Consider the following 127,589-nt stretch of genomic DNA (forward strand, 5'->3'; position numbering starts at 1 on the left):
AACAATTATCTTCTTAAAATTTATTATTTTGCATTGATACGTTATATTATTGTGTGGTTCACAAGATTGAATGGCCAAGTTAAGGAAATCTAGACTTTTTCGAACGACGGGTTTTTCACATGACTAGAACGAGTTACCTCTTTCATTCGCCATATGGTCGAATTTTACTCTAGAAAAAAGATGGAACAGGACAAAGTAAACCAACTAAGTCTATAGTTTATTATAACAAGGTTCAAGTTAGCTAATAATAGACGAACAAAACACTACATTTGTTTTGTAGGGTTTGTAAATATTTTAGTTAGTATCATAGCATATCTCTTTTACTCTAAAGAGAAATCCTTAAGGAAATAGAGTTACCTAGAGAAGGGTGTTCCTTATTAAACCTCCCATACTCAATCGATGAATTTAATTATATTTACTTGTCTACATTTTTATCGTGCAGTTCAGAGCTTTTTTACTATGTAATGTGGACATATTTACTTATATTGTAAATATATTTTTTTTGTATTTAAATATATAATGCAGAATTATATAAGCAATGCTGGACTTCTATTAAGCAATGCTGGACTTCTATTATGTAACGCAGACATATTTTCTTATATTTTTAAATGTAATAGAGACTTATATTGACAATGCATACATTTTGCAACATAATGTAGACATGTTTCCATGCAGTACGAAAATATTTCCATGGATACTTCTGTGAAGAGTAAAGAGAAAAAAGAGTACAATATCTATGACTTTTGAGAGAGACATTATATTTGATGTTACCCTTGAGGGAGCGAGAGTATAATAGGGAAAGGATGGTTGACATGACTATTGTCCTCTCGAGTGTAAAATATTATGTAATTTTTTTGTTATATAAATTGAGAAGAATGATAAGTAGGTATTAATGAACTAATATTAAGATAAATAATTATTTACTTACTATACTAGCATAATGATATTTATACTAAAAGTGAACGGAGACATAGGTTTTAATAATAGCAAGATTATAGTTTTAAAATTTAATACATTTATTTATATATATATATATATATATATATATAATACACATAATTTATATAAGAGATAAGTATAAACGCTAATTTTAAGTAAATACCCCTGTGTGTGTGTATATATATATATATATATATATATGGTTAATTAAGAGGAATCTCACATTTTACTTTTCCAAATTATTGTACTTGTAATGCATTTAATTAACCAATAAAACAAGCAGATATCTATAAAGAAATCAAGGCTCTCACTCCTTAATTTTTTTAGCCACTTGAAAGATTCTAGATTTGGGCACTTATGCAGGCCAAAATTGTAGCTCTCAAGGAACTATATGTGAGATGTTTGCTTGCATAATTAATGCCTTCTTTAGTGTCCTGTTATGCTAATTAATGATGATAATTTTAAACCACAAACGATGTTTCTCTAATTAATTAGCATTTGGTGGTGATCTTCATCAATGACCAAATTGTTATGATTGTAGTACAATTAATAAGCAAGTGATATAGTGTGAAATACCAGTACCTCTCCTCCGGTGTGGAAATTAAACGGCCGTTGTAATTATTTTTTATTGAGGATTTTATAAATCACACCATATATTTTATTTATTTTGTGATTCACATCTCATCTTTGAGGTTTTTATAACTCGACTCCTATTTTTTTATAATTCTCATTTAACATCCTCTATTAATTTAAACGGTACTAGCAAATAAATATTTCGTTATAATATATAAAATAATTTATAAATTCTTAAATTACTTATATATTTTTCAGAGGAGAGGAGGGGCAGAGAGAGGAAAAAAAATAGTAACCGTAAGAGTATTTTAGTAATTTAGTCAATAGTAGTTAGTCAAAATATTATCATGATGGTAAATAATAATTATAAAGAAAAATAAAGGGTCGGGTTATAAAATTGTCAGAGACAAAGTGTGAATAAAAAAATAGATAAAATATAATGTGTGATTTATATGACTGAGTTATAGTCATTCCATGATCATGTATTTATTCCGAGAACAGGTATGGTTTGATAGAGATTTGATCATCTATCTTATATAGCAGGAGGATAGAAGAGTAAATAAACATTTTAAAAGGGCATTTTTCGCTACTTTAAAGAGTAGAGAATGGCGAGAAAAATCTGAAGGATAATTTCATTTAGGCTATTGCTCATTTCTACGTAGATTTTTTTTTTTTCCTTTTGACAGCCTTAATTATGGAAACCTCTCAAATACTCTTTTTGTCATGGCTTGTTTGGTAATTTTAGACCTTATAAGGGTCATTTTCAATAGAGAAATTTGCATAGAATATCCTATTTTTTAATAAAATTATGATTTATACCCTACATTTTTTACTATCTATAATTTAGCAAATATGTACAGAAAATATTATGCTATTAGATACATTAGTTTAACTTAATTAAACATTTGAATTAAGTTAACTATACTAAAAAAATTATGAAAATACCCACAACCAAATCATACTAAGAGCGTTTTAATAATTTTAGAAATAAAATATATCAAGTGTTTCGACTACTGCCTAGCAGCGGACCCGCTAGGGCGGAGAATGGTTGGTTGCCTTACTATCGGGCAAGGGTACATCCCCTGCCTTGGCCTGCTGTTGCTGAGTACGTGTTGGTAGAGGGTTACTCGTGGCTTACCCTATCGTAGATTTGTTACGTTGGTTTGGTTGGCATCGTTGGGTTCGCTAGTCTCTATGCGTGTTAGATCTAGTTTAGATGGAACAGTTATAGGACGCTGACCTTTTCATGTGAAGCGCTCTGAATCCAAGTCTCTTGCAGCTGTTCTTGTTTGCTGTAAAGCTACTGAAGGCCAAATGGGAGGCTTGCTCTAGGGCAGATGTCCTACTCCCTCCATTATTCTTATTTGCACGAGTATTTGTTTGTTACAATGATACCCTGGGTTACTTAACTTGGTTATATTGTTTTCAGCCAAGTGCCGGACTTGTTGTAGGATTTCATCCTATCTCTCATTTATTTATGTATCATGTTGTAACTGTTACTTAAGCATAATGAAATTTCTGTCTACGGACTTTCTTAAAAAAAAAAGGACTCGATTTATAAATAGTAAAAATATAGGATATAATCATAATTTCATTAAAACAAAATAGGGTCTTATATAAATTTCCCTTTCAATAATACCCTCGTTAGGGATAAGAGATTTTCTAATCAAATTTAAATGGAACACTTAACAATTTCACGTTTTCTCACAATAGGGCCAGCTTAGAAATCAGGCATTACATTATCGTAAGTAAGCTTACGTTAAGATTGAAGAAAAAAAAAAGAGAGTCAACTGGACCACATTTAAATCGACCCAGATAAAAATTAAAGTGGCAGATTAATTTTAGACATACTTATCCTGCCTAGCAAATAAGATCCACAATAGCATCAACTTGAGTGATGTTATAACATCAACATACATTCAACGATAACATCTGCAACCTTGTGCTCCAGCGTCTTAATGTCACTTTAATCACTGTTATTGCAGCTGATTTTCCAAGCAAATTTCCATGGCATGATAATTAAACAGTTTGTATCAAATTAAATTCGCTGTAGTTGTTGAAGAAGCCTTTCAATGTGAGAAATAAAGTTGAGGAGAAAGAAAAATTAAGTTGCACGTCTCTAATCATCTACCTAAATTCATAGCTTTCACAAACCCTAGTGTTCTTAAGTGATCCACGTCGGCTAATGTTATTCTGTCTAGCTTATAAATGGGAACATTTGAAAACGCCGTGAAGCAATGAGAAAACGTGGCACAATCAATTCAAACTAAAGTTTTTTAGTTAGAGTTCTTTTTAAAATAAATAAATAAAAATTCATATACTCAGCTTGTAAAATCTCTTATTTATGTTTATACCCATCAAAATACTTGGTTTTAATTCATACCAGTGTTTCTGAACAAGATATATATACCAATAAGGACCTTTGAAGGAGTATATTTGTTTTAAAAAAAAAAATTCCCATAAATTCCATAGTATCTTTTCAACATTTGATATTAATATTAGGAATAAATATTCTACTGGCTAAGATTACTTTGATTTTATACTACTTCAGGACCTCTCCATTTCACCAACAATTGCCATTAAAGTCTAAGTACTCATCAAAACACTAACAACCTAATTGGCTTGCCTCGCCATGGTCGGTGGCTCGATAGCACGACGACTTAAAATAGTCACTCGATAATATAATAATTTGAAACAAATGATATAAAATTATTTGATTTTAAAATAAATAGTTCGGCGACGTAATTGATTTATAACTTAGATTGAACAACTTGATGTTTGTGATTAGAATGTCTAACTGTTATCTAAAGATAGGTCCAAGAGTCACAGTGTCTATGTATCTATAAGGGTTAGCTGGATCTTTGTCCCGCCTATATCTGACCTATGGATGTTACCTAAGCTTAAGACATGAATTATAAGAGCATGAATATAATAAATGTAGTGGTAGGCCGGTAGCTTATACATGACAATACGAATATTAATATATTAATGTAGCTATCTATCAATCTATATATTTATACTAATCTTCACGTAAAAGTGATAGCATTTGGTCGGTTCAACCATACCCACACGATCATATATGAATCACTGGAATTGCATGTCGTAATCTTAGCTTGTATCTATCCATTACCCATCTCCAGTTCTCTTAGAAAAGAAAACAAGGATGTTCAACTATAAGGAGATTAAGACATATCAAAATTTGTATATATATTTTATTTTATAACGAAATTATTATTTACTCTCTATATCTTTACTATTTATAAATCAAATCTACCGTGAAAATATTCTATTACTTCGAGATATTTTATTCCTAAAATGACTAATATGCTCTTAGTATATGTTGAGTTTAGTTGAGTTGAATTTAGTTGGGTTGGATTTATTTTGGGTTAGGTTGAGTTATAACTGATGGTATTTTTATAATTTTTTTAGTATAGTTAACTTAAATTTTTAGTTAAATTTAGCTAACAGATATAATAATAAAAAATATATATATATATATATTAAATTATATTGTTCTACTGATAAATAATAAAAATATAGACCGTAAACCATAATTTCGTTCAAAAATGGGTATCATATATAAATTTTCCCAAATACATTTTTATTCCCATGTAGTTTATGTAGCTTAGAAGTAGAACCTTGCATTATCTACTTAGAGGTTGATTGTGACTCCCCCAGTGATATCATATAGTGCCTCAATCCTGCGCCATGGTATATAGCTACCCTCATTAGTTACTGTATTATTTTGAGCTCAAAGTACCTCTCTTTTTAAATTAATCATGTATACCTTGAGTCAAATTGGGCAATTGAACTAGGTGGCAAACCATGGTCCATGGTAGAAATATGGGGTTTGGATGTAAGAGTTTTTTCTTCTTAAAATATATATATATATATATATTAACAAAAGTATTAATTTTCTAAGTAGTTGTTATAAAATAAAAAGAAAGGGTATTTAGTCTTTTTATTTTTACAAGTGATAATTAAAGGCAAAATTCAATAAAAGCGCTCTGAAATTTATTCAAAAGGTCAAGAAAATCATATTACTTCAAATATTAGACCAGTGAAATATGTTGATCTTATGGAATAATAATAATAATAATAATAATAATAATAATAATAATAATAATAATAATAATAAAGGAGATTTCTTGTTGTTGTTGTTGTTGTCTGCTATTACTGAATCCCTTTTTGCACCAGATTTGAAGATGTTTTTGGCATAAATGGCAGTCTTTTCATATATCCATCAAATTAATGCAAGCAAAACAGACTTTTCTGCTCTTAATTCTTTCTTCGATCTTTAATTGTTTCTTGTACTATTATTTCTCTCTCTTTACCTTTCATTTTTCCTCTCTCTCTCTCTCTCTCTCTGAAAAAATACCCTAACTACTGAAAAATGAAAAAAGAAGAAGAGAGAATTACACTTACATTCTTGCTTAGTTGGACCTAATGTTATGGTTATTTGTAAATGCGTAATGGATAGAGTATTGCAGGTATTGACTAAATTAATTGGCCATATAAAAATTCTGAAATTTAATTAATGGATGGACAAATATAGTATTAATGGAGTTCTCATTGAAAGTTAAACTATATATATATATATATATATATCCATTTCTTATTAATGCAATGATGATGTTAGAATGGGAACTGATGTGTCATTGATATAGCATGAGTAAGCTATAGCTTCTTTGACTGGGGGATGGATGAAGGTGATAAATTAAATGAGATGATCACAATTTAATTAAACATCCACATCTAGCATTTATTTGCTTGCTGTGTCACCGACTTATTTGCATTGCTACAATCTCTCTCACCAACATATCACAAGTTACAACACTAACGTCTAGTCCTGTTACTATAATTTTATCATGAATCAAGTACCAACAAATATATATATATATATAGAAGAAATTGCACGTTAAACTCCTGATCTAATTACACAGAACTCTTATGTATTTTTTTTTAACTTAAATATTTAAATCTCATATAATTTGGACTAAAATACAACAGTTAGTTTATCGCTAATGGAAGGGTGAATAATATTTTTCTTTTGACAAGAGAGGGATACTTTTGTCATATAAATATGATCTAGTGGGGGAGAGAAGTATATATAACTTTCTCTATTAATGCATCAAACTACCTGCCAAAATTGATCAGTAAATATTTACTAATGCATGATTTATATTATTTCCATTTCAAGAATATCTAGCCGTGTTAATTAATTCCAAGAGTGGTTATAATTAAAGACATTAATAGGAGTAAATGTCAAAGGGTAAGAGTCAAGAAGTTCAACATTACAGTTAGAGTTTGAATACCTTATAATGGAAGACTCGTGGGGTCATATATTTTAGTATGAAAAGTTGGACTTACGACCCTCAGTGTGGCTCGTGGCAGAAGCTATTGTGAGCCTAAATTTTGTTAGATGAGAAAAAAAGTATATATATATGATAGCTTCAATCATTTGTTACTCATAGTTTAGCTCATATATCTAACTTTTATAATGGAGATGATTAATCTTTATATTTAACCTATGATTATAGTCTGCAAATTCTCTATGAATCAAAACAAAACTTAGACTTCTCCTTCTTTATGTTGAATGAAATAATTAATCTTATCTCTCATGTCGTTAAAGAAAGCTCATATTAACTACATTAGTATCATCTAGTTTGAATTACAACAACAGACACTCGTTTAATTTTGTTTTCACTTCTTTAGAGACACTTTCTACGAGAGAAAATAGCTTAATTATCTTCATGTCATCCCAAAACCATGCATGCCAAGATATTGATATATCTTGATCCACATATAGCTCTCTTTATATATATATATATATATACATGGAATAATATTAGAAAAAGAAGAAGAAGATATTTATCTAGTAGTGGTGATCAAATCCTTATAGATTGCACCAAGTTGGCAATAACGTGCCTTGCAGCATCTTGCCATTGCCATGCAGTATCCCACTTTTGCTTCTGCAAGCTAATATAGTTGGAAACTCTGGTGAACGAATCAAACCCTTCCTTGTTGATCATCCTCTCCACCTGGGAGCAAGATTTGAGCAGCCCAACGTAGTGATCTATGTCATGGACGCAGGCAGGGTTCATCATCTTGAAGAAGTCGAGGGTGAGCTCCACCCCGACGTGAGCATAGCAAAGGCATCTCCATGGCGACGACTCGTTCAAGAACACCCCTGGGAGCTTCGTTATTGGATCGTTCACGTTCACCACTCTCAGCACCTTCACCCCTAGGTCCTCGCACCGCTCCTTGAACCCTAGGTTCCCCACCCTCGGCCCGCCGAAGGAGTAGACGGTGATCGGGACCTCCCGGCCGGCGGCGTCGCGGTTGAGGCCGAGCTCAGCGAGGTCGTAGCCGAGGAGGAGAGCTATGGAGCTCCCCATGCTATGCCCGGCCAATGTGATGCTCAGCTCTTCGTGCTTGTGCTTGTTGATTAGCCGCGCCGTCTCGGAGAGCACCTGCTCTCTGCAGCTTCCGTTGCTGAACTTGTTCGAGCTGTCGTCGGAGGTGTAGACGTTGAGGAAGCCGGACTCGACCTTCACGTCCGGGCGGGGGTCGTGCGGGTCGAGGCGGGCCGGCGTCAGCGAGCTCATCAGGTTCGCGAGCCATTCCGCGGGTGTCACCGTACCTCGGAACGAGACTAAGATGTCCCTCCTCCCGATCTTCTTCACGTTCTCGTCGTCGGACACCGCGACGTAGCCGATCCACCGGCTGCGGCATGCTGCCGTCCGCGTCGGGATGTTGATGTCCGGCGTCGCGTAGATGTACTTCGTGACGGCATACCCGGAATCCTCCATCCCGACCGCGCGGAGCATCCGCGGCTTCCCGTGCTTGCAGTTCAGGTACCTTTTCGAGCTCGGATCGAGGTCGAACGCCTTGTAGCACGCCGCCACGAACTCCCCGTACCGGACGATCTCCGACCGTAGGAGCGGGTTCAACGGCTCCATCAGATCTTGCCAATCGTCGGATCCCTGGATCTCCCTCCACACCGCAGCGAGCGGCGCCTCCGCCTTCCCCTCCGCCTTGACAGCGGCATAATTCGCGTGTTTGATTGTCACCACCGAGGTGGACCGTGTGACCACCACGCTCGAAACGACGACGCGCGATCTCGGCGATGTCGAATTGCGTGAAATAGGAGAGGGATTCGACATCAAGCTGATGTGCGATGCCATTGGTGATATGATATTGGAACTGCGAAGGTGAAGAGAAGGGATCGAGAAGGGTGATTTAAGGGCAATATATAGATATGTAGAAAGGGTTTAGGTGAGTTTGAAGTCAAGGGGAGTTGGGTATTATTCTCACACTAAGATTGAGGGGAGAAGAAGAAGAAGTAGTAGTAGTAGTAGAAGAAGAAGAAGTAGTAGTAGTAGAAGAAGAAGTAGAAGAGGAGGAGGAGGAAGGTGGTGGAATTGTTTGGCGCGAGATTTTGACTGAGGGCGTGGTGGGGAATTTATTTTAAGTGGTCGGTCGCAGGGGGGTTTCGCGATTTTCCTCTCAGGCTGGAATATTTGCTGATGAGCTCTGCGATGAGTTCATGGAGGTTGACTTAGAATTCGGCAGCGAAATCGACGTATTAAATTTCTTTTTCTTTTTTGGGGTTCTAATTGCATAATAAAAAAGGGACCTTTTTTATTTTTTGGTTTCCTTTGGTGCAATGGGAATTAGTGCTCAGCCGTGAGCGCCGTTTTCTGAACAGTGATTCTTCTTGTCGCTTTCGCGTAGCTCAGAGAGGTTGTTATTCTCGAGGCTTTAATTTTCTACGACCTTTTTCTATTTCACTCCCTCTTCTTTTTATTTTTATTTTTATTTTTAACCTACGGTGATGCGGAGAACAACACAGAGGACTTGTATTATTTACGATGCATTTGCATATAACGCCCTATCTTTAATACAATTTTCACTTCAAACCCTATATTTGTATAGTCTCCATCTTTATCTTTCAAAAGAAAAAAAAAAGAGTATAAATAAAGCTCTACGTGTTGGCTGTGTTCTAAATAAAACTCTTTTTTCATTAACAAAAATAAATGATATTTTTATATTTCATATAGTAAAATTATAAAATTACATTAAAACTACAAAAATTATAAAATTACAAAAATAATTTATAAAATTATATTTTATAAATTAATATTTCATAAATATTAATTTATAATATTTATAAATTAAGCTTTATATTTTATCAAATATGTGTAGAAAATGACCATTTCGGCCGATAGCATAAAAAGGAAAATTCTTCGACTACAAATATTTTTAATTTCTAAAATGCATTTATTTTCTTCTTTCTTCCTCATTTCTTTCTCTTAAGGCTCAGTAGCCATAGGTTTAGATTGAATATTTTTTATAATTTTTTTAGTATAGTTAATTTATACATAATATTTCTTACGCATAACAAAAAATAAAAATCCCAACTACCCACTTTTTGAGTAGATTTGATGGCAGTATGCATCCCTTTCTCATTTCCTGCCAATTCTCATCTTTCGGCCAAGAAAAATGACAAGAGGAACCTTTCCAATCCATTGATTGATTTTATTCAAATGTGCTTCTGACTTAGAAATTTTGTAAATATTCCTTTTGGAGTTACGTAGATGATACTATGATAGATATAGTTTGTCACTTAGGGTGCAAGACAAGTGTGGTTCATGTTTATACTTTAGGACATGCATTAGGTTTCTTTTAGGGTTATACTTTTAAGGTGGTAATTTTTGACCCAATTCTGATAATTTGAGATAAACTATAATTAGTTTTGGATAATTGATGTGTTAATTTTGCTTAACCTGATTATAAAAAGGAACAAAATCCAATTACTCTTTTGACCCAATTCGCTAATTTATTTTGTACTGGTTATTAAATAGATTGTATTCGTGTAATTTGGTTTGAGTTTAAGATTAATCTTTTATAATTTTAATAATTTATTTATGTTTGAAATACTATAAACTTGCCATCTAGCTTTCGTGTGAGGTTGCTCTCACATGAGATCCACATTGAGCGTGAAAGAACTAGGAACACATACATCATTATTAGAAAAATTAAGATACTAAAAAGTACGTTAAAACTCGTTGTAGGCTATAACAAATACATTAATAATATAGAAACGAGTAGAGTACTTGAATATAAAGTAAATTACAATAAACTTCGACTCCGTTCATCAACTTGCATGATTTCTACGTATAAGTTAAAAAGGAGAGATACGATTGAGAATAAATTATCTACAATATTTCTCGGAATAAATGTTCAACTTGAGAGTTGACCACCAAAAGTAAAACAGTTTTAAATCTTCAAAGTTATCGACGCAAGTAGCAAAATTCACACGTTAAATTCGGCCAACTTCGCTTATATTGCACGGCTGTTTGGCTGCTTTAGTTGACTTGTGAATTGTGATACATGCTCAGCTAAACTTACGTTCTTAGATTCAATCACTTCTCGTTACAAATAGAAGACCAGAAAAAATAATATATATTTCACGTGTATCTCTTAATATTTCTCAAGTAAAACGTATGATAGATAATAAAATGTGAGGCATATATACCGCAAAATTTATATACATTTCACGTGTAATTTATATATTCCAAATAGACGGAATTAAAAATAATAGCAAGCTTCAGACAATGACTCTTAGAAGAAAAAAAAACTAACTTTAATACAATATCTAAGTACCAGTCAACTTAAAAAGAATAATATAATTAACTAGTTTGGAAGATAAAATATAAATGAAGGGCATCATGCAGACTAAGATGAAACACGCATAATAGTTTATGACTAGTGAAAGAAACCTTCATGGTATGAAAGTATAATAAGAAATCTAAGGTTGACATTCATGAACTTTTTGTTTGTAATTTAATAGTTATATATATTAGCTAGCTAGCTAGCTTGCTCCTCTGACCATTGGTAGGAAATGAAATAAAAATCGAATAATCCTTTGACCAAACTAATTCACTTGGACACAAGCAAGCAATTCATATAAATTAACTTTTCTTTCATCTTTTTTTATATCTCAGGGAAGAATAGTTGTTTCCTAATTTTGGCACTATTCTTGTTCAAATGAGTTCTTATTTGCATGCAATTGGTATTGGTTGTTTTCTTTTATAATAAAAAGTCCATAGACAAGTGCATTCATAAAAATAATTGGATTATAAAGAGAATCCAGCGAGGTAATCAGTACATTCTTTACTTAGTGCATTCTCGAATGGTACGCTTAGTTTGAATTAATAAACATCTAGTGAAAGAAAGTAGATTAATACTGTGAAATATAAACATCCACCTATATCAATAGGGAGTAAGGTCTGTATCATATAATATATATTTTATTGTTAGTATGATATTTATAATTATATTGCATATATTAATTTTATTTGTTTAGTTATGCTAAATATATTATACCTAATAAATCTCATAGGTAAAATATAGTAATTGGCATAGAAAATAACTAACGTTTTTATACTAAATCAAACACTAAGATATGTATAAGCTTAAACAAGTATTTGATTTGTATATATAATAAATGCACTGAAAGCCTATAAAATAGTAGTTTTTTTGTATTTTATATCAAACAAAAAGTAAAGTTTTCAACTTGAATACTAAAGAAGACCTTATCAATAAAAAGTAGATTAATTAAAAAAAATCTTACAGTCCAAGTTCACCAACTACATTATGCTCGATTAGTTTCTATCAATGTAGCCAAAAAAGTCCTTAAAATTTTATTTGGCATTCACAATCTAGATTATATTATTTACACAATCATATTAAATAAGACCATTCTCAATTAGTTTAATATGATTACTAGCTCAAAGAACTGCATCACAACAACAACAAAATAGAAGTAATTCCACTTGGTCGCTAGGAAACATCACTGTTTTCTACGTACCCCTGGTTTTTTTAATCTTTATACACCGTATAAAGACTCCCTAAGCTATGAAATTTCTTAATTCAAGTGGGTTTATATAAGTAGAAAGAAATGTTTAGAGAGATACATAGAAAATAGTGATAGTCTAGAAGATTAACTCTAAAAAAATATGTATATTGGTATTTGATTACATATATATATTTAATTCTAACACTTACCTTTATTACTTTTTCTAAAAATTCCCTTGCTCTTTTTAAAAAAAATAATAATAATCCAATTGAAATTTTCCCATTACTATGTCAAAAATTAATTAAGCAATCATTTATTTACAATTATCGGATGCCATCAGTGAGAGAATAGTTTGCCTGCCATAGGAATAATTTAAACGTAAAAATATAAAAGCTAAAAAGAAAGAATTGAAACAAAAATTATATGATTGCAACAGTAAAACTATTACTTATGAGCTCATTATAGATATTGATGAAGATAACTTTAAAAAAAAAAAAATTAAACTATCACCTCGAGTAAGATCAAAAGGTATTAAATAGATAAGTTAAAACCAAAATAAATCTATAAGGTTGGTTTTATTTTTATTTTTGTTGCAAATTTCCGAACTTGTATGTTAGAATGCATTGTCTAGTTCTTTAGACCAGACTATAATCCATAGAGGTCAAAGGAATGGATAAAGTAAAGAATGAATTATATATTGTGGTCTTTGGTCTAATCTCTTGACAAATGTTTCATTTTTAAACTTGTACAAAATGATGCATATTGGTAGTCTTGCATAACTAAATGTAATCCTGTGGGAATAGAACCCAGTTCAGTGAAAGTTATCTAGAAGGACTCTTTAACATTGTGATTGAATTTTTACAGTCACAATTCAACATTCCTATTAGTTAGTATGAAAGTAAAATTAAAGAAGGTTGATGATGATGGCATGTTAGGGCTATCATATGGATGTAGTATGTCATGACCGGAAACTTTAGGACTTGGAACATTTGGACTTTATCCAATATTATATTAATTAGCAAACATATATGATCCTTAGGCAGGGTCAAAGTTTAAATATTGGACTTCAAGCTATTATACTCAAGCTTATTATGAAGTCCTACCATTGTAGCATAATGGTCGAGTTCTATCACCCTAGAATAGGGCAGGTTAATTGATCGATTTGGGCGACGGTCTTGAGATGTAAAATTAGACCAAGGGCGGTCGAGGCCGTCAAATATGCATGATCAATGCATGGAGTTATAAGTCAATTGTTGTGTTATAAATGTAATATTGATTTATGGTTGAAGTTTTTACGAGAACATTACATAAATAGATTTGGCTCATTGTGTCTTGTATAAATATAGCTTAGTTTGTTCTATTTTTTAATAGTGTTTAATCTAATGGTCCAACTTATATATTGATAATATATTACATATATGCATGCGTTTATATATAAATATTATTATTATTACTAATAATGATGATGATAATAATGCTAACCATTCTAGACACTTTAAATGTTATAGGCATATGCAGTCTTAAACTCTAACCACAAGTTTATACACCGGTAAAGAAAAGGGTGGTAACGTCACACTTCCATCACCTGAGATAAATATATTTGCATAATTTAAAGTTATGCATGTTGATCATATTTAAGCACACTTCTAAATAAAAATAGTAGTGTTTGATGTGCTATTTATAAATAAGAGAGAGTATTGACAAATAAGGAATAATTATGCACTAACCAAGCTAGAAATTTAAAATTAGATCATGAATTTATGTAGAAAACCCATTTTCTAAAAACTAGTCTTTTGATGTCCAGATAAGGAATGATAGAAAACATGAAAATAAAGTTATTTATAATAATAATAATAATTATTATTATTATTATTCGAGTTTAAAAGTTAAATATGAATGAGACAAATATCCAACCCTTCATTGATACAAAGATACTTAAGTTCTATAAAGCTTTGGCAAATATGCTAAGTCATCCGATCCAAGTTGTAAGACATTATGCTGCCGAATCATTGCTTTGAGCTAAATGCAACAGATCAAGCGCTCTAAACCATCGAGCCACTAATTTGTTATCGAAACTAACACATTGCTGAGTTGTTGGATTAAGCCGAATTGAATTATCAAACTGCGAACAACTAAATAATTTGCCTATAATAAATTTATTTTGAGTTAAAGTCGGAGTCGATCTTATGACCTATATAATGCCAAAGTTTTATATAGAGTGATCCATTATTTTGATATATCGGAATGTAAAATTGTCTTTCATAACTATTTTGGGTCAAAGTTACATAATCATTAGTCGGTGAACCATCAGGCGTTCAACTCCAAAGACCAACGCGCGTCACTGATGTCCTGCTCCTCGCCTTCCACGTGATTGACTAAAATAACCAGGGGAGAGAATTTTGGGGAATTTATGATTCACACCTTATATTATGCGTTTATTTTATTCTACACTTTCATCCCTTTCCCCTTTTTAATTTGACCCCTTGCTTTTTTCTCATGTGGCCACACAATGATAAATAGCGTTTTTTTTAATATTTATTACAGGGTGAGTACATTTTACCCCTTGTATTAGGCCAAATTTCAAAGTGAGCACCTAAATTTTTATTTAAAATTGTTAGTTTTTTTTCTATCAAAACTCACAATGGAGGTACTTTTCATGTTCAATTTGTTAATTCTTACCTATTTAAATTAATTTTTTTGCAATGTCCAAAATGTAAAAGTGGGAAGATTATGATAAAAGAAGCAAAAGATAAATACAATTTTCACAATTTTTTTTTTGTTCTAATTAGTTGATGTAAAACCAAAGTGCAAAAGTTATTTTAAAATTAAAGAATTTAAGTAATACAAAAAGTAATTTTGACCGGGATATAAATTATATTTTTCCCCTTTTTTATAAATACAAGAAAGTGAAATGGTAGGGTGTAAATAATAAATAAAGAATATAAGGTGTGAAGTGAAAAAAAAATAATCCCAATAAAGATGGGTCGATAAATTAATCATGGCCCATGGGCCCAAAGAGAATGAGCACAAACAAGGCCTTTTACTTTTAAGGCTTCGCCGCTAATATTTTCTTTTCCTTTATGAGGTTAATATCTCTAATTTTAGTCCCATGTATGGGTGTAGTCTAGCTGAGCTTGATCGAGCCAGGTTGTGCTCAAGCTTAGCTTGAAATTAATTTCGAAGATGACTTGATTAGATTTCAATTCTAGTCTAATTCGAGTTGGAGCATATTTTGAGTATATTTTAAATCAATCATAATTCAAGTTGGAATCAAATTTGAATTGAATCCTCAGTGGTTTACACAAATCTAGTATGATTAAGCTTTCCTTGTTTGTTTATTCTTTTAAACCTAAATTGAATTAGGATTCCTATACCTCGCTTGAAATTGTCACACCCAAATGGGTCAACTTGAAGGAGCAATCACTATGAGAAAATATAAATCCTAGAGGATAGCTTGGGGCTGCAAACAACTAATTCTTTGGAGACAAACCCTTGGAGAAAAGAAGAGGCTTGCGGTGAGACCAGCCAAAATTCTAACATTGTCGTTCGATTCTGCCAGTGATCAAGCTTGACTTGAAATTAATTTCGAGTAGAATCTAGTTCATCAAGCTTAATTCGTTTTTAGATACATATTGAGCATGATAAAGCGAATGAGTTACGCTTTAGTCAAATAAAAAGTAAAATTATAATTGGATTTATGTTTGTAATAATTTTAATAATATTTTTAGTTTAGATTAAGATGATTTAATATTTCTATTTTAATCTATAATAATATTTTTAATCAAAAATAGAAAGAAAGAAAATAGTAAATGGTTAAATATATTTTCCCCATCCTCTACTTATGCTCAAAATCATTTTACCTCTACATTTTAAAAGTCTCAAACTAGTCCTTGTACTTACAACTAAAATAACACCATCTAAATTAACAAGGCACACCCAAAAAATATCAAAAATTAAATAGCCAGCTAAATTGTATCTATTTTTAAATACCATTTTCCTCTTATATAAGCATTTCTTTCTCTTCAAAAAATTACCATATGTTTTATTCTCTTACTTTCTATATTGTGCTAATTATATAGTAAGTTTATTAAATCTAGAGTTTTATGAAATTAATAGTTATATCAAATTTAAGAACAAGATAAATATGAGTTAAAAAAATTAGATAAAAAACTCATCTATTTTGCCTAATAAACATGATAGGGGTATTTTAGTCATTTGTGCATGCTACGATAATTTTGGTCCGAGACTTTTTGATGTATGTGAGATAAAATAATTTTGAGAATAAAAAAGGAGGGTAAAATGTGCATTTAACCCTAAAAAAATCTTATTATTTTGACAACCCTAGTTGTATGTAACCATTTCGTTATCCTCTTTCTTCTACAATAAGAAGGAATAAGAGGAGCTTATTTGGAAAAACGCAAACATAGACTAATGTAAGCGAAACCGACCAGTTGCTAGTAGAGTTGGTAGGTACCTTCCCTATGATCAAGAAGGTCATGAATTTAACTCCAACCCCAAATAATATTGCGGAGAAATTGTTTGGCTCAATTCAGTTGATGGCTCAGTAGTGCGATTAGCTTGGAAAAATAGTTCAACAACGCAACAGCTTGGAGCATATAACTTGAAGTCTAAATATAAACATTTGGTTCAGAGTAATTGTTTGACGACGCATATAACTTGAAGCATAAACTAGACAACTAAAAGCTCAATGGGGCTAACCCATATCTAGCGTTCAGAATAATAAAAAAAAATGTAAGCAGACCCGACCCGGTCTGAGAGCGGTCCGGGTTCCGAACCCCCCCCCCTACGAGATGACCTCATGCAGTCACTTGGATACCCTAATTTTTGACCGTTGTCCTCTCCTCTCCTCTCATCGACTTCAGGTGGCTCTGCTCTTCGTTCTTTCCACCACAGAGACCACGAGCTCGAAAAGTCCACCTTTAATCCATGGCTTCTTCCGTCCTCATGGTTTCTTCTTCTTCTTCTTCCTCCAACTCCGCTATCTTCGGCGCAAAGGTTCTTAATCCGTTTACTTGACCATTTTGATCTCTATTTGGATGGATTTCATACGTATATATGTGTTACTTTCCTCTTCTTGCAGAAGGAATTCGGGAACAGCACTTGCTTCTCCCGCTCGATCAGCGCCCATCGATGTCGCAAGCAAGCTCTCAAGAAGATTCTCGCGGTCATGGCTCCGTCTCAATCACCCCGTTCTCCCGCGGCCACCGGCTCGGTAGGAATTTCTTCTTCGATCTTTTGTTTTCTGAGCTTTTATATTTCACTCCCCGTATTATTTTTTATGGATTTGATTTTGGCTAACCGCTTATAATTGGAAGGTCCTAAAAATGAATTATTATCTTCTTCTTCAATACCGATCAGACAGTGTTGGATCGCACTTAATAACGCAATAATTTTTTCCTGCTTATTTTCCTTCTTGGTCCTTTTGTTTTCCTTAATTTGTCGGGAATTTAGTTGGATTTCCATCGTCATTCAGGTGAAAAATGCGATGACGATGACGGAGAAGATTCTTGCGAGGGCATCGGAGCATTCGCATTTGGAACCCGGAGAGAACATCTGGGTGAATGTGGATGTTTTGATGACCCACGATGTTTGCGGTCCGGGGACCATGGGGATCTTCAAGAAAGAGTTTGGTGAAAATGCAAAGGTGATCAGTGGCATTGGCATCGTGTATTTGGGATAGGACTTCTTTTGTTTGCTTATTTCATGTTCTATCAACATATTCTGAAATCATCTATTGATGTATTTGATTGTATAATCTTTAGTGAGAATTAGTCATTGTAGATTTAGAAGTATTGTTCTTTGACCATTCATGCAAACCCAATATTTCGTGCTTTCATGTAGTTTCCCTTATCTTGTAAAAATAATGATTTGTTTGTAGGCAACTAGAAGTTAAACAACCAGGTCACTCAAAGGGATGCAACATGATTTTGTAAATTCTTTGCCATCATTTTTCATGATAAGTATAATATTTTTTTTATTTTGAATTGAAAGAAAATTCCTTTCACTTTTCCCCTAATTGGGAGCACACTGCTTGTGCATTAAGAATGTAGCTTGTCTGCATATTTAAGAAAGTAATTGATGTATAAATTCATTTGATATCACCACACTATTTTCTTGTGTCAAGATCAATTTTCATTGATTGCTAGTCATTTACTCGGAATTTTATGCACATGAATGCAACATCAAATATCAATATCATTTATTATATATGATTGGATTGTGCGATCAGTCAACATATAAGATAGAACCCTTTGGGGAATTAGCTACAGTTTATTACTTAGCACGTCCATAAGTGATGGAAGATGGAAAAATCATAAAGTTGGAGGTGCCATCAATAACAAATTGTGTGCCATTGTACATTACCAGGTTGAACAGATCGCTTCTTAAGGCATTCCATTACTTTGTTCGTCATAATCTTTTGAACATCAAGAAGTATTAGCTTGCATAATATTTAGTATCTAGTTAATACTTGGTAATATCCTGTGGTTGTATGCCCTTGAAGCATATTCCTTCTTGGTTATTTATGATTGTAAATTTGACTAAGTCGTGAGCTTAGAGTTATCTTTACCATCTCTTGATATTGTAGGTTTAGTTCTGACAGGTTTAAGAAAATTTTGGCTATTTGATCTAAAAAGCTTTTGTATACTTGTTTGATTTGTGATCGCAGGTTTGGGACCGTGAAAAGATTGTAATCATACCTGATCACTACATATTCACTTCAGATGAGCGTGCAAATAGGAATGTAGATATCTTAAGGGACTTTTGCATAGAGCAAAATATTAAGTACTTCTATGATATCAAGGATCTTGGTAATTTCAAGGTATAACTTTCTTTCTTATTCTCCTTCTAATTGATGTATCTATAAACAAGAAAAATGTTATTATTTCACAAGAATATATTATTTTTCCACTTTTTTTTGCTTCATTGTAATACTCACTTTTCTTATTCAAAGTTGTAGGCTAATCCAGATTATAAAGGTGTATGTCACATTGCTCTTGCTCAAGAAGGTCATTGCAGACCTGGCGAGGTGCATTTTACTAGTGAAGTCTCTTTTGCTTCAGTATAAAAGTTGTTTTATTATAGTCTATTCTAATTTCTTGTTTTTTGATTTTGAACTTTCTTGTAGGTTTTGCTTGGCACAGATTCTCATACGTGTAATGCTGGGGCTTTTGGTCAGTTTGCTACTGGAATTGGAAATACTGATGCAGGTTTTGTGATGGGCACTGGGAAAGTTCTACTCAAGGTCTAAACTCTAAAGGCTGTCTCATTTTCTTATGATATTTACTTTCAAAGTTTAGTTGCTGTTTAAGTTTAAAAACTGTATCATCCTTTTTCGCTAATTGATGATCTGTGTTACAATGAGCTCTCTAACACAATATTTGGTGGAGCTAATACAGATGTGTTCCTCCAGTACTCTGTTTGAAAGGTTTTTATGGTTATTTTGGTCTCCATTTTCCATATCTGATGGCTGATACTTAGTGATACATATATGTCGGGTGCATGATTGCACTTACTGTTCATGTTTTGATGACAGTCTTGTTGACCAAAAATAGGTTTGTCGATGGGCAATCAAATGCATTTGGATGCTTCATTTTAACAAGAGCTAATTTTTATTTAGACGCTTAAAGTCTTAAACATGACAAATTCTTATTAGGTATTATATGCATCAGCATTTAAGCACTTCTGACAGTGAAACTATCAAATTCATACACAGTTGCAACCTAACATTAGTTTCATAGTCGAAGTTAGTTCTTTCTGATAGAAGGAAGCTTTGACTCTGATTAGTTAGGCCTAACCAAGGTTCCAAAAATCGGTATCGGGATCGGGATCGGCCGTCCGAAAAAACGATACGTATCAGCTGTATCGGCCGCCTGTATCGGATCGGACTATTTTAATTAAATAAAATTCTAAATATTATTAAAAATATTAGAGAAATTTCTAAAAATTTAGAAAAAATTATAAAAAAATAAGAAATAATAATTACTCACATATAAAGCCTAAAAAGTAAAAATCTCTTTTTCTCCCTCTCTTCTTTTCTATCCCTCTAATTGTTAGTCTAAAGTATCTATTTTCTCCCACATTCTTTTTTTTTTATCTTTTTCTCTCTCTCTTTCTCAACTTTTTTTTAATCTTTCCTTCTCCCTCACTCTCTCTTCCTTTTTTCCTCTCTCTCATACCCTTTTTTTTAATCTTTCCTTCTTCCTCACTCTCTCTTTCATTTTCTCTCTCTCTCTCACTCTCTTGTTTTTTTTCCCTCTCTCTCTCCTTTTCTCTCCCTCACTCTCCCTTCCTCTCTCTCCCTCTCTCTCTCTAGCTCCGCCGACAAGCAGAAGAAGAAGAGTTGTCACCTTTCTTCGGCGGCCAGTGACCCAAATGACAAAGCAGAGAGTCGTCGGCCAGGACAAATGCTCGCTGCAGCCGCTGCGACGAGGCCGAAACCGAGTGGATCGGGATCGGCTATAGCCGATCCCGATCCGTTTCGGCCGATCCCACTCGGGATCGGCCGAAACTCGAATCCTTGGGCCTAACCTTGAGGTTTATATATTGCTTTGTTAAAAATCTATTTAAGTTCTCATATGACTCCCCAATTTTTTGAAATCAGAAATTATGCTATTTTTAAGACATGTTGTGATTGATTTTCTATTTCTCTCTGTGTAGATGTTATGATTTTCTCTTTCTCTTTCTGTGTAATGTTATAATTAGTATCATGTCTTCTATCTTTTTGCACTCTATAATGTGATGTTGTTGGAGATTGAGAGTATTTAGAAAGATAAGAATAAGAAGGGCACATAAGAGAGCAGGACATGCACCTGACGTTTGGTGATTATCTAATCTAGTTTTCCCTACTATTCAAATCTAAAGTTGAGTGTAGTTGGGTTCAATTAAGTCAAAACTATTTTCTAGAATAAAATGCAAAGCAAAAGTGCTGCTCTGTAAGGAGTTAAAATGCAGTTGCTTTTTACATATCTTCTGAAGAATATGTGGTGTTATGTACAAATATCCATTCAAGAAGAAAATACTTTTTTCTGTTAGTAAGATGTGTTATTGCTTAACTTTCTGCCGATAATAGTTGTAGACCTATGTTATAAAGGAATGTCGTCTTAAGACCTTTATGTCAACCATCTGCAGATGCCTGATTTTTACAATTGCAGGTACCTCCAACAATGAGGTTTGTTTTGGATGGTGAAATGCCTGATTATTTACTTGCCAAAGATTTGATTTTGCAAGTAAGGCTTGAAATTGGGTTACGTTAGGATTAATTGTTGTCCTTTACTGTATTATTTTTTAATGAGAGACTGTATCAAGGCATTGTTCCTCCAATTCTTTTGTGCAGATCATTGGTGAGATAACTGTTTCTGGTGCGACATATAAATCAATGGAATTTGTCGGCTCTACTGTTGAAAGTTTAACTGTAAGTGTTATGCTGTAAAATATCTAGTAAGATAAGATTCAGAAGAATAGTTTTATGACATATGGTTTATGTGCTAGATGGAAGAGAGGATGACATTGTGCAATATGGTTGTAGAAGCTGGCGGCAAGAATGGGGTTGTCCCTGCAGATGCTACTACATTTAAGTACCTTGAGGTAGGAAAGTTGTTTACCACTCATGTTAATGCTTCTTGGTACACGAATATTCTTTTTATATTCTGCAAAATTTTCTGCTTTTTCGGGGATCCTTAATAGGAGAAAATGATTAATTCTGCATAATTTTACAGGTCTAGTAGTTTCTGGTTTTTTGGTTGTTTCAGGTCATAATTTTTTCATACTTGTGCAGGATAAGACATCTGTGGAGTTTAAACCTGTTTACAGTGACAACAATGCCAGGTAACTTTAAATTGATTATCATCTATTGACATCTTATGAGTATAGTAATTCAAAAGTTTTTATAGATACAGATTGTTTCCAAGTTTATAATTATCTTCTATTCTCCTCAGCAGCAAAAACAAATAATTTGAATTCCAGCTAAGTTCTTATCAACTTCTCAACTTCAAGTTGACTTTTAGTTTCTTTTTTCTTTTTCAATGTAGAATTGATTAATGGCTCTGAACTTGAACTTGAGAGCAGATGCCGTAGAGAATCCAACAAAATGATTTTTATACCTAAATATTCAAGCTGACATAACAGTTTGGCGTTGAAGACCAATTTTGCTTTATTTTATTTCAACTACTACTTAGTGTAGCTCAATTCTTGTTGTTATATTGTTTACCTAAAATCCTCATACTATTTGTATAAGAACCACTGAGTAATAATTATTTACCAAGAAAGTGATTGCATGATTTGCATCAGAACTTTAGAATACTTAGCAGAATGGCAGAGTTGAAGCTATGCTTGACTCTTTCAAAGCTTGCACAAGGTGATTCTCTGATACAATGTTGTGACCGAATAATGGTGCTCTTTTTTAGTTAAAAGTAGGTGATAATATAGTTACTAGTGTCTAACATAGTGATGCGACATATTTTACTTCAGATGGCACATGTCCGACTTAAGTTTTTCCTTCTTCTTAGCCAGCAAATATATCATTTCACAATAATTCTTTTTAATTAGATTGCTCGGACAAGGCAAACACTTTATCCTGCCCTCATTCTTTGATCCTCTCCATCATGTAGTGTCAATGTATAATTGATGACCTTGTGGTCCATCCTATGATATTATGTAGATGAACCACTCCAACCAGATTTAGTACAATCAAATAACTGAAAGAGTATGCACCATAAAAGAACTGTTTTGTCCGTTCAGATTTCCTTCCACTTTGTGTAGTAAGGCTACTTTGTCGTGCTTATTCCAATCATTAAATGAAGATGGCAAGATGCATGAGCCTGTATGGAGAACCTCGTTACCAATTGCCTGCCCTTAACTATCCCAGAACACCTTTACATCTTTGAATTCAGGTAGTATATAATTTGTTGTTGTTAGCTTTACTGACATTACTAAAGGTTGATTAGTGGCTAGTAAACTGAGTCTTGCCTGTTTATTCTATTTAAAATCTTGGCTTTTCTATCGAATGGTACATTGTGTTACTGTCCACTTATTGTGTACGTTGCTTGCCAGATTTATTAGTGATTACAGATTTGACGTGACCAAGTTGGAACCGTTGGTTGCTAAGGTACATAAGTACGATATTTTTTTACTTGCATTACTTATTTTATGTTAAATAAAATTTTCAAATATCACAATTTTTAAGCATTCTTTTAACAATTATATATTTTGCATCTTCTTTATTGTTAAACTGGGTCATTGTCATATTTCCCAGCCACATTCACCTGATAATCGTGCTTTAGCAAGAGAATGCAAAGATGTCAAGATTGATAGGGTATACATCGGCTCTTGTACTGGAGGGAAGACTGAGGATTTTCTAGCTGCCGCCAAGGTTTTCCAAGCTTCGGTAGGAGCTCCTTACTCAAGTTACTAGCTATTCTCTCTAGTTTGCATATGACGTGGAAATTTGGCAACTATTCGCGATGTTGTTAATTAGTTACTAACAAGCCTAACATGATTGTTGATTGGATTTTTAGCATCATTCACTTTCAAGCTGAAGATGTTGAACATTTCGAAGTGGCAAAACATTTTGAGTCTTACTTTTAGCCTCGTTATAGTGTTGAAACTCTTTTGTAGCATGATAGAAATTAGACATAGAGAGACAAAGAAGCTCTTCCATGAATACATTCTATATGTTTTAATTACCAGAAGAACAAACCCTATATATGTCATGATAGAAATTAGACAGAGAGACAAAGAAGCTCTTCCATGAATACATTCTATACGTTTTATTTACCAAAAGAACAAACCCTATATATGTCCATTTTATGCAATTAGTGCAAGTCCACAGCTTAGGTGAAGATTTATGTTAGATTCACCAATATACTATGCACATTTACATAATGCCGCAAGTTGTATATTGTTCATGTGTAGTTTCTCATTGGTAAAGATCATGTTCAACTTAGATTGATTGAAGCACATAATGAGAGCTAATGATATTCAAAACTTTCAAGTGCCTGATACACAATGCAAATAATAAGTTACAATTTAAAAGCAAAAGTTGTGGTTCTGGGTACAAACGTTTGTAACTAAGGGCAAGCTTTCTTGTGCTTAGTCTGTGAAATTGGAGGATTGATGTGCTTAATGTAGTATATGTCGTGATAGATTGTGTGTGTATGCATGCGCAAGATTTCAAGTATCGAGATCAGATTCAGAATTGGCCACCCCAAAAGATGATACGTATCAGCCGATATAGTATCAGATTATTTTTAATTACTTAAAATTCTAAAAATTATTTAAAATTATATGAAAATTTCTAAAACTTTAGAAAAAATGATAAAAAAAGTAGCAAGTAAAGAATACTCATATATGAAGCCTAAAAACTTAAAAAATATATTCACATACTCAAAGTCATGATAAATTTTGAGCTAGATCCGGTGAATTCTTGTGTCGTCGTCATATTGTAAGTACTAATGTTTAGGAACTAGTACTTTAAAGATTGATTGCATCAAAGTAGTCATATCAAAATTGCTCTATTTTTCGTGTTTAAGAAATATAATAATCAACATATGTATCATGTGATGGCTCCAAATAATGAATACCCAATAAATCATACTTATAAGAAGGAACATCCTCATAGCGGTATTGATGATATCTACTTTAGTTTCTTTGTCCTCAATTTCTATATGCTAATTTTCTTAACTTCCTTTAGCAATTGTGGAAGAGACGATTCACCACCAGGTACTTCATCCTTTAGTATCTCATTGCTGAATGACTCATACTAGCCTTTACTCTCGTCACAGTCTCCCTATCCTATAACACCTCATCCAACTAAAGGATTATCCCTATCATTTAATAATTTATTCTCCACTTTTCTAATTCATAGAGTTAAAGGGTTCTCTTCATCAAAAACATGATTTAAACTGATCATTTTTTGCTTTTCTTTTAAATTTCTCTTCATTTTTTTTATATTATAATGATAGAACACTAACTTATCAATCTCTCTATTATCAATCTGTTTCGTATTTTAGTGTAGATTAACTAAAAAGTAGTGCATTTCTTACGAAGATAGTTTGACTTAAGATATTTTCTATTAGTATCAAATTTGGTGTCTATTCATATTCATAAATAAACTATTATTTAGCTGGAGTGTTATGAGATAGAGCTGCAACAACTTTAACTATATTGAATTGTCCGACTCTCAATTTATGTCTTTTCACTTGAAATATATCAATGCATACATATTATAAGATACTGATTAGGTTGAAACTTGAAACAAATACTAAGGAAATTATTTAATTGGATAATAACTCATCTCTTTGTTACAAAAGATTTGTTTATGAATGCCAAGCTCGCGGATGACACTCCTAACTCCCTTCAAGACTTTAACATCATTAGTGACATATCTAGAATATTGAAATATTGGAATAATGAAATACCACAAGATATTGTAATTTCAAACTTGTAGGCTCTAAGCATGGTTTTGAAAAGCGACCAAGGAATTGCCAAAGCACTATCCGCCCTGCAAAGGGGATAGGCAGCGGTTGGGCTGAGTAGTGGCAAATAGTGGTGAGCGGGTGCTCTTCCTATATCTCCCTCTTTCTTTCTTTTTTCTCACATTGGGAACTGCTCCTTTCCTTTTCTTTTCTCTTACCTTTCACTCACCCTCTCGCTGGCTACCACGTGTCACCTACTCACTCACCCTTTTCTCTTTATCACACACTCTCATAACTGCCATGCACCCATATTAATTTAGATGCATTTAATAAAATATGTGTATATGTAGTTTTTAGGTCAGAGAGAGGTTTTGCTCGTAAGATAGCCCTAGAGAGAGGCTTGGCTCGTAAGCTGACCCTTTATATATGTATTGTTTTGTTTGTAAATTACATTATTAAAATGTTTATATACATATAATATACTATATTAGTATATATTATATATCATGTATAATTATTTTTTATTGTTATATATTAAAATGCTAACCTGCCTTCGCTCTAGGCAGTGGGGTGACCGTTTGCCACCTGCGAATGCTTTTCAGTACACTGCTTGTAAGCATTCAAACTTTAAAATACTTGTGAATAAAAATAAATTAGTAAATTACAAGCATGTCTACTAAGCAGCATGTATATAACAATATAGTTGTCTGTTCATTTGGAGTCAATCAATTTCCACGACTTACTATAACATTTGTACACATTTTTTATTGACTCTCTTACATTGTCACGGTTAAGTCATAATATATTGACAAGAGGCTTAAATACTATAGTGACAATTGTAATATTATCCTAAGATATATTTCTAAAAAATTACGCTCTTCAAAGTTCACCTAATATTTTATTTTTAGATTTATTTTCTTAATTTCTATAGACCATTATTGTGATGTAAATGTCTATATAAAATTATCTTTATATTGCATGATGCTTTTTGATCTTCATGTATTGCTTTTTTAATTTCAAAATTTTTAACAATTTTCTCCAACATGAGATCAAGACAATGTGCAACATGACATCCAATACAAATGTTATCTTTTCAACGAATAATTGCCCAATAGTCTTATTATTTGCCTTGTTTCAATAAGCACTTGGATTATTGTTTTTTTCATATATTTCTTTTTGATACTTGTTTATAAGAATCTAGGAGTTCATGAATTTTAAAGGTAAAGGATATCTAGTTGGTTAGTTTTTCAATTTTCTCAAGTAGGAATATCTGCTTTTGGAAGCTGATAATATTGGTCCCAGTTTTTCAATTTTCTCAAGTAGGAATATCTGCTTTTGGAAGCTGATAATATTGGTCCCTGTTCATGTACTGTACAACGCTCATGCTGTGAAGCGGAGTTGGAAAACTGTTGAAATATTTTTGTGTTTTATAATAGCATTGTCTTTGACTTGTATATTTTTAGTCATAACCACCAAACCTGTTGAAAGGTTGGAATTTTTTTTTCTGAAGTTCTATAAATGTGGTTAATTTATATTGTTTATTCATACAACTAATGCTGACATTGAGTTAAAAAAATCTTGAGCAAATGACTAATTTAGCTTGTATTAACAGGGCAAAAAGGTGAAGGTTCCAACTTTTCTTGTTCCTGCAACACAGAAGGTAGTATATCTATTCAGAAATATTGAAATGAACTTTCTTAAATTAGGGTTCAGCAATTTTTGTTCTTGTAAAATTTTTGTAGGTGTGGATGGATATATACAGTCTGCCAGTTCCAGGATCTGGTGGCAAGACTTGTTCTCAGATATTTGAGGAGGCTGGTTGTGACGTGCCAGCTAGTCCTAGTTGTGGTGCTTGCTTGGGTGGTCCACGAGACACATATGCACGGATGAATGAACCTCAGGCAAGTGTATCATACGAATTATGAGATCGGATATTGTGCTAGGCATTTAGCTCCTTCTGTGCTATTACATCCTTGCGTTTGCCTGGCAAGGCCAAGCAAGTGTTGCATGAGCCCGTTTAACTGCTATAGCAAATATTAGATGCCTTGCTGGTTTTACTGATGAAAGATCTTTTATTTGGGTCCTTTTCTATGTGCACTCACTAGACTATTAGCAGTTCTAGTTCAATGCTTATAAGACCTACCTGGTGATCACTAGACTTGCATCCTAACAAGGAAAGAAGTTAAAACCTCTCGGGTGGATGATAACCACGTGATGGTGCTTTGTCAATCACCAAATATATCTTGGCTTTCTGATTTCACTGATGGTTGTTTTATTCAGACAAGTGTTGCACTTTATCATTTTAAGTTATCCAATTGATGTCTGCTTGTAGGTCTGCGTGTCTACCACCAATAGGAACTTCCCCGGCAGAATGGGTCACAAAGAAGGGCAGATCTATCTGGCTTCACCCTACACAGCTGCAGCTTCAGCATTGACAGGCTTTGTTACAGATCCACGGGAGTTTCTTCTGTAGAAGAGCTGATCTGATCTTATCAGCGTCGATCCACTATAACTTATACTGTATAATTAATACGGACTGCAGGTTCGCATTATCAGAATAAGTGGACTAATAAGTGGACTTCCAAGCATATCTTACAGTATTTACTAGCATCATGAGTGAAGAATGAGTTATATTTTGTGAGAGAGCAAATAACAAATATTAATCTGTTAATTGACTGGTTATTTTGTGGAGCGAATAACTTAAATGGTTGACGTATTCTCTTGTGTTCACTTATCAGATGGCAGAGAGGATGTTGACATGCAACTGGCATGGGGAATCCTTGCTCAATGTTTACGTTCACCAAGCTGTTGTGCAGCGGATAAACTGCAAGCCCCGATTGCAGGAGCTTCATGCGCTTGTGTGCGTCGCACCACTTGGTTGGCAGGAAAAAAGAGAAAAAAAAGAAAAAGAAATTTCTGCTGTCACGGAAGCAGATCATCTGCTGCTTAGCATCGTTGGTGAATTAAATCACTGAGCAGGATTCCCCAGGTCAGTTGTGCTATTGTAAGGGAATATGCTAACTACTGCTGCAATCTTGATGTTCTTGTATCAGGAACAACTTCCTCTTTAGTTATTTAAAGATTCACCCAAGGTGACTTTCGTCACCTATGCAGTGAACATGCCATACATGGAAAGGTAGCCATGGTAGCCACAGCAGACTTTAAAGAGGTCTTGGATATTCGTGATTTCTTTCGCGATGGTTGAATGTTTATCCTAAAGTATCTTCAATAGAGTTGGTTAGGAGGTACCTTCCCATGACTAAAGAGGTCATGGATTATGATTTTAATCCTAAATAATTTTATAAAAAAATTATTTGGTAGTTTAGTGGCTTGGCTTGATTTGACTGATGGCGGTTAGTTTGGAGGAGCAGCTCAGTAGTGCAATGGCTTAGAGTAGGTCTCGGCGGCGTTTGGTTCAGAGCAATTGTTTGGTGACGCATATGGTTTGAAATCTAGATTAGACAGCTAAAAGTTTGGTGATGCCTAAATAACTCTTTATTTAGAGAGGAATGATCTTTTGTCCGGTCCACATCTAATCTTTAGGTTCATGAGTGATAAAAAAATAAAATAAAAAATAGAAAACTACTTTATTGTGTTTATGACTTTAAGAAACTTTATTCATAAATTATGTTTGGTCATTTTTGTACGCATAAAAAGAAAAGAGAGAAAAGGAAAAATTTCTGCTTCGAAGTGGAAGCATCTCAAGCGACCACCTAATGATAGTGTCCTCGAGGCATAGGATTTCCAGAAGAAGATGCCATTCGCTCAGTAGTTGAGCATAATGTTGCTTTGTTCAATCAAAGACATTTAGATAGGACTCCACCCAACAATTTCCTTGCAAGCCAACTTCCTGCAGCTGGGATGTGAAAAGGTCCAATCTTAGTGGGTCATTCATGTTTTAGTAATATAAAGGCGAAGGATGATTAATTCATTTCACCAGCCCATAATTTTATTTGAGTCACTTTATTTTTTTTTATAATTATATTTAAATTAAAACTGTTATTTATTTTAATATTTGACAATTATACAATTCAAACTTGTCATTAAATTTTAACTCGTTTAAAATAATACATATCAAAATTTAAATAACAAAGATTATCATCTAAAATTTGGTCACTATTAGTTAGATACATTAGAAAACTGGTCTAATTCTCTATAGTTTTGTATCATAAATTCAACCCGTAGATTGGTTAAATATAATAGAAAAATATCAATTTTAATTTAAATATAATTATAATGGATAAATGATGGGGTGAAAATAAATTTAAGTCTAACAACCACGGGAGTAAAATATAATTTTTTTTCTATAATTTTATATAAAGGCTAAGGACTTAAATGAAAAAAATAAGACTTTATTTTCTAAAACCTATCAATACTATCCAAATCGATGGTATAATATTCTAAGTCCAACATCATACCTGATGAAAAACACGTCTTAAGTCAAATATGACCAAGAATTGTCCACTGCTTTGTTAGCAACTTTTGACTAAGTATTTAGTCCATCCACAACGTCGGTTCATTAATTAACCTCTCCCGGTCATTAGAAATGACGTCCCAGGTCCAGTTTCCATGCTCTAGATTTTCCTGGAACCCACCTTCCAGGAAGGAAGAAGTAAAAGAAGAAGAAAAAAGGAACCAACGCTACGTGTGACGTGTCTCATGTTGCTACCTACTTTACGTAAAGTGCTCGTCCATATCACTCGGTATTACGTGGATGAGTTTGGGGGGAAATTAGAATATATATACACTATACACAAACATGCTCTATTATTATTATTATTATTATTATTATTATTATTATTATTATTATAAAAATAAATCACCCAAAATAGAGAAATTAAAATGTGTAAAATATTTACATTTTCCATTCCTGTCATAATTCGAATAGCGAAATATACCTAACTACTCTATGTTTCGTGAGTTTTTAACTAAAGTAGTCATGTTTTAATATATTTTTATTAAAATAGGTCTAATTTATTATAGCTTTAATAAAAATGCTGAACTAATTAGCATTTAATTTCTAAACAAAAATACTAATTAGTTCAACGTTTTTATCTTGTCATAAAATACTAATTAGTTCAATATTATATATAAAAAAATTCTTCTAATTTAATCTTTCGACAGTTATTATCTAAAAATATCTAAAATTAAAAATGCTCAACTGTTAAAAACGCTGATTTGTTAGTGTTTTTATTTGAGCTATAGTAAATTAAATCATAGTTGGTAAATAAGTTTGAGGGTAGTTCGGTAAAAAAATTAAAAAATTGGGTGTATTTTCGTCAAAAACTCACGTTTCGTCACGGATTCCATTATTTGTCGCTTCTCAGGAGTAACCAACTCCCACAAATCTCTCTCTCTCTCTCTCTCTCTCTCTCTCTCTCTCTCTCTCTCCCCAATTCCTATAACTCTCCGTTTGCCTCCAAAACCCTAACACTATCATGACCTCATCTCCTTCTCCTCGTCCTCTCGATCTCGGCGACTTGAAGGCCATCTCCGTCCTCGGCCGCGGCGCGAAGGGCGTCGTCTTCCACGTCCGCTCCCCGGTGGCCGACGAGTCCCTCGCCCTCAAGGCCATCTCCCGCTCCTTCCTCGATCTCAAGGCCTCCTCCTCCTCCTCCGGCGCCGATGCTGCTGGAGGAGACGCTTACCGCCGGATCTGGTTCGAGCGCGACGTGCTCCTCGCCCTCCGCCACCCGCTATTCCCCTCACTCCGCGGCGTCGTCTCCACCGACAAGATCGTCGGGTTCGCCATTGATCGGTGCTCTGGCGGCGATCTGAACTCGCTCCGGATGCGGAAGAGCGAGAAGATGTTCTCCGACGACGTCATAAGGTTAGTGTAGTACTAGTAGAGTAGGAATCCGGTCGTTCTCTCTCTTGATAGAGATTTCTAATTGGATAATCCCCTTTAGATTCTACGCGGCGGAGATGGTGCTCGGCTTGGAATACCTCCACGGATTGGGGATCGTCTACCGAGATCTGAAGCCGCACAACGTCCTCATCCAGGACACCGGCCATTTGATGCTCGTCGACTTCGATCTCTCCACCAAGCTCCCGTCGAGACCCCCGTACTACCCACCCAAACCCTCGCCGCCGCCCGTCGTGAAGAAGAAGCGCCGCCGCATGGGACTCTGCTTCTCCTCCAACTCCGGCGTCTCTCCGGACACCTCCGACTCCACGGATCAGCCGTCCCCGCCGCCCGGATCCGCGCCGGAGAAGTCGAACTCGTTCGTGGGGACGGAGGAGTACGTGGCGCCGGAGATCATCATAGGGAACGGCCACGATTTCGCTGTGGACTGGTGGAGCCTCGGGATTCTGCTCTACGAGATGCTCTACGGCCGCTCGCCGTTCCGGGGCCAAAACCGGAAGGAAACTTTCTATCGGATCCTAAAGGCGGATCCGGATTTGGTCGGCAAGCGAACGCCGTTACGGGATCTGATAGCGCGGCTCCTGGAGAAGGATCCCGATAAGAGGATCCGGTGCGAGGAGGTAAAGCGGCACGAATTTTTCCGAGGGGTAGATTGGGAATACGTAGTAGATATCGCAAGGCCGCCGTTTATTCCATCAGGGGCAGAATGGGAAGAAGAGGGGGAGAATGGAGGCATTGATGTGGAGAAATTAGTGCAAGAAGTATTTGGAAATAGCCATAATAATAATAATAATAATGAGAATAATAATAATAATGATAATAGTAAGGTGGAGGAAGGAGTAATGGATCCTTCCATAATAGTCGAATTTAGTGATTTTTAGTGATTTATTAGAGATTCAGGAAAAAGGTGTAATTATAAATATAGACTCCAGGGTAGTTGGATTGCAGAGGTAGTGGATTTCTACGTCAATTACGCACCTAATTGTTGTTAAATATTCTAACTTTCTTAATAGTATGGAAGGGTTAAGAAGTATATGACACTTTCGCAATGTATTCATGATCGTTTTTGTGTACATAAGAAAAAGTTATTTGGGGTTAAATGTTCATCTTGTTATGTTATTTTTAGTATAATTGGTAACCTTACTAATAATTATGTTTACTAATTGGCAAAATACATACTTCAATACCCTATTCTTTAGAATAATGTTAATCATATATCGATACCGGTTTCAGTAGAAGGTCATTTATTTTATAAATGCTTTATACCTCTCTCTAATTAATATAAATCTCTTTTGTCCTGTGATATGTAAATAAAATTTATTCTTTATTTTGTTTAGAAAAATAGGGTTGAAATATAATATATTAATTTTTTTTTTCACTTCGTGAACTATCACCATTTTTTATAACGACTCCTTAAATTTTTTTTTAAGGAGTCATTATATTTGTACCAACGTTTAATAATAATTTAGGGAATGAAAAAAAAAATTTATCATCTCAAAATAATATTCAATATAACAACGTTTAAGATGTAATTAATATAAAATATTATTTGTACCATTTAGGTCCATCAATGATTAGAATTGTATTTATATTTGCTTAGTCCCCAAGGCATGCATGCAATAATACCCCAATAAACTAATCAAACCCCCAGTCGTGGAAACATTCCATTCCATACCTCTATCACGTACGTGGAATCTTCTTCCAAACCTCTAGCTTAAGTTATTATTAATCCCATCCCCTTCACGCATTAAGAAATAATACCTAGAATCTCTCTCCTGTTTGTAACTTAGATTTTTATTCAGTAATAGAGTTAATTATATATTATCTTCTGTTGTTATAACGTCTACCGACAAACTACCTCCTCAACTTTCATTTGAATCTTTTGCCTGACTCCTGTGATCCAACAACCACAACGTAAATGTCTAGTTGTCATATTTTTTGCCCCATGACTTTATGAGCAAAACAAACAAACAAGCAAACAAAAAAGCACTAAGAAGCTTTCAAAAAGAGAAGGCTGTATATTGTCAACTTCTTTTTGCCAGAATAGATCTCAAAAATGCCCAAAGATTGTGACGTAAAACCTCTTCACTCTTGTCAAACACGTTGAATGAGAAGGTCGTGCATACTTTCCGTTGCCCTAATATTACCGTAATCTTATGTGCATGGGCTAAAGAGAAGCCCGTGCACCTGAGTATTTATTCTCCAACTTTTTTTACGTGCTTTGTTTCAGTAGTATATTCACCACAGCTTATTTCATGATATGATATGATATGATATGCTTTTAGAGAAAGAAAGTTAAAAGATCCAGTTTGCACTGGTGGAAGAACTTTTTAACCACATAAAGTTGAGTTGCTTACTTGGATATCATGGCAGCAAAAGGAGTGATAGGCGAGTTGAAAATAATATTTAACTAGGGTCATTATCTGTTCATTGTTGTAAAATATGACACACTTAATTGTATTAGTAAAATATAAAATATAAAAAACTATTATTCTCTAATAGATTTAAATTTTTATGGCAGTTAGTCTTATTATCCTACGAAATGCTCTCTGTCATTTCTCTCTTTGTATAAAGAATTTTAATGGGATTTTTCCATTCTCCAGAAAAAAAAAAAATTTAAGTTGGTTAAGTCAACATAATTGGATTGCTTATATTAAGGTGAGAAAGATATATGCAGCTTTAATCTCATTAATAAATAATGAGTTGATCATTGATGTTATGGTGAGCCATAAGGTTTGCTTGACCTCTCACTCTGATATATAAAATATTAAGCTACAATATAAGAGGGTGGTATTTTGTGTAAAATTCCACGAATATTCTTTTAGAACTGACCCATAATGACATTTCTTTTATTTTCCTCACACTTGAAACATTAGTGTTTTTTTGTTCCTGTAATGTAAACTTAAGTCAATATTTGTCCAGGTATGGTAATTATGTCAATTGTATTACTCGTATGAGCTCATTATTTTGAATATATTTTCCACATGTTGACTTTTTATTTTATTTTTAAATGTGTTGAGGAGCCTCTAGAGCCAGCAAAAGCAAGATATCAGCTTCCTATGTATCGCATTTTTATCCACACACTTAAAACATCTATCATCTTCACAATTTATACCTCTGCCATAGGAGTGCATTCCACTCAAACATGCACATTTATAAGAACACAGCCAAGGATACCCAACCATATATTTCTGTTGTTATTGTTGAGCTGTGATTTGAAATAGTTGGTCTCAACAATGAAAGAGTGATAGCCAATGAGTCCGTTAGCCGGGCTCATATTATATGAGAGCATTAGATTCAAATTTTAGCAGGTATGTGAGTGGTTTCAAATCTGCTGTATACCCAAAGGATACCTACCACCTGCCATAAACAACCTAATCACCCAAATTTGCTTCTTTTATTTTATTTTTTCATTTCACCTTCCAAACTATTCTCTTCAAGCATTTCTGGATTAGTAAATCGAAGACAAAACAATCCAATCCATATGATAAGCCCAACACAAACAGAAAATCTAGCAGAACTCAAACAGCAACACACAAGCGAGTTAATTACACAAGTACAATTCATCTTTACCATGAACTGGGTTATACTTCTGCAGGTTCAAAAGGGATCTTACAGAAGTTAATACCATTGTAGCCCTAAATCAGATCGGATGCTGCTGACAAAATGAGAAGTTGAATCAATGGGTTACTAGTTCCAACGGGTTACTTAGTCAGACTACTGATTTATTTAGGATCACTTCAAATATTTAAATAATATATGTATAGTTTTAAATAATTCTAAAAAGTTTAAAAAAAAATCTATAAAAGCAATTCAATTGTATTTCCATTGTTTAGCTTTTTTTTTATTTTTATATATTGATATTAAGGTCTAAGTACATCAAATCATATGACTTCTACAAAATCACATCTTAAGTACACTTTTAATTTTTTAAAAATGTAACTATTTTAATTTTAGGGCTAAATTATCCTATAAAATAGTTGAATGTTTAAGGATAACTTAGTAAATTTGATAAAATTGAGCAATCCAATCAGTTTGCGGAATCCCCTTTAGATTGCATGGTTTGTTGATTGAACTGTTTACCAAGTTAATTGCATTTCTGATTCGATAATAAAATCGAACCAAGTTTGGTGGTCAGATCACTGGTCCGATTCTGATAACTATAATTAAACTCCGATGCATGATCATTAGAAAAACTGCCATTACACAGAAATGCATAAACTTCTCTAAAGAAGAACGTCGGGTGACCAAAATAAGACTCAGCTCATCTTTTACTCCTTTGAAGTTATAACGAGCAAACCCAATGCACCAATGAGCAAGTACTGCAACAAAAACAGATACGCAAAATAGAAGGAATTAGAAATAAATATACTGAGGTATCTCACATGATAAATCTATGAATTCATCTGCTAGTCAGTGAAGTAATGCTAACTAGAATCAATGCTAATTAATTCCAAATTTATCCTTAAAATTTTGAAATTATTCAGAACCTTAAGGATGATCATGTATTCATTTCCACTCACAATGAGATGTGCGTAAGTTATAAAACAAAATATATCGTAGTAAGTTAAACAGTAGCAATAAATTTTTTTTTAAAAGGCAATTAAATTCAGAAATTCAGTATGAACTAGTGGATTCCATTTTGTTTTCCGGTAATTGAAAGTATAGGGGTGTTATACATCAAACTCTTTCCATGGAGGAACTCTATATTCATAATTCTTAATTAGGACTACCATCAATCTCATCCTTAATATACTTTCCATACCTTGATAATTGGTTTCTCAGTCATGATAATGGTGACCCATCCAACGTATGGCAAAAACCTGTTCAGATTAACAATCTTTAGTAAGAAAAGAGTTATATGTGAAAAAGGAAGAACCTAAGATTATATTAGGACAGAGCAATTAAAGTAGAATAAATATCTTCAGAGTATGGATATACTCACCCTACAGCCCTGCCCATTATATGATGCTGCTGAAGCCAAAGTTGCCCATGAGCATAAAGAAGTCTATCATCACCAAAATTATTATCACCTGAAAATATGACAATGCAAGATTCAGTACAATGGATCCTTTAAGTTGTATGATTAACTATGCACATTGAAACGACAAGCCCCATCTCAGTTTTGTTAAACGCTTAAACCAATTTGAAATAATACCATAAAATTTTAATTTATTGCATTTATTTCATCTACAACACACTAAGCATTGTGTAAAATTCATCACCAATCCTAGGGTAAAAGCAAACTTGTTTGTAGAAAAAGTGAATTAGAAACTTTTAAGACCTTTTGTGAGAATATCAACCTCTCCAGTGTCCTGTCGCTCATGAACCTAGAAACACGAATACGTAAAAGCTCAAATTAGTCATATAGCATCTGGTCAGATCCAAACTTCAACTTAAGTCTTTAAAAGATGGTGCTCAAGTAGATTTACCTTACTCAAAAGATATAAGTAATTAAGTTATAACTGCACATTTAAATTTAAACCACATAGTGAAGAACTCAATCATGGAACCATTGAGATCTGTGTCAAGTAAAAGAAAAACAATGTGGCTGGATCATAGGCCAACTGACATTAAAATTCTCAAGATTACTTATGGTCCTAAATTGTCATAGTAGAAGTACTACCTATCTTTGTTACATCAAGCCAAGCAAGTATCTCAGGGGGTTGTGCAGCATTTATAAGATGAAATCATCAACCATGCGAACTACACCATAGCTCAACAAGTGAAATTGACAACCAAACACTGAATTTGAAATTAAATTAGGATATTAAGGTAAGAAAAGAAAAAATTTCACCTCCCAACATTACTGGAAGTACAAAAGAATTCTTTCTAACAAAAACAGTATACGCAATCGATATTAAACTTTAAGCTGAAATTAGATGCTCACAACCATTTCTATCCCAGAGTTAGCAGCTAAAACTATTTCTAAGTGGTCAGCTCTCTCTTAGGCAAAGATAAATGAGTTAAACCTACTGCTTCTTGCAAGTTGCAATACTGACCTTAAAGATAGAATAGAATAGGCATTCCCTCACCTTGAATTATGGATAAAAAATCAGCTACTCACTTGACATGATCTCAGCAATTTAGGTCAATGATCTCAAGGAATTAGGCCAGAGTCCCTACCTGGTTTAGAAAATTAAATTATTTCCAAATGTCTATCCTTTTCTTACTAATTTTTATCATCCCCAACACTACGTAGTGAATACTAAGAAGACCATAGAATTCTATATGGACTTGGTAAATAATTGTGTTTACCACCATCATTACCATTGCAACAAAGGTGTGCATGGAGTATTTTTACATGGCGTTCACGCTTAGGTTTAATATAATCATATTTAGGTTATTAAAGGGTCGACTCGCCTAACCCGATTATTAAATGAGTCGTGTCCATATTTATTATCTCAATCCATTTATGACCCGCTAACCAGTTTATAGCATGATAAACCGATTATGACCCTAATAACTTATTTATCACCCAAATATCCCATTTCTAACATGAATAAATCTATTTATAACTCGAATAAACTCGTCTATAGCCCGAATAATTTATATAAACATGACTAACTTGTCCATGCCGTGTGTAACATGTTAAATAAATGGGTTATGTTCCTCTTAGTATTCATGTTGGCTTGAACCGGAATAGAACCACCCAAATCTGACACGATTTGGTTGCCGTCCCTACTAACAACCCCCTTTGCAAAGAGATGAGCGTAGGTGGCATTAGAGAAAGAAATAAAAAGGGTAGAGCTAATATAGAAAAGAATAGCAATAAAAGCGGAGAGAGAGAGAGAGAGAAAGAATGAGAATGAGTCGTAAAACATGGTGCTCAAGACACTAGGATATCAATAGTTAATGTCCTGAATTAGATTCAAAGATATCCAACTTATGATGTGATCCATATATAATCAGTATAAAAGAAAATCAAATGTTTATGTTTACATCTGATATGCCTGATACAGGTGACACTTCGAACCATGCTTTTAAATTTCTCTTGCTTATTGTAACACTTGCTCGTGGTTTAAAGGCAACTTGGCATTAAAAAATGTAAGTCAAGAAGTAAACATAGCATTGTTGTACGTATCATCACTCTCTTTCTGCACAACATTATTATGGAGCTCCATGAAGATGCTATATCATTAGGTAGAACAACCAGCAAAGAATCCCCTAATCTACTAACACTGAGGTGCTATTTTGATTGTGAATAAGATAACCTTAGAAAGTGTTAGATGGTCAATTACTCTTATAAAGAAGCAGAAGATGGAAAAGAATCAGTGCAAACATCTTAATTTTGGTTACACATCCTAAAAAAAATTTATTCTTCCTACATGTGATTGAGGAAAAAGGTTACATGCTCCAAGAATATTACAACGGAGTGGAGTTCGATTACCTTAATTACGCGATGGACAATTGGGATTTCACGCCCCTATAAAAGATTAAAAAATGGAAATATCAGAAGAATCAACAATATATGCAAGAAATTGTGTCCTAGTTAATCTGTAACTCTATTAGTACACGAAATAACGATACTGAAGTCGCATATAGTAAATACGCTTACGTATGACTTACATCAACATTAAAAACGACTATTTCTCCGGCACGAATTGGATCCTTACTCATGTGCAAGAATAGAATATCACCCTGAGAATTAGTAGGTAAGTATTCACAAGAACAAAAACATTTAATACTAATACACTTTATGTGTTCAAATAATATATATTTTTTCTATATATCATATCTGAACCTTAATCTCATCATACTATCGATAAAACCTTCATTCTAATCATGCTTCAATTGTTTAACAATTTTAACTAGAAACCAAATAAAGATGAAAAGCTGAAAACAAGATTTGAAATATTTTTCTAACAAAGTAAATGAACAGATACAGGGTCCAACATACTGCAAGATGAATGCATTACCATTGTTCTATATTATTCAAAAATGACAAACCGTTTTAAAGTTCAAACCACTACAAGATCTGACTAGAAAAGAAGATAATTAGACAACACAAAGGTGAAAATAACAAAGTCTAGAATAAGCTATCAGAGAGGAACGACAAGCAAAGAAAAAGCATAGGTGTTGATGTTACAAAGGAGTGGTAAAAAAGTAAAGAGTCAGAGATAGCTGTTGAGAAAGTTGGTTGAAACCCAATCCCAAACTTACTTTATCAGTATTACTATGATCTGACAAATCAACTATCAAAACTAGGTAAGAGTTTCATATGCAATTCCAGTACAACACCCATGTTTCTAGTTAGTAAGCATCACATGTGATGCAAATTGCATCAAACATAATCATTCATTTCTAACATCTAGCTTAGATCTAAAAACTTTGGCATAGGATCATATAGCAGTGATCTAGAACCACTTATCAGGGGAAACTCACCCTCTTAAACCCAGCTTCCATACTTCTAGAGAGAACAACCACTCAACGTGAGGCACAACCACCACCGCCCAATCACCCATTAGCCATCTCCATGCCTGCCATCGCCGTCGATGTCTCTTAATTATATATATATATATATTTGATATTGGATAAGGAGATGAAAGGTTGGCTTGCGTATTTATACAGTGCAAAATTAGGCTAATGGTGGGCTTCAAAGGTGACAAAGATCAACACTTTGAGGAATTTGAGAGATACATGGTCTACTAGTTGTGTTGGCAAATTGGAGTATGGAGGTAGCCAAATTGGACATTCTCTCCTTCTTAATATTCATTTTGATATTAAATCTGATGCTTTAGAATAATTGTGAGGTATAAACAACTATGGAGAAATTGATGCTTAAAAAACTACTAACTAGTAAACTTATCCCATGGATTTTACTTTAGATAATAATTTTGATAAGTGGAGAATGATTAGATGTTGATATGCATGCCATTAAAGACTAATATGTGTTATGCATGTTGGTCTCTTCATTATAATTACCCAATAAGTAATTTTTTTTCTTTTTTCTTTTATTTTAAAGAGACTTTTTACAAACAAAAGATAATATATGTCTTCGTACTATGAGTCTTTATGTAATCCAAGAGCATCAATATCTTGATAGGAAAAAAAGAGAGAGAGAAGTATTTGAGATTATAGAATAGAACTTGAGTGCAAGGTGGCTTATATGGACCTTGGGGCTATTTAATAGCTTAAGTTTTTAGGTCGACTGGTTATCTAACAGAAATGACTCAGTATCAATTGAGCTTACGATAATATCATTAAGGAAAACTTATTAAAAACACTATAAGTTTTTCTATTACTAATTTATTATTCACATCTTACCATATAAATATTTATCATTTGAACCCTGCATTTTTCTTTTAATACCTCACGAATACTCTAACCTTAGTACTCTTAACAAACATTTATTGTATAGATAAGTTGAATTAACTATAGATGCAGAATAACATCAATAACCTTGAGTATGTTTTTTACGATTAAAGTAGATTTAGAAAGGATACTCCGTCTTTAAGGTCAAATATTGAGTATTTTCAATTGTCTGCACACTTTTCTTGAAAAAAAAGGGATTATAGATATTTTATTTTTTTTATTTTAAAAAGTAATAGAATGTTCTCTATCCTGTTAGCTGCTATTATGTTAAAGTTAATTTGAGGAGTTTTGAGGTATTAAAAGTAAAACGCAAAGGTCAAATACCTATATAGTATAATGTGAATTATAATAAAGGAAAATAATAATGTTTTCGGTAAATCTCTTTATTGTTTAAAGCTAAACTAGTTGCAAGTAGACCTTTAGCATGAAGCATGAAGCATGAAGCATGAAGGATCAATTAAAGGGAAAATGAGTAAATTGAATCATGATTGGCGGCCATTTGAATGAGATTCTTTCTCCAAACATGAAATGAAGGCTTCTGTAACACATGAATCACTTGTTGCTTGCCATGTCAGTAAGAACAAGTGAAAAATAGAGATTCGAGTTCTTTAGGAATCTAGAGTTAGGTTCAATTGCCTTGAGGGGATTTAATTTAATAGATCATGTCCATGACTTGTGGAGGTGCATCAACTCAATTCTCTTATATATTCTCGTAAGGATTCCAGTTTTTTAAGATGAACCTTTCCAAATGTTTTGGTGACATTCCAATGCCATCCAATTCATTATTCCTTAGGGTGGTCCGCTTTGATGTCTAACCTGAGTTGTCAGGAATATCAAGGTTCTTCTGATAGTTTAATGGAGTTGAAAGAATACTTACTCAAATCAGGTAGATTTGAATGAGTCAAATTCTGACTAACACGAACATAACGCATTTTACTGTTTATAAGAAAGTTTAAATATTGTCCATGAGTATATATAACATGACGAATTATACATGTTTAACGGGTTGATCTTTGCCAATCTATTTAGGCTAAAAGAATATACATAAATATGACCTATTTATCAATCGAATTAGGTCAACTAACATGTTCATGATCCGAACCATATTCTATAAAATTTTAGCCGATAAAAAAACTTTTGAATTCATATAGAGTTATTTTGGGTCAAAATTTTATTAGAACTGGGTATGGTCCGAACTCAATCATCCATATCTACTACTATATGGATCAAATGTGACTAGAGCTGATCAAGGACTCAATCTTGCCCAAATCAGTGAACAAATTTTGGGATCGAGTTTTATTAGAATATAAAATATAAAAATCACCATTCTCGAACTGTTTTAATTTTTATAGTAGTTGGTGAATTATTATGGTATCAGAACAAAGGTCCTAATTCAAATTTTCTTAGGCTCATCTGTTGTTTTAAAAAATATATAAACATCCGCCTATTTAAATTAAGAACTCATCTTAGGCCTTTTAAAAGTAGTTGGTAAATTATCTTTGGTTTGCGTAGGTCTGAGTGTGCTGTCTTGCAAAAGTGAAAGACCCCCCAATGTCAAGAGCTGACTGCTGAGCTCACTCTGGCCTCGCAGGGCAGGGTAGAGTGGGTGCGAGCTGTAATTGCCATAGTATGGCTAGAGCAATAAGAGGGTCGTGAACCTTAGTCTCATCATATTGTCAATAAAACAATCAATAAAACCTTTGTTCTAATCGTGCTTTAATTGTTTAACAATTTAAACTAGAAATCAATAAAGCTCATAAGTTAAAAACAATAATTTATGAACAAATACAAGGTCCATCCATACTGCAAGTTGAATATATTACCATTTGTTCTATATTATTCGAAAAGGAAAATTTGATTTAAAGTTTAAACCACTACAAGTACTGAATAGGAAAAGAAGATAGTTAGACAACACAAAGGTGAAATGAAAAGTCTATAATAAACTATCAGATAGGAAGAACAAGCAAAGAAAAAGTATAGCTGTTAATGTTACAAAGGCATGGTAAAAAAATAAGAGACAGAGATAGCTGTTGAAAGAGTTGCTTGAACCCAAACCCAAGACATAACTTATTACTTTATCAATATTACTATGATCCGACACATGCAATTCCAATACCACACCCATGTTTTTAATGAGTTGTCAAACATGTAAGCATCACATATACTGCAAATTGCACCAAAGGAGGTTGAACACTAATCATTCATTTCCAACGTCTAGCTCAAAGATTTAAAACCTTTGAGACAGAACCATATAATAGTGATCTAGAACCATTCAACAGGGGAAAACTCACCCTCTTAAACCCAGGTTCCATGCTTCCAGAGAGAACAACCACAACAGGTGATTCGCTCCCTGTAACGCACATCAAACCCTTCCATATGATCAACGCCGAAGTCACAATCATCCCTGCCACAAGTTTATTTATTTTCCCATTAATGGAATCAAGACACGATGAGCAAAAGTAGGGATCAACCAGAACGATCAAAAGCCCTAATCCAATACTCCATGATTCGAATTTAGAGAAGGAGGATGGTGTCAGAGAACGTACCGAGGCTGACGATTTGCGTGAGGACTTGCCTGATCTGAAGAGACCGGATGGATTCCACCATTTCCCCAACGTAACCCATTGACCTTCGATTCTTCTCCTCTCTACTGAGGCGGACCTAAAAGAATGAGAAATAGGCAAATTAACGACACGATTAGGCGACCAAGCTTCACACGATAAAAGAAAGAGCGAGGAAAACGGTAAGAATTAATCAAAAAAGGAAATGGAATCTCATATACCTTCTTAATCCTTGCCGGTTCTTCCCCCAACGATCAAACCCTAGGCTTGGACTGCAGGAGGGAGGAGGAGGGGGTCTTATTTTTTTTTCTCCGACCCGAGTTAAACAACATCGAGGTCGGGTCCGAGTTAGCTCGGTCCGAGTTATTTTCATGGGCTATAATTATATCCGGGAATAAAAAAACTTAAATTTTAGTAATAGTAAGATTATACTTTTAAAACTGAACTATATTCATTTTGTATAGTAGATACATATATTTTTATAATAAATTTTGCATAATTAACATAGAAGTCCACTTTTAATATATTAAAGCAAATACCCCTTATTTTTATCTGCTTTATTAAAATTAATGAACATTTTACATAATTACAAGCGGTCAACTGTTTTTGAAAGTCAAAAATATTGACTGAATAGGTATCAAATAATGGATATCATAGATAATATCAGAATTCTCCCTCCTCTCTATCCCTCCATAGTTAAAGATTACACTTTTAAATCTTAGTTAATAACTCGTTTTGAAATTCATAATTGGTCAAACACAGAGATGATTACTATCACAGAGGTCTTATAATAATTTGATATATTGCTCCGTTAACAACAACCGGATAGTTTTTCAGGTTATGTAGCATAAACTTAGAAGTTCTTCTTTAATTTGTATCCGCATACAAACTCCTCATATCCACTCTTCTAAGTGGAATGGCCTCTCTGAATACTCTGCACAAGCGACTTAGAAGACGAGATGGTGCCGACCACTCCAAGAACCACCCCGAACACCACGATGACTCCGTTGAGGAGTCGCCCGCTCTTCGACACCCGGGGCCAGCGGATCTTGAGGTAGAACGCCGGCGGGAAGACCACCGAGATGCCGACGCTGACGAGGGAGCCGGTGAGGCTGAGCACGTACTGGAAGTATGGAACGGAGAGAGCCAGGGCCAGGATGACTAGTAGCAGGATGGAGCCTATACTTCCTCTGATGAGCATCCTGGTCTTTGAGCCTAGGGAGGAAGGGAGGCTGTGCTCGAGCTGGATGGCGAAGGGGGCGAACTCGAGCGCGTACTTGGTCATCGGGGTGAGGACGGTGGCCCAGAGGGCGATCTTGGTGACGACGAGGTGGCGCGGCATGCTTAGGGTGAACTGGGAGCTCACGGCGGGGCCGAAGAGCTTGGCTCCGGTGAAGGCGAGGGCGGTGTAGAGGATGGTGACTATTGTGAAGCTTGTGACGGAGACCTGCAGGTGGAGAATAAACTACATGTCAAATTCTAGTAATAGTTTAAGCTGCAAGAATAGTTAGCGAGTTGACGTGATATGAAAGCAGAATAGCGATCTTGACTCTTGAATTTGAATCTTATCAGACTCATATATATTGTCGGAAAGTTTGCAACCTCCAATTAAACTTTTCATCTAACAGTTCAATATATCCAGATACGATTCTATGTTCCAAAGTTCTCCAAAAGTCAAAAAGTAAGTAGTACATACCTTGGTAAACTTGGAAGGGTCCTTCATGGCTGTGTATATGTTTGGAAACACAATATGGCCAGCATAACTGAAGATGAAAAGCCCAGAAATGCCTGGTATCTTGCGAAGCTGGAGCACAGGGATGGTCTGGTTAGCCCCCACGCCGCCAAACGCCGCCGTCCACAAGACGGTGGCGAAGAGGAGGAGGGACATGAGGATTCCACCAAAGGAGAGGAAGGAGATTGAAGAAAGATCTCTCAGCCAGAGGCTAGGGAGTGCAACTAGCACTGCTATCACTGTGAGCAGCTGTGCAGTGGAGATCATATGGAGCCATGGGAGTTTGGCATGGACACCAGTGAACACCAAAGGCAGGTTGTCACTGAGAGAGATGGTGTAAGAGACTAAGGCAAAGAAGATCTCCAAGTATATGAAGGTGGAGGCTATGATCCTTCCTTTGGCCCCAAATGCTTGCTCTCCTATGTCTTGGTAGGTCTTGGAGCTTGGATCCTCTTCAAGGCACTTGCCTATGATGTGTGATGTATATGCACACATGATCCCTAGCCCTACTAGTAAGAAGGCAGAGGCCCAACCTCCATTCTCCAAAGCATAGGGAGTTGAAAGTTGCCCGAGACCTAATGAGAGAGAAAGAGAAAGTGATGAATAAGAATAACATAACATAGACTAACAAACAAGAGAATCTGAGCTTGAATTATTTACAATTTTAAATTTCTATTCACTTAATTAGTTAGTGAGTAAACAAAACTAACCTTAGATTATTAGCCTCAAGGGAGGATATTTTGTTTTGTACTTTTGAATATGATGGAAAAGCAAAAGTTCTCTATATAGATTCTAATCTCTTTGGCACTTTTCTGGTGTATAAAATTAATAGGAAGTGATAAAAGTTGATAGATAAATAATAATAAGCTTAAAAATGCATGGCGCTAAATGTATATATATATTTGCTTCAATTGAATGCTAATTAAAGGTTAAGGAAAAATGTCTACCTATTAGCATTCCAATCATGTTGATCACTGAGTGAGCAAAGGAGCTGTTGGGCTTGGTATGGTGCTCATTCTCAAAATTCCTAACCCTACTCACTTCTCCACACTTGCATGCCTTGTTCTCCTCTACACAAGAGGCACATCCAGTAAACTTCACTGCAAGCTGAGCACCATGCACACTCTCACTGACAACTTGGTTCCGGTGGACCGGCCGTTCTAACCCGAGGCACGACCGCCACCACTGCCCGTTAGCCATCTCCGCGCCTGCCATCGCCGTCGAAGTCCCTTAATTATATATATATTCTTGATCTTGGTTAATTAAGGAGATGAAAGGCTGGTCTGTGTTATTTATAGTGTGCAAAGTTAGGGCAAATGGTGGGCTTCAAAGGTGACAAGGATCCCATCTAGAGGAATTTGGGAGATACGTGAGGTGGTCTACTAGTTTTGTGTTGGCAAATTGGAGTATGGAGGCAGTCAAATTGGAGCATGTGTGGCTGCTAGGGTTGGCTTAACGTATACATTCTCTCCTTCCTAATATTCTCTGTGATATCAAATGTGATGCTTTAGTACCACTGTGAGGTACCACTATGGAACAAATTGATGCTTAATTAGTTCGCAAACTTATCCCGTAGAATTTTCTTTAGATGAGAATTTTGATAAGTGGAAGATGATTGTATCATCTCTTCTCCTAAAGCTCAAGTCAAGTAGTGTTATCTCTAGATTCTATTCTATTTTGTCATTAAATACTAATGTGTGATTCATGCTGCAGGTTTATTCTTCATTATAATGTATAAGCTCAATAAGTAATAGTTCCTTCTTTAATTTCTTAAGAAACAAAAAACATTTGACAAACAAAAGACGTAATTAATTCTCTGCAATTCTTCCATTATATCAAGAAACTTGAGTCAATATCATTGGCTTATCTAGTTAGCCTTCTTAGTAGAATATACACAGAAATATATATACTCATAGAGAGATAAGTTCACTTCCCTGACCTTGTTTTGATGAGAGTCTCGTGGTGCACTTGGACTTCTCTTTTTTTTTTTAATACATAAAAAGAAAAACTCATACTGGTTATGTATGAGTCTAATTAAAATATCACTTTCTTTGCACTTAGCATAATATTCTAGCTAGCTAAGCTGGGTGGAATCTCAACACAGAAACTTGTGGTGTTTAAAAAGAGATCATAGAAGGATTCCATTTCCCTAACTTGTCCTTTGTAGTGGCCAATGGAATGAATCCCATTTCTCTCCATGTTGTTTGGATTCTCTTCAAATCAAATCAATCACCATCTTTTAACCCATAGAATCTAGCAGAACCAAATAATCTCTCTTGCCTACCCATTTTGTTCTTTCCCCACCTTTATTATACATAAGAAGATTATACAACAGTGGTTCATAAGAATCGCGAGGGCGATTTAGTAGTAAGTTTTTAGGTCAACTGGTTATCCGAGAAAAATAGTTCAAAGATTTTATACTTAATATCATATAATTTTGAAAAAAAAAAGTATTGAAAACAGCTTGTTTTTTTACTATCATTTATACTTTTCCATGTAAGCATATATCCTTTAACCCTAGTAAATAAGTTGAATTAATTATAGATGCATAATAATATTAATAACCCTAAGTAGGCTTTTTTCAAGGTTAAAATTAAAAAAAAATAGAGAGGGGAATATGTTTCTGAGACATTAAAAGTAAAACGCAGGAGTCAAATGATAAATACTTATACAGTAGAATATGAATCTCTTTTTATCATTTAAAGCTAAATTAGATGCAACTAGACCTTTCTTTAGTGTGAGGCATGAAGGATCAATTAAAGGGGAAAAAAAGAGTAAACTGAATCATGCATGCATGGTTGGCCGCCATCATGGAATGAGATTCTTTCATCAACCATAAATATGAAGGCCCCAGGTAACACATGAATCACTGGTTGCTTGCCATGGCTGCAAGAACAAGTGAAAGCTAGAGATTCGAGTTCTTTAGGAATCTAGGGTTAGGGTCAATTAGTGAATAGGAGAGATCATGCCCATATCTTGTGGAGAAGCATCAATTCAATTCACCTCATATATTCTCATAAGGATCCTAGTTTGTTAAAGATGAATCTTTCCAAATGTTTTTGAGGGGGGCAATAGAATCCAATTCATTATTCCTTAAGGTGGCTATCACTGTGAAGTCTAATCTTTGTTGTCACGAATCTTAAAGTTCTTTTTGATGGTTAGATAGAGTCGAAAGAATACCTCACTATGAAGTCTAATCTTTGTTGTCACGAATCATAAAGCTCTTTTTGATGGTTAGATAGACTCGAAAGAATACCTAATGTCTAATCGGGTCGGATTTTTGTGGGGATTGGATCGGGTGAAATTCTAACTAACATGAACATAACTCATTTTACAGTTATTTAATGGGTTAAAATATTATATATTAATAAATATAATATAAATTCGAATAAGGCATCTTTGGTTAGTGCATATAATACACAAGACTTTTTAATTAAGGATAACTTTATGTGCACATTTTATATGCAAATTTGATATGCGCTTAAATTTATGCGTATTTGAGTCTTTGATTTGGCACAAAGTAATGATATAGATATCAAGATGATATTGATTATTTTCTATTTTAATTACCATATTGCCCCTACAAAATATATTAGTTCTAATATTTAATATGGATCATTGCATTTAGACTCCTGAATTGTCACTATTTTTTATGTAACGTTCGTAAATATTTTTATGACATATCAACCTTGAATTATTGAAAATATCTCAAATATTATGTTTTTTTAATTTTGTGACTTAATCAATTAGAGATGATGCATCATGAATAACTTTGTTTGATCATGAATTTGCTAATTAGGAAATCTATCAATCCGTAAAATATATTATATGACGAAATGAAAATGTTTTCAAAATTATTACCATGAAAATTTACTCTACGTAATAATAAATATTTGATATTTTTGTACTTAAAACATAATAAAAATGTTATTGTGGTGAAAGAAATTTTATTTTTCTAGTTTTTTATTCATATTTTATAATCTTATTTATTATTTTATAGTAAGATATTATATCTATTATTTTATATGGACATACTCATTATATTGGATAATGTAGAGGCGTAAATTTGTAACTACAGTCTTATCATTTTGCATATAACTCTATTATACCCTTCTATCTGCAATAAGATTTTGTGCATAAACTATCACGTGACGTACCTTATGCAAAGTTTAATAAAAATGTGTCAAAGTAAATGTTTGCTTATAAAATTTGTATAAGAGAGACCTAGTTCACGAATAAGTATCATTTATGTACTACAAAACATTAAGCGGATTAAATGAGTTAGATGGTTTAAAGAATATGAATAATTATACTCATATCTTTCAAACTACCACAATTTTCTATATATCTCCCTTGAATTGTTGACACATTGACCCTCATTCATAAGTTGTTACGTGCAACTCATATGAGCAGTTATATAACATATTTATCCTATGTTTCGGAGAAAATAAGAAATTTTTTTTTCATCAAAACACTTTTTTTTTTAAAAAAAACTTTTTTCATCTACGATGTCCTTTCTTCAAGAGTTTAGGAGGTCTATGTGTCACGAAAAGTTCATAAGAGATATAGAAAGGAGTGATAGTTGAGATAATTATCATCCCAAAAGAATATACATTAGTATGAAGCATATGCTTATTAATCAGATTAGACTGAAATACATGTTTATAATTTTATCTTAATTATATAAAATTCAAACCTGTACAGAATCCTTGAATTAGTATAAAATTATCATGTTGGCGCTAAGAAGGCCCAATTCTAGCCCAAATTCGGTGAACAAAGTTTGAGTTTGAGTTTTGATAGAATATAAAATATAAAAATTATTATTCTCTAGTTTTAATTTTTTAGAGTAGTTGATGAGTTATCACGAAATCAGAGTACAAGTTCTAAATTCAAATCTTGTCGAACCATCTGCTATTTAGAATATCTACATATTTAAATTAAGCTACTTCTTGGGCCGTTTAGAATAGTAAGTGAATTATCAAGTTTGACTTACCATAATTATATCGTGCTAATAAGTATAACTTATATTGCGTATATATAAAAATCTCTCTTACACCATTTCTTCGTAAATGTAAATACCGACCTCCCGAACCGGTTCGGAAGTATTCCGCTTCGTGGTCTTTACCAAAAATAGGGAAAAAAATTATTGCACGATCCAGCTAGCATTCATAGGTAGCAAAATCCAAGCTTCTAATCACACCAGACAACTGGTGAGAGAGATAATGGACTAAGAAAATACTGCTTGTTACTCATAGGCCCCATACTTTCTTGTCTCATGCCCATATACAGTCCAAAATTTCATATCTACTTCTACTTGATTGAGCTTATTGTAATTGTTCAGTAACATCATAGTTTAGACCCAAGAGAGAGTTTTTCTTTTATTTTATTTTTTCTGATACAAGCTTCCTTAACTATTTGAGCACTATCCAATCGCATACGAAAAGAGTTGTTATACAGTTTCTAATTTGAACCCTAATCAAGTTGCTATGCAATTCACTAGTAAGATGTTTGAAATCTGGGAATTTTGTATTCAATTGGAAAGCGCGGTTAAATTTGAATATGATTTAACCCGGGGTTAATTACACTTGGACTTCCAAAATTATTAGCTATATATATATATATATTATAAAAAAATTAAACAGACAACTAGTAGAAAGATATTTTATGAAGTTTAAAATAGCTGAGAACCTGATAGGATTTCTTGTATAAAAAAAAGATTATAAGAGGGTATATATAAAATGAGCAATGTTTAGAGTCTAAGTACCCCCTGATGGAGAGTTATTTTTTTTTAAACCATTATAGATCTGCATACTAAATATTATATTCAGATAGTTGAGCTACAAACTTATTTATAAAATTATATGACTTCCAAACTATGTCAATGCCATGTATATTTGTCAAGGAGAATTATTATCCGGGATAGTAATTTTGTTGAATAAAGATGGCAAATTAAAGGTTTGATATAGAAAATTATTGAACAACTAAGTGATTTATAAAATAATAAGTTTTTTCAGTGTACTTAAAATCGCTCACTCAATGAATATTTAAAATTTCGACCAAACTAGTACTGTTTTAATTTTTTTTTATTAAAATAGATTACTTCTTAAATTTATTATTAAATAGGGTCTAATTCATTATAGAATCTTAAATTGAGGCTTTGATCAATTCAGTATTTTATGTATGTAAATTCTTTTAACTTATTCTTTTAGTAGTTAAGGTAAAAATATATTTAATAAGTGTTTTTATTAGTGCTACAGTGAATTAGACCCCGTTTGGTAATAAAATTGATTGATGATCTATTTAGGTAAAAAATATATTAAATGGGTCTAATTAAAAACTAAGAAAGAAACGCATTATTAATTAGTGCCAGTCTACCGACAAATGGTAAATATGCAAAAAGGACCTTACCTAATTTCTATTAACAAACAGCCAAACAATAACAGAAGGGTTTAATTTTCTCTTCCACAAACTGACCGGTCGAGTGGCCCCACAAAGCGAGCCAATGGATAACACCGTCACATCCAGACTAAAGAACAAAAAGAAAAAGGAAAAATTGGAAAGAAGCCTCGATCTCATGCACTATTTGCAAATTACACCCTCAATAAAACAAAATTAAGTAATAATTATATAATAGGGCAAAATTACAGCCTCAATAAATAAAATAAGCTTACATTTAGCCCTCTAAATTATTATTATTTAATTATAGATCTTCTTATCAATTTTTTTTCTTTTAGTTGTCTGTTTGATTTTTCCGTTAATAAGATACATGTAGTATAAATTTTAGACATTTTGAGAATTATTTTAGTCTTATTTTAATGGAGAGAGAGAGAGAGAGAGAGAGAATTTAATGAAAGTAAAAACCAAATATTCCTACGTTTTATGTCATCCACTGGAAACGCTTTTAAGTTCGATCTAAGAAGTACCAATGCCAAAGGGTCGTGTTTTTGTCGGTTTTCCTCCTTACGTTAAAAGATAATTAATGAGGAGCGTTTTGCAAAAAGCTGGGGAATAGAAAGGAGGTTATTATTATTAATAATAATCTTTTGAAATATAGGGTTCTAGATGCAAAATTTCCCTTTTATTTACTTCAGAAATAGATGAGATGTGAGAGAGAGAGAGAGAGAGAGAGAGAGAGGACCACTGTCACAATGGGCAGACTCCGCCAGAGTTCGAACTCCGCCGCCAATCTCGCTTAGGATGGCCTCCGACCGCCGCATCGCTGTGCTCTCCTCCCACCTCCGTACGACAACCGCCAGCTCATCCGAGTTGTCCGACGTGTCCATCTCCTACTGTGCCGCCGCGGGCGATGGGGTGGCGGCGGCAGGGGAGGAGGAGGAGGAGGGAGGGGGCAAGGAGAAGGGATGCGTCTTTTGTATGATTACTCGAGGTGAATCCCCGGCATTTAAGGTATCCTTTCCGTATTTTCCCTTCTTGATTTCTCGTGTCTGATCTCCTCCTCGATATGGTTATTCTTGCTTTTTTTGTTGATAGGATTCTTGGATATTTGAAAGTTTTGTCGGTTTCCGATTTTGATTATCCAACTAATTAAGGCTTATCGAATAAATAAACTGCACAATTAAGTAGAAGAAATAGAAGAGCTGCACAATATAGACCACTGTGGTGTAGAATGGCTAGTATCAAAGGTAGAAAATTTTGGTTTTCCATTTGAGATATTTCATGCGTGTAGTGAATGAGATTTGGAGAAGTAAAATTGGACGGCAGTATTGGCTTAGATATCTAGGGAAGGAGTAATACCAAGGTTTTCAACATTGTGGTCGAAATCAACCAAAATGTTGGGATCCCCTAACTCAGCGGGGTTTGGGCCAACAATTTTGCGGGAAAAAAAAAACCTAAAATCATAGTCACTGTGTCTGGCTAAACTTTTGCCTGCGAGTAATGAGTTCCATGCTATATACTGATGATATTATTTGATATTAGACTAAATTGTGGGGTAAGCTTTGTCACATTAGGAATATTAGATTATAGATTAATTTATGGAGTAGTGAGCATGATGTAAGAAATTATAATTCATAGTAGTATCATAGTGTTTTTGTGGAGTATTATCACACAAAAATAACAACTGTATAGGTGGTTAGCCATCCTATTGTAATAATCATTTGATAGAACGGTTTGGAAGAATCATGTTAGCAGTATACTATATTTGAACAATTGTTATGCCATACGAAATTATGAATGGTCTAAAAATAGGACCAGTTTGTGGGAATATGAGCTAAAGTCCTCGGTAGAACAGTCTTCCTTCAAAGTCCAGATTCTTGCATGTCTAGAATTCTAGCTGGTTTTATTTCTCTCTTAGAATTTAATTCTAATGATCTAGTACCTGGACATGCTTGCAAATTTATTACTCTTAAATCCAGCATCAACTATATAAGAAGAAAATGTAAGTTGATAGCAGTATTGCACTTGTTGCCAATTTTCACAGTACTGATTTCTTAGTCTTTTGACTCTTTTCTCTTCAGCTTTATGAAGATGACATATGCCTATGCATTTTGGATTCTAATCCGTTGACCTATGGGTAAGGTGTTTTATGAATGATCTGATGATTAGTTTTCTAAAATGCTAGATGGGTAATTCACTAATTCTCTGTAGGTCAATTCAATATCCTACTAGTTCTCTGGAACCATTAGATGATTATCGATGGTGTTTTCTCAGCATTTGTTTTCCTCTTATAGAAGCTTCTATTTTTGGAACAGAAATTGAAATAGTTAAAATCCTAATAAACTTATTGATCATATTACTTGCAATTTAAGATCTTAAATTTTGTAACCTTTTCATTTTTTTTTCTAGTGCCACATCAATTGATGAATCTTGTTTTCCTTGATTGATATTCCCTATAAATATAATACTACTAACTCGTTTATGTCTAGTTTCAACCTTTTTCCATTCTTTCCTTCATATATTTTCATCCTAACATTGGAATTACTTCATTTTAAAGTCATTAGATCTGAAATTTATGAGGTTATCACTCATAAAAATTTTAAAAAAATTTCTGCTAACGGATCTATTCAGATCTGGTTCGTAACATTCTATATTATTTTAATAAATGCCAAGCCCTAAGAGGGAGAGGAAGACCAAAAAATGAAATGGGAGGAAATAGCAGTGAAGGATATAATAGCATTCAATTTAGCAAAGAATCTGACACTAAATAGGTAGATGAAGCTAAACGGAGGAAAAAGATCCATATATCCGACCTCAAATAGTTGAGATTCATGGTTTGTTCTTGTTGTTGTCATTGTTATTTTAGTAGATGTCAACCTGAAAAATAGTGATACCCAACATAAAACTAGTTTAAATAGATATATATAAGTGTTTCAAGATATATTCTCAGTGTTTGTGGTTTTAAGGAAATTGTGTATAGATTTTTTTTCAATTGAAAAAGATAAGGATGAAAAGACCGAAATCACTGCAATGCCGAATTGGAAGCCCATGACTGTTTGCTTAAATTAAAGCTGAAACTGATACTATGAGGCTTGGATAGAATAAGCATTAAGAAGCTTGTTATCTTCTGGAGAAGATCTTTTACATATCATTGGGGGTGATCAAATTAATTAATTTTCTTTTCCTTTTAGGTTTTAGAAGATGATAGGAGACAAAGGGAATGAACTTTTCTTTGAGCTTTCTTTGAGTTCATGGAACTGAATTATTTTGGTACTATTGGTTTTCTGAGAAATAAAATGAAATCGAAATTCTGTTAAATCTCTTAGATTCTTCATGGAAGGTGTAGGCCCTGAAAATGATAATATACATTGCTTTCAAGTCACTCATAATACTTACCAGAATTGCTCTGTTCATTCTGATTCAATTCCAGACTGATTTGAGTATATGCCATAGTGTCTTCACATTTCTATTTTCTATGTAGGCACTCTCTTATCATTCCAAAATGTCATTATCCGGCTCTGGAAGCAACTCCTCCTCCTGTAAGTTCAATAAATCATTTGAATGGATTCCTGTCATAGTTATCATCCAATTATATAGAAATATCATAATACTATTGACATCTGACTATTGTAACTTCAGGTGAATGATTAAGGTAATATTTGGTGCCTTATTTTATTTAACCAGTTTAGATGAAAACATGTAATGTTTAGTTCCATTTTTTATTCTAAAAAATCGATGAGATGTGAAGTATAAAGGCGATCAAATATATGAAGAAATCTACTACTTATAGGCAGAAATTTGTGAGAGCTTCTTCCAGAAATTATTGCCTTAGAAACCCTCTTTAAATCTGCGTGATGCATAAGTTTATTTGCTTTGTAAATTCATGGTAAACAATCCTTACTAAGAAGAGGTTTTTCATGGTCTCTTACGTGAATGGTCTTGTTATCACTTTTCATTAGGACTTCCCTTGCATTCTCACTACCTATGTTAAGATTCAGAAAGATGATAGAAGATATCCAGATGACAAATTTTATTGAATTTAATTAATAATAAGGTATAAAGGATGTGCCTTGAGGTTTTGATAGTGTTGATGGTCAACAAAGAACTGTGTTGATTAAGTTGATGATAAATGAAAGAGTAGAAGGCTAGGATAGTGAATATGGAATATAAAAGGCAGTTTATAGTTTACACGATGAATTTAACAAGAAGAGAACGAAATCTTTAACAGAAATAGAAGAGGATGGTTAAATCTGACAAAGCAACAAAATCTGTACAGAATGTTGACTTGTGGTCAACTTTGAAACATGAAATTCTGAAGAAGTTACTCGTCTCCTTTTATACTAAGTGTTGCTTGATTTTGTTCATTGTATTAATGGAATGACTCCTAGACCATAGTTAAGACAATAAGACCCAGGAAATTATAGCTTCAGTAACACAAGATTTGAAATGGGAAACATGCTCTTTTTTTTTCTCCAAGGAGACAATTTTGTGTTCATTCTCTATGAAGAATTGAAAGCTTCATATCTGTGAAGGATATTAACTTTCCCTTTCATAATTGCCACTATGATTAGCAAAAATATTTATAGCTAATTATGGATATTTAGGTCCTTTCTTCAAAAGATTTATCAGCACTGGAAAACCAAAACTCTTTGAAATGAATAAAATCATATGATGTCTAGAGTTCAAAGGGGCAAGTGATCTTTATAAATCCGCTTGCTTATCAAAGGGGCAAGTGATCTTTACCGGTCCGCTTGCTTGTCACCACAACTGTTCTCTTACTCATGGAGTTAACAAGGGTTGTCGTGCCAAAGGCACAGGGAGTGTCAACATTGCCTCAACGTAGTGCATATTGTTGGCACGTGTTGTGCCGAAATCGGTATGCTATTATTTAGCATGTCAAATAAATAATCTTTAAGCCTTTTTAAGGCCTTAAAAAATAGCTTTTAACTTTTAAAGGCTAATATAAAATCCTTCAACACTAGATGTTGGTGTAACATATGCAATTGATTTTTCTCTCATCTCTTTTTTTTCCAATTTTTATCAGATCTTCTGAATTAGGGCAAATAACTTTGGAAAAATTAAAATTTCTCTTTGATTTCTAAAATTTGAAGCATAATCTATATAGATCAAGCACCACAATGCAAAGAGATATTATAATAGATGAAGAAAATCCCAAATTATATTCATTTAAAGTAATGTATGCTCAATTCCTAGTGGCACACGTCAGCATGGGGTGGTCATAAAGAAGTATTGAGATACTCCCACCATATTAGTGCCAATAGTTTACTGGCATAATACATATTGATCTTTATCGACTTTTTTGTCCCAGAGATAAGTGAGGCAAGTACATAAATAAAATATTTTATTCTTCTTCCTCGTGTAGATTTCTTGGACTTCTAGAGGGGTTATTCCTACGTTGCATGAGCCTAAATTACAATCATGAAAGTAGATTACTTTTCCAGCCAACTGGCCTTACAACCTTTAGGATAAGTGCTTCTATTGTTTCATTTTGCTTCGTCTGGAATTTGCATCAAATTCTTGGAGGATTGAGGGCGGTTTGACAAGCTATCATAAAAATTTATCCATTCAATTGGACCTTTTTCTTTTTTGCCTTGTTCTCTAACACATCTTTTAAATAATATGTCGCTCCCTTGGAATTGGCAATTACATTTAGCTATATTGATATCTACATTCTGATAGGTACTTAATAAAAAACAACTCATTTTGGCGTATTTTTCAACTGCATATAACATTTCATTGATCAATTCTTTATAGAATACGTTTTCTATTAGTTTGATAAATTGATTCACATATTGTTTCCCTCCAGCTGCTAGTTGTGCACTTGTGCTTTTGCATATAATGTTTCCTTATATAATTTTGAACTTTTTTCTTCAGCTCATTTATTTTTTTTTCGCATAGAATGTGATTTATATATTTATACTCATCCAGGTAATAGCAGCCATGTGTTCCAACGTACCATTTCTCAGCAGTGCAATTATGAAAGCTACTAATTGTGGTAGGTGGAATCTCATATATGATATATTTGATTGCAATGATGGTCGTGCCGATGGTGGCACGACACTTGGCATGGGGTGTACTGGTGGTGCATCTCGTGTCTAGCCATGCCGATCGGCACAACTGCGTGCTAAGCCATGCCGACGTGGAGGCTCATTTTTTAAAGTTTTTTCTATTTTTATCAATCAATTTTAATATTATTCTTTTGTCGACAAATAAAGTCATCATTATCAATATGATTGAAGCTTATCGACAGTATTTAATGCAATATTCTCGAATTATTCTTATGTGATAAATGAAGTATTTGATCCTCCTCGTCATTCTATGTTCAACTAGATATGCTTTATAATTATTGTATTATCATCAATTGATATTATATGTTAAATGTTATTATATTTTTAATTATAAGAAATTTTACAAAACACACTATATTTTAACTATTTTGTGATTCACTCATTGTTTTTGAGGATTTTGTATCTCGACCCCTCTTTTTTGCCTATAATTTTCATTCAACACTGTAAGTTAACTTGGATAATACCAGCAAAAGGATATTTCTTATAATATATTGAATAATTTATAAATACCTAAATTACTCTTGTCTTTTTCATCCTCTCCTTTTCTCCCATCCTCCTCATCATCCTCATCACCTCTTCATGCCCAACTCGGAGGTTTTGATCTCCAAATCGAAGTCGACCGAGATGCTTGGCTCGCTTCATCTTTTTCAGCGAAGCTCCATTTCGAGTAAGGATAGTTAGAAGAGGAGGAGGAGAATAGGAGGCCAAGGGAAGGTGGTGGTGACGACGACGATAGGAAGAGGTGGTTGAGGGAAGATAAAGGAACATGGTGGAGGGGTAGAGATGAGGGGATAGGGGTGATGGTGGTATTTTAGTAATTTAGTCAATGTCAATTAGTCAAAATATTGTTAAGGTGTTAAATAAAAATTATACGGAAAAAAGGGTCGAGTTACAATTTTTTAAAAATGAGGTGTAAATTACAAAATAGATAAAACATAGGGTGATTTGTAAAATTCCCTTAATTATATTATATAATGTTCAATCGTTAATATGAATTTTAATGAATATATTCAATCATATTATATGTTGAATAATATTTATATTTGACTATTATTATATTTTTAATAAAATAAGTCATTTACAAAAATAATCTAAAGATAAAATAATGTAACGTAAGTTTTAATACATATATTCAAATAAAAATCATAGTGCTAAAGACCCAAAAACATTGTTAAATATCTTAATTATTTTTGTTAAAACTATTTTGAAGGCGTGTCACTGGCATGTAGGGGCACGCTATTAGCGTGCAAGGTCGTGCTGGTCAGCATGACTATCATTGTCTGATTGTTTTATCTATGTGGCCAAAGATTGGTGTATCATCTCACCTACAATTACTGTTTTGGTATCTTTGAAGTTTGAATCTTGATACTAGAAGAAATAAGATAGTACGCAGTATGTACTGCTAATGCCCTTGTATCTCTAGAGAAGACAGAGTAAACAAAGAATGACTTCTGTCTCAATTGTTCGTTCATTAGTGTTCTTACCATTCTTTTGTTTCATAATGTCCCTTTTAAAAGGAAGATGTTAAGCTCTTTTAAAAGAACCACATAAGAGATGCCATAGTGGTAGTAAACATATTGTTGCGCTTCATTGTGTAGGTTATTTCCCCCCCTTGGAAAGGACTTGTGGCATGGTTAGCCAAGCCAAGCTTGTACCTCTAGTTTTCCAATACCAGACTGTAATAGCATTCTGGTATTCTGCTTCTTTGAATTGTTAGTGTTTGGACAAAAGGACTTAGGTACTTTTCTTCATGGAGTTCACGAACGCAATGTCTCAGGGAGCACAATCATGACCTCAATGTTTTCTATGGGACTTGTTTTGCTATGCCTAGAGGGAAGATTCTGCTAAACGAATGATTTTTCTGCTTTACCTTTTATTATGGGATGATGCTTTTTATTGCTTTTAACTTGAGGCTTTGTCCTACCTGATATCTCTACCTTAGCAAATGTTGCATGATCCTGACTTTGAAATAAAGCTTGATATTTAATTCTTAATTGGCTTGTGATATTCACATGAAAAGTCTCCTAGGTTTGTTCTTACTTATTTTCTGTGATTAACAATACAACTATATAGTTACGCTTGCCTTTAAATGTATGATTGCTTTATCAGTGATAAATTGAGCACCTGATGTGGACTAACTGTCCGCAAAGAAAATTTTAGAAATGGTATATTGCTTATGTTGATTCATGATGCTACCACCTTTTCACTTAATGCATAGGCATAGAAGTATCATAAATAGCATAATGCCTACTACTAGAGTTGTTTGCTTTGAAAATTGAAAATAGATCCACCTCCAAGTAATATCAGAATTCCTTTTGTTTTTACTAACTCACCAACTACTCTAAAAATTTAAGCGATTAGAAAACAATAAATTTTATATTTTATATTCTAATAATCTCTCTCACTTCTAAGAAGAGATACTTTGACGAACTCAAGAAATAGATTCGATTTAAAATTGGATAGAGATTTTATATTTTAAATAACAGATGAGTCTGACAGGATTTGAGCTTGATAGAATTCGAACTTAATATCTTTGTTCTGATACCATATTAACTCATTAAACTGGCAACTGTTTTATATACTCAAGCTATTAGAGAATAATAAATTTTTATATTTTATATTCTAATAGTTCTTATATCCTACAGTTGCTCGTCTTTTAACTGTTGCCATTTAATCTCTTGGTGCATAATATAGATTCATTCAATTTTCTGGCCAATAACGGATTGGCTGCAGGACAAGTGATATTTCATGTGAGTAGTGTACTAAACTTCAACTTCCACAACATCTTTTACTACTGAAATATATATCACTTTTACCTGATGCATTTCACATCAGAGTTACTACTGTTGTCGCAGACTCATTTCCACATTATTCCTCGCAAATCTGGTGACAAGCTATGGCCTTCTAAGGTAACAAATCTCAGAACTATACCCAACCTTATTCGGATTTATTTAAGATGTTTGAAAATTTTGCAGAGCTTCAGAAGACGACCGATAGAATGGAACCAAGAAACTATTGGTCTTGTTAATTGCGTCAAGGAAAACCTCTATCCTCCTTCCTGTGGTACCTCCACAAATGGTGGATCTGCGGTGCTAAAGGATCTATAAGATAGATAAATGGCTATCTCGTACTCATGTACAGAAGATATTAAGCAGGCACATTTGGGAGCGCATTATTGATTCATTTTTGAGCTTGTGTCACAAGAAACTCAAATGAAACCAGTATAAAGGTTATCAAAGTTCTTCATATATATATATATATATATATATCGAGATAAAATCATTACTGTAATGGAACCGGAATTTGGAAGCTAGTCAAATTTTGCTTTAATTTGTGGGTTCCTGAGTGTGAAGTTTTTGCTGACAAAAAAAGCCACTTTTAATATTCATTACATACAGTTAGCTTTATAATTTGATCCTTTTAATTTGGATGCACAGGAAGAACTGTTAAAAAAATCAGACTCAGAGCAACCATAAGAATTAATGTAAGGACGCGCGACATCATGATCATATTCCTTATATCAAACTATATACATAGTAGATAATAATAGTCTAGTCTAAAAATTTAAAAATCAAAAGAGACGATTAGTTTTCTTCGGGTAGGTATAGTGATGGATAACTTCTTCTTGATATAATTGTAGCATGTGCCCGATTTTTGATGCATGCATGCATGCAAGGAATTATGTGCAGCATATATGCTTCCATGCACACGTGTGCATGCTTCTCCTTCCTCATTCCTCTCCCCCTCCCCTCCCCTCTCCCATGCGGGTGTGACAGGAGGATCAACATAGACCCATGGATTCATGACCATCCATCACAGATAAGACTTGCTCTAATTAATTTTCTATTTAAAAATAAATAAAAATAAGGACTCGTTTGCATTTGTTTAAACCCTCCACTTCCCACTTCCCACTTCCCACTTCCCACTGCCCACTTCCTACTTCCTACTGCTCATCAACATGGGGAAGTCTTCCAGGTCAAAAGGGGATCGAAGGGGAGAGGATTCATTCTCTTTAGTTTAACTCCGTTGTGTACTCTTCCTTTTGGAAGTAATGGAATAAACTAGTTGTGTACTCCACCTAGGGTTTAGCAGGATTCGATTTGGAAAACTGGAGGGGTCGATGTGAGACAAAAAAAGACAGGCATGCATTAAACTAATCTCTCTCTCTCTCTAGGTTACTTTGCATGCAAACTATGTGGAATTAGAATGAGAGTATGGGGGTAGATGGGTCAATATTCAATTGCTATCCGCTTAAGCTTTTAGATCAACCGGATATCTAACATAATATTAAAAGTTCAATTTTATTGAAGATTCGACTCTCAAACTATTATCTTCACGCAGATCATCTTATTTTATTTTTCATGAATCATTGATCATCATTAACTATGTAAAACTTTTAAATGTTTCTTCCGTCAATTATCTATTTGAATTTTTCCTTCGAAACATGTCACATGATCAATCTAATGTGCATTGAGGGCAGTTTTACTCTTGAAATTGGAAAGCAGAGGTAGTAGGGCATGGCGTCGTCGACGTTTCTTCCCCCTCCTCCTTTCATTCTATCCCTTTTATCTCTTCTTCTCCTCTCTACAATCCTTCTCAATCATCATTCACTATCGTTACCTTTCATCGGTCGTCACTCTCCCCTCTCGCTGCCCATTCTATCTTCCCTTTAATATTCGACCTATCAAATTGTACTATATTACTAAACTTAATGAATCATCAGTCGACGAAATTTTTATCAAAAAAACAAGTTGAGAACTTAGGATAAAATAGTCATTTGACGTTTCTATTTTATACTATCAAGAGTATGACATATTAGACAATTGAGACAGTCGAAAGTGTTATAAAAAATAAATTACAAGATTAAATAAATAGTTCAACAATCTTAGCATAATTAATCATCGGAGTGTTTGAAAAAACAAAGGTAGATATAGATACGATTTTGCCGCTAATCTAAGGTCATGAAACATTACGCGAGCTAATTGCTCCCTAGTTAATTGGCTAAAACCCTAGTTCATGGAACCCGGAATAGGAATAGGAATGATTTTGGACAATTTTACCCCTGGGTCTTGAACCTTGGCGGCATGGGAATACACACCACTCGCGTATTCATACCGAGGAGGCACGGGCACTCCGCCGATTACTCCCAGGCTTTTGAATAATAGCGAGTCCTTTTAACCTTGAAGGCTGAGCTCCGAGGGCATTTTCGTAATCTCATCCTCACACAGGAGCAGCCTAACAAAATTGGATTAATAAGGATATTTATTCTTCTTAACTTTATTATTTATTCCCTTTATATATATATATATACATATATCTTGCCTTTTACTCTCCTTGGAGGCGACGTCGTTCCCAATACAGGCGATAGGCGATAGGCGATAGGCGGTTGGCCACTCATGGTAGGGACCGTTATTTATTTAAACCTGGCGCCGACCAACCGCCACGTATCGGTCGCCGCCCGCCTCGCCACCTCCACCACCAATGCTTGCGCCCCTCCCGTGGAACACCGTGCCCTTTCCTCCGCATGCAACAACTCTCTCTCTCTCTCTCTCTCTCTCTCTCTCTCTCTCTCTCTCTCTCTCTCTCTCTCTCTCTAACTCATGAGAAAGAAGTTAGACCTAATAAGGATATTTCTTTGGGTCTTTTTGCTTATAGACCTTTTATATATGAAGTTTATTTTTAAATTAAAATTTAATGAGTAACTAAAGAAAGATGTCTTTCCAAGATTTTGAAATATAATTGTTACCTATTTATCAAAACAGTTTGACAGTGTGGTATCTTCTGAGTAGAAGCATTTGCGTTTCAGTTGTTTAGTAGTTAGTAAGAGTGAGCTTTAAAATCTAAGTTCACATATTTTTTATAATCGATGAACATTTTATTATAACAGTGATACGACTAGGTTAGATTGGATCCACTCGTGATATTGGGTTAATAAGGATGAACCTATTTATCTAGTTTAATTTTTTACTTGAAGAAATAAAAGTTTTTTTTGCCGGGGAGCGTTCGAATCAATGACAGATAACAGAATTTACATGTTCAAACGTAATCTGGTGCGTTCGAACGCACCACAGCGAAAATTGTTGGTTTGTTAGGATTTTAATTTAGTTGTTTGGGTCACAAAAGTGAGCATTTATAAATATACGGAGGAAACCCTAATTAGAGTTTGTCTGATATTGGAACGACATCGTTGCCCTTATCTCTCTCTTTCTTGCTCTAGCCATCAACGCCCTCTCCCACCTCCTTCTTTCCACCGCCCAAGTTCTTGGTCGGCTTCATCTAACTCCTAATCCCCCACTTCTGCAGTAACTTCTCCCCCTTCACTCCGAAAAATCATCCTATCACCTATCTAGCAATTGAAGGGCTAACAAGTTATGGTTCATCCGACCTTCAGTTATTATTTTATCGATATCTTAAAATTTAGTTATCTAAACTCTGCGATCTTAGATTCATTGGAAAGCTCTTTTCAAGAGCAACAACAAAAATTCAGCAAGATCCAATGGCTAGATCCTCCGCAATCCCCTACGAAAGTTACATCCTCAAACTAGTATATAACCGCGGATCAAGCTGGTTCGTAACAAACAAAATACACATAATTTGTATATATAGTGCAAATTAGAGTAGAAATTTAGGTAGGGAGGGCTGTCAAAATAATCAAGTCGGTTCAAGCTTGGCTCAAGTTATATTTGCTGAGTCTCAATCAAGCTTGACTTGAAAATGATCCGATTCAAATTTGATCTACAGAATATGCTCAAATTAATTTCAAAATAATATAGTATTAAATTTTATATAATATATAACACATAAGTCTAATATAAACCTTTAGATAAAGATCTAATGCTCATAATATTGCTATATTAGTTTTTATATCTTCACATTCAATTAGGTTGTTATTTCAATCTTGATTCAAGTTTGATCATGCTCGATTTATACTTGAATTAATTTAAGTTTGAAATTACTTATTAATCTGCTTATTTAGACTCAAGCTTGAAATTAGTTTGAAATTGGCTCGAATTAAAATAATTTTAATTCAAGTTTGATTCTATAGTTAATTACACCCCTAAATATATTATATAGGTTGTGAATTGCGAATAGTGAAAGCGCCGGACTTGAATCAAAATTTTACACAATGTAGGGCTCTTTATACAAATTTCTACGCATGAACGTGGTCCGATGCACCCATGCATGCATGGATCATGGATGGGTGCACGCACCTACGCTTACAAAATTTACGTGCCGATGTATAAATTTTACTGCGTATTTACGATGACAACTATGGAAACAAAAAACGCATACATGTATGTACATTCATGTACGATCGATGTCATGTGATGTGGGCATACACGTGGGAACAGTTTTGCGTGTGTTGTTAAGTACTACTTCTACCATTATTAGTACTTCTGTCTCTCTCTCTCTCTCTCTAAAACTCTCTATCTCTCTTCTCGTCGTTGGTTTTATGATTATGATTAGATTACCGAGAGGCATTTATTTTTACAGTGGAGCAGGCTTTAATAACTATATTACACAAGAGAAAGAAGAGAGAGAGAGAGAGAGAGAGAGAGAGAGAGAGGCCATGCATGTGTTTACTATCTTTGATTCCTTTCTTGACGGTCAAACTTTCAACAAGCCGTGCATCCACACCGAGATGAGAAACTCTCTCTCTCTCTAACTCCCAGAATTAACTCAGTTTAATCTAGGACGTACAGTGATTAAAAGAGAGAGAGAGCGAGCGAGTGAGAGAGTGGAGTTTAATAATGGTGCAGAGAGAGAGAGAGAGAGAGAGAGTAGGGATTAGGAAGTGGAATTCCCACTGGTGAAGGGCCTTATTGATCTATTTAAGTTGAATCTTTTTGCATTTTGTTCCCTTAGGAAGAAAGTATTTACAGGCCATAATTAAGAGCCGGAAGACAAGGATTCATGTCCTCACGTAGGGGTGCTTGGTGGAGGAGAACCCACCTCTATCACCTATACATCCAATTCTCTGTGTTGTTTATTTATCATGCATTTCTATGTTGTTATCCCTTAATCGCCATTTAGTTAAAGAGATGAGATCATAGGGTTTTGATAATTTCCAAGAATCAAACTAACTGAACTAAGTTCAAAATAAAGAAAAAGGAATGATATATATATATATATATATTTATATCATCTATAACAATTAAAAAATTATACTAGTGTAGACCCCCCTCAAAAGGGCTAGGCCACTTCACTTTTCCAATGTTCACAAATATTTGGTCAAAAATGTTACAAAATGCCAACAAATATCAGTTTGAACTGTAGCAGCCTTTAGGATAAAAGAATCATTAGTTATATTAACATTCTTGCTACATCTAATCTAATTCATTTATAATCTAGCAATCTTGGTGTTAATTAGCCAAACCCTTGCATGCATTTTGAGGGAGTACTAGTGTTGTTTGTTTGTTTGCTTGCAGATAGTTATAAAGTCATCACAGTGTGTGTTTATTGTTTGAAATGTTACTTTCTTTCAGGTCCTTCTGACCTTTTCCTCTTCTCTTCCAAAACCCAAAGCACTGCCCCCGGCCCCTTCTGCAACTCCCTTATCACCATCCTCCTCTCCTTTCTCCCATCTCTCTTTCTATACCACTACACTTACTTTGGTTGCAACTCTTCTAATGGCTTCTATGAACAACTGGTTAGGCTTCTCTCTCTCCCCTCAAGACCACCCTCACCAATCCCACCCCTCACCTTCTCTAATCTCCGCCGCCGATGACGTATCTAACGACTGCTATGGCCTCTCCATGGACTCTTCTACTCCCCCTCCTCCTCCTCCTCCTCCTCTTCCCATTCCAACCCTAATTCGGCCAGATGGGTCTTTTGGCACCTTGGAAGCCCTCCACCGACCTATCTGCCAATCTCCTCAAGGTATAGTTATAAGATCCATATCCCTTAATAGTTATAGACGATCACTTTGCTTATGTTTATTGTTTATATAAATATACTGTCTGTAATCTCTCATCTATAGATTGGAGCATGAGAGGCAGTATGGAGTACAAAGGAAGCACTTCGGAGCTATCCATACTAGTGGGATCAAGTAGCAATCAAAGCAACACCATGGAAGAGGACCAACCAAAGCTCGAAGACTTCCTCGGCGGCGGGAGCGGCGGATACATGTATATGACGGCGAGCGAGGGGAGCGGAGGACTAATCAATATCAATGGTGGTAATCATGGACGTAACACTGACAATTGCAATACAAATAACAACAACAGCAATAGCACTATTGGTTTGTCTATGATCAAGAATTGGTTGCGGAACCAGCCGGTGCCGCCGTCCGGCGATGACAAGGGCGGCGAAGAGGAGGGAGGGAGCCCTAATTGCGGTGCAATTGCGGGGTGCGTAGGAGCGGCGAGGAGTAGCTCTCAGAGCTTGTCGCTTTCGATGAGCACGGGATCGCAGTCGAGCTCGCAGATGCCACTGGTGACGGTGGCGGGGGAGAGCTCGTCGTCGGAGAATAAGATCGACGCGCAAAGTGTTGCGGTGACGGAGGCGGCGCCGAGGAAGTCGATTGATACTTTTGGGCAAAGGACTTCGATTTATAGGGGCGTAACGAGGTTTGAATAAATTCTATATGTATATGATTTAATTGATCTCTCTTCTGTGAATATCTTTTTGCCATGCATTCATAAATCAGCATCCAACTATGACCAAAACAGCAACTTGGTTTCATTTGAATTCAAGATTGTTAATCGATGGGATTTTATCCTAATTATTCCTAACAGGCATAGATGGACAGGAAGGTATGAGGCACATCTATGGGATAATAGTTGCAGAAGAGAAGGTCAGACACGGAAGGGAAGGCAAGGTATAAGCTACAATTTATTGTATTTTCCCAACTATATATCTATCTCATTGTTACATTCTTACATGCTATTACCTATACTAATTGACTTCCTCTCTTGCATCTTTTGCCATGATTGGAAATGGGCCTCGTTCCAATTGCATGCAGTCTATTTGGGTGAGCAACTAAAACTTTGATATTGCCCTGAATTTTCTCATCTGAGTGAAAGGAATTTGCTGAGGGACTAAACTTGATTTCAAATAGGTGGATATGACAAGGAAGACAAGGCTGCTAGGGCTTATGATTTGGCTGCTCTTAAGTACTGGGGTACTACTACAACAACCAATTTTCCAGTAGGTTCTTAATTTTATTTCTCCTCTTCTTGATCATATCAGTGAGATTAGATTTTTTTTTGGTTTGTTTATCAATAGTCCAAAGGTGTTATTCTAATCTATATCAGATAAGTAACTATGAGAAAGAGTTGGAGGAGATGAAGCATATGACGAGGCAGGAATATGTTGCATCCCTTAGAAGGTATCTAGACTTTGATTTTATTAAGATTGTTAAAACAAAAAGTTAAGTATTATTAATATCTTTCGGTTGACAAAAGTTTTATGTATATATATATATATGGATGAGTGCAGAAAGAGCAGTGGATTTTCTCGTGGTGCTTCTATTTATCGTGGAGTTACAAGGTATCACTTACATTCCTAGCTTTTATTAATGCCTACTATAAGTAGTAACATTTTCTTTGATATCTATCCTTTTATTTTATGAACTGCATTGTATTCAACTATTTGATAGGCATCATCAGCATGGAAGATGGCAAGCAAGAATAGGAAGAGTGGCAGGAAATAAAGATCTCTACTTAGGAACATTTAGTAAGTATATATACTCCTCCTACCTCTTTAACTTCCATTGTCACAACCCTAAATATGCATACATACTGATACATAGGCACCCAAGAGGAGGCGGCGGAGGCCTATGACATTGCGGCGATAAAATTCCGAGGGCTCAACGCCGTCACCAACTTCGACATGAGCCGGTACGACGTCAACAGCATCCTCGAGAGCAGCACACTCCCTATCGGCGGCGCCGCCAAGCGCCTCAAAGACGTGTCTGAGCACACTGAGACAAGCGTCGACGGGCGCAGGACCGACGTGGAGGACGACATGAGCAATTACGGCCACCACCACCACCACCACAGCCACAGCCACCACCATGGTTGGCCTACCATCGCATTTCAACAACCGCAGCCTATCGGCATCCACTATCCCTACGGCCAACCTAGGGTTTGGTGCAAGCAGGAGCAAGACGGCGTCGTGACTACGGTGCAAAGCCTGCAGGACTTGCAACAACTACAGTTAGGTAACAACACCCATAACTTCTTCCAAACCTCGGGAATTCATCACAATCTAATGAGCTTGGATTCAACTTCCATGGAGCATAGCACCGGGTCTAATTCAGTTATGTACAATGGAGGTGGCTATCAAGGTGTTATGGGTGGCGGTGGCGGTGGTAATGGCTATCTGATGCCCATAAGCACAATGGTGGTGGATCAAAGCCATAATAATAACCAAGTGAGTAGTAGCTATGGAGATGAGAGCATGTATGCTTACTACCTCTCGCAGCAGTCGTCGACGTCGAGCGGGGTGATGAAGGAGAGCAATGGATATGATCAGCAGAGTGATGGGTGTAACAACTGGATGCCTACTACAGTGCAGGCCATGGCAAATAGAAGTAGCAATGTGGGTGTCTGCCATGGTACTCCTCTCTTCACAGTGTGGAATGATGCTTAGGCTTAGGGTGCGTAGTAGTAGGGAAGCTGATCATGGTCATAGAAGAAAGAGAAGAAGGGTATAATTACTTGCCTACTAATTTTGAAATTATTGTTGTTATTCTAGTAGTAATATATTTTTTTTATTTCTTCTTCTTCTTTAGGAGAAACAAAGTAGAGCTAGATGATGCTTTTCTTTTTCTTCTTTCTTTTTTATTTACTAAAACTCTTGTTCTAACTTAAAAAGGTTCTACTGAAGTGTTGGTTATGGCATGTGAGGTTCACTCACTTGCTGTGAATTTTGGGAAGCTTCAGATGGGAATCCCTTGGAGAGGGGGCTATGTAAATTCAAATGATGGTATAGATGGGCCTGATTATGACCTCCAATTAATAATAGTTAATTACTTGGATTCAAAGGTAATGCCACTTAAGTTATCTTTTAACTATTTCTATTTCCTTTTCACTGAGGAATGCCATCTCAAAGTTCATATCTATGGTCCATTTGATTTGCCCAGTGTTACATAATTAGTAGTCAATATAGCACGAGAATGCTCACAATTTTAAAGCACATTTATCATGGTAGTCAAGTGGGATCTTCTAGAGGTACAAATTGTTTATTGAACACTACTAGTCTAGGTTAGAGTAGCCTGCAAGTTGAATCATAAAGAGTGAATCCAGTCTCATCCATCAGATTAAATGTCACAAGGTTTGCTTCAACCTTCATCCTCTACTATATACTATATATTCAACTTATTCCTTTCCCATGTGGACACTCTTTATGCAAGTCAAAGACCTTGCTTCACTTAGAGAACACCTCTAATTTCTTTAACTCTTGTAGCAATGACCATCATGCATGTCTCATTTTCAGATGTAGTTTTAACAATGACTTCTTCATATCTTTGCCAAAACTCACAAAGGATGCCCATCTCTTCAAAGATATTAAATAGGTAGTCATCCAACAGAGGGAGCTTTTGACTGTCAGAAATGGAATGGCAGTATTAATTAGGGTTTACAAGTGAATATGCCAAAGAAGAGAGTCATCATGCATGGTCCCAGACCTATACTCACATAACACTGCCTTTTGGCTTTACACCTTGCATTTTTAATATTTAGAAATCTAGCCCTTTGTTTTATTAAATATGTGCAACAAAGACCCTGTGTTAGGTTAACTGTTAACACTAACACCATTTGTATATATGAGAATATTTTTCATCCACTGCAAACTATTTTTTTTTTATATAAAATATCTATTTCTTCTTCTTTCACCTTTCTTTTAGAGCACAATGAGTTTTAGAATCCAATAGTGTGTTTCTCCTTTTTTTTTGTTTAATTTGGGTAAGGCTTTTTTAGATAATATAATTTGGTAAGAGTATTTTGGGTTGGATAGAATATTTTGAGTTGGGTAGGTATCAAGTAAGGATATTTTAGTAATCGTCTTAGTATAATTAAACAAATTTAAAAGTTTAGTTAAATTTAATTAACAGAAGTAACAACGGTATATTTTCCGCGCATATTTAGCACAACACTGAAAAAGAAAAAGGTAATACAAATTTTCTTAAAATTAATTGAAAGAGAGAGTAGAACTAAGTAATCATGAGAGAGGCAGGTGGTCATGTATATATATATATATATATATGTATGTATGCAATGGTTTAGACTTATTGACATGTCACATAGATTCACTATGGTCAGAAGTAGTGAGTCAAGACATTCACATTAGATAAAAGATCTTAGCCCAGGGTATGAGATGATTCAAAATAGCATCCTTTGCCTGTCACAGGACAAGGGAAGGAGAAGGGAAAGAGCTAGCATTTGAGGTTAAAAAAAAGAAAGGACACCTGAGCTAAACTATATATATATATACATATCTTACACAGGAGAGTGTCATGCATGCATTTCTTTTGTCATCACAGATGGGTTTGTCCTTTATTGCCAAAATCTTGAGTACTTTTTAATTTTTTAATTTATTTATTGACGTGGTCGTTTGGTTTGCCAATGAAAATTACAGCCAGAGGATTAAAAAACGCTCGTATTGTATCAGTTTAATTGCTTAATTATGACGTTATTAAATTCCTTTTCCTCTCTTAAAAAATATAATAGCCATATAAATCCCATTTTGTCGGTGTACATAGCTTAAATTAGAGATAGTTTAGAAAAGGGTCTGAAAATAAAATTAAGTATTAACGCAGGGTGTGAAATGAAAACTTGCTGATAATTCAAACCCCGAGTAGGTTCGTCGAACCGCTTATCTGCCACGTGTACGGGAGAAAACGACGACAACTCCTCGGCCGCACTGAACTATGCCTGACACAACCGAGACAGAATGCGGGGCCCACCACCACGTCCTCCTCCTATCAGCAGGGCCCACATCTTAACCTTTTATTTTTATTTTAGTTAATCACAGAGATAATTACACCTATGCTCCCTAATCCAAACATATAATTTTCATTAGTGTTCAAATGTCACCTGATTAGTTTTAGATAAACTATTTTACTCTTATTTTAGAGAGAAAATAATTTAAGGGTGAGATGGTTATTTAGAGAGGTGAGAGATATTAGATGGTTATAGAAGTAATTAACTTTTAATTATTTATATATATAGGTTTTATATAGAGGAGGAGGACCGACTCCACCGCTTGGGCTCACCAATGGAGCTAACTGCATCACCACCACTCCTGACCACCAATTTGACGCGGACACGTGTCGTCATCCCTTTCACTTTACTTCTCTTTCTCTTCTATGGGTGACACGTGGCGTTCGGTTCGACTAACATGTCTGGATTAGTGGAGTTTTTTAACCAAACTAAATCCGTTTTATATTTCTTTTTGCGGAAATAGACTGACAACTTAAACTTACTTTAATATTTTTTTTGTCTTAACCACTGAAAAACTAAGTTAAAAAAATTTATATACATAAAACACTGAACTGATCAGTGTTTTAGAATCGCACAAAAAAATACTGATCGATTCAGTATCTTTATTAGGGCTACAATAAATTAAACTCCATTTGATAATAAGCTCGAAGGGTAAAAAGATTTGGAACAAAGCTAGTTAGTGACCAATAAAATGGATGCTAAAGAAACTTTTTTTTTTTTTTGTATTTAACACCGCTTCTTTTTGATTTATTACATTTTATGTCCTGTTCTTAGTTGTATGATTGGATCCAAAATGATACCCTTTTTTATGATCATCCTAACCTGACAGGCTTTTACTGACATGATAGACTCCTTTCAAAGAATAGCAATAAAGATCAGTAGATGACTATTGAAGTATTGATAGCTAGAAATTAGATTTTTGAGCTTATTGTTTAGACATTCAAAATATGAGGATGCCAAATGGAAAATTTTCAAATTCTGATAAGAATTTTCTTATAAGGATAAATTTGGCCTGTTAGACGACCTAAGAAGTAGGATATCAAATATATAAATATACCTACAAATATATGATAAAGGGGTTCATTGTGTACCAAATAGAGATGGCTAGTATCGGATAACGTTCTTTATTCCAACCCCAATTATAGCTTTCTTGCTGAGGAGGAGGAATCTTATCAGCCCGTAGTTCATTCTAAGATAAAGACATGCTATTTTTTCTCCACTGTTCAAGGCCCAGATAAGGGTACAAGGAATAAATCCATATTATAGTAGTTTCTGTGGACTTGTATTCCTATCCTGTGGATTGGATAAATCCAACTTCCCACGGCATTCAGAGCCGTGCAAGGACTGTTCAGGATAGCATATAGTAAAATATTGAAGAACTTCAACAGAAAAAGAGTGACATGAATGGTATCTTCCTAACAAATTATCTAACAATTATTGAGCAGTTTGATACAAACATTAGTAAGAGGGATGAAGGCTATGTTTTTCACTTTTCACGCATCCATGAAAATAATAATTTTTGCGCATCTTAAGGAAAAATTGCGGCATTTGTCGCAGCTAACAAGCTGCTGCATTCTCTTTATAATCTTGCAAGCATGTACATAGTTTGCAGGCTTAGTAAATAAAAATAGTTTGGATTTCCCTAACCTTTACAAGTCCTTGAAAAGAAGCTGGAATCTGGGTATCCTCTCAGGTGGAAGTGGACAATTCACAATTAGTTTCCCCTTCATTGCTCCTCTAAATATTGCCTGCAGACAGATCAGAGGAATTAGCTAAAGGACCTCCCAAACAATAATATTTCAGTAAAAGAAGAATGAGAATTTTGCAGAGAATCGCAGAATATTTCCCATATCTGCTATTGGTCATGCAAGCAGTTGAATTCACCTGATGAGAATGATACACAATTTACCAACCCTGCACTCTATGTAATGCACCTAACAGTAGAAAAAAGGGTACTGTAGTCTATGATGTTCCCACTGATGCAGGACTACAAAGGAAAATGGTACATAGACTGATTCAATGTTCAGAAGAGGTCTCCGATAAGCATTTTTTTTTTTAATAATTTGAAATCATGCCATTTGGGGTGCATGGGCAAACGTCAACAGTGAATTCTAGGTAAGGCATCTCAGATACTTCATAAAGTAATGAAAAAAATCTTACTGCATAAGAATGGGAAATTAAGGTAATACTGTAGCTGCTCCAACTAGAAAGAGATATATTTTATTATAGGATGTTTTTTTACAAATATTTATTTACTATAGATGTAACCGACGATAATGCAACTGTCTATCAAAGTTAAACTCCTAATATTATCAGTATACAGTCTATTGTGGCATCTCCTTGATGTAAAGGATATCAAAGGTATACAATGCTACCACATTGTTAGTTCCAATGATGGTCGTGCCGATTGGCCTGATGCGTGCCGGACTAGCATGAGTGAGTGCCAACCCATGCCGTACTGACACAGGTGCGCTGGCACATCCCATGTCGAGCCATGCCGACAGACACTGATGTGTGCTGCACCAGCACGAGTAAGTGCCAACCCGTGTCATACTAGCAAGGTCTGTGGCGACTGGCACAGGTCACGTGAGGTTCGAAACGAGTTTTATTGATCCAAAACGGATTCATTAGAGTGGTGAATCTAAAATATTATATCGACTCTTTTTTATCATGTGACAAGCCTTATATGTTATGTGGAGCTCTTTTTTTTTATAACTTTTTTCTAATTCAATTATATTATGGAGTATTTAATCTTATGGAGTGTTCAATAATATTAATTTTAATAAATCTATTCAATCATATTATCTATTGAATAATATTTATATTTGATTATTGCTATAGTTTTAATAAAATATGTCCATTAAAAAAATAATTCAAAGATAAAAGACTCTAATATATGCTTTAATACATATATTCAAATCAAAAACTAAATATTGACGTGCTAAAGACCCAAAAATGTGTTTAATTACACTAAATTTTTTATTAGAAAGGTGTCAAAGGTGCGATGCGTGTTAGTGGCATGCAGAGGCTTGCCATGGAAGCCAGGTATGAATCGAAGAGCTTTCCACAAGAAGATCCAATTTTGCTTAAAGTGGAAATTCTAGCTAGATGTTCAACAAAATTTTTTTTGATGTGGGCATCACTAATATATCACACATGCACATGTATCAGCAGCACAGACAACTAATGATCCCTCCTCAGGAATTTAGTCTTAAGTCATTTATTATTATTATTATGTATTTATTTATTTATGGTGTTTAGAGTTGTACTTATTTATTCTAGTTATTTAGGGTTCTATTTCCTTATTGTCATTGTAAAGCCTATATATAGACCAACCTTTACCTAGTTAGAGTTAATGCATGAATGAAGAATTTTGAGATTTGCCTCTTTCACTCATCCAAGATTATAGCAACTAGCAAGCATACCTTCAAAGTTTTACCAACTAACACACATCCTACTAGGAACTGAGCAACAAATTTGTAAAAACAACATGAAAGAAAAGTCTATTGTAATTACTCTCACCTCTACTACATCGATAAAGTCTTGCTTGCTGTGAAAAGAACCTATCCATTTTGTGTGATCCGCAGTCCTAGATAATCAACTATAGCAGTTAGCAGAAGTCCTAGCTACTAAAATATGAGAGAAGAACATAGATGCTCACAAAAGCAGATCATTGGAAAACAAAAATAAGTTCAAATATAGTAGACTACCTCTTAGATGAAGGAATTATGATGAAACATATTGCAAGCTTACCAAAACTTGGACGACAATAAATAAATTTGCATAAGTGAAATTGATGATCAGATGGATCATGAAGATGTATCCTTTAACAGGTCAGCTCGTACTGATTCGGCCAAATTTGGGATAATCTGGGATCAATTTGCAAAGACTTGAATTCCCTATTTGTTTCCATGCTAATTTAAATGCCAAATAAGTAGATTTAAATAAGTAAATTGGTGATTATTTTAGTCATAAATGATAAATTTATGCTTGTCTCCATGTTATTGAGAGAAGCTCTGAGGCCGACCAGTTTGATTGGAGGTTACTTATTTAGAAATATAACAAACCAGAGCTCAATGGATCTCACGATGCTTGTCATTAGATTGATCGATTGGCTATTTGTCGTCATAGCAAATATAGCAAAACTAAATCAAATTAAAAATAACTAACATATGAATAAAAACCCAAGATGCAATCTTTTACATATAATAACAAGGAAAAGGAAAACAAATGAAATCAGATGTTTACACAATTAAATACTTTGGAATATAAATTACTTACCCCGAATCCATCTTCATGTGATGCGCATTGAAGAAGAAAACAGTTGATGGTATCAATGTAATATCAAAATACTTCACATAAACTTGAATCTCCTCAGCATCTACGTCGACTAACGCAACCGTTGCAAACTTCGAAATGTCTTGAGAAGTTCTGAAGAGCTGCAACGGCAACGAACCAACAATTATGACAAGAGCAGAAGGAAGAAAAAAGAAAAAGAAAAAGAAAACAGAAGTAATCTTGCAGAAAATTCGAAGAGAATTTGTTGAATTGGAGCGTAAGGAAACAAGACTTGTGGATAAAATTTGGGGGAGAGAAGCATACGACGTCGTCGAGTTGGAGGCAGACGGCGTCGGAGGCGCGCCCGAATCTGAGGACCAAGACCTTGTCGAGGGTGTCGCGGATGATGACGTCCACCTCGCGCTTCCGCGTCAGCGTCGGCAGAAGCGCCGAACCCATCTTTCCTCTCTTCTTTTGCGCCGCGGTGGCCCAAGGGCCAAAGGAGGTTTTTATTTGAAGCAAGGGAAATTTATAATTAAAATTGTTAAAATTTAGAAGGGAGTTTTAGAAATCACAACGCATATTTTACCTCAAACATTTTATAACTCAACTCCTTATATTTCTCTATAATTTTCATTTAACACTATAGCGTTATTTTAAGTAACTAACGTTGATTAAATTACTAAAATATTACCGACAATCCCTTTTATTTTCTATATTTCTCTATCATCTTTCTCACCTATCTTCTCCACTATGTGTCATTATCATTGTCGTCGTTGCGGCCACCACCACCTTTCCTCATCTCCTCCTACTCCTCTTTCTTCTTTTTTGGGAAGAAAAAAAAATAATGAAGAAGATAGGAGTAATTTAAGTACTTATAAATTATAATAAAATATTTTTTTATTACCATCTAAATTAACTCATGATGTTAAAATCCTTAAAGACAGAGTGTAGATTACAAAATAGATAAAATAAAATATAGAATGTGATCCTAAAAAATCTTAATTTAGAAACATTTATATTTTATGGCATATATTTTATCCTTTTTTTTTATCGTTAACACCACTAAAGTTATTGTATTTATACATAAAATCACTTTAACTATGCATTTTTTTTCACTAATTCAATCTCTATGTTTATCACTTTAGAGTTTTCATCCAATTAAAAGTGCTCGTCAAAATTACGAAAATGCACTATATATTTGTTAAACAAATCGGGAGAACAGTGATTTTGGCATGTTGATAATTTATTATAACGAGGTATTTTAGTAACAATTTCACATTAATAGTCATATACCTATAGAGTGAATTGGTACAAAATATTATAGAAGAGTAAATTAATTTTTACATAAGTATTGGAGTAAAACGTGTTTAATTTAAAAAATATATAATACGTTAAATATAAATACTTTTAAAATTTTAGTTCGAATGTTTTTAAATAATAAAAGCAGAAGACATTTAAAAAAAAAAAGAATAGTCGTATATGAATAAAATAGCTCTATATAAATTTAAGACGGATAAGATCAATCTAACCGGGCAAAACCCGGATAAGGAAGTCGAATAACTGATGATATCCACGTCCTTATTATCCGGATAAATCGAAAGGCAAAAGCAATTTATACTTGCCGCCATCTCCTCCTCGCTCTTTGTCGTCCGTCGTCTGAAGAAGTCGGCGCAGAATATGAAATGAAGAATGCCACCGCCACCGCCACCTCTCCTCCTCCCACCTCTTCCCACCTTCCCAAACGCCTCTCTTCTCAAACCCCACTTACTCTTCCACACCCTTCGCCTCCTCTGCTCCTCCTCTTTACCAAGACCCAGTTGGAATTCCAACCACAACCTCATCGTAACCCACCCAGTCCTCTCCCTCATGGAGTCCTGCGACTCCATGGCAACGCTCAAGCAAATCCAAGCCCACATGACCCGCACAGGGCTCATCGCGCACCGTTTCCCCGCGAGCCGAGTCCTCGCATTCTCTGCCCTCTCTGACTCTGGCGACATCACCCATGCGCGTCTCCTCTTCTCCCGAATTCCAGAACCCAATTCGTATATTTGGAATACTATGATCAGGGGATGCACAAAATCCAATCTTCCCCATTTGGGTCTTTCTTTTCTTCGCCAAATGGTCCGAGAGCGAGCCGAGATAGATTGCCGGACCTTCGTCTTTGCGCTGAAGGCTTGTGAACGGCTTGCTGGAAGTTTGGCTGGGGAAGAGGTCCATTGCTTGATCTGGAAGCTGGGTTTTGATGAGGAGTTGCTTGTGTGTAACGGGCTAATGCATTTTTATGTGAAAAATGGGATCTTGGCTTGTGCGAAAAAGGTATTCGGTGGAATGTGTGAGCGTGATGTGGTTTCTTGGACTACAATGATTGATGGGTATGGACAGAATGGTCTCGCGGATGAAGCATTGAGGATGTTTTATCGAATGCTGTCGGCGAATGTTAGGCCCAATGAGGTGACTTTGATCACGGTGCTTTCGGCTATCTCACAAGTCGGCATCTTAAGTTTGGGCAAGTTTGTCCACAAGTATATTGAAATGGGTGATGTAGATGTTAGCATTAATTTGCTGAATGCATTGGTTGATATGTTTGGCAAGTGTGGGTGTGTTGACTATGCTAGGGAAGTTTTTGATAGTATGGAAGTCAAGGATGTTTATTCTTGGACGAGTATGCTAAATGTGTATGGTAAATCAGGTAATTTGGAACTTGCTGTGCAGATTTTTGATAGAATGCCAAAGAGAAATGTGGTATCTTGGAGTAGTATGATTTCAGCATATTCCCAAGCAAATCAGCCTAAAGAAGCATTGAACTTGTTCCATGAGATGATTATGGCAAATGTGGAACCTATAGATGCTACTTTGGTGAGTGTGCTTTCAGCATGTGCTCAGTCTGGATGCTTGGATCTTGGTAGATGGATATATAACCATTACATATATAAGAAAAAGATAAAAGTTAGTTTGAATCTAGCAAATGCTTTTATAGACATGTTTGCCAAATGTGGAGATGTTGATGCTGCTGCCAGGTTATTTAGTGAGGTGTTAGAGAGAGACATAGTGACTTGGAATTCGATGATCATGGCATATGCAATCCATGGCTATTTTAAAGAAGCACTCAACCTTTTTGAGGAACTGAAAAGAATTAGAATTGTGCCAAATGATATCACATTTCTTGGTGTCTTATCTGCCTGTAGTCATGGTGGATTAGTTTTTGAAGGGAGAAGGCATTTTGAAGACATGAAAACTGTTTTTGGCGTAGAACCCAAAGCAAAGCATTATGCATGCATGATAGACCTGCTTGGAAAAGTTGGACTTGTGGAAGATGCTTATGAGTTGGTAAGGGGCATGCCAAAAGAGCCAGATGAAGCAGGATGGGGTGCTCTTCTTAATGCATGCAGGATGCATGGTAATGTAGAGTTGGGTAAGCTTGCTGGTGATAAGCTTTTACATCTGAACCCTGGGGACAGTGGAATCTATGTGCTCCTGTCAAGCATGTATGCAACTAAATGTGAATGGGATGATGTCAAGAAGGTGAGGAGGATGATGCGAGACAGAGGAGTAAAGAAGACTCCTGGCTGTAGCTTGATAGAGGTGGATGACAAGTTCCATGAGTTCTTCGTTGCAGATATTGCACATGTCCAATCGGAAGAAATATATGCAACTTTAAGCAATATATACTTGCAGCTAAGATGGGAAGGCTATGTTCCCAAGATTTAAGTAGGCATGCATGAGGTTAGTGATGATTTATTTGTGAATCATTCTGAAGTTAACATGCATATGATTTTGTTGGGACATGATTTTTAAATGAAGTCCCAGCAAAGGTATATATTGTATCTTTTTAATGAACCTTAAAGTATATATCGGCATAACTCAATATGGAAGACCAGAAGATACAGTATTCTTCTTAGAAGACCTCTTATTTTTGGATAAGATTACCTTGCACGATTAGGGTCAGAGGATTCATCCTGGTAACACATGAATATTGATAGTTGGGTAAAAGTTGCAGTTCCTAGGAAAAATGTGAGTTCTTTTATTACTTTGTTATCCTTGTTGATTCAGTTTACCTAAGATCTCCCTTATTGTTATTTTATGCACAGGTCCAATATATAGCATCCTAAATAGGGTATATGGGGAGTGCCTTCAAACCGATGTCTTCAATGATGTAATGTACTTTGTAATTCTCAAGGTGAGTCAGAGAAATAAATCCACTAAACTTATCGTTTTGAATTGAAATATCTTGTTTCAAAATTTTAATTAGTTTTGCATCTTTTGTTACTATTGTTAGCACTTAGAGGTAACCTTTCTGATAAAAGTTCTCTCAGAATAATCTGCACTTGATCTATACCTTTGCATCTCAGTTTTGAGTATTAAATTCATGTCTGAAGTGAGCAATATTAATCTCTGACATGTTCATTTTGTCTAAGAATATGTTCAAATGTGCTATGCATTTTCTTGATATCAAAAGAATATCTGGAGGTCCAAATCCTTCTGTTAATTCAGTGATCCTTATTGGTTGTCTCTTGCTTTATAGACTATAATTTGGATGCAATATCACTTAAGAGTTAAGACTTTTTTTTAATCTTAATAGGACGTTGGTCTTCAGAGATTCACATTACAGATTTGAGCCCCAAGTATCCGAAGGAAGAAGCATTATCTAAACTTATTTGTGAACTCAAAATTTTGTAGCTGAATGTTGGGAAACAATTCATTCATTTAATTGGAGCATTCTAAACTCTTCTTTCTAATCAGCATTTGAATCTTGTTGATCCACAAGCTAGAGAAATTAATACTAAATTCTGAATTCCATTTGATGAGCTGCCTTAGAACATTTAGCCACAAAATGTCCAAGGTTGTTTTGTATCTATATGCCATAAAAATTTCTTTTTTTTACTTGTATGCTCCTTCTAAAGTTGATATTTACATGCATACCCCTTAAAATGCATGGTTTTTGCATGTATACTCTTCAAAACACTTATCTTTTGTGTGAGTACCTCTTAGAGTTAATAACTATTAAAATTTGAAGATTTTAATTATACAAAGATAAGAATATTATTATTCTACTTTTAAGTATTTCTCTTATTTAAGGATAATTTTATCTTTCTTTTTTTTCTATTAAAATATTCAGACTTAACTAGAAAAATGCCACAAGAGTATCTATACAAATAAAATATGTTTTAAGAGGTATACATGCAAGTATCAACTTTAGAGAGGATATACAAGTAAATAAAAGTTTTTTTTTATGGTATATACACATAAAAAACCTAAAGTCCAATCAATTGCCTTAGGTTTCAAATATTAGACTTAGCATTGACCATTGCTTCTCCAGTTAGTCTATGTTAGCAAGGCCCACTAGGACCCATCGGAATCACCAAACTTACTGGTGATCACATCTAACAGCAAACAACACCAGTGGTCTAGTTGCATCATCCAGTTGAAGTCACTGTCCCACCATCAATATCTACATCTAACCCTTCCATTGGTGCAATGGTACGCCCATTGCACCCTCTGTTCAACTTCTGCCCATATTTTTCATAGTCCAGATTCCACACTGACGAGGTTAACTTATGATGCAACTAACCTGCCCTTGCATGGGAAAGTGCTCCATCATCTCAGATGGGCATCAGCTTAGGGAGGTGTTCCAAACTTAGTAGTTTAGATGCAAGTATGCAACCCCACCTGGTATCCTTCTTTTCTCTTAGCACTGATTGACACATAATATTGGCTCAAATAATAACTCACTTGAGTTAGTCTTAACCCAAATGCTGTGGAAACAGGGGGAAAGGAATGAAATGGAATGTTTAATTAGTGTTGGTGGCATTCATGCCACTTAACTAACCCAAGCTACCAGCCAAACACGTACAATTTGGATTGCAGACAATCGAAGCTTTTATGGTGAAGGAACCTCCACTTCCTCTTTAAATGAAAGACATGACTCTTCATTATCACTTCCCTGTCTCTCTCTCTCTCATTCATTTGAACCTTATGACAGCCATTAAGTCCTTTAACATTGAGACTTTATATCTACACATGTCGATCTAGGTCTATCATAGTATTGACAAACTTATGTTTACTTTGCACCTGATCATGTTGTCAGAATCAGATGCCAACTAGTTGAGAAGGCTTAGAGTTTCCAAAGACTTGGCAGAATCCATCCTTCGAGGAGGTGCTTGTGGTGCTGGTGGTAGTAAGGAGTGCACATATTTGCAGTTGGGGCATAAGGGAGAGGACTTGCACAGCATGACGAGGAGATGGCAGTTAACGCACACCACAGCTATCATGCTGCCACTTGAACTCAAATGCTTCTTTGGATCCTCTAGAGCTGTCATGCTTGTATTGCCTTCTGAATTTGGGAGAGTTGAGATGTTGAGCTCTAAGTTTAGGTCTAGCTCTTTGGGCCTGATCCAGCTCTTCTTCAAGGTTTTCCTGTTCAAGTAGTACATCTTCCCGGACTGCCACAAATTAGGACAATGTTAGAAGAGTTAACAGTTTGATGAAACCTAGTATGACAATATCACAGTAATATCTTTGAATAAATTAGTACCAAAAAATGTTCATAATATTTCTGAATATTAGTCTGCGACCACTTGAGTAAACCAAAATTAGCAACCATGCACGTGCACGCACATAGAGAGGGAAGAAAGAGAGGGAGTTGTTGATAAAGTTATGAGACTACGTTCTGAATTCTATGTAATTTTTTAGTAATCTATTAATACTAGTGGTGTATGTTAAACTTGACAGACATAGCAACATATATGCTTATTACTGGTGTATGTGTGTGTATATGCATGTGAATATGTGTTCATATGTCTGCATGAGAGAGATTAAGAGATAAGAGATGTTCACTTGTAGGTCTAGGCATTGCTCCCAATCCATAGGCAAGGGATCATTAAGCTGAAGCTCCACACTAGTTTGAGATATTGGCTGATCATCCCATGTGTGCTTCCTCTTCTTTCTAGAGTTGCCGTCTGACTCAGACGATGAGCTATTCGTGCTCTTTGCAAAGATGGATAGAGAGGGGCCAAGAGATAGCTCCGGTTGATCGATCATCCTCAAACTCTTCAGCGTTTCAAATTCCTCCTTGCCTTCTCCAAAACCGAACTCTCTTTTTGGTTGTCGGAATTCACTGATCATTGTAAGAAGAAGAATGGTACAAGGAAAAGAAGTGAAGAAAGATGGAGAAAGTGAGCTCTTAGCTTGAGTGTAGAACGAGTAGCTTCTTCTCCCTTTTGATTGAAGGGGTCATGCAGAAGAGGGCGTGGATACTTAAGAGGGTTCTTAAATGGCCTTCATCCAACCCCATTAAGAGGAGGGCAGGCCGAGCATTAAAGTTGACAAGTAGAGTGACCTTAAATGACTCAAATCGCTCCTCCACACCATTTAAGAAACCTCCCTACATGGCCGGACTATTCACGTAATAATGCATCCACGAACTACCAAATCTCTCTTTTGCTAATCCCATGCAAGGACACTTACCTTATTATGGCTCAATATTTCATTACCCTCATGTGCTCTGGGTTGAGTTTAGCTTAGGTAATTGATGATCTGCTCTTAGATTGCAACAATTGAATGTATTAACTTCAATAGCATGCTTTTTCCCCCCCTTCAGATGAGTGTAATTCATGCATGAGGTTCTTGAGATGTGATGTCCCTACTCTTGCAAAATATGATCATCTTCATTATTGAATCAATTTTCAGCAAGTGATCAGAGAATTTCTTGCAACAGTACTTGTTAAAAGTTTAAAACATCAGGCTGGTATTACCTGAAAGTTGTTCATTTACTTGCGTCTGTTCCCTATTTAATTTACTTGCAGACCAGATGTTGTTCTTTCTCACCAGCCATGGACTTGTGACTTAATAATATGAATTCATGATCTTAGACAAAAGCAATGCTACAGTTTGGACCAACATGAACAGTTTCCACTTGCCACTTAAAATGGCTACCACGCAAAAATGTATTACTTTTATCTGTTTATAACTGTGTTGGTTATGATACTGGACAACTTAGAGAATATAGAAGATCATTTTCTGATGTGTAATTGCCATCTGACGTTGGAGTTGGAATGTAGGAAACTTGGAGCTTTCATAGGATGGTGGCTGCTGTCTTCATTTGAATCTACGATATAGGTAATGGAATATTGTTGAGCTTCTTATGTCTTTAAGTCTCTCGCGCACCATGTGATCATCATTCTTGCATACCTAAAACATTAACTACCATGAAATCATGAACTGTTCCTTGCGGGTGGGCATTCATGGCCATCCCCTAACTCTAATTCCCATTAAAGCAGCAGAGAAGAATTATGTATCTGCGCGAGAGAAGAGGTCTTAAATACTAATAACAACAGCAGTCTCACCACCCCACCCCCGTGGAGTAAATTGGCCAAAGCATTAGGAGAGAATAAATAGGGTGTGTTGGGCCTTCTTACTTACCAGTGCCAACTACAATAATAAATGGAGGCGCGCCTCTTTGGTTGTTGGGGCATGAACCCAATTTAATGTCTGATGTTATATCTTCCATTACATATAAATATAGGGTTCTTTTCATATCACCACCCCCCCCATATATTGGTCTTACTGCAAAAATATCCTCTCTTCAACATATTTGCAAATTGGCCCCTTCTTTTCAAGATCTATTTGAGAAGAAATATTCTCACTAGACTACCACCATAGCCTAATGGTCGGGTTCTATTATCCCATGACAGAAGTTATGGTGTTCAATTCCTCTTGTGGGTTTTGGAGTTGATATTTGATAGATTTTTCACTAGATTAGTATATGCATATGATTCGGGCTTGTAATGACTATTTTCTTAGAGTCCTTGAAGTTATAAAATAAGAAGCGGTATTCTTTTTTTTTGTGTGCAAATATAGCTTGAAAAGAAGAGTTGATTTGCATATATGTCAAAAGGAGGTCTTTACTCTTCAACAAGAAGACAAGATGTAGGTTTTTATCTGGCAAAACCTTAATATATATAATTTCAGCCAACTCTGTTGATTTTTCCACCTTTAGGTTGTGACATTAACTTGATATATTAACTTGATCTAATAGTGATTGAAGCACAGTACAGTCAAGTTGGTTATACATAGACTTCCTGGTTATTTGATAACATGCTGCTTTCTTTCTAACTGCACGGCATTTATTCATAAAAGTGACGTGTATTCTTCGGCCGGTTTATATTAAATATGTCATTAATGGGAAAATATCCATCCATCCATCTACGATCATGCAGCATGATGGACACGAGTTCTGTTTTCAACTTAATTCTTAGGACCACTGCTCAGATTACAGAGTGAAGCTACATCCCAATGGTTGTTAGTAGTTCAGGTTCTTATTGCTTACTTTATGTTGGATAGATAGTTCTTAGTTTATACGGTTTTTAACAGTTCCATGTCAGTTTATCATCCAACAGATTTAACTTTTAGTCAAGCTGGTATCAAGCATCAACATGGTATTGATTTTAGATTCTCAGGAGATTTTGAGTTCAAACTTCATTTAACCACTGCTAATAAATCTCTATTTATACTACATAACTAGGTGAGATGCACAGGGCTGTGCTGTTATGTACATATGTTATTTGACACTGACCTTCAAAATATTTCCTAGAAAGAAAGATCAAAACCCCATCCTAAAATTCGAGTTTAGCAATAATAAAATTCTACGGCAAATTATGGCCAAAACTTGTCACTTGAATTTAATATCCAGTACTTTGTATGAGTTGAAGGTCACACGTAGTCTGTAAAGAGGCATGGGGTTTGGCATTCTTTTTAGTTATGGCAAGTTGGAGGTTTATCACTTTCAGCTTTGCTTATATAGATAGATGTTCGTTTCCCATGAAAAGATTGCAGCCAATCATGTTACTACTGCAATTTTCTTGAAAAAAGTAAAATAATTTAAAGTTTTGCTAAACAAGCTATTTTCTTTTACTTTACTATAATGTAAGTGGTTTTTTTACTTTCCCTGAGCATGTTATATGATCTTTTTTATGTTGTCTTCATATTCGCTGTTTGTTTCGTCCGTTCTTCGGCATCAAAGGAGATACAAAAGCTCTATGACTTTCTTAATGCTGCTTTGCCATTATCATTCATTTTTAGGACATAACTATTTCAGTTTTAGATAATAGAATGAGTTGCCATAAGCTATAGTGCTAGTTAATGGCTAAAGTGATCTGTCTTCTTAGTTGCAAACAAATAGCCACAAATCATACAATTTTAAGTGTGTAATTATATGCGAGATATAGGTACATTCATTTATCGTTTCTGATTCCTGTTGATGTTTACAGAAGTAAAATTTTCTTCCAAGGAATTGGGTGACAATTTCGTTTAGTCATTGGGTCATGGGTAGAAGGACAGGAAACTTTCCCTTCACTAACAATAAATTCCTTCTATTTAATCTGCTATGCTTTTATTTTTGTCACTTCTATTTGTTTCTATCCTCTTAAAGTGTAACCCTAACGGAGGGCGTAAGTTGGTGACACAGGTTGGATATACCCCTTGCATCTAAAGAGATAATCAGCTCAAGACATGGAAATAACATCTTCAATAATAAAGGTAAGGCTGCATACATCTTCTGTTTACACACCTAATGTAGGCAAGAGTCTTATATACTCGACAAATAATGTGTATATGTGTGTATATGCAGGACAAAGGCACCTTAATGTGCAAGTAGATAAGGAGATGTGTACATGAGAGGAAGTATGGACATCTCAGGTGTCTTTCATGCTTTCAAGGTATTAAGACTTGAAAAAGAGAGGCCACACAACATGATGTCATTCTAAGATCAAACTATTACTACATGAAGGTCAGAAGACATCAAAGACAAGCTTGTTATCCTCCACAAGAGAGAGACACAGGGCCTTGTTTTGCCAGTTCTGGAAATGGACTGATGTCATGTATCCAGTCCCAATGTATACCACCTTAGGAGGTGCTATTTATTAGGCAGCTATGGACCACTTGGTTGCCATGATCTAAAGGATGTACAAGATTTGAAGAGGGTGGTTCAAGCTTGTGGACATATTAAGAGCATGCTATCAATGTATGTATCTGCATTGTCAGTCAAATGTCTGATAGATCAAATTGTGAATGCTTTAATCGATTTATTGAGTTTTTACTGCTCAAATGTGGATGCGTTAATCGATTTTATGTCATTTTTGTTTGAAATAAACTCACATCTTGCTCCTTTTTTTTTTTTTTTGAGTATTTAAGTTGATTGATTACTTAGAATTCATGTTGGTAAGTAGGATCATCTGGTCTTTTATTCACCCAAAATTCAGTTAATGAACCGAGGAAAAAAATCTAAATGAAATTAAAAAAACTAATCTGTTTTTTGGTGTAAATGAACCGAGGGAAAGAAATTAAAAATGGATATGAACTCGGCACTATTCAATTTGTAGCTAATCTGTTTTCACCCATATCATGCTCTATTGAACAAAAAGAAAGCAGAAAGATATCAGTAATTTGCAATATTTTTGTTAAAAAAAAAAGCTCTTTCGATTAGTTAGTCTTATTTTGTAATCTTAATTTTATGAAAAATAAACTTAATTAGGTATAAAAAAAAAAGATAAAAATAGATTTACTTATTAAACTAGTTTAGAGATATTCTGAATCAATTCAGAAGACTCCGAACTCAAAGCAAACAAGGCCGGCTCTTAAAATTAAGTATGTTATTTTTTTATAATATATGCAAACAACTTTCTATAATCAATTTATATAGGAGATGCCGACAAAGATTCTAATCTTACTATTTTGAAAACTTAAAAGATAGTAATAGGCACTGGCAACCATTATTAATGTTTATCCCAAACAGACAACTTAATGTCATTACACTGCAGGGCCATTTGATGGATCCTATCAAATCCATTGGCCATAATATAATGCATCAACTCCCTCAATTTTATTTTTATTTTTATTTTTAGGGAGACTCCTCACTTTCAACATTAATACCCGTTAAATGTGTGTTAAGTTTAGATGAACCTTTTCTTTACTAAGATTACGAAGTAAGAGCTATATAATTTGCTGGAGAGAGAGACGAGAATACACATCTACGTAAAATCTTTATTTTTATTTTGCATGTATACCCCTCTAAAATTTCTTCTTTATATTTATACTCTTTTAAATTTCATATTTGTGTGTACCCTTTAAAAAACACATGATTCTTAGATGGATAAACTTTAGATTATTTTTTTATTCTATTTTAATCCCAGTAATTTAGCAGGCAAGAAACACACTTTCAACTGAAAGACAAAAAAAAGGTATTTATGTCTATTTAGTGTTAACTTAATGGAATTTTTATGGTTAAGTATATTTGAGCGGTATTCATGTAAAAATTAAGGATTTTAAGGGGTATTTATGCACACAAAAAAAAAAAAACCCAAATATTGAGAAATATTCAGGGCAAAATTTAACTTGGGAGTATACACATAAATTAGATTTAAGAAAGGCATATATGCAAAAGGAAACCCACCTAGCCGGCAAAGGTACAACACTTTGGTAGCTTCATGCATTGGGTTACTTCTGCAGCATTGATAACTGCCAGATAATCCAAATAGTTAATAAAGTGATTAAGTCAGAGAAAGTTACCGGTATGGAAACCGGTCACAGTCACCCAAGTACCCTGATGCAGGAAAGAAAATTCACTCATTCTAGTATGTAGACGATCCGGTGCTAAGCATGAAGATATGTAAGGAATCTAAGAATGGCATACATGGGAAAACTAAGTAGAGTCCTTAGGTACCGTCTAACTCCAATCTAAAATAAATATTGTGAAAAAAATTATTTAGTAGTTTGGCTTAACAGCTCGATTCGGTTGATAATTCAGCGGTGTGGTTATCTAGAGGACTATCGATAACGTGATGCAGGTATCAGCGATGTTTAATTTGAAGCAATTATTCAACAATGCACATGATCTGAAGTCTAAACTATGCAACTTACTATATTGGCTAAAACTTGGTGGGACTTACGTGCCTCTGTATTTAGGGGTGATTGGTCATTTATTCGGCCCATATCTAGCCTTTGGGCTCATGAATAATAAAGAAACACGGCATACATGCAAAAAGATCTAATAATTATATATATATATATATTACATTCAAAAAGGGGGAAAAATAAAAATAAAGATTAAGCTATGAAGAACAAAACGATTGCTTGAAACATATTGAAAATTGCAATAGAGAAGAGCTTCCTATTAACCAAAAATGAAGTATAAACAAGTTGAAATTCTCAATAGCAGCTCTTAAGCATACACCAAAGCAAGGGTTTTCTTTTAAACAAAACTGCAACCAAAAACTTAAACTATCAAAATTGCCATTAACACAGATGATTGTTAAAGTTAATAAATGTATATAAATGCCTAAAATACCGTCTTTCTTAAAGTTTAGAGTGTAAATTATTTCTCATTGATTCTTTTTTCTAGGAAAAAATAAACAATATCATTTCATATAATATAATAGGGTTAATTCCACTCAAACCAATGTTTCATACATTTCCTAAACTTTTTCATGTATACCCTTTTGAACTTTAAAAAAAATTATACAGACCTCTAAACTTTTTAAAAAAATAGTTATGAGTATATTTGGTAAAAATAAAATTTCAAAAAATGTTTGTAGAAATGATAATAGTTTAGAAAATCTAAGTGAAATTATCCCAAATATAATATCAACACTAAATATAAAGGCAAAATAACTTTTTATAATTTAAGTTCAAATTGAATAATGAATAGTTAGATTTAACTAACAAAATGATACTTTTTAAAGAGTTCAATAATTTTAATGGCAATCATAATATTTTAATACTTTGCAATGACAACTTTCCAAATATAATATTACCCTAAAGCTGGAAATAAATAGCAGCAATAAGCCGGTAGCCCAACTATTTGAGGTAGGCCTTAGGATCTCTCTCTCTCTCTCTCTCTCTCTCTCTCTCTCTCTCTCTCTCTCTCTCTCTCTCTCTCTCATGTAAGATATTCTTCTTTGTTAAATTAACAAGCAGAGCCCAATAATAATAATCCTCACGTGAGGTGATGCATCGTCAGAAGCAATAGATGAAGGTTTCCCAAGAAAATAAGCTGCCTCAAAGTGAGTACTGATCATTAAATGAAACAACCCCTTCCTCCTTTACTGCTTCATGGACCTCATCAAAACACTTCAGCTACCCAAAAAAATAAATTAAAAAATGAGGCCGGGCATTGAAATCCAACCTACTGCAGTTCTACTTGGTTTGATGACCTTCTGCTGCATTAAATTCTCATATTCATAAATTCACCACTCAGCAAGACATCAAAAAATTTCACCTAAAGGACATCCTCAATTTAAATGCAGCATTTATGCACACTCCTACGTGTAAAACATGGACTACCCACTTCATTTCTACATAGCAACACATTTGAGATAAGGGCTCTAAGCAAGATGTAGTAATTTACCAATTTAGCTGGTTGTTCCCAAAAGCTTACCATGCTGGTGTCACTAAAAGACTTCCACATGCTTGTAGTTGAGATTTACTACCTTCACTTCTCTGCCAGAAATCTAGAGATGGTTTAGATTTCTACCCAGCTGCAGTTCAAATCTTCAATAATTACTCATGTCAGAAATGGAACGAATAAGGTTGTTAAATTGCAATATATTGAGAAGCCGTACGGTGGTAATAAAGATCAAAAACAGAATACTAAATGTGCAGTAAATTGGAGAAAGGAGTCATCTGCCAATTTTGCAGCACAAGTACATTAGTAAAATTACTAACTAGTTGGCCGTTGGCCAAAAGTTAAATACTTCAGAAATAAATGGAGTGAACCTAGCCGATAACCCTCTAATTCAGAGGTTTACAGCACATAGCTTACTCTATAGGGAGAGAATCTGGCCAATAGACGTTTTTTGTACTGCTTTACGTTGCATAAACTTCTTTTTGTCTACCAGCCTACCAGGAGTTCCAAGAAGGATTACATAGATCTACTGAAACTAGGACAACCAAACAAATTAGTATTTAGTTTTACAGAAAAAACTTACAAATCCCTCAGTCGGATAGCCTTTGATAGATTGTCAAAGGTTTTCAAAACAGCTCCATATAGTTTGTTGTTAGGGCAAGCACCCATTCAGTTAGCTAGCTTTGAGAACATAGAAAATCTCAGATCTTAGTGTTAAATTGAAAACTGTGGAAGTTGAAGAACGAGAACAAATTTGAGCAAATATTGTTGCAAACTTATGGACCAGCCTTGAAACTATTAGAATCCAAAATTGAATGGAATGAGGAAGAAATAATAAGATGGAAATGGGCCAAAGCATAAAAGAATTAAAATTATGACAAACTCTGAACATAAGTGATAAATATAAAATAATCATCTACTCCAGTCTTTATGGTTTTATCAGGTATCATAAACTTAGTTAAGGATGAATTATTGACTGTTTAATGTGTTGAGTCACTGCTTGATTTGGTAAAAGGGGTGGCATAAACTTCTTGAGAAACTTCCTAACTGGTACATGCATACTCTGCCAACTATATTCGACAAAATGACAATTGACAGATTTGCTACATAGTACAATTCGAAAGCATCATTAAAGCACATAAGAGAAGTTAATTAATTCTGTAAAGAAAGCACATAAAAACACACATATACACATTAACAAATACACAGTTTTAAAGAAATTTACACTTACTACTATAGTTGCGGAAATTTGATATACCTGATTCTAATACAACTTAAAAATTCAGATTAACTGGATGATAACTCTTAAAAAGAGAAACAAAAATAACTTTAAGCATGGGATTCAACTATATCATGACGAACTATCCATGAAAAGTAGTTAAGGAGAAACTTTTTCTGTACGTAATGTTAGTTTCCGTGACAGACAGATTTATAGCAATTGTATTAGCAAATCAATAATACTAAACCAAGGCTACAAACTTGAATAGCCTGTATATACTAAACATCCTACTTCAGGAATATGACCGTGATTGCACATGTCAGCTATTAAAGTAGCACAATCTTGATTCCATGTGACGACTTTGACATTGCAAAACCAAAATATCCTCATCAATATTGAACCAAGGGTGGGTAGTAACTACAGTTTTACTTCGTATTAATCCAGAAAAGAAAAGGAACCTTCAAACTCAAAAGATACTGATAAATTAGATTCTTAGATACATGACCAATAGGTTTTAAGTTTAGACCAAGTGGAACATTTACTTTAGCTAGTGTGAAGCATTACAGGGTTGGTGAAGCATTTTCTGAAATAAATATATATGCACTCTTTTCTTAGATAATGATGCTGGATATGCATGGCACTAACAGAAGCATCGTGACAAAATGAACTACAACGCTTCAAACAATAACAAAATAGTTTCTTTTCCAAAGAATATTATTTACATATCTATATGTATTTCGTTGTCCATACAAGAATAGTACAGATATCAAAATTACAAGAAGAATACCATGTTCAAATTTTCTTGACTATCTCCCAAAGGAGATCTCATGAGGCCTCTATGATGGGAACAATCAGCACGAACACCTCAGTAGTCAGTATATGAATATGATCACAATAGAGTACTTTTAATCCCAGACCCCCAACTGAACTAGGCATAGCAGCAGCATACCCAAGTCAACAAGTACTGAAGATAGTCATGTTGTTCACATATATTTCGAGGGCATTGCAGTCTGCTCTGAACCACTCAACGCAGATATTTTGATAAAGAACAAGGAAATGCAACTCCAACAGTTCCAATAATCTGAAGTTCTAGCCCCATATTTATACATCCTAGAGAGACTGGAGAGATGCTCAAGCGTGTACAATTAACCAAACAATAACCTGTAGGTTTCCTATGCTTGGTTTCAATCTGTCTTCTATAGACCCAAATGTTATCGTAGTATGCTTCATAATGAGCAACGACAGGTAGGAAATTTCTAGAACAAATTGTCTTGAAGACCTGATCTGAATACTCGAGAAGCATGAGGAATTCAAAGGTTTACTAGTCACAATATGGCACAATTATGCAATCAGAAACAGTAAAACTGAATTTCTTTCATGGTAGCTAAGAGGATAAGACAATATATAACTAGGAATTTCTATCATTAAGCAGCAATTATGAGAGCTCAAAAATGGTCACAGCTGAACCCCAGTAAGAAATTTCTCCAAATGAAGGCGGAAGAGGAAAGGTTACTGAAGGCCAAGAGTATCTTCATCAACTAGCAAGTTTGAAAGCATCAATGAAAAGGCCGTAAGTGAAGCCCATCTTGAAATTATTCAAGAGTGCAAGAGGAAAGGTTACCTTAGGCCGACTATAATAGAATCTAGTTGTGTACTCTGTAAGGAGAACACACACTACAGCAGCAATGACATCATTCACACCCAAAGCACCAAATGATAGAGATATGGTTTGTGCAACATAAAAGCCACCTAGTAGTGAAATGCCTCCGAAAAGAGCTCGCCTAGGTCGACTTTTGAAGTAACTCCTCGAAACCTCAGGGATCACACGAATAAGGTCAACCAATCTTCGAGGCCCTTCAGTCCCTTGTGCAGCACGGACACTGACATATCTTTGTCGAGTACGAATATTGGATCTCTGTTGGACTTTTGCATATGTAACTAGACCAGTGTTGCCAAACCCCACAGGAAGAAAATTTATAGCACATGCCATTAGAGATACTGCAAATCAATAAGATGAAAAAGAATGTCAAACACCCAAGACATGCATAAGCAAAGAAAATTGGGCAAAATGAAACTACAGAAATTGAATACAAGAAATAAATTGTTCATAGCAATTGACATAGACATAGACAAAAAGCTCAACTAAAATCCAATATCCTTTCTTTCTAACCTTTTCTTTTCAACAAAATATAAGTAATCTGAAGAATCTATAAGCGATATGCACACAGTCATGCAGAATATTATTTACGTAAATAGAAAAAAGCCACTAGAAAGTCATTTACTTGGACTGCCGTGTCGCCTGGTTCCTCCAAAATCCAATGGATTCAAGGTAACAGACGACTAAGTATGAATGCGTACCAAACTCTACGAAATTTGTTTTGTAGCATTCATTGTCATCTATTCTGTTTGTTCCTAATCAAATCGCAACTTTTTTTTTCTAGTACTAATTACCAATGTTTTGAAAGACAGCCGAGAGTTACAGACGTCACCCCACAGCATAGCAGGTGCGATCTAGCATGTTTAATATATAAAAATAAAAAATAATCATATACGATATATAATATTTACTAGTATAATACAGATAAATTTTTTACACCAAAATACCAAATAACATGATCACAATTCACAACTATAACAACTAGTAATTACTCATTAGTTATTTACCCTGAGGGTGCATCTGTGGCTGTGAGAGTGAGAGTGAAATAGAGAGAGAGAGAGAGAGAGGATGTCGGAGGCGGTGGCCACCGGTGGGGTGCCGCCAGTGGGTGTGTGAAGAGAGAGCGGAGGTCGGAGGCGGTGGCCACCGGTGGGTGTGTGAAGAGAGAGAGAGAGAGAGAGAGAGAGAGAGAGGAGGTAGTACCTGCTGCTACACTGTGCCGCCGGTCGATAGAGGAGGCGTGGAGAGAGGAATGAGGCTGGTTAGGGCTCAAATCGAGGGAAGAGGAAAGGAGCGGAGAATTGGGATTTTTCTTAAAAAACGGCTGAGTTCAAAACCCGTTAACCGTTCAATTACTCCAGATTCTTGCTTAAAATAGATTGGAAAATACTAATATAACCAGCAATTGATGCCCTAATCTCTTGCCAAAACTAGAGAATCTAAAATATTTATATGGGTTAGACGAAGTTTCTTTTCCGACCGCAAAATTGGCGATTGACGGTTAAAATGAAAAAAGAAAAGAAAAAGAAAAGCCATAGCAATTGAGAGAGAGAGAGAATATATATATATATCAACCAAAATCCAATAACAGTTCTTTTTAACCATTTATTTTGAACAAAACATTAGTAATCTCAAGAATCTATAAGCAATATGCACAGTCATACAGAATATAAGTTACGATAAGTACAAAAATATCATTAGAAATTTTCCCCACATTATATTTGGGCTTAGCCTATTTCTCTCAACAACAAAATAAATAAATTCCGTAACATGGAGTCCTAATGTCGTCAAACAAATTTGTTTTAGTATTATCATAATTTTATTCCTAATTTGGCTTGAATTCAGGGGCATATATTTAACATGAGCCGCGCTAGAAATCGAGCTCAAGATTCTGGCTCATACTTGGCACAAATTCAATTTGAGCTGGCTCGACCTCGATTCAATTCGAGTGGCAAGCTAAGCGAGCTCGAGTGAACTCATTTATCCAACCAGTTTATGATTTTGAGCTGGTCTACAGTCAGTGACCATGAGCGTTTCACATATAACTTGCCATATATTTATTACAGATGAGAGTTGAATAGCTTACAACTGATGATATTCTGGAATAAATAGGAGATCGCTTGGCCATGGAATATGAAACCTTGAACCATTTGGCATTTGATGGCTGGCTAAAATAGCAGTAGAATTAAAATGATCCTTGAGCATGCTGTTGCAGCAGTATAAGGTGGATCAACAATTTCTCATAATTGATGGCCAGAAATCCTTCCTACTAGTTATTTGTCAGAAGCTCTTGAAGCTGCTTCCATCGTTGGCCGTCATCGTTGAGGGAGCAATAAGGGCTCTCCTTTCTACACAAATAGAAATCCGACGTCAATTTTTTCCTTGAGCTCTTCTGTTGGTTTCCTTACTAGAAAGTGATCTATTAGCCCAATCACTAGGAGCAAGAGGGTGTTTACCATCTTCATAGTTTAAGTTCGCAGATGTGCCAGGTATTTGAGTCAAATGATCATCCCTCCATTTTCTCTCAACGTCACCAGCTTCAGCAACCTGAGCTCTTGTGTCATCTTCTTTTGAGTCACTGCATTTGAAGATGGCAAAGAAAGTGATTGATATAATCTAAAAGATTGAAATTGGGATTTTGGAGAGACTAATGAATAATACCCTGAATAAGTTAAAAGTCCAACTGCGACAGCTGCAAATGCAACAAAATACATCCAGTCGACCTGTAACAGAATTATGGAAAAGAAGAGGCTTCATTGCATAAGCTTCTAGTGTCAAATTTCAATTACTTGGTCAGAAGTGGAAATGATAAATGATGATGGGAAACCTTTTCATGATATGCAAAGATGCGGAGGAGAACAGCCCACATGTCTGAGGTAAGCAGTGAAAGATTTAGCATGGTAGATCCACTAATCTGCACCAGATAACAAAGGGAAAGAAATGATCCACAAACTTGATGGTGCATAATTCTAAAACAATCTATGCATTTTTTTTACATTCTTTTACATTATTGATTGGCATAAAGCATCTTGAACCCCATTGAATAAGAACAAGTCAATACAAGCTACACACGATAAATATAAGAAAACATAGACTGAGGCAAAAGAGCAACAATGTGGTACCAGTGTTTTATAGCTATTATTAGCTCCTAACAATGTATCAAAGAATTATACCAAACTAATAAAATTGACCTAGTGGGTGATTAGCAACTCCTGTACATCAAGATCTAATAGCTCTTCATGATGAAGATTTTTGGACTATAAGAGCTCTGGAGCAGAAAATAAATGTTTTATAAATTCAAACAACCACTTTCTCAGGGGTATATACACAGTACCTCATATATGGCAAGTACATATTAATATATACATACTATAGTAGAAAAAAGATAAATCAATCTAGATGATATTGGTATTGCATGAAAAACTAGCTGATATATGGGCTACTGAAACAAAGTAATGAACCATACCTGAAGTAGAACTGGGACTGTAGAATAAAACACAAACATTGTTAATGCAAATCCAAGAAATGGAAGCACCTGAGAAACAAAAGATGTGACAATCTTAAAGTTCAGACATCATTTTCAAATATTCATTAAACTGGGTGAAAACCAGAGAAAATGAGCAGAAGCATTCTGTGACTCAACAGAATTCCGGTGTGGTTTGCATAGGACATTTAGTTCAACATTGTAGCTATAGTGTTGTACAAGAGAGAAAATTCAGGTTTACTATACTTCCAGAATAAAAGGAGATTCTGATGTCTTTATATTTCTAACAGATTGAAAATATTTCGATTTAAAAAGAATTTCAAATTTGTGCAAATATGTATTTTAATATTTTATTTATATGAAATAAAATAGAAGATATTTTATTTCCTAATAAAATATAAGAATTCATTTATTTAATTTTATTTGTAGAAAATGAAATTTAAAAAGATTATTTTGAGATAAAAAATTTTATAAGATCAAATATTAGATTACTATTTATTCATGTTTCCTATACATGACTTAAAAAGAAGAATTGAGATATATATTTTAGAAAATTTCGGCTTATGAATAATTCATACATAAATTATTTGAAGAAGAATAAGAATCTTGATAACATCTAAAGTTCAAAATGAATTAGTATAAATAACTATAAATAAAAATGAGACTCAAACCTAAATTTTTAAGAAGATAAGTTCAGGAGAAAGATTTACGGAATATAATATTACAACATGTTATCAAGTAATTCTGGCGGAATTAGAGAAAAGAGTTTCGAATTCTGGTCTACAGGACTTCAATTTTACTTAATAGCTAGTGGAAATATTACTAACCTACAGGACTTCAATGTTATCTACAGGACTTCAATTTTACTAACCTAATCGTGACTAGTAGTACAATGTGGCCCACAAGTTAAAATACCTAGAAAAAGACAATATGACATATTTATAAGTTTTGACGCATTTTCATAATAGTACACTTTTAAAGGACATCAGTTCTATTGTTAGATTGATCTATTCAAAATGAGATGATTTATAATTCAATGCAACATATATTGGATTTTTAAATTTTGTAAGAGATAAGAGAATTATTTATTTTCTAAGACAGCTTATGTAAATCGGTATGATTTGTGTTTTGCTACTATATATATTACATGCTGATTTTTATCATTAGACATATTCATAATAGGGCGGTTTATCTATTGGGCGTCTAACATATAAGGATTTATCATTTCAGAAAATCAAGAAGTGAATTAAAGAGACCTCTTAAAGCTAAGTATTTTTTCGGCTATATCAACCTTCACTTAGGATTTGAACATCTTTTGAGCTTTTGTGTTTCTTCGAGTTTTATCTTAGAGATTTGCAGTCATCACATCCCTAAATAAAGGTGTCTCAAAATAGTATCTGAGCTAGGTTTTAGATCTATCTAGTAAATTTATTGTGGAGGTTTGGTACTCAAAGTCCTTTAAATTAAATAATCAATATTTTGACCATAAGTATTTTATTAATAAAAATATTTAAGTTAGATAGTTAGATCAATCTTAATATATGATTATTGGAGTAGCTAGCGAAAGCGTGGAAGACAGCTTATTTCTAATGATTAAGATCAAAACAGCTTATGTGATTTACCATTATGAGGATATGGATTTATAGATTGAATTTTGTTTGGTTGCTTGAATTTAGATCTATCTTAGAAATATAAATTGGAGGACTATTGAATTTTGTATTTGATTAAGAGATCTGGGTATTTCTAGAGAAAGGCCAGACTTGATTATGGACATAATTGAACTTATGTTTTGATTATTATAAATTCAGACAAATTATTATAATGTCAGAATGACAGAAACATATTTTAGCTAAAATATGATTAGCTTAGCATATGCATAACTTATGCTTGCAGAAGAATATTGGGGTTACTTACTCTTGAGGAGATAACATGAGGACCATAGATGATTTTTTATTTTGACACCAATTACAAAACATAGAAATAAATAGTATGAACATATCATTCTTAGGTCCAAAACTATCTGTTTTTGTTAAATCATATAAGTGACCAAATTATGATTTAAATGTTGAGCATTCTATAAGAAATATCTGGAGAAAGTAAATCTGAAAAGTGAAAACTATATGTTTGATGATAATATCTTTCAAGATTTATAAGCAATTGTGAATTATGATCATAACAGTCCCAATTTCAGTGAATTCATATGGAAGATCCATATGTGAAAAAAAAACTATGGAATCTTAATATTATATTGAGAAGTGAATTTACTTAAGTGTGCGATATATATGAAGTTTTTCAATTTGTGGAAGAAGTGCAATCTAGATATTTTAGTAACTTGTCCAAAAATTTTAAGGAATGTCCTAAATAAGCAGACTGAAGCACAATTCTTATAGAAATTAATTTATAATAATTATTAATTTTAAGTATCATTTAAGATGTTGCGAAGTTTCAAGAATGCAACTAAGGAGGGTAGAATATGACAACCTGAAATTTATAAAATAAGTAAGAAATTAGAGATATTATTTAGATAATGATAGATTTAGTTTTATTACCTTTTATGATTCGAATTAAATCAAATCAAGATCTAAATTAATTAGACTCCCTAATTAAATAAGAAAGGAGATTAAATATTACCTTATTAAGACTTATCTTTTTATTTTATCTATAAAAAGAGGGGAAATGTTAGAATAAAATAAACCCTTGAGATCTCAAATTGAGGCATGACATCTTGCGTTCCCTATACCTAGCATTGATGATAGTCTCATGCACCAAAATGCTCGTATGGGCACCTCATTATCTATATTTTCACATAATTATATAGAAATCACATGTGCCCTATCATAGGCTTTCTATTCGTATATATCTGATACAATAGAATGCACTTATAAAGTTTCTCATACTTAATTTTGGTGCTCATTATCTCCACCAGATCAACCAATAAAAGAATAGGTCATCATCAATTCTCACCTATACTTTTATGTCCACTCAGAAAAGCTACACCTCTACTGAGGAAAAATCTAGAGTCACTAAGGAAAGAAATACCACTGATTCAGGTAACACAATGAGCTCTTGTATTTCTATAATCTAAACAGTTTCAAGGTATGATAACAAGGAACATGTAAAGACTCCAACAGGGTACCTATTGTATCAAGTCATCATCCTTAATCTTAGTGCATTCTGAATTTCTAATGTTACAGCGCAATCTTTTAAGCATTGGGACTTGCTTCCACCTCTGATACTAGAGAGATGATCCAGATTGCAGAGCACCATTCTAGCAATGTATGCTTTAGCTCATCAACTAGTACGAATTGCCACAATTGCAACTCGTACTATGCCGCTGGCACGCACATCCATAGTACGAGTGGTACCGCATGGCATCCCTCCTAATAGTTCCGTCGCTCGGTGTCGAGCTACCCATTGCCAATCACTATCGCCGATCGCCGTCTCCCGAGCGCGTCGGGTGCCCTAGCCCGAGGGAGAAGGTGAGATTGAGAGAGAGAGAGAGATCGTGTATATATATATATATATATATATATATATATATCGATCTCGATCTCACCTTCTCTCTCGGGCTGGGGCACCCGACGCGCTCGACGGCGATCGGCAACGGCAGGTGACCGGCGGTTGGCGACGACGAAGGTGAGTATCTCTTTTTTTTTCTTCTCCTCTTACGACACGGGCGGCAAGTGCCGCGGCACGTGCCGTGCTGTGCCGTGTCGTGCCGGCCGGTGGTCGGCACGGTCCGTGCCTGTGGCACGGCCATCATTAACTCGTACGTTAGATGTATTTGTACTAGAACACTCAACTAAATAACCAATTATGTAACCTCTCTTCAGAGAGGGTTCTCACCAACAAATGATATCGAACTTCCGGTATGCAAAAATGAACTTCCAGAGTGATTATCTTCATATAAGTGTGCTCCGACTCTGACACAATCAATTAGTAATTTCATTTCATATAGACATTCAATTTTGGAAATACAAATCAAAAGGCAAGTTTGACACACTTCCAGTAAAGTCTGAAGGCAAGTTAGCACGAGTTCCAAAATAGTAGTCCTAACTCCAAATATAAGAATCCTGCATTTCAATTGAAATCTTGCATTTCCTACCTTCTAACTGTTAATAACTAAAGAAAAATCATGCTAAGAAGTTGGACATCATACTAATATTTCTTCGTAACTTTGGTCAGCCATAATCCATTATTTCAACTGAAGAAAACATTACAAGAAACTATCTGTGTCACTGCATGAGCTCAACAAGGTTTTATTCAAACTGTTCCATGATAAATTCCTGACAAAAACTCATGCTTACTGCCAGTTGCACTGCTGATTCATTTACTGCTTTTATCTAGGAAAAGAAGAAAATAACGCACTAGTGAAACAAGTCAGGTAATCTACCAGGGATTAATTCTTGTCTGATATTTGTGTTGTGTATTTTTGCAGGGTAGGACTGAAAGAAGAAAGAGCTAGGGCACTTACAGCACCAGGTGTCCAGTGGATAGACTTCAGCTCATTCCGCTCAAATATGCTTCTGAAAAAAGAGTTAACGAAACAACATTGTTAGTTTGTTGAATTATTCTTCTTCCTTTTGATTCGACCACTTGACTGACCTAAGAGGAAAAGAAATAAAACAATCAGCAGAACATTCACTTCCTAGCTTCATTTTGAATTATCAAATCGTGAAATAAAAAGTACATGGAAAAGACTAAGAAAGGAAAACAAGAAACAAAAGAATAGTAATAATTTGTAGGTGGGAAAAAGAAGAGGAACACATAATATATTAAATAGTAAATACTAACTCAATATTCTGTTAGTAAAAGGTCTAGACTGAGAAAGTAGAAAAAAATAAGGTCCAATGCCATCAGAAATGGGTGAATACTTGCATAGCCACAGCCATCTCATTAGCGATGGGTGCTTTAAATTTGTATGCATGTCACAGTTATGGTAAAATATAGATTGAAAGGCAAAGGATAGATACATTTGACAAGCACTGACAACAGCTCCAAATAAGCCCAGCATTGCCATCAGTTCAACTCTATCTCCATTCTTCACTAGAAACTCCTGAGGAGAGGTAAATTCATATGAATATAAGTCCCATGCAAACTATAATATAACATTAGTGTGATCATAGAAATGCCCTCACTGCCTTCCTGGGTGAAAACAAACCACAAAATGAGTAACATGTGGCACCACATTGAAAGAAAGAAAAATTTTCTTTCTTATGTTCTTACTTGATTATTAATTTAGTATGAAGAGACAAAAGATACAACAAAAGAGAACGCAACAAAGTGGACCAAGAAATAGAGACGCATAAAACTTATAAATCGACAAAATTGAAACAAAGATCATTAACTAATCAACCTTTCAATATGATCAATCAAATTACGTATAAACATAGGGTTGTACTGGCCCCTATTTTGTCACAGCTACTCTTTCAGATGCATTAAGGAAGAAAAGAAATATGTGATATCTATCACCATCAAATAAAATATAAGAAACTTCTTCTAATAATAACTAATCCTAAAATTGTCCTATGTTCCTTGCACACACTATATATATGGATTTACCAGGTACAATTTCAAACATCACCGAATATGTCAACAAGTCACTAATCCTAACTATTTCAGGTCTGCTTACTTCTTAATAAAAAGAACTAAAGAAGTAAAGAAAATCAGAAAAGTGCTGTTGGAATATTACATTAAAAGCTGAAACAATTGCCAGTTGTAAATTAAGCAATGGTATCTGGGGCTTTCTATAGAATGGCCAGGAGAAGGTTACGCAATTCACGCAAACAAAAATCTATTTATTATGTACCGCTAAGCATCTATGCCTTTCCCCGGCAATAATGTGTCATATGCAAAAGGTTTTGAATATATCAAATAGAATCTAAAGATGAAACAAAAATCAGAAAAGAGCTGTTGGAATATTACATTAAAAGCTGAAACAATTTGATGTGGGCATCATCTTCAATTTGACCAAAATAAAATTGCTTGAGGCCAATTTTGGTCTATTGATCTAATTAGGCTCAATTTATTTTCACATTTAATTTGTTGAGTTGATTTTTAATTCAAATAATCAATTGAATTAGTCAATTGATAGGTATGGTAAACCTATATGTGGAGAATGTCTATATTAAGTTATTACCTAAATAGGATTAGTCAATTTAGGTCAGCTTTAATCAATTAAGATCCTATTAGGAAATGAATTCCTATTAGAATCTCAATTGATAGTTATGGTAAGCTTATATATGGGGGATGTCCATATTGATTTATTACCTAAATTGGGTTAGTCAAATTAGGTGAGATGATAAATTAGAGTCCTATTAGGAAATAAGTTCATATTAGAATCAGCTAGAATTAAAGTTATTAATCTATTTAAGGGTTATTGCATGAGAAACAAGGCATGATTGGAATAAGATTTATTTGAAATCTCTCATTTTCTCTCCTGCGGTCTTCTTCTTCTTCTTCTTCTCTCTCTCTCCCTTTCTCTCCCTCTCTCCCTTTCTCCTACTCTATTGTAAGATTCTCCTCTAATCTTTTCTACTTCCTCTCTAAACCTCTCTCCTTCTTCAATCTCTACTTTTTTCGTTGGTTATTGCTGCTGTCCAGAAGATTCCAGTAGTGAAAAAGAATCTTTGGATGCCCGGACGTGAAGAGGAGGACTTTGTTTCAAAGTAAAAGCACTACTATTATATTTATTGGTAAACATAAACTCTAAAATCTTTCCTTACACCATATTTTAGGTTTTTCTACTATCAACGTACCTGTTTGAGAGTTGAGGAAGCTATTGTCTTATCTGAGTGGTTTTTCTCTCCTTCCATCTAGTAGTGATCCTTTTAATCAATTAATTTCTTATCAGTTAATGCTTACTATATTTTACTTTAGTTACTTGTTTGGGTTGATTGTTCTCCAAAACATTGCATTCATCCTAGATTTGCATCACAATTGCCAGTTGTTCTATAGAATGGCCAGGAGAAGGTTATGCAATTCACGCAAACAAAAATCTATTTATTATGTACCGCTAAGCATCTATGCCTCTCCGTGGCAGTAATGTGTCATATGCAAAAGGTTTTGAATATATCAAATAGAATCTAAAGATCAAATTCTTACTAGAAATTCAAGAATAAAAAAAAATAGCTTGAGGTATATATGAGAAAAAGGAAACAACATAAAAGCTTACCTCACTGACATTGCTAATGGCATAAAGGGTAGAACCAGCAATTACAAGCATATCTCCTTTCACTGGGCTGCTTCCTCCTGCATGGCATCATATCAGGTGAAATTAATGGAAATACTTGCACTGATAATATACTGTCAATATGTTATGCATTAATCCTTTAGGAGAATCACTGAACATTACCAGCTCTATCACCAGCATGTACATCAGAAAATATGACTAATACAAGTCCAGATACACAAATAGCTACAGCAGCAAACTTTCTGAATCTGTATTTTGTCTTCAAGAACATCCAAGTAAGAAAAATAACAGATGGAATAGACCAACAATCCAGAAGCATGACACTTGTCAAAGATGTGTACTGATAAGCCTTGACCACTACATAAAGGTAGGAGAAGGAAGAAGAGTTAGCATTCCCACATAAAAGAATTAGGCAAACAACACCTTACATCACTAATAGCTGAGAAATAGAGATGAGACACTACAGGTTTTTAAGTTAAACAAGGCAAGGATGTTTTCCCATTGACCAATCAGAGAATTGCCTTGCAAGACATGTGTATGGGACCTTATGAGTGTGAATGGATTTGAACCAGGTACTTTTTTACCTCGAAAAGAAAAGAATAGCAAGCTCAACAAGCACCATTTTCAAGAAAATATAGAGTAGAAGAAACATTTTAACAAGTCTGATTATTTATCAGATTGTTAAGGTGACCCAATAATCTCAACAGCTAGCACAGTTGGGAGAAAAGACATTGCTGGTATTTGATTTAGATGCCAGGATACAGAATTCTTTAGCTTCAAACTACCAAATCATACATAAAGGCACAAGTCCTGACCATCCAAATAAAGATTCGTTTTACACAGTTTAATAATAAATTAATAAATGAGCACATGTGCTTAGCTACATAAATAAAACTTTACACATATCCTTAATACCAATTTGACTTTTTGTCAACAAAGCCCACTCTTAAAAGATTTTCTTGAATATGCCACCAAAACTGGCACTCACCAAGAAAGTTTGCCTCCACATCAACAAAGCCAAGCAGTAGATAGTAAAACCATTTTATCTGCTCCAAACAAAATACAAAGTTAGGTAAATACAGCATAAGTATAACTAGCTATTCATGGAAAGAAAAAGATGACACATAATTTCCAGAAAAAAATATACCACACTAAGCAGGCAAGTACATTGAGCAAATCAGAAAACCTTTTAGGGGCTTAAAATTTGACAGGAAACTAGATTTATTATTTTTCGGGAAATTATAGTGATTATTTATCTTGTATAAACAAACTGCAATGTCCAGGCATCAGTATTAATGGTCCAAATAACAACATAACTGCATCCAACGGGTTTACTTTTGAATGTGAAAAAAAAAAGATCTCCTGCAAAGTAAGAGAGATGCAAATAAGTCAAGCATAAGTCTACACCTTTATTGCTACATCTTTATGATCTAACCCCGCTATGCTTTGATCCAATAACATAACACGTTGTTTGATCCTTATTACTTATTAGTACACAAATCTTCTGTATTAATTTGATTCGCACACATTTAACCTCTTCTTTGCACGCATATTGAATCTGGTAGCAGAGAATAAAGCGACTTGTTTGCATTACTAGCAAAGCAAGATCAAAATTTAACAAATAAACTTATAGATAAAAGTCATAAGAAGCAGTTAAATAGGATTATAGGAACAGATGGATAAACCTGGAGAGGCTTCTTCCGATGTATCATGAATCCACCGTAGACAATCGCCAACAACACATAATTCAAGAACGACTGCGACGTCGGAGCATCGATCCCTGGAAACCACGCAACCAATCAAAAATTAATCAAAAATAATACAAAGCAAAAACCAACAAACTACCAAGATGGTATAACCAGGAAACCAAAGATTGCAACTTTACATCCTATTCAATGAAAATGAAAAAGAACTTCAATAAAAGAATTCTTTAGAAATAAAGAGTGCGATCGGAACCTCGTCGAGAGAGCTCCGAGGAAGAGAAGCCGGTGGAAGTGATTAGCAACGAGACGAACTGCCCCAACCCGAGCCCGAATAGAGTATTCTTCGACCAGAACCCCTCAGAGCTCGCCATTAAACGACTTGAAGCTTCGGATGAATTAAGAAATCACGAGCAAAGCAGTGCAAGGCCAAGGGAGTAACGAGCAGCAGTGAGGTGTGATGTTGAGATTGGAGGTCATGGACGGATGGGATTAAGAAAATAGGTACGATTCGATTTGAGCCGTCGTACGAAAGGAATCGATTGGATTCGGAATTCGGAAAGGAGTCGAGGAATGGAAAAGTTAAGCCGTTAAGGTGGGGTTGGACTTTGGAATGCAATTGGGGCAGGGCAATCTCACGTTCTAGGTTTCCTTTTTGACTTCAATTCGGTTATCAGTTTTGACATTTCTTTGCAAGTATGAGTAGAATTTTCCAATAAATACCCTCATATTTTTACTCCTCTATTAGTAGATGCACAGATTTGAGGAACTTAAAAATTATATAAAAAATAGATTTGATGAACTTAAAAATTATATAAAAAATAGGTTTGAGAAACTTAGGCGACGTTGAGCGGATGGATTAGGTTGGATTGAGTCGGGCCTTATTGATCGCCTTGCCAATTTGATCAGTTGTGTGGGGCTTGGTTCAGACTTTTATAATTTACTAGTTAGTTATTATTATCTATATATTTAATAATTAAATTTACTATCCATATTCGAAGGAAAAAAAATGATTTTATCGCTATATTAATTTGTATCTTGTTCATTTTCAACCCTATTATAAATATTTTTTAGATTTTAATTACACTCGGCTTTCGGATTATTTTCTAGCGTATATCTTTTAAATATTTTTTTACCATATAGACCCTGATATATGAAAATTCTTAGTTCAGAAAATCTATATAATTACTATTTTTTAGTTGAGAGGCTCATATAAAAATTGTTTTTTAGTTCAGATATTTTATATGGATAATTGTGAAGTTCATGAGTTCTATGTTAAAAGTTATGATCGTTTAAGGGGCTAAGTAAAATTATTCCTAATATTTATAAAACAATTTGATAATGCTACATCAACACTATTCTATTTTGGGCTATTTGTAGGAAAAAAAAACTCTTTAGATTTTAATAATAACAAGATTGAGCCCTTAAAATTTAAATATATTTATTCTTATATTAAATGCATACATTTTTATAATAAACATATATAATTTATCCCCTTACATCTAATTGAGCTTATTTTCCAACTTAATTCCGGAAATACCCTTTTCCAATATCAACTAAACCGGTTAAACCTCCAACTCTCCCTTCTCTCTAGGGTTTATGGGAACCCACGCCTAAACCTCCAACTATGGCGCTCCCATCTCCTCTCTTCCTCTCCAAATCCTTCCCTGAAACCCTCCCTATTCGATGGTCAAGGCCTCACCTTGGCGACCCAAGCCGTAGGATCCCTCGTCTCTCCGCCGCCGCAACATGAGCCGCCGTGCGGCGGCGATCCTCTTCAACCAATCGTCGGCTGTATCCTTCGCCGGAGCCATATGCCGCTTCCCGCCATCGCAATCGGCGATTGCCCGCGTGAATCCGTTCAAAAGGCCGCGCCTTTATCTCTGCAGCAGCAGCAGCAGCAGCAGCTGTTCCTCTCGAGACGACGACCTGAGCGGTTTGGTCGATCGAGAGTTTTCTATTCCGTGCAACGGAGATTTGAACGGTCGTGTGGAACGCCCAAAGCACTCCGTGTCGCCAAAAGACTTCTCTTTTTTGCATGAAGATAAGAAGCCTGTGGATTCGGATGAGTTCTCCGGAGAGGCTATTTTGATCTCCAAGGCAATTAAAGCTAATGGGCCTGACATAAATGATCAAACCGAGAAGTTGTTGAGGCAATTTAGAGGAAAGCTAAGCGAGTCCCTGATGATCGAGGTTCTTACTCTCCTGAAAGTTCCTGAATTGTGCGTTAAATTCTTCATCTGGGCTGGCCGCCAAATTGGCTACAGTCATACTGGAAGGACTTATGATTCCCTGATAGAAAGTTTAGGTTTTGATGAGAAGAGCAGGGTCTCTCAGCAGTTCTTGAGGGAGATTGGAGAGAATGACCGGGAAGTTCTTGGTAGATTGCTTAATGTCCTTGTCCGGAAGTGTTGCCGCAGTGGTCTTTGGAATGAGGCTCTCGAGGAACTCGGAAGGCTCAAGGATCATGGTTATAGACCATCACAGGTGACATATAATGCCCTGATTCAGGTTCTTTTGAGTGCTGAGCGATTGGATTCGGCTTTTTTAGTTCATAAGGAGATGTCAGACTTGGGCTTTTGTATGGATAGGTTCACTATGGGCTGCTTTGCACACTCCTTATGCAAAGCCAGGAGGTGGGTGGAAGCTCTTAATATTATTGAAAAGGAAGACTTCACACTTGACACTGTATTGTGTACCCAGATGATACATGGGTTGTTGGAAGCTTCGCTTTTTGAGGAAGCCATGTCTTTCCTTCATCGGATGCGATCCAACTCTTGCATCCCAAATGTTGTGACTTATAGAACATTACTTTCGGGTTTTTTGAGGAAGAAGCAGCTTGGTTGGTGCAAGAGAATCATTAATATGATGATCACTGAGGGTTGCAATCCGAACCCTTCTTTGTTTAATTCTCTTCTTCATGCTTATTGTAGCACTGGAGACTATGATTATGCTTACAAGCTCTTGAAGAAGATGGCTGCTTGTGGTTGTCGTCCAGGTTATGTTGCATACAATATCTTTATTGGAAGTATATGTGGGAGTGATCACTTGCCGGGTAATGACTTGTTGGAGGTGGCAGAGAATGTTTACGGGGAAATGCTAGATGCTGGATTCGTTCTTAACAAGGTAAATGTAGGTAATTTTGCTCGATGCTTGTGTGGTGCCCAGAAATTTGAGAAGGCATTTCAGATCATAAAAGAGATGATGAGGAAAGGATTTATACCTGATACTAGCACATACTCTAAGGTCATCGGTTTTCTTTGCCAGTCTTACAAGGTGGAAAAAGCTCTCCTTTTATTTGAGGAAATGAAGAGGACTGGCATCATTCCTGATGTTTATACATACACTATCTTGATTGACTGTTTTTGTAAGGTTGGGCTCACTGAACAAGCTCGGAGTTGGTTTGAAGAAATGGAAAGAAATGGATGCACCCCAACAGTGGTGACATATACTGCACTTATACATTCCTACCTGAAAGCTAAGCAACTCTCTCAGGCAAATGATCTCTTTGAGAGAATGATCAATATTGGCTGTCTTCCAAATGTCGTTACATATTCTGCTTTGATTGATGGCCTTTGCAAAATTGGGGAGACTCAAAAAGCTTGCCAAATTTATGCCAAAATGATCGGAACATGTGAGACTGCAGAAGTTGATATGTACTTTAAAGGTGATGATTGTGCCATTACACAGCCAAATGTTTTTACTTATGGTGCATTGGTAGATGGTTTGTGCAAAGCTCATAAAGTTGCTGAGGCATGTGATTTATTGGATGCAATGTTAGCTACTGGTTGTGAGCCAAATCATGTTGTCTATGATGCTCTTATTGATGGCTTCTGCAAGGCTGGAAAGCTTGATGATGCACAAGAGATATTCATAAGAATGTCTAAGAGTGGATATACACCTAATGTTTTCACATACAGTTCCTTGATAGATAAATTATTTAAAGACAAAAGACTTGATCTTGCCTTGAAGGTTCTCTCTAAAATGTTAGAGAACTCTTGTGCTCCCAATGTTGTTACTTATACTGAGATGATCGATGGTCTCTGTAAAGTAGGTAAAACCGAAGAGGCTTTGAAGCTTCTAACAATGATGGAAAAGAAAGGATGCAATCCCAATGTAGTAACCTATACTGCCTTAATAGATGGGTTTGGAAAAGCAGGTAAAGCTGACATGTGTCTTACACTCTTTAGGCAAATGAGCACGAAGGGTTGTTCCCCAAATTTCATCACCTATAGAGTATTGATAAGCCACTGTTGTGCTGCTGGTCTTTTGGATGAGGCCCACAACTTGCTAGAGGAGATGAAGCAGATGTACTGGCCAAGAAATATAGCAGGATATCGTGATGTGATTCAAGGGTTCAGCAAGAAATTTATCACCTACCTTGGCCTGTTGGAAGAATTAGCAACATACAGTCCAGTTCCAATTGCCCCTGCTTATAGTATGCTTATTGATAGTTTTTCTAAAGCTGGCAGGCTGGAGATAGCCTTGAAGTTGCACAAAGAGATGATGGAGACTTCATCATGTCCATCTAATGCTAGCCATAACATGTATTCTTCATTAATTCAGGGTCTTTGCTTTACATCAAAGATCGAGAAAGCTTTTGAATTGTACAGTGATATGACAAAGGGAAACCATGTTCCAGAATTGATCATCCTCGTCCATCTCATCAAAGGGCTCTTCCAAGTGAATAAGTGGGATGAAGCACTCCAACTTCTTTATAGCATATATCACAAGGTCAGTTATATAGCCCACCTCCTCCTCTCTAATATCACAGATAAAACACATTCAAGTTCTTTTGGTTAAATTTGCCGGATGGTTGACAGAGTATAGATGATAGAAAATGTCTTTCAACAATTATTCTCACATGCTTTAGATCCTTTAGTTTGTATTCTTTGAAAAATGAAATCATCCTTTCATCTTTGTTCCTCTTGATAATCCTCAGTGAAGAATGTCATTTGTTGGGCTATTTGCAGGAAAAAAAATCTTAAGAATAATAGTAAGATCGGGCTCTTGAAACTGAATGTGTTTATTTTTTATACTAAGTGCACACTTTTTTATAATGAAATGTGTAAAATTTACATGAGAAATGCCCACAAAGTCCACACAAGGACTTAGTTTTATTTTTATTTTTTTTGTGCAAATGCCCTCCTAATTGTTTGATTTATTCATTGCATCACTAGCTATGATCTCCAACATAGAAAGCATTCCTAGGTTAATGGTACTTATAGTAGAATTTTGTTTGTGGTTTACTGGCTGCAAGAGATTCAAGCTATGATACTCCTCTGTTCTCTATGTTGAACAACATTTGATACTCTTTTGGCTGGTCCCTTTGATAGTTATCAAATATATTGTCTCCTTTGTGGTCTACCATTGGTGTGACAGAAGTAACATAAACCCTAAATTTAGATAGATATATAGCGAATGACACATTTTCACAGCTCTTGAGGAAATGGTTTCATGTTAAGGTATTATTATCGAGCAAACTATTTGTTAGTTTTTTTCTTGTTTAAGCTGATCGTTTGGAGGTACTCCTGATTAGTGTCGGCAGTTGGCTGTCAACTTTATCATCCTGATATGTTCTAAGGAATCTCCATTTTAGGCTCCATATTGGCATAAAACCAAAGAAGTGCTCAAGTATCTCAAGTCATTCCAGTAATCCTGGATCACACAGAAGAGCCGAATCAACTAATATTTATAACTTCCAAAATTAAGTATGATACTTGGAGAATGTTGAGGCAAAACAGCATGCGTTTAACCTCATTTAACTCATGATTTCATAGTCTTCATATTTTAGTAACCCAGGAGTTATAAAAATTTGCATTAGCGAACTTCTTAGAACCTCACTCTTGCTCCAAAATTTGGTCTGGACTCCTCGACTTGCTGTTCCAAGGGTCTCTGTGATATTATTAGGTATGATATTATCATGTGAATTTGTATAGTCTTTATCTAATTAAGTTGACTTAAACATGCCACTCGAACAAAGCATATGTGTCTGTGTTTGTGATGCAGAATCTATCTCTGACTTGTTGCGCATTTAATCTCTAACTCCTGTCATTTGGATTAGGGCATCATCTGGCATAGCAGCAGACCATTTGATGGAGGCTAGAGACTTATCTTTTTTCATCTCCTCATAATTATGATGGTTGCCTGTGATTCTGTGAGCCATTATTTGAAAAGCACCTTGTTCTGAAGCATAAATTGACAAGGTTGATTGAGTAAAATGATCTGAGAGATTTGGATCTTCGGTGCATCTACCGCTGCATTCCCTTTGAATGGTACTAGTTTTCTGCTTCTCATAATTATGTCAGCATCATTTAAAAGGAAGACTCATTAACTGTCTACATTATCTGCAGCTGCCTTTTCTGCTGCTCAGCTACAAAATCCTGTTTGGTTTACCGGACAATAGAGATTTCTTCTTTGCTTAAAATGATAAATACCCTGACATTCCTAAGCAAATCAAGCCTGCTCCTCTGGATCTAGTCTAATTTTTGGTGGGAAGGATTTGGTTACATAGGCCATGCCAGGGCTAAGATTAAGAAATCACGAAGCAAATACTTTTCGAGGCAGGCCCTGATTTAGGTAAAACCTCCTGGCACAACCTGTCCTATATACATGTTCAAGAATTTTATGCAGAAACATGATGATTACGTGGAATTTATGTCTAATCTCAGAATTGTTTGGTCTTCGCAGGTCGGCACACTTATTTCAAGTTATTTGCAGGAGGCTTTCACAGTTTTTTCTTGTTATCTCCAGGAAGAACTCCATTGAATATTCTTGATTTTGAGCTGTTAGTTACCACCAATTCGGTAAACTAACTGAAAGAAAACTCTTTTATCTGTCAAAACTATTGAGATACATTGTCTTCTATAAGCCCCCATTTTTCTCTATTCTCCTGATTGGCGAACATCCTCCTTACTCTTCTTTTCTTCCTTTCTCCTCCGGTCTTCATTGAGTGACTGGACTGTGGCTGGCTAGATATTGAGCGAGAGCATACCGATCAAGATTGCTTCAATTCATCAACCATAGGTCCATAGCTGATTTTTTTTGGTAGATCTTCTTCTTCCTGTCTTCTTCCTTCAGCTTTCTCTTTGTTCTTCTTTCTCGGTTCTTTTTTCCTCGTCAACTCTCCACTTATACTATAATAGACTATGGATTGTTATAGGAAAAAATATTGGGAAAGTTCCCTATTATTTGACAATCATGTTGTAACCAAAATGTTCTCTCAGAAGAATGAAATGGAATCAAAGTTCTTTGTTTACTTTTGTTGGTTGTTGTATTTTTGTTAAATTTGTGAGAAAGTGGCATACGATCCTTCCACCGCCGCATCTCTGGAAAGATCATCGAGTGTAGTGTCATGAACCTTAAGAGATCGACCTTGGCATTCAGCCTCCTGAATTAGTATGGGGAATTTCCAGTACTCCAGGTTGTGGGCGGTGCTGATATGAAATTCTTTCCCTACATGAAACTTGCACTTCTCTCTAAAACAAAAGCAGGAAAGGAGAAAAGGTGATGTAATTTGGACGGATGTATGATTCTGCCCTCTTAAGATAATAATAACAAATCAACAATAGTGATAGATGTCAATAATATTAGTAACAAATATGTACCAGATGGATAGCAAATATGAGGAAGAGAATGCAAAATGTTGATATTCAGGAAAATAGCGAAAAGTAATCCTAAAATGTAATATATCAAACTTCAAAGTCATTCTATTACTGCTATACAGTGGATTCCATTAGATGAGGATAAATCAATACAAGCATCTCGAAACAACATGAACAATACAAGTAATTCTTAATAGCAATATCCGAGTTTCTGTTCTTTGATTTCAACTATTCGGATCTATTGTAGCTTTTTGGAAACACATCAAAGAAACCAAAAAGGGGCAGCCAAAAGCCACTTATTCAAATTGCAGAGGTGTGATCCGTTTTAGTTACTTCTTATCATCATCACCCCCAAACTGCGTGGAATTACCATTCCAGAAAACATTTCGGTCGCGCGAGGGACTTTGATCCTCATCATGTCTAAGAGTGTGGATATTGCTGCCAAATGGTCTAGATGTTCTTTTCTTTGTGTTTTTAACACTGTCATCTGCTGGTTGGTTCCCGTGATCAGAGCGAAATGGTTGCTGAGATGCTTCTGCCCCTGTGAAACGATGCTGAAGGCTAGGATCTGGACCTATAGGACAACCGTGTAACTCAACAATGAAATTGCTCAAAAACTTGCATAGAAGCTAAAACTTTAGGAGCCTCAACATCAGGAGTAAGAAATCAAAGCAATTAACTTGAGCAGTTGAGGATCAAATAATAAGCACTTACAGTAAGGATGGGAATGAGAAATAATAAAGAAAACTTACTATACTGCCACGGGCGATCATTTTCTGATGGTTCTGAATTTGACGTGGTGGCATTTCCACCAAAAAAAGATAACGGGTTCATGTATGACAACATCTTTTTTACATAATCAAAGTAACTCCAACTGCTGTCACTGGAATGATTCCCACTCACAGTATTGTTACTATCAGATGATGATGAGTGGCTCCCTGAGGCTCTAGTAGATTGACGATGTGGAACAACAATTAATGCTTCCCGGTTTGCAAAGCCCAGTTCAGATAATGTACTATTCATATCTGCATATGAGAACGATCCAATTTAAAGCTTAATGAGTATGTTGAAACTCAAAACACAGAAAAAGTGTGAAAAGAAGCCCAATGAGTCATGGTTCAAATCACTAGAAAAGCCATTATCAGGAATGAAAAACCGCAACAGGCTTCCGGACTAAAATATTCAAAAGGCAGCACCATTCAACATGGCAGATAATTTAGCAAAGTGACAATACCTGGAAATAAATTATACCACTGAAATTTTACATGATCAAGTAATTATATTAAGTTGATACTAACATTATTATCATTTTAGATAGTCATTCTTAATGAGCTGATACTGCAAAAGAAACTCAAGTAAAAGCTACACGCCAGCAACTTTAGGATGCCAAAGAAAAACTTCTTTAAGAAAATGGACAGAAACATATATCTCAGTGCCTCATGAAATAGTGAAACAATACTTGCTTCGAAATGAAATGGACAATACATAAATAGAATGTCAAAATGAAATGAAAAGTTGTCTTCACAATGAACTAATAAAATCATAAAAAGCTAGATCCAGAGTAGCATCCCTAGCGAATGCAGAGTACTAATGAAGGATCAAGGCTTATCGAGGTGAAAGGTCCAAATACCTTGATCAACAAACACCTTTCGTGGATAAGGAACAGCCAAATCATAAGTCCCACTATTTCCATTTTCATCTGCAAAAATTTTCACAGATCTTAATTTATCTGATTTCAGAAGTTTCATCTGGAGACTGGTCCCATTTGGCATTCGGATATTAAGATGAACCTCATTTAGCTTTGCAATACTTGAATGGGTAGTTGATCCATCAATTGATTTAGCATGAGGTTTTTTCTCTGTTTCAATAGGAGTCACCGAGGAAATTTCACTACTTGAAGTAATACAAGCAGCCGACCCAGGAGAAGCTGTGATGCTACTGTCGACCCATTTAGACTTTTCTTGTGGTTTATCTGCTTCACTGCAAAGCGCTGAGTCGTTAACATCCCTGGATATTTCATGCAAGACTTTTTTACCTCTGTTACTTGTTGAATGTGACTGTTCATCTGCACTATTCTCAACATCTTTGACATCACCTAACTGTGAGCATGCTTGTTCCATGGATTTTAGATCTTTCTGCCATATAACAAGCATGTCAAGCATGAAGAGGAAAGCACAGAAATGAAATCACGTAAATGGGAAGATGCAGAAAGCTTACATCATCACTTGATTCAAGTTTCTGCTTCACTAAGTTTTCAGAATCAGTTAGTTGTTCAACTTTTGTATCTTCAGCAGTTCTATCAGATGAAGATGATGGAGCAATGGAGCTAGATGAACCTCCTTGACTAGATGGAGTGATATTAGAGGGATAACCGACAGGTTGAGGTTCTTTTGAATCAACTGCTACTGTTAACAGAGCAGCTATTTCCTGCAATGGTTCAATCATTTCAAATGTGCAGAGCATACTAGTAGTATGACAAAAAGTCATCCAGATGATACCAGAAAAAGAAAAACAAATATGGCCGAGCCTAGAATAGTACAGCACCTGTAGATGGAGAGCAGCCCAAGCTTTCTCAATACTTTCTTTAAGAATTTCAGCACTGATGTACCCTTCTACAAAAATCAAATGTGTGGCAAGTGACTATAATGAGAAGTAGCAAAAAGAAAGGTTTTGCTGTGAAAGAATTAATTTGATGTATTCATACCATGATGCCATAGCATAACACCATTTATTCCGATAACAGAGATACTTGGGATGAAATTCTGTGGGTCTGACCAAGGTCATGTAAAGGCAACACCGGAAATTGGTATAATCTTTGAGACCAAATCCTAAATCACAGAAGTTAACTAATAAACATGTAAGAAATAAGCAAGTCAAGCAACCTAAGCATTCTCTGAGGTTATATCAGACCACAAGTGTTTGATAACATTGCGATATGCAACTGTACCAAATCAAATGGTTATCCAGATCTATCTTCCCCATGCACAAATTGAGCATCACAAACCATGGACACTCAGTAAAACATGATAAATAATATGATGCATAGTGCCATTCCATTCTACTAAAAATGGTGCAGACAAGAAAACATGACTGGAGAAAATTTGTGCCGAGAAGTTGCTTAAAGAATCTTTCATTTATTTATAGATCAAGCTGCGGAAGAGTTTGGAAAACATAACAATGCATAATTGCACGACCTTATATTCTTTCTAATATGTTTGTTGAACTTTCCAGTTCTCCTTGCTATCATGTCCCTTGACTGATGAACTCCAGATGTGGTACCATTGTTCCCAATGAACAATCATTACTATAGAGAAATTGCATATTCTATCCGAATGCAGCCAGGGCAGAGAAGGGCCTCCGAGACTCTGATTCTTCAGCATGCTTTTGTGCAGATTGTTCTTTTACCAGTACAGTCATAACTGTGAGGTTCTTTTTACATTAAGAATGGGTGAAAAAACAAAATCCTGATTCTCAAATTGAGATTCTTTTTTCCCTGTTCACAATATGCACTCTAATTCGGTCTATTACGTTTAAATAACTTAACTCTATAAAGACCAAAGAATATTATCCAACATTTCAAGTTGAAATTTATTATGCTGCAATGTGGGTAAGTATGTCTTGACTGAATAATTTGCATAACTGACTAAAGCAACAGGCTACAAGATCATTGAATCTAAGCATGCAATAATACTAATCACACATGTTGATTTTTTTAACCGTTAGACATCTGTTTAGCTAATTCTCAGGCGAGCCAGTACAGAACCTATGGTCACTGGTCAAAAGCTTCAACAAGTCAAGCCTTGACTCATGCATAGTGCAACACCTTTTAATAATTCTGCACTGTTCATTCTCTTGTTATTATGAATTTATAATCATAGTGAATAAAAGTCAGCTAATAAAGGATACAGATGGCTGAAAATTGGGATGCATCAACATTTCCCTGCATGAGATGAAGGAAGATGCAGCATTTTGATATCACTTCTGCCACCTACATTTGAAACCATCAACCTTGTAGCAACCATAGGATAATGGATATAATATGGGCAAAGATCAGCCAAGTCCCTCAGGCATTAAGAGTGAACTTACACTTTGATCCACCCACATTGACTGTTCCAGAAGAACTGAATTTTCGTCTTCACCTGAAAATGGAGCAACAAGGCATACCAGTTATAATAGGAGATAGGAGATTGGAGCACATAATATAAATTGTCATCGTGTGTAAATCAAACTCATTTAGTTCAGAATTGTTTCAAAACAAAAGGAGTTTGTTAGGACTGTTTAGTACTTTAGTGAAATAGTTTAATAGGAGATTGGAGCACATATTCTCTCTTTTCTTCTTCTGCTTTATAATAGTAGGGCAGCACAGAAATACAAAGATTACTGTTCCACATAAATAAATCAATAAGAATGTTTCAGTGTCAGCCAATGGCAAGCTTCAATGTCAGCCAATTGACAGTTGTCTGTTAATGAAAACAAAACCCTGTACCATATATCAAGTTTTCAAGGCTGTAGTTGAATTTTCTTTTTATCTGGAAACATAATTTAGTTTCTGCTCCTTTAAACATCAGCCCAAAGTACTATTTTACTGTCAAGAACTACTTGAATAATTACCAGCATCAAAGCTAAAATAGAAGAAAACAGTTAGTTACAAAAAGAAAAAAAAAGTTACATTTGATGTTTACTATAACCATCTTCCAAGCAAAAGTTATGGCTGTATCAAGTCACAGCCCAATTGCAAGATATGGCCTACAGAATGTGTTAATCTGTTCACCACGCAAACAGCCAATACACTAAAAAGCCTCTGTTCTCTACAGCTTGGCAACCACACAGAAAACTTAAAATACTTGCAAAATGTAAAATCATAATCAGTGAATTCACCTGACATATAGACTACAAAGAGCTTTTTTTGCTTTCGTGCTTCATTAATTGCATCAGGAATGGAACCTTTATACGTCAAAGCATGAGTGGATCTCTCCATCTGAATTGATCAGACAAACAATGGGAAAAAAGAACTGATTCAGGTGAATACGAGAAGTAACATTTTCCGACTACAGTTAAATCTCACTTTGAGCAAACTACAATGCCAAAGAGGTTTTCTCACACGAGTATACACATAATAGATAATAGGAAATAATTCTTTCATATAAATATACAAAACAAGAAAGCTCCACCAAACAAATTGACAGGTGCATCACAAGAAAAAAGAAAAGAGAACAAGATGGTGATAAATGAACAAGTATTTGAATAAAATACATATTCCCAATATTCCAAGTATCGGGATCGGGATCGGAATCAGCCTTTTCAAATAATTTTTAAAATACATAAAAATTCTTAAAAGTTTTAGAAAAACTAATAATAAGATATAAATATAAATTATTTATATATGAAGTCTACAAAATAAAAATAAACACTATTTTGTTAATCTCAATTTCTCTCTCCCTTCCTACCACTCACACACACTTTCTCTCTCTCTCCCCCTCTCACACATATAAAAAACTTTTTCTAATTCTCACTCCCACTAACTCTCTCTCCCATCTCCTCCTTATATCTATTCGCACTCTCACTCTCATTCTAGAAAAAAAAAACAATCTCCCTCTCACTCTCCGACTCCCCCCTCTCCCCCATGCACTCTCACTCTTCCTCTCCTACTCCATCTCTCCTAAGCAATGCTTCTCTGACGTATATCCAACCTCCATCAACATTTGAAAGAAGGTGACCGTCAAGAACAAGTACCCCATCAATCCCTAATTTGTTCGACCAGCAACCTCGACGTAGATCCAACCTCCATCAATGTACGGGGAACTTCTCCGACGTAGATTCGGCTCCATCAACCTTCAACATAGATCTGACTTCGTCGACCTTAGATATATAATTTTTTGCTTTACTCTATCTCCGACTTCTTCGACATAGATCCGACTTCGTCGACCTTAGATCCGACTTTGTCAACCTTCGACATAGATTCAACTTCTCTTAGTCTCTCTCTCTCTCTCTCTCTCTCTCTTCTTTCTCTTTCTCCCTTTCTTTCTTACTATCCTCCCTCTTTTTCTCCCTTTCTCTCTCCCGATTTCGACCAAAACTTGCTCGATCTAAATCAGGTAACGATCGATACCCCATTGAAATTAGTTAATAGACGAGTTTAAGGGTGGGATAAGATTGGCCGAGACTAGAAACCATGCATATGCTAAAAGAAAACTCAATAGGAATGGATCAATAATCAACTTGAGTAGGAGGAATACAACTTATATATAAACAATTCAATAGAGCTCTCATAGAAATGAATTTTGCACAAGGAATTTCATAAGTGCAAATATTTACATGTACTTCTTAGCCCGTAGCACATGTAGTAAATTAGTACTCTACGAAGCATGGACACTTTAAACACCATACCTCGTCTAACACTCATCGGACATTTGTTAGACACGTGTCAGACATTTCTACAATGCATCTAATATTTAATAAATTATAAAATAAATTCGGACACTCCTTGGACACTTTTGAACACTCTTGAGATACTTTTTGGATATAAAATTTATCATATGCTATAAAGTTTACAATAGAAATCATCTATTACTGAAATTTCCTTTGTATGCTATAGAAATATAATGCAAAAATCACAAGTTGGTGCATCCAAGAAAATTAATACTAATGCATATTATTGTAAAATCACAGATTTGCCTATGGCATCAACTATAGATAAGTAATGGTAGTTAGTTATTTATTCTCATAATATTTGGATTGTATTGCCACGTATAAGCATTATCATTTTTGACTTTATGGTATTGTGTACATTTTATTTTTCTTTTATAAATAATTTATGTATGCATGTGTATCTATATTGTAAGTTAAAAAATATATTTCTTTAAATGTATCAATACTATATATAATGTTTTATTTATTTATTCTGTGTCCTAAACGTATCGTGACCTAATTTTTCAAGATATTATCGTATCCATGCATCCATTATCGTGTCATATCCATATCCTGTGTCCCATGTCCGTACTTCTTAGCTAGTACTCGTATTTCAATATAGGGAGCAATATAGGGAGTGAACTATTATACATGCTAGTATGTATCATAATTTTCCTTTTTTTTTCTTTTCCTTTTCTTTTTTCTCTGGGAGAAAGTTGTATCTCTTATAGTTTTCATTCCTGAAAAACTTAAGTGAAACTACATTATTTAATACATATTTTAACTGATGCGTAGAGGAAGCCATCCTCTTTAATCCTGCACGAAATAGGCATGCCTCGATAGTTTTGATATCATGGAGTAGTAAAGACACTGCCATGTACCACTCCAAGGTAGTCAGGCCAAGCAAACTGGACTAGGGATATCCTTGTTAATGACTCCATCATACCCATAATTTTTTCATTTTTTTTTTTATTGCAGTAGAATAGATTACGTAACAACAGGAATTTTCAACTAGCATTTCTTTTATTTCGCCTAGTGCAAAATCCAATATCGAGAAGGTTTCAAAGAAGAATAATTAAACTTCTATTATTCCGTCGACAACCTGACCTGATCTGAGTGGCTGATTAAAGCAAATTAGGCAAGTGAGACCTTCTGCTTTGCCATGATACTTACAAGTTCGAATTAGTGGGTAAGATAATCCATGTTCTTGATTCATTTTATCATCATCTAACCTATAAGTAAAATTGTAACAAATGAAAAGAGTAACAAAACACGAGATCCAAAAGAAGCAAATTTTCATGCAGGGCGGCGTCATATAAAGCAGGAAAAAGACGAATCTGTCAGTAAAGAGAAGAGCAAACCCAGAAGCTTCTCCACGCATCAAACGAATCAACACGCACGCAATTATCAAGCTGTGATAAGAATTATACGGCCCCTATCCAATTCCTTTACAACAAACACATCTCTTTGACTTCAAATTTACAAGGAGAACGCCAGAGATCTCAAGATACGAGAACAAGATCCTAAACCTCGATATAATCTTTAACTCAACGAACAAATTTCGCGATAAGAGGAGAGAAATCGCACCTTCGAAAGCAATCAATTAGGGTTTACTTCGAGAAAGGGAGAGGCCTCGAAACCTCGAATCCTTCACCAGAGCGCGGTCCTCCAAGCGCCGACGACAGCACTGTTTGCACGTGCAATGCACGTGTATGATACGCCTATCCAATTATCATGTTTTGTCTAGTAGAGATGATCATTGGACCCAAGTCCGAACCAGTCCAATTTTAACCGAGCCAAGCCCAGCCCGACCCGAGCCCGAGATGATAGTAAGCAACATGGGCCAAGTCTTTGCCCATCCGGTCTGGCCCAACCTGCTACACCCATCCATGGCCCGGCCCATTATGTATGTTCATTCCCATGGTTGTTAATCACACGTCACATATTTAATAAACTAGATATCAATATATAAACATGTTCCTATGAAAGATAACTAAAATATCTTCATAGATACCCATTGTACTTGGCCCGATAGAATATAATACAATTTTAAAATTGGCATGTTATGTTAGGCTCATTATGTTCGACCTAAGCTCGATATACAATAGGCTAGTGAGCGATACCGGGCTATAGTCTTCTAGTCCTGCTCGAGTCCGGCCCGGCCCAAGTAATTGTTGGGTTGAGCGAGCCGTGACCAAACATTTAAGCCTGGTCGGCCTAAAAAGTCTTGGCCCAAACTTGACCTAGCCCTCCCAATGATCATCTCTACCGCCAAGCTGTCAGATCAGATTTAGATCACGATGCCAAAAATGATCTAGATTTTCATTTATTACTAAATTAACCCTAAGGAAATTCCTTTTATTTTCTATTTTGGTGATTACTAGATTTTTTTTTTTTGAGCGAAAGAGTGCAGAGCTCAGCTATAAGGCATGTCAACTAGTTGTGCTGGCGACATGTCAAAGAATAACAAGTTATACAATTCTAGGGGAGGGGGTCACAAATCCCTACAAAATAGTCACGGGAGGAACCCCTATCATGCTTAGCCGCTCAATCGGCTATGCAATTTTCTTCCCTAAACATGTGGGAGATCTCTATAGCCTCACAGGACTAAAGCAGAGAAAGACATTCATCTACCAAGTTCTTAAGCTGCCAAGAATTGGTTGTCTCTTTGCAGAGGATTTTGACCAGCTGAAGGCAGTCGATCTAGGATGAGCTTGCAATGAGTTGTAATTGCTTTGAGACCTAGCCTGATAACCCAAATTCAGAGAGCAATGCAGAATCGCTAGGAGTAGGTTCTAGGTTGACGAAAGCATTTCTCCATGGCTCACTTATAAAATGGCTCTAGTGCCTCCCTAGTGGTCATGAGGCACAAAAAGCCCGTCAATGTTGAGCTTGAGCCAGCCACAGAGGAGGATTCTACGTTGCATGGGGCTGATGATCTCTACATAGACGGAGGCTTTGCTAGGATGGCATAGCTATGGGCATAGTGGACTACCCTATGAAGGGCTTGACGTAGATGATTTGGTTCACCTCTGAATGCAACTTGTTTATGTTGTTTCCAAATGAGCTACAGAGCAAAGGGTTGAACCTGGTCCGCAGCCCAGATAGTCATGACCTAATTATGACCTAAGTTGTCTACAAGGCTTAAGGTTGTCAAAATAAACGAGCAGCTCGAGCTCGGCTCAGGCTCGGCTCTGCTGAAGCTCAAGTTCGGCTCGGCTTGGTTAGAGATGAGTCGAGCTTGAGTCGTTGAAACTAGCTCAAAATTAATATTGAGCCAAGCCTGAGCTGGAGCCAGCTCGCTTAGGCTCGGCTCGATAGGCTCGGTATATATACTGAAACCCTAAACCCAAATCCTAATCCCTTTTAATCTGTCTCCTTCTCCTCGTCGAGCCGTCGACCTGCGCCTCCAAGTCCTCCTTCTTCAAGGCGTCACCTTGTCCATGACGAGGTGCATTGCGTTGGCATCCTTATACGCGACCCTAAGGCGGACGAGGTTCGGGTGATGTCGGGGTCATGCCACTCCTCGTGGACCGCCTCCTCTCCGGCGGCGGCCTTACTTAACCTCTCGATCTCCTCCTACAAAGCTCTTATGGCGACCCTGATCCTCTTTGACATGCTTACTGCCGCCCTTTGCCTCCCATCGCCCTCGGTCGCTGCCCAGCTTGTCGCAGCGACACTCTACAGCCTCCTCTCTGTCGACTCCTACCACCCCAACGACATGATGGTGACCTCGTGGCGAATGTTATCGACGTCAACAGCTGTTCGAAGCTTTCACTTGGGGATAGATTTGCACGCTAGGGTTTTGAAACCTCGGAGATCTGTTTGTCGGTGCAGAGGCGGGTGACACCGAACTCACCGCCATCGAGCTTGGAGTCGAGGAGGTATTTGTCGGAGAGGCGGACATGGCGGTGGACGACGTCCTTGAGAACGATGAGAGGAGACAAAGAAACCGACGAGAAGGAGGAAGGGATTGGCTAATTCAACTTAAATAATTTTTGGCTTGGTTCGAGCTAATCCAGCTTGATCTAGCTCGATCCAGCTTGGCTTAAATAAGACTTGATAATAGGCTCAATTCAAGCTTCAGCTTGGCTCGGGCTCGATTTGGCTCATCTTGAGCTCAGCCCGAATTAAGTTGAGCTGAGCCTGAGCCTAAAATTGAGGCTCGAAATTAATTTTGAGTCGAGTCTGAACTGGAGCCAGCTCGCTCAGGCTCAGCTCATTTACACCCCTAGCAAGGCTTAAAGCACCCGTCGAGCCTACTAGAAAGGCAACCTACACTTTTGAGGCATACTTGCAAGTGAAGAAGAGCTTGGCCAGGTTTTAGGGTGCCAACTGCAGAGGCAGCATGGATCATCAAGCTTGATATGCGGCTGGGCAAGAAAGGGTTGGAATTCTATTCAACAGCAGCTTCCAACAGAAAATGTGCACCCAAGGTGCAACCGACAGTGACCACAATCACTTCTACCCATTCCACCTTACTAGGAGGGAAGGGTTTAAAAAGGTGTAAATCGCTCTAGCAATCAGCATTCCTGGCATTCCTTGAGCATGCCAGGAATGTTCTACGTCACATCATACATGAGATCCGCAACAAGGAGGTATTCATAGAGAAGGAAGGCATGAATCACTCTTGCTTGCCGGTTCCACAACACTGTGGAGGCCCATGATTCAGAAGCAGTTTTGATTGTCATCCAATTTCCCACGAGCTTGTGACACCCCATCCTCAGATCAATGACCGTTTGGTAGAAAACCCTCCATATTCACGAGACATCTCCCTTTGCCGCTGGAGACCAAGGCCCAAGGGTGGAGCCTGGTGGCCGCACTTGGCCTACATGATCCACCCCGCCTAGCAGTGGACATAACGTCACATTTGAATAGGTGGAGAGGATTAATAGATATTAGGAATTTAATCATGATGTTCTCAAGTAAACAAAAAGTTTTTAACATGGTTGATTTGATATATTTAGTTTTCCAAAACTTCGGTTAATATTTAAGTCAAAAATAGCGTACACTCCTGTGAAGTGAACTCCGAAACTTTACTAACTCATTTCGTCAAACAGTTCGTACTGCTCTTCTTGTGCACGTTTAGCTTCTTTCTACATCCTATGAGTGTAGCTTCCACCCATCATCACTTTAAGTCAACAATTCTAACCCTCCTCAATGAGCGCATAAGCATCAACTCCTTCAACCAAATCCATGCTTTGCTTCTCACCTCCGGCATCACGCAAGACTACTTTGTGCTGATCAATTTCGTCAAATACTTAGCCACGCTCTTCCACCCCTCCTTTGCGTACAAATCTCTCCACCAAATCCACCACCTCTATCCAAATGCCTTCCCCTTCAATTCTTTGATCTCTGAATACGCCCAAAGCAAGAAACCAAGATGGGCTTTCGCTGTCTACAAGCATATGTTTTGCGATAGCATTCGTCCCGATAAGTACACTTATCCAATAGTTCTCAAATCTTGCGTCAAATTCTTAGGCTTTAATGAAGGTAGACAGCTTCATGGTGTCTCCATTAAGATAGGTTTTGCTTGCCGCCTCTATGTTCAGAATGCTCTTGTTCATCTGTATGGAATTTGCGGCAGGTACTCAGATGCAGGTAGCATGTTTGATGAAATGGGTGCAAGAGATGTTGTGTCATGGACTGGGTTGATATCGGCTTATGTTAAAGGTGGAATGTTCAGCAAGGCATTGGAATTGTTTGGTTTGATGGATGTGGAACCAAACATGGCGACTTTGGTTAATGTTCTTGTCGCATGTGGGAGATTAGGGAATTTGGTTATGGGTAAGGGAATTCATTGCATGATTTTTAAGCGTGAAGCTGAGGTGGCCGTGATTGTCTGCAATTCACTTTTGGATATGTATGCAAAGTGTGAATGTCTGGATGATGCAAAGAAGGTTTTTGAAGAGCTTCACGAGAAGGATGTTGTTTCGTGGACTAGTATGATTAGTGGGTTGGTGCAATGCAAGAAACCAAATGATGCTATAGAGGTATTTTATGCAATGCAAGCTACAGGGATGGAGCCTGACAAGGTAACTCTATCTAGTGTTCTGTCAGCTTGTGCGAGCTTGGGAGCATTAGATTCAGGGAGATGGGTCCATGAGTACATTGACCGTAAAGGCATTGAGTGGGATGTGCATATAGGGACTTCAATGGTTGACATGTATGGAAAATGTGGGTGCTTGGATGCTGCTATGCTTATCTTCCGTAAGATGCCTCACAAGAATGTTTCTTCATGGAATGCACTACTTGGTGGACTAGCAATACATGGTTATGGTAAAGAAGCCCTTGTGTACTTTGGTCAGATGGTTCATGTTGGTATTACGCCTAATGAGGTTACATTTATTGCTATCCTTAGTGCATGTTGTCACTCTGGCCTAGTCGAAGAAGGTCGTTATCTTTTTGACTACATGACCAAGTTCTATAATCTCACACCATGGATAGAGCATTATGGTTGCATGGTTGATCTTCTTGGCAGAGCTGGGCTATTAGTGGAAGCCTATGAACTCATCAGAGTCATGCCAATGGCAGCTGACATGCTTATATGGGGTGCTATGCTGAGTGCATGCAAGGCTCATGGGAATGTGGATCTCTCCCAGCAGATCATAGGTCATCTTCTTGAGCTGAAGCCAATTGATAGTGGAGTTTATGTGCTCCTCTCCAACATATATGCTACAAATGATAGGTGGGGAGATGTCACAGCACTGAGGAAGTTGATGAGGAAGAAGGGTGTAAAGAAGGAACCAGGTTCCAGTGTCATAGAGGTGAATGGCAAGACTCATGAGTTTTTAGTTGGAGACTGTGATCATCCCCAAAAGGAAGAGATTTTTCTGGTGCTAGGCGTACTAGCAAAGCAAGTTCCTCTTGATGGGCTCTAATGAGATCCAATACACTATCCCTTGGGGAGTTACAATCAGTCTGCTGTATACACTCCTAATATGGTTCACATAATCAATTCTTGACACACTTTATCATCGGTAGAACAAAACTAGGCTGAGGTAATATTTTGACTTTTAAGTTTTCAAGGGCAGCTGTTATTATAACAAAATTCTACTTCTTCCATAAAAGATAGCAACACAAGCAGCAAAGAAGTTGAGAAACTGGAAATGTCCCATCACAACTGAGATCTTGGTGAAAAGTTTGAAACATAATGGAATACTGCCGCAGCTGCTTAGCTATTTGATGATTTCATCTTTTTGTGGACCATTACACTTGCTATACTTGGCTATATCTTAGGAAATATTTCATCTGATGATCTTCCAAATAATTACCTTGTAGAAATCTGACAATTGGAAATTTTTGCTTCACAATGTATTTGACAATCATACTTCATGACTTCATTGACAGTTCTGTGACAAGTTTTTCCTAGAGAGAGCAAGATTAGGCTATAGATACTTCTGATTGCATTTTGCATCTTGCGTACTTCTGATTGCATCTGTCTGGTTCATGTTTACTTTTTCTCAGTTGTCCAACTTCAAGGTTCCAATTGTGCTGTTTTTCTTAATGTCATTAGAAGTTCTGAATTTGCGTAAGTACAAGTTACATTACATAATATTATCAGAACGTCTTCATATTTGTTCTCATATGGTTTCTTACTTTCTTATTACACTTTCCTCATTTCGTTGATGTGAGAGTTGACTACAGTTATATTTATATGTATCATACATTACTAGCCTGTTTGATCTGGATTAATTTTCATTGCTTTCACATTCTCAAACATATGATCAGAATCTAGTTGAAATAGTTAACATGATGCCAACCCATGCTCAAGGCAATCTTGATCTTTATTTCTGAAAGCAATCCCTCACATCACAAGTTTAATTGGCATATGTGAAGGAAGGAACCAACAACATTTTATCTTTCACTTAGTTGAGAAGCAAAGGTGCACTTGCAAACTCACTTCAGATAAACAGAAGAAACTTGTACATGCAG

At 35.4% G+C, this 127,589-nt stretch overlaps 16 protein-coding genes across 26 annotated transcripts in view; 7 read left to right on the plus strand and 9 right to left on the minus strand.

The window, feature by feature from the left end:
* Nucleotides 1-7,400: 7,400 nt before the first annotated feature.
* On the minus strand, nt 7,401-8,699 carry LOC140802188 (galactolipase DONGLE, chloroplastic-like). Its single transcript, XM_073157631.1, has one exon. It carries the CDS (start codon nt 8,697-8,699, stop codon nt 7,401-7,403), a length of 1,299 nt encoding a protein of 432 aa, XP_073013732.1.
* An 8,496-nt stretch (nt 8,700-17,195) lies between these two features.
* On the plus strand, nt 17,196-28,525 carry LOC140801766 (3-isopropylmalate dehydratase large subunit, chloroplastic). The gene is made up of 15 exons (XM_073157043.1): nt 17,196-17,392; nt 17,478-17,609; nt 17,871-18,041; nt 19,065-19,217; nt 19,356-19,424; nt 19,524-19,640; nt 21,550-21,624; nt 21,732-21,809; nt 21,887-21,982; nt 22,173-22,222; nt 23,447-23,501; nt 23,649-23,780; nt 27,422-27,469; nt 27,552-27,710; nt 28,142-28,525. The coding sequence occupies exons 1-15, from the start codon at nt 17,324-17,326 to the stop codon at nt 28,280-28,282; spliced, it is 1,545 nt and encodes a 514-aa protein (XP_073013144.1). The 5' UTR covers nt 17,196-17,323; the 3' UTR covers nt 28,283-28,525.
* Nucleotides 28,526-31,117: 2,592 nt separating this feature from the next.
* On the plus strand, nt 31,118-32,775 carry LOC140802286 (serine/threonine-protein kinase OXI1-like). The gene is made up of 2 exons (XM_073157755.1): nt 31,118-31,639; nt 31,719-32,775. The coding sequence occupies exons 1-2, from the start codon at nt 31,248-31,250 to the stop codon at nt 32,554-32,556; spliced, it is 1,230 nt and encodes a 409-aa protein (XP_073013856.1). The 5' UTR covers nt 31,118-31,247; the 3' UTR covers nt 32,557-32,775.
* Nucleotides 32,776-35,709: 2,934 nt separating this feature from the next.
* On the minus strand, nt 35,710-43,906 carry LOC140801854 (uncharacterized). Its single transcript, XM_073157198.1, has 9 exons — nt 43,773-43,906; nt 43,537-43,651; nt 43,282-43,394; nt 39,245-39,316; nt 39,066-39,101; nt 36,960-37,005; nt 36,621-36,708; nt 36,441-36,498; nt 35,710-35,997 (listed from the first exon to the last, which is right to left on the minus strand). Exons 2-9 carry the CDS (start codon nt 43,613-43,615, stop codon nt 35,947-35,949), a joined length of 543 nt encoding a protein of 180 aa, XP_073013299.1. The 5' UTR covers nt 43,616-43,651; nt 43,773-43,906; the 3' UTR covers nt 35,710-35,946.
* A 413-nt stretch (nt 43,907-44,319) lies between these two features.
* LOC140802057 (amino acid transporter AVT1H) lies at nt 44,320-46,543 on the minus strand. Its single transcript, XM_073157469.1, has 3 exons — nt 46,231-46,543; nt 45,248-45,858; nt 44,320-44,998 (listed from the first exon to the last, which is right to left on the minus strand). The coding sequence occupies exons 1-3, from the start codon at nt 46,496-46,498 to the stop codon at nt 44,459-44,461; spliced, it is 1,419 nt and encodes a 472-aa protein (XP_073013570.1). The 5' UTR covers nt 46,499-46,543; the 3' UTR covers nt 44,320-44,458.
* Nucleotides 46,544-52,395: 5,852 nt separating this feature from the next.
* Nucleotides 52,396-61,098, plus strand: LOC140802065 (adenylylsulfatase HINT3). 4 transcript variants are annotated; one of them, XM_073157484.1, is made up of 7 exons: nt 52,396-52,690; nt 53,761-53,816; nt 55,161-55,218; nt 57,629-57,695; nt 60,463-60,518; nt 60,604-60,677; nt 60,744-61,098. In XM_073157484.1, exons 1-7 carry the CDS (start codon nt 52,481-52,483, stop codon nt 60,763-60,765), a joined length of 543 nt encoding a protein of 180 aa, XP_073013585.1. In that variant the 5' UTR covers nt 52,396-52,480; the 3' UTR covers nt 60,766-61,098. The 4 variants fall into 4 exon arrangements, with proteins under 4 accessions (XP_073013585.1, XP_073013584.1, XP_073013587.1 ...); XM_073157483.1 differs by having other exon boundaries at nt 60,624-60,677; XM_073157486.1 differs by lacking the exons at nt 53,761-53,816; nt 57,629-57,695 and having other exon boundaries at nt 60,624-60,677.
* Nucleotides 61,099-66,398: 5,300 nt separating this feature from the next.
* Nucleotides 66,399-69,587, plus strand: LOC140802189 (AP2-like ethylene-responsive transcription factor BBM). The gene is made up of 9 exons (XM_073157632.1): nt 66,399-66,648; nt 66,749-67,337; nt 67,506-67,588; nt 67,733-67,741; nt 67,829-67,917; nt 68,025-68,098; nt 68,209-68,259; nt 68,369-68,445; nt 68,522-69,587. Exons 1-9 carry the CDS (start codon nt 66,399-66,401, stop codon nt 69,361-69,363), a joined length of 2,064 nt encoding a protein of 687 aa, XP_073013733.1. The 3' UTR covers nt 69,364-69,587.
* A 3,674-nt stretch (nt 69,588-73,261) lies between these two features.
* On the minus strand, nt 73,262-76,524 carry LOC140801550 (uncharacterized). The gene is made up of 4 exons (XM_073156704.1): nt 76,317-76,524; nt 75,996-76,153; nt 75,237-75,303; nt 73,262-73,462 (listed from the first exon to the last, which is right to left on the minus strand). The coding sequence occupies exons 1-4, from the start codon at nt 76,449-76,451 to the stop codon at nt 73,364-73,366; spliced, it is 459 nt and encodes a 152-aa protein (XP_073012805.1). The 5' UTR covers nt 76,452-76,524; the 3' UTR covers nt 73,262-73,363.
* A 1,105-nt stretch (nt 76,525-77,629) lies between these two features.
* LOC140801549 (pentatricopeptide repeat-containing protein At2g29760, chloroplastic-like) lies at nt 77,630-87,055 on the plus strand. 4 transcript variants are annotated; one of them, XR_012111481.1, is made up of 5 exons: nt 77,630-79,718; nt 80,084-80,172; nt 84,053-84,110; nt 86,458-86,528; nt 86,620-87,055. XR_012111481.1 is itself a non-coding variant. In XM_073156702.1 (2 exons), exon 1 carries the CDS (start codon nt 77,685-77,687, stop codon nt 79,701-79,703), a length of 2,019 nt encoding a protein of 672 aa, XP_073012803.1. In that variant the 5' UTR covers nt 77,630-77,684; the 3' UTR covers nt 79,704-79,718; nt 80,084-80,190. The 4 variants fall into 4 exon arrangements, 1 of the variants encoding a protein (XP_073012803.1); XR_012111483.1 differs by lacking the exon at nt 77,630-79,718 and adding an exon at nt 79,758-80,006; XR_012111482.1 differs by lacking the exons at nt 84,053-84,110; nt 86,458-86,528; nt 86,620-87,055 and adding an exon at nt 80,575-80,709.
* Nucleotides 81,763-83,271, minus strand: LOC140801640 (uncharacterized). Its single transcript, XM_073156850.1, has 2 exons — nt 82,830-83,271; nt 81,763-82,435 (listed from the first exon to the last, which is right to left on the minus strand). Exons 1-2 carry the CDS (start codon nt 83,115-83,117, stop codon nt 82,094-82,096), a joined length of 630 nt encoding a protein of 209 aa, XP_073012951.1. The 5' UTR covers nt 83,118-83,271; the 3' UTR covers nt 81,763-82,093.
* Nucleotides 87,056-92,285: 5,230 nt separating the features above from the next.
* On the minus strand, nt 92,286-95,484 carry LOC140802319 (uncharacterized protein ycf20). Of its 2 annotated transcripts, none has more exons than XM_073157804.1 (2): nt 95,353-95,484; nt 92,286-93,607 (listed from the first exon to the last, which is right to left on the minus strand). In XM_073157804.1, the coding sequence occupies exons 1-2, from the start codon at nt 95,414-95,416 to the stop codon at nt 93,144-93,146; spliced, it is 528 nt and encodes a 175-aa protein (XP_073013905.1). In that variant the 5' UTR covers nt 95,417-95,484; the 3' UTR covers nt 92,286-93,143. The 2 variants fall into 2 exon arrangements, with proteins under 2 accessions (XP_073013905.1, XP_073013906.1); XM_073157805.1 differs by lacking the exon at nt 95,353-95,484 and adding an exon at nt 94,470-94,611.
* LOC140802318 (uncharacterized) lies at nt 95,266-106,545 on the minus strand. 2 transcript variants are annotated; one of them, XM_073157802.1, is made up of 12 exons: nt 105,899-106,314; nt 105,628-105,722; nt 104,931-104,988; nt 104,105-104,299; nt 103,925-104,001; nt 101,724-101,806; nt 101,225-101,276; nt 96,733-96,801; nt 96,094-96,180; nt 95,928-95,989; nt 95,723-95,844; nt 95,266-95,614 (listed from the first exon to the last, which is right to left on the minus strand). In XM_073157802.1, exons 1-12 carry the CDS (start codon nt 106,014-106,016, stop codon nt 95,547-95,549), a joined length of 1,086 nt encoding a protein of 361 aa, XP_073013903.1. In that variant the 5' UTR covers nt 106,017-106,314; the 3' UTR covers nt 95,266-95,546. The 2 variants fall into 2 exon arrangements, with proteins under 2 accessions (XP_073013903.1, XP_073013904.1); XM_073157803.1 differs by lacking the exon at nt 104,105-104,299 and having other exon boundaries at nt 105,899-106,545.
* Nucleotides 106,546-107,247: 702 nt separating this feature from the next.
* LOC140802374 (uncharacterized) lies at nt 107,248-112,900 on the plus strand. The gene is made up of 4 exons (XM_073157886.1): nt 107,248-110,376; nt 111,707-111,917; nt 111,996-112,221; nt 112,333-112,900. The coding sequence occupies exons 1-2, from the start codon at nt 107,392-107,394 to the stop codon at nt 111,746-111,748; spliced, it is 3,027 nt and encodes a 1,008-aa protein (XP_073013987.1). The 5' UTR covers nt 107,248-107,391; the 3' UTR covers nt 111,749-111,917; nt 111,996-112,221; nt 112,333-112,900.
* A 403-nt stretch (nt 112,901-113,303) lies between these two features.
* On the minus strand, nt 113,304-121,381 carry LOC140801925 (plant UBX domain-containing protein 11). 2 transcript variants are annotated; one of them, XM_073157310.1, is made up of 10 exons: nt 121,242-121,381; nt 118,125-118,224; nt 117,333-117,385; nt 117,153-117,234; nt 115,951-116,016; nt 115,791-115,858; nt 115,464-115,673; nt 114,877-115,381; nt 113,999-114,271; nt 113,304-113,820 (listed from the first exon to the last, which is right to left on the minus strand). In XM_073157310.1, the coding sequence occupies exons 2-10, from the start codon at nt 118,222-118,224 to the stop codon at nt 113,576-113,578; spliced, it is 1,602 nt and encodes a 533-aa protein (XP_073013411.1). In that variant the 5' UTR covers nt 121,242-121,381; the 3' UTR covers nt 113,304-113,575. The 2 variants fall into 2 exon arrangements, with proteins under 2 accessions (XP_073013411.1, XP_073013412.1); XM_073157311.1 differs by having other exon boundaries at nt 121,016-121,274.
* A 3,270-nt stretch (nt 121,382-124,651) lies between these two features.
* LOC140802397 (pentatricopeptide repeat-containing protein At4g38010) overlaps nt 124,652-127,589 on the plus strand; it is a 4,179-nt gene continuing 1,241 nt past the window's right edge. Inside the window, exon 1 of one of the 2 annotated variants that reach the window (XM_073157911.1) lies at nt 124,652-127,589. This exon is cut by the window's right edge and continues 186 nt beyond it. In XM_073157911.1, coding sequence (XP_073014012.1) covers nt 124,760-126,535 — 1,776 coding nt within the window. In that variant the 5' untranslated portion in view covers nt 124,652-124,759 and the 3' untranslated portion in view covers nt 126,536-127,589. The other variant, XM_073157912.1, reaches the window with a different exon arrangement.
* The window catches only part of LOC140802398 (protein FLOWERING LOCUS T-like), a 2,901-nt gene continuing 2,719 nt past the window's right edge, over nt 127,408-127,589 (minus strand). Inside the window, exon 5 of the mRNA XM_073157913.1 lies at nt 127,408-127,589. This exon is cut by the window's right edge and continues 190 nt beyond it. The gene's annotated coding sequence lies outside the window, so the exon portion shown is untranslated.

Source organism: Typha latifolia, chromosome 15 (genome assembly GCF_019914945.1).
Source record: "Typha latifolia isolate L0001 chromosome 15, TyphaL0001v2, whole genome shotgun sequence".
Classification (NCBI taxonomy): Eukaryota; Viridiplantae; Streptophyta; class Magnoliopsida; order Poales; family Typhaceae; genus Typha; species Typha latifolia.

Bases quoted from the DNA above. Each gene is read 5' to 3' on its own strand.
- LOC140801550 (XM_073156704.1), bottom strand. From the start codon at position 76,451: ATGGGTTCGGCGCTTCTGCCGACGCTGACGCGGAAGCGCGAGGTGGAC. The intron at 76,154-76,316 runs GTATGCTTCTCT...TTGCCGTTGCAG, and splicing joins GCCTCCAACTCGACGACGTC to CTCTTCAGAACTTCTCAAGA. The intron at 73,463-75,236 runs GTGAGAGTAATT...ATCTGTCTGCAG, and splicing joins ACTTTATCGATGTAGTAGAG to GCAATATTTAGAGGAGCAAT.
- LOC140801640 (XM_073156850.1), bottom strand. From the start codon at position 83,117: ATGATCAGTGAATTCCGACAACCAAAAAGAGAGTTCGGTTTTGGAGAA. The intron at 82,436-82,829 runs GTGAACATCTCT...AATTTGTGGCAG, and splicing joins AGCAATGCCTAGACCTACAA to TCCGGGAAGATGTACTACTT.
- LOC140802319 (XM_073157804.1), bottom strand. From the start codon at position 95,416: ATGGTTCAAGGTTTCATATTCCATGGCCAAGCGATCTCCTATTTATTC. The intron at 93,608-95,352 runs GTAAGCTATTCA...ATTGATTTGCAG, and splicing joins ATTCCAGAATATCATCAGTT to TATCTCTAATGGCATGTGCT.
- LOC140802188 (XM_073157631.1), bottom strand. From the start codon at position 8,699: ATGGCATCGCACATCAGCTTGATGTCGAATCCCTCTCCTATTTCACGC.
- LOC140801766 (XM_073157043.1), top strand. From the start codon at position 17,324: ATGGCTTCTTCCGTCCTCATGGTTTCTTCTTCTTCTTCTTCCTCCAAC. The intron at 19,425-19,523 runs GTGCATTTTACT...ACTTTCTTGTAG, and splicing joins GTCATTGCAGACCTGGCGAG to GTTTTGCTTGGCACAGATTC. The intron at 23,502-23,648 runs GTACATAAGTAC...CATATTTCCCAG, and splicing joins TGGAACCGTTGGTTGCTAAG to CCACATTCACCTGATAATCG.
- LOC140802286 (XM_073157755.1), top strand. From the start codon at position 31,248: ATGACCTCATCTCCTTCTCCTCGTCCTCTCGATCTCGGCGACTTGAAG. The intron at 31,640-31,718 runs GTTAGTGTAGTA...AATCCCCTTTAG, and splicing joins TTCTCCGACGACGTCATAAG to ATTCTACGCGGCGGAGATGG.
- LOC140802374 (XM_073157886.1), top strand. From the start codon at position 107,392: ATGAGCCGCCGTGCGGCGGCGATCCTCTTCAACCAATCGTCGGCTGTA. The intron at 110,377-111,706 runs GTCAGTTATATA...CATTTGGATTAG, and splicing joins TTTATAGCATATATCACAAG to GGCATCATCTGGCATAGCAG.
- LOC140801925 (XM_073157310.1), bottom strand. From the start codon at position 118,224: ATGGAGAGATCCACTCATGCTTTGACGTATAAAGGTTCCATTCCTGAT. The intron at 117,386-118,124 runs GTGAATTCACTG...CTCCATTTTCAG, and splicing joins CTTTGTAGTCTATATGTCAG to GTGAAGACGAAAATTCAGTT. The intron at 114,272-114,876 runs GTATTTGGACCT...TCTCATATGCAG, and splicing joins AAAGGTGTTTGTTGATCAAG to ATATGAATAGTACATTATCT.
- LOC140801854 (XM_073157198.1), bottom strand. From the start codon at position 43,615: ATGGGTTACGTTGGGGAAATGGTGGAATCCATCCGGTCTCTTCAGATC. The intron at 39,317-43,281 runs GTGAGTTTTCCC...ACTAATTCTCAG, and splicing joins TGGAACCTGGGTTTAAGAGG to GGTGATATTCTATTCTTGCA. The intron at 37,006-39,065 runs GTAATCGAACTC...TCGTGTTTCTAG, and splicing joins TTGTCCATCGCGTAATTAAG to GTTCATGAGCGACAGGACAC.
- LOC140801549 (XM_073156702.1), top strand. From the start codon at position 77,685: ATGCCACCGCCACCGCCACCTCTCCTCCTCCCACCTCTTCCCACCTTC.
- LOC140802189 (XM_073157632.1), top strand. From the start codon at position 66,399: ATGGCTTCTATGAACAACTGGTTAGGCTTCTCTCTCTCCCCTCAAGAC. The intron at 66,649-66,748 runs GTATAGTTATAA...TCTCATCTATAG, and splicing joins TATCTGCCAATCTCCTCAAG to ATTGGAGCATGAGAGGCAGT. The intron at 68,260-68,368 runs GTATCACTTACA...ACTATTTGATAG, and splicing joins ATTTATCGTGGAGTTACAAG to GCATCATCAGCATGGAAGAT.
- LOC140802057 (XM_073157469.1), bottom strand. From the start codon at position 46,498: ATGGCAGGCGCGGAGATGGCTAACGGGCAGTGGTGGCGGTCGTGCCTC. The intron at 45,859-46,230 runs GTAGACATTTTT...CTCTCTCATTAG, and splicing joins CATGATTGGAATGCTAATAG to GTCTCGGGCAACTTTCAACT. The intron at 44,999-45,247 runs GTATGTACTACT...CTCCACCTGCAG, and splicing joins ACCCTTCCAAGTTTACCAAG to GTCTCCGTCACAAGCTTCAC.
- LOC140802318 (XM_073157802.1), bottom strand. From the start codon at position 106,016: ATGGCGAGCTCTGAGGGGTTCTGGTCGAAGAATACTCTATTCGGGCTC. The intron at 104,300-104,930 runs GTGAGTGCCAGT...ACCTTTATGTAG, and splicing joins TGTGGAGGCAAACTTTCTTG to TGGTCAAGGCTTATCAGTAC. The intron at 101,277-101,723 runs GTATCTATCCTT...CTCTTTTTTCAG, and splicing joins GTTGTCAGTGCTTGTCAAAT to AAGCATATTTGAGCGGAATG.
- LOC140802065 (XM_073157483.1), top strand. From the start codon at position 52,481: ATGGCCTCCGACCGCCGCATCGCTGTGCTCTCCTCCCACCTCCGTACG. The intron at 57,696-60,462 runs GTAGGTGGAATC...TGCATAATATAG, and splicing joins TATGAAAGCTACTAATTGTG to ATTCATTCAATTTTCTGGCC. The intron at 60,678-60,743 runs GTAACAAATCTC...AAAATTTTGCAG, and splicing joins ACAAGCTATGGCCTTCTAAG to AGCTTCAGAAGACGACCGAT.